The sequence below is a fragment of the Lampetra fluviatilis genome, chromosome 22, assembly GCF_964198595.1.
Source record: "Lampetra fluviatilis chromosome 22, kcLamFluv1.1, whole genome shotgun sequence".
In the NCBI taxonomy this organism is placed as follows: domain Eukaryota; kingdom Metazoa; phylum Chordata; class Hyperoartia; order Petromyzontiformes; family Petromyzontidae; genus Lampetra; species Lampetra fluviatilis.
In genome coordinates this window covers 33,362-176,879 of record NC_136296.1, presented here as the reverse complement: position 1 = coordinate 176,879, position 143,518 = coordinate 33,362, and the positions used below count along the sequence as shown (strand labels likewise).

Here is a 143,518-nt window from a genome sequence, read left to right as displayed (position 1 = left end):
ACAAAATCGCAATCTGCCATCCTTTTTCTTAACCAAGACCACAGGAGCGCCCCATGGGCTGTTAGATGGCGATATAATGTCCGCAGCCAACATGTCTTCCACTGCCCCCCGAACGTGTTCTCGCTCCGCAGGACTCATCCGATGCGAATTTAGTCGAATAGGGGCAGCATCGCCCGTCTCAATATGATGGTAAAGCAATGATGTGCGGCCCAAATCCAAATCATCGGAGCTGAACACATCCGAATACGTTACCAACAATTTACGCAGTGCACCACGTTGCTCCATAGACAGGGACGAATTTTCGTCACATAAGTCAGCAACCCAACGATTATCCGAATCCCTTGGCTCGGAAACACCAGCAACCACTCCCCGGCTATGCGGACAATCGTGCGTCGCAAACGCCGTAGTGGCATGTGCCACAACCGTACCGGCCGGAACACGGACGTTTTCCACCCCCGCATTAAGCACTTGTAAAAATGGTAATTGATCCGGCCGGACGATGGTCTGTGCCCCAACTAACGCCAACCCGGTTGTCATCGTGGCGGACGGTGACAACAAGACCCCTACTGCTCCTAGCCGATCAGGCAGGGGCTTCCGATACCGCAAGGGTATGAGCATCTGTGAACCAGGTGGGATGTCCACAGATGCGACGGACAGCGCCTGCACCTGTACGGCCGAAGCAGGTCGCTCCCAGGGCGACGGCAGAAACGAGATTTGACGGCCCCCCGGCAGTTCAATACAATTCTCATTGATTTTGATCAAAATGGGCATCTTAGCCAAAAAATCGGTGCCTAACAAGCAAGAAACCGCCAAAGATCTCGATATTAACACAACGCCCGAAGCCGACACATCCCCAATAGATATCTTAGCATCCACCTGGCCCACGATACCCATGCTACCCCCGTTCGCAGCGACGCACGACCCATAAACCGGACGCACAGCCCCCGGTGGGATGCCCAACAGATGGAAAATGACATCGGATATAATAGTCGCAGACGCGCCGGAGTCGACCAAAATGCGCACGTCCACCCCTTGTATAGACCCCGGTACAGTGGACGAACCCGTAGCGGCCGCGACTACTCTCCGTGCCAATTTGTGCCACTGCGTCACCGAGCGACAAGGCCCCGCCGAAGACGTTTCTTTAACAATAACATTAGAATCGCGCAACGAAGGTGATGGGTGAGGTGCAAAGCCTTGCCGGGTATCTGGTGCGTGCCGACATGCCTGTTTCGGAGGTTCTTTGGTCGGCTTGTCCGGTACCGAGGCCTCCTGCTGCAGCGGAGCCGGGAAACGGGCCCAGCAGTCCTTGGCGTAGTGGCCCCTACGCCCGCAGCGGAAGCAGTCGACATCGTTGCGCCGAAGCGCAGGCCTTGCATCCCGACGGCCCCGTTCCGGTAGCGCAGCGCGCGGCCCCGGCCCGCCCCGTCCCGACCATGGAGCGGAGGCGGCCGTCAGCTGTTGAGGGCCCCGCTCATCCGGCACGTAGACCGCCTGCGCAGGGTCCCACCCCAGCGCACCCCCGTCTTTGATGGGCCCCCCCGTCCACGCCGTCACTTGCTTCCAGCGACGGAGATTAAACTGCGCATCGAGACACTTAGCAGCCGCCCGGGAAGTGAGTTTCTCATGCCCACACACAGGCATGGGGATCCCTAGATCCAGAGACAGCTCCAGCATTTTCCCTAATATGAGAGGCTCGAGCAGGTCCTGTGGCGTCTCAGGATAAGCTGCCATGGCCAGCTCCAGCACCGCACCCCTGAACGCCACAGGCGACTCCTCGGGTGCTCGTTGTCGTTGAGCGAATCGCCGATGCGCATCATCAGGTGGCTCATAAGCGTCGGCCATTTCTTCAAAAACTCCACCTAAAGTTGTCTTCTTATCGGTCGTTATGGAACGGAAAAATCGAACAGATTCGTCGTCCAGTAGAGTCGGCAACACCTCCAAGGCCTCAGCATCGGTCCATCTTGCTGTGCGTACCGCCGCCAAGAATCGGCAGGCGAAAGCGCTCCAATCGCCCCCGATGGAGAATTCCTTAACTGTGGTAAGGTGGCGACTCCGACGCCTCTTCACGCCATCTTCCAATGGTGGTTGTTGTGGTGGCAAATTCAAAATGGCGTCGGCCCGCGGCGTGGCCAAGATGGCGGTTTGGCGCCGCGGAGCGCGCAAGATGGCGGCTTCTTGCCGCGTGGCCAATGGCGGCGGCAGGGCAGGCAACGTGGCGGCCCGTGGAGCACCGACTGCTTCCTCCGTCGTCCCTGGCGTGACGAGATGACATAATTGCGTCAGGACGTCCTTTAGTGCCTCCAGTTGTACCGCCATCTGTTGCCATCTTCGATCAGCGTCCGATGATGTCGACGGACCCGCCACCGCGCCGACATCTTCCACTCCCGTCCCCGTGCTCGCCTCAGCAGGGCTCTCCTCCACCACCCCAGCAGAATCCATGGTTGGAGGGAGATCGTCGTCGTCGGACGAAGAAGCCGATGCAGGCGCCGGAGTAACTTTCTTCCTTACTTGCTTCGACATGCCGTTGCACTTCTGGCACCAGTGTAATAAAAGACTTGACCACGATGTCTGGCTCAGTGTCCTTTATTTGGTTCGTACTGTATTCCCACACGGCTGTCTCTACTTGTTCAGTCCCCACAGTGCTGACTCCGATGTCGCTCCAGTCCACAACAGCAGCCCCGCTGCTGTTACTCTCACACAGCCCCTCTTGGCTGTACTCGCCGCTGCTCCTCTCTCCCTCTTTCACTCCACAGCTCTGACAGCCTCGTGCTGTCTCTCTCTCTTCGTCGCTCCTGCGACTCCTGGCAGCCACACCGCTGCCTCTAACACACAGCCCTTCTGGCTGCTTTCTCTGCAGCTTCACACCACCCTGTCTTCCTCCTGTCCTCGGGGTTGGCTCCCGCTGGCCGACGGTGCCCCCCCTCTTCTCGTTCGCCCGCGTGGCCTCACCCTTTTCCGTTCACACCCCGACTGCCTTCTCCTTCCGGTTTACCGACTTAAGGAGCCGAACCTTCCTCCCACGTCACGTGACTCCACCCCCCCGTGACGTCACATCCGGAAGGTCGCTTACGCCCGCATTACACTATGATCAAACTTATTCGTTGCCAGATATTTATATGTTTGTGTGCAGATAACAACTCAGGATCATTGTTCACTATTATGAAACAATTCAGTTGGCAGATATTACAATAATAATATTTCTGTGCAGACAAGAACTCAGGTTCATTGTTGACTATAATGCAACTAATCACTTGGCAAATATTACTGTCATTATGTTTGTGTGCAGATAAAAACTCACTTTCATTCTTTACTATTATGAAACAATTAAGTTGGCAGATATTACAATTATAATGTTTGTGTGCAGATAACAACTCAGGTTCATTGTTTACTATTATGAAACTTATTAGTTGCCAGATATTTATATAATGTTTGTGTGAAGATAACAACTCACGTTCATTGTTTACTATTATCAAACTAATACGTTGCCAAATATTACAATCATAATGTTTGTGTGCACAAAACTAATATTTCATTTTCTTGGTTCTTTCGGTAAAGTCACGTAGTAGGGAAGTAATAAAATAATAAAAATAAAACATAATAAAACAATTCTCACGACGTTTCGGCCACAACGCAAGCAGCCGTCCTCAGGTGAAGAACATGTCTGTCGATAAGACAGAGCCTGAATGACACGTCCTAGGCTTGGAGCGTCTATTTAAGCTGGGAGGGAGGAGGAAGAGCACCTTGACAAAAGAATTTGCATATGAAGAGGAATTTAGCATATTTATGGGAAATGCAGGAATGTGAATAGTGTTAATTGTGAAATGAGTGGGAGGTGGGCGGGGGGTTTTCAAAGTCATATTATGCCCATGCATTATGCAGGATTATTAGCATCAAAGGGAGGGGGCAGGGGCAGCACCAACAAAGGGAAGGAATGTTAATAGTGTGCAGCTGCATCAACCAAACAACCACGTAACAAGCTAAAGTATAAACTACATAGTATCATCAGTATGCCAAATACACTCTCAATAAGCTGAGCTACCAACCGTAAATAATACATTACAATTCTAGGTCGCAAAAAATATAATATGCTTACAGCTAAACTTTTTAAACGTTTTCCTTACATCACACGGGTCTATCCCACACTATATGCTGCCATAGACAAACCCAACACCAAATTGTATACTGTATTACTATACACTACCCTATGTCTTAGAATAATACATAGTGTAATATTACACTATGTATTATTCTACCCACCCAACTGTATACCACACTGCTGTATATTCACCATACAATCACGATACTATAGATTACCCTATACATTGTATTAAACATTACACCTTAATACTATTTATTATTATACAATATGCTATACACTATACCATTGACCGTCGCGTGAAAGGTACCAAGAGGAAGCAACGAAATATGTCAATGGGAGAGCGGCAGAAGGAAGCTTGCAGCGGAGCAAAGAATCCACTCCCCGCGGAGAACACAAGATATATAGTCAATGTCAGTGAGTGGAACTTGGTCTGAAAGCCACCATAAACGCGGACACAATCACTTAAGATCCGAAATGGTTTATTACGTCCTTCCAATGATTGCTAAGCCGGAATCCATCTTCTCGGTTGAAATTGTCTCTGTGTTTGTATATGTGGATCGCCTCATGGACGAATCTCTCATGGTAGCCAGATGGCTTGCAGAGAACCTCTGTCTTGGAGAAGTCAATATCATGTGAGCCCACTGAATTGTAACAGTGATCTGCCACGGCTGAGGTGTTTGTCCTACCGTGTTTCAAGTCTGCTTTATGTTCACGGATGCGGTCCGAGACATGTCGTTTGGTTTCTCCAATGTAACTGCTACCACAGAGGCAACTTAGTTTGTAGACGCCAGGGTACTGTATGTCTGGAACCACATCTTTTACAGACGGGACCAGATCACGGATTTTATGTACTCTGTTGAATCGGACCTGGATCTTGTGTTTAATCAGGATTTTGGAGATCTTTTTTGTGACCCCAGCAATGTAGGGTAAGGTGATGGTCTTGAGAGGCTCCTCAACAGGGTCCTTCTTGATGGTTGGAGTGATGGCTTTGCGGATTGTGTAGTCGGAGTAACCATTAGCCTTAAGAGCTTGGCGTACATGTTTGAGTTCACTGGCAATGTGTTCCTGGTCGGAAATGCATTGGGCTCTATGGTATAGAGTCTTGATGAGGGAATTCTTCTGGGATGGATGGTGGTGGGAATCCGGTTTTAGGTAAGCATCCATATGAGTGGCTTTCCTGTAGACAAAGTGGCTCATTGAACCATCAGGTCTCCTTTTAATTAGGACATCCAAAAAGGGTAGCTTGCCATCTTTTTCGACTTCCATGGTGAATCTGATGGCTGGGTATATGGAATTGATGTGGTCGAGAAATTGGTCTACAGCAGGCCGGCCATGTGGCCAGATGACAAAAGTGTCATCTACGTACCTCTTCCATAAAGTCGGGCGTAGAGTGGCAGTCTGGATGGCGTCAGTCTCAAATTTCTCCATGAAGACGTTGGCCTACAACCGGAGATAGAGGGGAGCCCATTGGGGTGCCCTCAGTTTGCTTGTAGAAAGTACCATTCCAGGTGAAGTATCTATTGGTTAAGCAGTGTCTCACCAGGGGGGGTACCCCAGCATTCAGTCCTTGATGAACCAAGTCTTCAATGATTGCGATGGTGTCAGGTACAGGAACTTTGGTGAATAAGGAAACCACATCAAAACTGACAAGCAGGTCGTATGGGGACAGGGAAATCCCCTACTACGTGACTTTACCGAAAGAACCAAGAAGATGAATCCCTGCAGTCACGAAAGCTTTAAATCGAAATTTAACCGCCTCTACGGGGAGGGATTCCACATAACTTTGAGATCCTTCAACAAGCTCCGTGATAAGAAGGCTCAGCTAATCGAGTCTCTCACCTTTCTGAAGAGATGCCGCGACTCTAAGGTAATACCAAACGCATTTACACTAACATCTGCTGCTGTAACTTCTTCTAATGCTAAACGAATTCTGTCTAGAACTAGCTTAGCTCTTATCTCAGAGAAAATAAGACTTACGCGCACCGATCTAGATCAGTTAGACAAGCCAATCTACAAATCACACTTATCTTTGAGTGCAATAATGTCCACATCGGATTGGGAACATGTAGACAAAATTACTTCCTCTTCAGCTGCCGCTATGTCGACCAAATGTAAGGACAAGTTGATTTCCAAATTCAACCGCCTCTCAAACAAGAGACCGGACCCACACATTGAAAAGCTAGACGTTAACAAAGTCGTAATTAATCGCACTAACAGTTCTATTTCTGAAGGTCTGAAATCCGTTTTAGCTAAAGGACTAAACTTTGAAGTCACACCTAGACACATACCAGTTAATGATATAATTGCTAGAGTAGATGTAGCTCTCAAGGGCCTGAGTCACATCTCTGCAGACGTAGCAAGATCTGAAATCTCTGCAACCCTCAAAAACGCAAAGATGCCAGCTAGCAACATCAGCAAAGATGAGCGTTTTGAATTAGCTCAATTATAAAAGAGGGATGACATTGTCATCCTCTCAGCCGACAAAGGCAATGCCACTGTCATCATGGACAAAATAGAATACAACAAAATTCAAGAACTACTCAACGATGGCAGCTATACAAAAATAAAAATAGACCCCACCAACGGCCTCGTCTCTAAAACCAACCAAATCATTTCTGATTCAACCGCATTAATTGATCAGACCAAACAGTTCTCGTTGAAACCTTCTACAGCCAGGCGACCAAGATTATACGGCTTGCCAAAGATACATAAAGAAGATACACCTCTTCGTCCCATTGTCTCTACGATCAACTCCCCCACATACAAACTGGCTCGTTTTTTGTCTGAAATCCTACTGCCTTTTACTGGAAAAACCACCTCTGCGGTACTAAACTCTACTGACCTGGTATCGACAATCAATGGGATTTCCCTGTCCCCAGACGACCTCCTTGTCAGTTTTGATGTGTTTTTTTTTATTCACCAAAGTTCCTGTACCTGACACCATCGCAATCATTGAAGACTTGGTTCATCAAGGACTGAATGCTGGGGTACCCCCCCCCTGGTGAGACACTGCTTAACCAATACATACTTCACCTGGAATGGTACTTTCTACAAGCAAACTGAGGGCACCCCAATGGGCTCCCCTCTATCTCCGGTTGTAGGCCAACGTCTTCATGGAGAAATTTGAGACTGACGCCATCCAGACTGCCACTCTACGCCCAACCTTATGGAAGAGGTACGTAGATGACACTTTTGTCATCTGGCCACATGGCCGGCCTGCTCGAGACCAATTTCTCGACCACAACAATTCCATACACCCAGCCATCAGATTCACCATGGAAGTCGAAAAAGATGGCAAGCTACCCTTTTTGGATGTCCTAAATAAAAGGAGACCTGATGGTTCAATGAGCCACTCTGTCTACAGGAAACCCACCCATACGGATGTTTACCTAAAACCGGATTCCCACCACCATCCATCCCAGAAGAATTCCCTCATCAAGACTCTATACCATAGAGCCCAATGAATTTCCGACCAGGAACACATTGCCAGTGAACTCAAACATGTACGCCAAGCTCTTCAGGCTAATGGTTACTCCGACTACACAATCCGCAAAGTCATCACTCCAACCATCAAGAAGGACCCTGTTGAGGAGCCTCTCAAGACCATTACCTTACCCTACATTGCTGGGGTCACAAAAAAGATCTCCAAAATCCTGATTAAACACAAGATCCAGGTCCGATTCAACAGAGTACATAAAATCCGTGATCTGGTCCCGTCTGTAAAAGATGTGGTTCCAGACATACAGTACCCTGGCGTCTACAAACTAAGTTGCCTCTGTGGTAGCAGTTACATTGGAGAAACCAAACGACATGTCTCGGACCGCATCCGTGAACATAAAGCAGACTTGAAACACGGTAGGACAAACACCTCAGCCGTGGCAGATCACTGTTACAATTCAGTGGGCTCACATGATATTGACTTCTCCAAGACAGAGGTTCTCTGCAAGCCATCTGGCTACCATGAGCGATTCGTCCATGAGGCGATCCACATATACAAACACAGAGACAATTTCAACCGAGAAGATGGATTCCGGCTTAGCAATCATTGGAAGGACGTAATAAACCATTTCGGATCTTAACTGATTGTGTCCGCGTTTATGGTGGCTTTCAGACCACGTTCCACTCACTGACATTGACTTGTGTTCTCCGCAGGGAGTGGATTCTTTGCTCCGCTGCAAGCGTCCCTCTGCCGCTCTCCCATTGACATATTTCGTTGCTCCTCTTGGTACCTTTCACGCGACGGTCAATGGTATAGTGTATAGCATATTGTATAATAATAAATAGTATTAAGGTGTAATGTTTAATACAATGTATAGGGTAATATATAGTATCGTGATTGTATGGTGAATATACAGCAGTGGTGGTATACAGTTGGGTGGGTAGAATAATACATAGCGTAATATTACAATATGTATTATTCTAAGACATAGGGTAGTGTATAGTAATACAGTATACAATTTGGTGTTGGGTTTGTCTATGGCAGCATATAGTGTGGGATAGACCTGTGTGATGTAAAGAAAAAGTTTAAAAAGTTTAGCTGTAAGTATATTATATTTTTTGCGACCTAGAATTGTAATGTATTACTTACGGTTGGTAGCTCAGCTTATTGAGAGTGTATTTGGCATACTGATGATACTATGTAGTTTATACTTTAGCTTGTTACGTGGTTGTTTGGTTGCTGCAGATGCACACTATTAACATTCCTTCCCTTTGTTGGTGCTGCCCCTGCCCCCTCCCTTTGATGCTGATAATCCTGCATAATGCATGGGCATAATATGACTTTGAAAACCCCCCGCCCACCTCCCACGCATTTCACAATTAACACTATTCACATTCCTGCATTTCCCATAAATATGCTAAATTCCTATTCATATGAAAATTCTTTTGTCAAGGTGCTCTTCCTCCTCCCTCCCAGCTTAAATAGACGCTCCAAGCCTAGGACGTGTCATTCAGACTCTGTCTTATCGACAGACATGTTCTTCACCTGAGGACGGCTGCTTGCGTTGTGGCCGAAACGTCGTGAGAATTGTTTTATTATGTTTTATTTTTATTATTTTATTACTTCCCTACTACGTGACTTTACCGAAAGAACCAAGAAGATGAATCCCTGCAGTCACGAAAGCTTTAAATCGAAATTTAATATTTCATTATTAGGTTCCTAAATTTCTTTTTTACCTGTCTTTTTATGATGCTGCGACAGTGTACTGCCAGTCTGCGATGTGCCCTGCTGCCTGCTCATTAACATTAGTGCACTGCCACTCTATTATCTACACACTTAATTTAGCTTTTGCCCATCATGTGTATGCCAGTCTATAATCTGTTGCCTGCTTCTTTACCTCACTAAGTGTACTGCTACCCTTTCATGTCGACTATCCTGCTTTTTCAGCTACTGCCCGTATTGCCAGCTGTTTATGTCGACTGTGGCAATGCTTACGTCATTGAGTCGGTGGACTGCCAGTCTATATTCTAGACTGTAGCCTGCTTCTCTACTTACCTGTGTGTACTACTGCTCTTTCATTTACAATCACTTCAACTTATTTCTTCTATGCATTTCTATATCGATTGCTCAAGTCACGCTATTTACTCATACGTTGTACTGCGATGCTGATAGCTGTGCCATCATCGGGGATTGCTGTGCACGTCAATGTGTGCGTGTTTGAGTCGATATGTGTGTGCGTGTAGGTCCATGCGTGTGTTTAAGTCCATGTGTCTGTCTTTTTCAAACGGACAACGCCCAATGTGTGTGTCTGTACGTCTAAGTGTTTGTGTGTCAGTCCAAGTGTGCGTGTCAGTCCATTTGTGTGCGTATCAGTCGCTCTGTGTGTGTGTTAGTCCATGTGTGCGTGTTCGTCGACGTGTGTGCATACTCTCTCTGAGTGTGTAAGGCAATTTGAGTTTGTGTGTCTATGTGTGTCAGTCCATGTGTGTGTGTCAGTCCATATGTGTGTGTTTGTTAGTCCACGTGTGTGTAAGTCCATACATGTGTGCGTGTCACTCGATGGGTGTGTGTAACTCCATGCGTGTGTGTCAGTCGATATGTGTGTGTTCATCCGTGTGTGTGTATCTAAAGTAGATGTCTGTGTGTGAGAGTCCGTATGTGTGTGTAGGGCAATGTGTGTATCAATCTATGTATGTGTGTGTGAGTCTATGTGTGTGTGTGTGTGTATACGTCTATGTGAGTGCGTGGGTCCATATGTGTGTGCAAGTCCATGTGTGTGTGTCTTAGTCCATATGTGCGTGTGTAACTCCATGTGTGTTTAAGGTCAAGTTCAAGTTAATTTATTAGGTATAGCCCTGTGAGCCATTCGGCTCTTGAATCGGGTGCAACCGCAACAAACAAAAAACAAAAACATGAGCAAGAAAACATCTTAAAGTGAATATGTGACTAAGTGCAAACAGAAAATCCAAGAAAAGACAGCAAAATATTGCAGAAAAAAACCGTACACCAACGCTGTGTGCAAAAATCCCAGTGGGATGCAAATCAAACAACAACAACAACCACAAGACAACTTAGATTAAGGCCATCAGTCTTACTCCGTACTACAACAAACAAACATGGCTAAACCAGTAAACTTTTCGAAATCACCAAAATAAAGCCATGAAAGCAATGAAACAGTGATCATAGAAACTGTGACGGAATTTTCACAATAAATTACATTAACAACATGTACTACCAAAACCCTGCAGCCATAGCTGGCTGCACGAGTCACTCCACAACAGCAGGAGCATCAATCGGAGTATTATAATTTTTCAATGCACCTTTAAGATCAGCACACTAAATCAAAACACAGATCATACTTTGCAGCGAATCATCCGGAGCGAAACATTTTATTTTAGGCCACTGAATAGCACTGGCAGCTTGGGGTGTACAACTCCTCTAGAGCAGTTTTGAGTGAAGATCTCATAGGTAGTGACTCAAGTTGCAATTTATTAGCAACAGCATTCCAGACCCTGGGGGCATCAATAGCAAAGGCCCTTCCTCCAGTATATGTACGGCAATAGGGAATATGAAGCTGGTAAATGAGTGTAGACCTTAGGTCATATTTGTTCTTTGAAACAGAGAGGAGATCCAGCAGGTAATCTGCGGATTTTTTTGTAAGTACATCATGAATAAATAAGATCTGGTGCACAAGCCGTCGAATATTCAGATATGTTAAGTTTGACCCAATGTAGAGATCACAGTGGTGAGTCCTATATGGGCAGTTCAATGCAAATCTTAAGGCCGAGTGATACATTGAGTCAAGCTTCTTCAGTACAGTACTTGGGGCTGATTTATACACGATGTCACAGTAATCAAGTAGAGGCAGTATGGTAGCTTTTATCAATTCCAAACGGAACATAGGGGGAAGCAGTGCTTGTGTCGATACAGAAAACCAATTTATTTTTTTGTCTTTTTCTCAATATAATCTTCAAAATTCAGTTTTGAATCCAGGATGACCCCAATATACTTATAGATCTTGACTTGCTCTATTTAATAATTATTTAAGGAATATAATTGGGGGAAAATAACTTCCCGCTTTAATCCTGGTGAGAAGCATAGCACCTTGGTTTTGGCAGGAATTAAGACTAGTTTAAGAGCAACTAGCTGATGTTGTAGTTTGTTGAAATCACTCTGGAGCTTAGCAATAACGTCATCCGGAGAGCGGCCAGCAGTAATCAGTACCGTGTCATCTGCAAAAAGATTTACCCTGGAATGATCCAGTTCAGTGCCCAAGTCATTTACATAAAAAGAGAACAAGAGGGGCCGAGAATGAAACCCTGTGGAACCCCTTTTGTTATCTTAACACTGTTTGACCTCCAACCATCTGTGAATACAGTTTGGGTGCGAGAAAAGAGGTAATTTTTTAACCATTTTACTGTGTTTTCGGAAAAACCGAGGCAACTTATTTTACTAAGCATGATGTTGTGGTCTACTGTATCAAAAGCTTTGGTCAAGTCAAGAAAAAGACAGGCGCAGTACTGCTTATTATCAAGGCTACTGTAAATGTGATTCAGAGAGTCTAATGCAGCATATGTGGTGCTGTAATTTTTTTCGGAACCCAAATTGTTTTAGATGTAATAGATTGTTGATGGACAGGAAACTGCTAATTTGGTAGTTCAATAATTTTTCTAAAATTTTCACCAACGGGGACAACATTGAGATAGGTCGGTAGTTATTTGGATCATCTTTGTGAAGTGGACGAACATAGGAATGTTTCCATTCTAGAGGAACTGATGCTTCTTTGATAGACAGGTTGAAAATATGGGCTGTAGGTTTGTATATTAGGTGACCAACAGTTAGTTGAGCAAAGACGGGAATACTATCTGCTCCGGTAGAGGAGGACCCTTTGAGGTAGGACAGTTGTTTTAGAACATTACTTTCGTGGATTGGCTGAAAACTAAATTCGTTTAATGTTTGGATAGGAGTGTAGGAGTTTGCATGAGCAGGGGTGACTCCCAATACATTATCAAATAGGGTACCAGCTTCAGAAAAATGAAGGTTAAAATTGTCAACTACTTTTTGGGGATCTGAAAAATATTCCCCATTTCGGTTAAGCTCAACTGGCAGATTATCTGTTTTGGATGACTTTTCGATACATTAGATTGTTTTCCAGAAAATCCTGGCATTTCCATGTGATTCCAGGAGAGTGGAAGAAAAGTAGTCATTTTTTGCATGCCGTATTTTTTTGAAGCATCTATTCCTTAAAATCCTGTATTCTAGCCAGTCATTGACCAAATTAGTTTTCTGAGCACATGCCCAAGCCTTATCCCTAGTTTTCATGAGCTTTGTAATCAAAGGATCAAACCATGGTGGACGGTTGCCTTTAGTTTTAAATTTAACCAACGGAGCATGTTTGGTAAGAATTTGGAGAAATGTGTACCTGAAAGTCTCCCAAGCCGTAGTCAGGTTTGGGATATCACAGACCTTGTCAATATCCGAGTGAAGCACATCATTAGTAAATTCCTGAGTGCTGAAGTGTCTCATGGAGTGCTTCTCAACCAATTTAGGGGGGGCTTTGGGTCTGGCTGATGATCTCACCCCAAAAATGAAGGAGTGATCACTAAGGTTATTACGCAGAACACCAGTCAGTGCGAAAATTGTGAGGGTCATTTGTATCTAAAGTGGATGTCTATGCGTGTGTGAGTCGATATGTCCGTGTGTGTCAGTCCATGGGCATGTGTGTTAGTCGCTTTGTGTGCATGGCTCCATGTGAGTCAGTGTAAGTCCATTTCTTGGCGTGTCTGTAGGTCTATGTGTACGTGTGACTGAATGTATGTGCTTTATTGACCTGGTCAAGGCCTATGATACCATCAGTAGGCCTGGCCTCTGGTTTGTTCTTCATGCTTTCGGAGTCCTTCACCCTTTGCTCACGATCTTTAAGGACCTTCTCGATGGTGAGCGGCCCTGCGTCAAACTACGTGGCCATCAGTCAGAGCCATTCCCTCTACACCTTGGGGTGTGACAGGGATCTCCTCTATACTCTTAGGTTTTGTCGGTAAAGTCACGTAGGTAAATAATAATAATACAATAAAATAATAATAAATGAAAATAACTCAATTAAATCACGACGTTTCAGATGCAACACAAGTCTCCGTCTTCAGGTTGGACCGTCACAGCCAAATTTACTGTAGCAAGTGAAGAGAAATCCAAGAGACAATATCTTATATACTGGTTCAGGGAGGGGGGAGGAAATTGTCTAAATGTGGCAGTCAGGCATTGGGAGGGTGGGAGCGCAGGTGGGCGGGGATAGAAGAGAAGGTACAGGTTAAGGCACCTCCGCAAGAATTACGACCGATCTTGCTTCCAAAACCAAAATATAGAAGCACTGTTAAACGCTGGGGATGTTATCAACTCGGTAAAATAGACTAGTACCTGTCAAGTAAGATGGTACAAATATGCGTAGTTAAATCTTTTTTACATGGTTAATAACATCTTTCCAATGATTGCTCAATTTGTACCTATCATCACGGTTGAAAGGTTTGTGCATGAAGCCATCCAGATATTCAAACATAGACATAACTTCAACCGTGATGATGGGTGAGGAAAGACGAGGTGAGGAGATGGGTGAGGAGGGGGACGAGTTGAGGTGATGGGTGAGGAGAGACGAGATGAGGTGATGGGTGAGGAGGCAGATGAGGTGACTTGATAGGTGAGGAGGGGGACGAGGTGAGGTGATGGGTGAGAGACGAGGTGAGGTGATGGGGGAGGAGAGACGAGGTGATGGGTGAGGAGGGGGATGAGGTGAGGTGATGGGTGAGGAGAGACGAGGTGAGGGGGATGGGTGAGGAGGGGGACGAGGTGAGGTGATAGTTGTGGTGGGGGACGAGGTGTGGTGATGGGTGAGGATGGAGACGAGGTGAAGAGGTGATGGGAGAGAGACGAGGTGAAGTGATGGGTGAGGAGGCAGACGAGGTGAGGTGATGGGTGTGGAGAGACGAGGTGATGGGTGAGGAGAGACGAGTTGAGGTGATAGGTGAGGAGGGGGGCGAGGTGAGGTGATGGGTGAGAGATGAGGTGAGGTGATGGGGGAGGAGAGATGAGATAAAGGTGATCGGTGAGGAGGCAGATGAGGTGAGTTGATAGGTGAGGAGGGGGGCGAGGTGAGGGGATGGGTGAGGAGAGACGAGGTGATGGGTGGGGAGAGACGAGGTGCAGTGATGGGTGAGGAACGACGAGGTTAGGTGATGGGTGAGGAGGGCGACGAGGTGAGGTGATAGTTGAGGTGGGGGACAAGGTTAGGTTATGGCTGAGGAGGGGGACGAGGTGAGGTGATGGCTGAGAAGGCAGACGAGGTGAGGTGATGGGTGAGCAGAGACGAGATGAGGTGGAAGGTGAGGAGAGACCAGGTAATGGGTGAGGAGAGAGTATATGAGGTGATGGGTGAAAAGGCAGATGATGTGAGATGATAGGTGAGGAGGGAGATGAGGTGAGGTGATGTGTGAGAGACGAGGTGTGGTGATGGGTGAGGAGGCAGACGAGGTGAGGTGATGGGTGTGGAGATACGAGGTGCAGTGATGGGTGAGGAGAGAAGAGGTGAGGTGATGGGTGAGGAGGGGGATGAGGTGAGGTGACAGGTGAGGAAGGGGATGAGGTGAAGTTGTGTGTGAGAGACGAGGTGAGGTGATGGGTGAGGAAAGACGAGGTTAGGTGATGAGTGAGGAGGGGGACGAGGTGAGGTGATATTTGAGGTGGGGGACGAGGTGAGGTTATGGGTGAGTAGGGGGACGAAGTGAGGTGATGGGTGAGAAGGCAGACGAGGTGAGGTGATGGGTGGGGAAAGACGAGGTGCAGTGATGGGTGAGGAGGGCGACGAGGTGAGGTGATGGGTGAGATACGAGGTGAGGTGATTGGGAAGGAGAGACGAGGTAATGGGTGAGGAGTGGGACGAGGTGAAGTGATGGGTGAGGAAAGACGAGGCGAGGTGATGGGTGAGGAGGCAGACGAGGTGAGGCGAGGTGATGGGTGTGGAGATACGAGGTGAGGTGATAGGTGAGGAGGGCGACGAGGTGAGGTGAGGTGATTTGGGAGGAGAGACGAGGTGAGGGGATGGGTGAGGAGGGGGATGAGGTGAGGTGATGTGTGAGAGAAGAGGTGTGGTGATGGGTGAGGAGGCAGATGATGTGAGGTGATGGGTGAAGAGAGACGAGATGAGGTGGTGGGTGAGGAGGCAGACGAGGTGAGGTGATGAGTGAGAGACAAGGTGAGGTGATGGGGGAGGAGACACGAGGTGATAGGTGAGGAGGGGGATGAGATGAGGTGATGGGTGAGGAGAGACGAGATGAGGTGGTGGGTGAGGAGGCAGACGAGATGAGGTGATGGGTGAGGAGGGGGGCGAGGCGAGGGTATGGGTGTGGAGAGACGAGGTGATGGGTGAGGAGAGAGATGAGGTGAGGTGATGGGTGAGGAGAGACAAGGTGAGGTGATGGGTGAGACACGAGGTGAGGTGATTGGGGAGGAGAGACGAGGTGATGGGTGAGGAGAGAGATGAGGTGAGGTGAAGGATGAGGAGAGACCAGGTAATGGGTGAGGAGAGACGAAATGAGGTAATGAGTGAAAAGGTAGATGATGTGAGATGATGGGTGAGGAGGGGGATGAGGTGAGGTGATGGGTGAGGAGAGAAGAGGTGAGGTGATGGGTGAGGAGGCAGATGAGTTGAGGTGACAGGTGAGGAGGGGGATGAGGTGAAGTTGTGTGTGAGAGACGAGGTGAGGTGATGGGTGAGGAAAGACGAGGTTAGGTGATGAGTGAGGAGGGGGACGAGGTGAGGTGATGGGTGAGAGACGAGGTGAGGTGATGGGGGAGGAGACACGAGGTGATGGGTGCGGAGGCAGATGAGGTGAGGTGATAGGTGAGAAGGGGGATGAGGTGAGGTGATGGGTGAGGAAAGACGAGGTGAGGTGATGGGTGAGGAAAGACGAGGTTAGGTGACGGGTGAGGAAAGACGAGGTTAGGTGATGGGTGAGGAGGGAGACGAGGTGAGGTGATTGGGGAGAGACCAGGTAATGGGTGAGGAGAGACGAGGTGAGGGGATGAGTGAGGAGGGGGACAAAGTGAGGTGATATTTGAGGTGGGGGACGAGGTGAGGTTATGGGTGAGTAGGCAGACGAGGTGAGGTGATGGGTGAGAAGGCAGACGAGGTGAGTTGATGGGTAAGGAGGGAGAAGAGGTGATGGGTGAGGAGAAACTAGGTGAGGTGATGAGTGAGGAGGGAGACGAGGTGTTTGGATGGGTTAGAGACGAGATGATGTGATGGGTGAGGAGAAACGAGGTAACGGGTGAGGGGGACGAGGTGAGATGCTAGTTGAGGTGGGGGACAAGGTTAAGTTATGGGTGAGGAGGGGGATGAGGTGAGGTGATGTGTGAGACGAGGTGTGGTAATGGGTGAGGAGGTAGACGAGGTGAGGTGATGGGTGAGGAGAAACGAGATGAGGTGGTGGGTGAGGAGGCAGACGAGATGAGATGATAGGTGAGGAGGGGGACGAGGTGAGGTGATGGAGGAGAGACGGGATGAGGTGGTGGGGGAGGAGGCAGACGAGGTGAGGTGATAGGTGAGGAGGGGGACGAGGTGAGGTGATGGTTGAGGAAAGACGAGGTTAGGTGATGGGTGATGAAAGACGAGGTTAGGTGATGGGTGAGGAAAGACGAGGTGAAGGGATGAGTGAGGAGGGGGACGAGGTGAGGTGATATTTGAGGTGGGGGACGAGGTGATGTTATGGGTGAGAAGGCAGACGAGGTGAGGTGATAGGTGAGGAGGGGGATGAGGTGAGGTGATAGGTGAGGTGATGGGTGAGAGATGAAATGAGGTGGTGGGTGAGGAGGCAGACGAGATGAGGTGATAGGTGAGGAGGGGGACGAAGTGAGGTGATGGGTGCGAGACGAGGTGATGTGTGAGGAGGGGGAGGAGGTGAGGTTATGGGTGAGGAAAGACGAGATGAGGTGGTAGGTGAGGAGGCAGACGAGGTGAGGTGATAGGTGAGGTGATGGGTGAGAGACGAGGTGAGGTGATGGGGGAGGAGGTGAGGTTATGGGTGCGTAGGGGGACGAGGTGAGGTGATGGGTGAGAAGGCAGACGAGGTGAGTTGATGGGTAAGGAGGGAGAAGAGGTGATGGGTGAGGAGGGAGACGAGGTGAAGTGATGGGTGAGAAGGGGGGCGATGTGTTTGGATGGGTTAGAGAAGAGGTGAGGTGATGGGTGAGGAGAGACGAGGTAATGGGTGAGGAGAGACGATGAGGTGATGGGTGAGGAGGCAGATGAGGTGATGGGTGAGCAAAGACGAGGTAATGGGTGAGCAAAGACGAGGTAATGGGTGAGGAGAGACGAGGTAATGGGTGAGGGAGTCGAGGTGAGGGGATGGGTGAGGAGGGTGACGAGGTGAGATGATAGTTGAGGTGGGGGACAAGGTTAGGTTATGGGTGAGGAGGGGGACGAGGTGAGGTGATGGCTGAGAAGGCAGACGAGCTGAGGTGATAGGTGAGGAGGGGGATGAGGTGAGGTGATGTGTGAGAGACGAGGTGTGGTGATGGGTGAGGAGGCAGACGAGGTGAGGTGATGGGTGAGGAGAGACGAGGTGAGGTGATTGGGGAGAGACCAGGTAATGGGTGAGGAGAGACGAGGTGAGGGGATGAGTGAGGGGGACGAGGTGAGGTGATATTTGAGGTGGGGGACGAGGTGAGGTTATGGGTGAGTAGGGGGACGAGGTGAGGTGATGGGTGAGAAGGCAGATGAGGTGACTTGATGGGTGAGGAGACGAGATGAGGTGATGGGTGAGGAGGCAGATGAGGTGGTTGGTGAGGAGAGACGAGGTTATAGGTGAGGTGATGGGTGAGGTTGACCAGGTGGTGAGGGTGGTGAGGAGCAAGGAGACGCAGATTCCCCCCTTACCGATGTCGATGGCAATCAGCGTGGCCCCCACGGTGCTCGAGGGCGGTATCGCGATGGGGCGCGCGAAAGCGGCGCTGGGGCCCCACGCGGGCGGAAGAGGCTGCGAGGACGACTCAGAAACAGCCGCCATCGCCGGAGGGCAGGGGCGAGACGGGGGGGGGTGAGTGATTGAGTGGGTGAGTGAATGAGTCCCATTGCGATTTGGGGAAGGCTCGAGGGGGTAGCGCAGGTTTATAGAAGTGCAACAGTCCCGGTCGTGATGGACTCCTGTAAGCCAGGTGAGGGATGGATTATCACCACACACACACAGATGCTGTTGCAACTTCCTTCATCGTGGGCGTCAATCGACGAGGAGCCGCGCGACCCCCTGGCTCGCCAGATGGCGACACGGCAACGAGGCGTGGACTCCACCTGTTGCCTGTCCACGGGAGGCGATTCCCCGTCACCTCCCCGATGTTGCACCGCACACTCGGCTTACGTGTAGGGTGCGAAAGACGTTTCGACGTAACATGGGGGACCCACAGACTCACACAGACGCCCGTAGGGTCATAGATCTCACCCATAGACTGACAACAGACGCTGTGAGCCCCGCCCCCCTCCCTCCCGATACGTTCCATTCATTGGCTACCACATTCTGATGAGCCCCCCCCCTCTCCTCCCCCTTCAACTTGCTTATAAGGGATTACATCTTGAATCATTGCCTCACTTGATGCAGCTAATTCGGCTGTGACGGTCCCACCTGATGACGGAGACTTGTGTTGCCTCCGAAACGTCGTGATTTTTGTTTTATTTTCATTAATTTTGATGTTTTACCTACGTGACTTTACCAAAAAACCTAAGAATAGGGACCAATATACTCACAGAGAGCCATAGACTTGTGTAGAACCTATAGACTCACATAGATTGAAAACTCTACAGGTGGAAAACTCATTTCTTTAGAAGCTGCGTTTCATGTTTAGTTTGTTAAATTCTTCCGGTGCTCCTGTTTCCTCTATCTGACAACACCCATCATGTGTAGAGGGCAGCAGAGCTTGGATAATCGTTGCGAGGTACAGGCTCCCAACCACCATCTAGCGCAGTGGTTCTTAACCTTGTTGGAGGTACTGAACCCCACCAGTTTCATATGCGCATTCACCGAACCCTTCTTAATTGGAAAAATAAAATGTGATTTTTTTCAAATTCAAAACATAGGTATATGTTTTACTGGTGCACAAAATGAACCGTGCATCAACATCACTGTGTTCAAAGAACAAAACCGGCAAAACATGATTTTCACACAAAAACATAATAATGAATACTTACTGCAAATCAGTGTGACTTCTGCTGTTGCCTTTCAGAGACCAGTTCAGAAATGCGCGGCTTCACCTTGGCAAGTGCCACTCTCATGTCATTTTCGCAACAAAGTCTGTTCCTTTTCTTCGTTTTTATGTCCAGCATCCTCGAAAAGGATTGCTCGCAAAGATATGTTGTAACAAACGGTATGAAAATCTCCAGGGCTTTCTTAGCAATAACAGGGTACGTTACCATTTGTTGACACCAAAACGTTGAGAGCGTTGTTGTTCTGAAGAGTTGCTGTTGAACCTGGCTCTGCTAAATTTCAATGATTTCGTCGAGGTATTCATCATTGACATCTGCTGTCTCAACACTAAACGTGAACGGCTGCCTCACCCATGCTGGATATGACTCTTGTAGGGAAGTATCCGTCGACAGACTTTGCAAGCTCATCTAAGTGCGTGGCAATTGCTTGCTTCAGTTCCGCGAGTACAGAAATGTATCCGATTCCAGATACATCTTCGAGCTTACTTACATAGTCGTCCAGCAGGGGAAAGTTTGCGAAGTTATCGTTCTCTGTTCGTCGTTTCCATAACGGTAGCTTTTTTTGAAAAGCCTTCAGGTTTTCTTCCGCTTCAATGATGTTGACTCCACCGCCCTGCATCTGCTGATTGAGATGATTGAAAGCTGCGAAGATATCAGCCATGTACGCTAAAATGAGAATGAACTCAGAATTTTTGAAGCAATCTGCATGACAATGTTGGTGCTCTTGCGAAAACAGGGCTAATTCCACACGCATGGCAAAACACGATTCAGCACCTGTCCCTGGGATAACCACCGAACGTTAGAATGATACAGAAGTACCTCGAATTCAGAGCCCATTTCTTTACACAGCTCACTGAAGATGTGGTGCCTCAGAGCACTATTTCGCACATAGTTCACGCATTCCACTACAATTTTTAATACTTCTGTCAGTTTTGGAGGCAAGGTTTTTGTTGCCAACGCATGCCTGTGCAGAATACAATGCGTAACAATGATGTGTGGTGCATTAGCTTTCACTAGCGCACCAAAACCAGACTTTCTTCCCAGCATGACTGGAGCTCCGTCCGAACAAACTGCAGAAACCATAACCCACGAAAGATTGTTTTCTTTGAAGAAGTCATCCACAAGTTTCTTCACATCGGCTGCCTTAGTTGTTGTTGTAAGAGGCTTACAAAATAAAAAAAATGTCCTTTATCACGTCGTCTTTCACATAGCGCACGAATACAGCAAGCTGGCTTAGATTGGAAACGTCTGTGGTCTCGTCGAGTTGCAGGCTGAATTTTGCCGGGCTTGAAATCAGATCTGCAATTACTTGAGCCAAGATGTCTTTGCTCATGTCCTCTATTCTGTCGCTGATGATGTCATTTGAAAGAGGAATTTGGGATAACTTCAGCCGCTTTTCCCAGCATATTCGCCATCTTCAACACAGCTGGTTTTATGAGTGTTTCACCAATGGTGTGTGGTTTTCCCTGCTTTGCGATCAGGTAAGCAACTTCGTACGATGCTGTGAGGATCGGTTTGTTGATGGGTACAAAGCCGAGAACAGGCAGAGTAGCCTTTTCATCGAATCTGGCTCTCTTCACCTTGAATTCAGCGAGCGTTGTGTATTCCCCATCTCCATGCAGCTTAAGGAAGTGTTCCCTTAGTTTTGCCGGTGCTAGACTAGAATTGCTCAACTTGGCATTGCAAATCATGCAGTTAGGATGCTGACTCCCATCACGTTCCGTTATACATGTGAATCCATATTGTACATATTCGTCCGACCACTTTCTTTTTTTGCTCGACATAGTTAGTATGAAGGGATTAAAATATTAAGAAAGAAATCACACGACGTACCATCACGACAGTCACAAGTCGACTACCGAGCGCACCAAATTCCCTGCAGCACAGATAGGCCAAGCGATGTAGCGTGATCACTTGCAGTCAATGATGGCCAAGCCGGACGTGTCATCACGAATCATATGAGTCGGGTGTGTGTCTTAACCTCCGCCGAACCCCTGAGACTGACTCACCGAACTCCTGGGGTTCGATCGAACCCAGGTTAAGAACCACTGATCTAGCATATATACGGGAAAGGCGCCCAACCACCATCTTAGGTAGGGAAGGCGGCCACTCACCATTATTGCGTGTGGAAGGCGCCCAACCGCCATCTTATGTAGGAAAGGCGCACAAACGCCCTCTTAGGTAGGGAAAACAGCAAACCGCCATTTTGCATGGGGAAGACGCCCAACCACCATCTTATGTAGGGAAGCTGCCCAACCACCATATTATGTAGGGATGGCGCCCAACCGCCATTTTACGTAGGGAAGGCACCCAACCGCCATTTTACGAGGGGAAGGTGGCCAACCGCCATCTTAGGTAGGGACTTTGCCGCACAATTGCCATTTTAGGTAGGGACGTTGCCCTACCACCATCTTACGTGGGGAAGGTGCCCAACCACCATGATGCCCACCCTACCTGGGCATTATGAACCCACCCTTCCTAGCCATTATAACCCCACCCTACCTGACCATTATGAACACACCCTACCTGGCCATTATAACCCCACCCTACCTGGCCATTATAACCCCACCCTACCTGGCCATTATAACCCCACCCTACCTGACCATTATGAACACACCCTACCTGGCCATTATAACCCACCCTACCTGGACATTATGAACCCAGACCCACACGGCACTGACGATCGAAGGCACCAAACCCCACAAAAAAATCGTCTGCAACGTTTTTTCACATCCTGGTGACTTCATATATAATGATAACAATCATATTTACAATAATAACATACAAAACAACTACACACGTACAATGCTATTTTAACACACACCACGTGGTAGGGTTGTAGCCTGAGATAAGGGGGGTCCTGGGTAAGCTACTGGGCTTAGTCCCGTGTGGTGAGTGTGTGGTGGGGTGAGCGTGTGGTGAGTGCAGTGAGTGGCTGTGTCCAGTCCATGTCTGGCGGCCGCTCTTCAGTCGTCTTCCACAGCTGGTCCCCACGATAGTGAGTGTGGTAAGTGGGTGTGTGTGTGGGGTGAGTGTGTGTGTGGGGTGAGTGTGTGTGTGGGGTGAGTGTGGGGTGAGTGTGTGTGTGTGGCTGGGTGGGTTGTGCAGTGCTGCTGCTCGTGGTCGTGGTGGTTGGCACCGACTCCACCACCACCACACCGTTACTCTGCCGTGGGCCGCCCACCACACAGCAGCAGGTGGAAGATCGAGGAGAGTGAGCGGAGCGCCCTGCCCATTTGGGCCAGGCCCCCTCGCTTCTTTTTCTGCTTCTCCTGCTGCTGCTGTTGCACTTCCTCCTCTTCCATCTGATCCTCCTCTTCTGTCTTCTCCTCCACTTGCATCTTCTCCTCTTCTTCCGTCTCATCCTCCTCCTCTTCCTCCTCCTCGGTCTGATCCTCCTCCACCTCCTCCTCCACCTCCTCCTCCACCTCCTCCTCCACCTCCTCCACCTCCTCCTCCACCTCCTCCTCCTCCACCTCCTCCACCTTTTCCTTATCCTCCACCTCCTCTTTCTCATCCTCCTCCAGTGATGATGATGATGGGGGCTTCTTCTCCAACTCAGCTCTGTGGAGAGAGAGGCAGCAGTACCACAGCGGCGCATCATCATCGTCACGCTGCTACTACAACCAGAGGTCGCAGTCGGTCGCAGTCGGTCTCCACGGCCAGAAGTGGACCTGGCCATCACAAATGAAAGCAGCTCAACCAAGTGGCCGATATCATCATCATCATCATCATCATTGTCACGTGGGGATTCATAGCGGCAGCCAAAATGCTCTAAATGCATATAGATGCATAGAGACCCATACTCATAGAGACCCATAGATATCCAGAGACTTGTGTAGAACCACATAGACCTACAGAGACCCATACTCATAGATGACCCATACAGACCCACAGAGACCCATACTCAGAGACCCTGCACTGAGCATACAGAGGGCGTCTCACCGTGGATCCGTAGCTCCAAAGGCCTCGCTGGTGGTGGGGGTGGCCTCGATGGTGGTGGGGGTGGCCTCGTTGGTGGTGGTTGTGGCCTCGCTGGTGGTGGTTGTGGCCTCGCTGGTGGTGGCCTCGATGGTGATGGTGATGGGGGTGGCCTCGATGGTGGTGGGGGTGGCCTCGCTGGTGGTGGGGGTGGCCTCGCTGGTGGTGGGGGTGACCTCGCTGGTGGTGGGGGTGGCCTCGCTGGTGGTGGGGGTGGCTTCGATGGTGATGGGGGTGGCCTCGCTGGTGATGGAGGTGGTCTCGCTGGTGGTGGGGGTGGCCTCGATGCTGATGGGGGTGGCCTCGCTGATGGTGGGGGTAGCCTCGCTGGTGGTGGCCTCGATGGTGATGGTGATGGGGGCGGCCTCGATGGTGGTGGGGGTGGCCTCGCTGGTGGTGGGGGTGGCCTCGATGGTGATGGGGGTGGCCTCGATGGTGATGGGGGTGGCCTCGCTGGTGATGGGGGTGGCCTCGCTGGTGATGGGGGTGGCCTCGATGGTGATGGGGGTGGCCTCGATGGTGATGGGGGTGGCCTCGCTGGTGGTGGGGGTGGCCTCGCTGGTGGTGGGGGTGGCCTCGCTGGTGGTGGACTCGATGGTGATGGGAGTGGCCTCGATGGTTGTGGAGATAGATTCGATGGTGGTGGGGGTGGCCTCGATGGTGGTGGCCTCGATGGTGGTTGGGGTGGCCTCGATGGTGGTGGGGGTGGCCTCGATGGTGGTGGGGGTGACCTCGATGGTGGTGGGGGTGGCCTCGCTGGTGGTGGGGGTGACCTCGATGCTGATGGGGGTGGCCTCGCTGATGGTGGGGGTAGCCTCGCTGGTGGTGGCCTCGATGGTGATGGTGATGGGGGCGGCCTCGATGGTGGTGGGGGTGGCCTCGCTGGTGGTGGCCTCGATGGTGTTGGGGGTGGCCTCGATGGTGGTTGGGGTGGCCTCGATGGTGGTTGGGGTGGCCTCGATGGTGGTGGGGGTGGCCTCGATGGTGGTGGGGGTGGCCTCGATGGTGGTGGGGGTGGCCTCGCTGATGGTGGGGGTGGCCTCGCTGGTGGTGGCCTCGATGGTGATGGGGGTGGCCTTGATGGTGGTGGGGGTGGCCTCGATGGTGGTTGGGGTGGCCTCGATGGTGGTGGGGGTGGCCTGAATGGTGGTGGGAGTGGCCTGGATGGTGGTGGGGGTGGCCTCGATGGTGGTGGGGGTGGCCTCGATGGTGGTGGGGGTGGCCTGGATGGTGGTGGGGGTGGCCTGGATGGTGGTGGGGGTGGCCTCGATGGTGGTGGGGGTGGCCTGCATGGTGGTGGGGGTGGCCTGGATGGTGGTGGGGGTGGCATGGATGGTGGTGGGGGTGGCCTGGATGGTGGTGGGGGTGGCCTCGATGGTGGTGGGGGTGGCCTCGATGGTGATGGGCATGGCCTCGATGGTGGTGGCCTCGATGGTGGTGGGGGTGACCTCGATGGTGGTGGGGGTGGCTTCCATGGTGGTTGGGGTGGCCTCGATGGTGGTGGGGGTGGCTTCCATGGTGGTTGGGGTGGCCTCGATGGTGGTGGGGGTGGCCTGGATGGTGGTGGGGGTGGCATGGATGGTGGTGGGGGTGGCCTCGATGGTGGTGGGGGTGGCCTGGATGGTGGTGGGGGTGGCCTGGATGGTGGTGGGGGTGGCCTCGATGGTGGTGGGGGTGGCCTCGATGGTGGTGGGGGTGGCCTCGCTGATGGTGGGGGTGGCCTCGCTGGTGGTGGGGGTGGCCTCGCTGGTGGTGGGGGTGGCCTCGCTGGTGGTGGGGGTGGCCTCGCTGGTGGTGGGGGTGGCCTCGCTGGTGGTGGGGGTGGCCTCGCTGGTGGTGGGGGTGGCCTCGCTGGTGGTGGGGGTGGCCTCGCTAGTGGTGGGGGAGGCCTCGATGGTGGTGGCCTCGATGGTGGTTGGGGTGGCCTCGATGGTGGTGGGGGTGGCCTCGATGGTGGTGGGGGTGGCCTCGATGGTGGTGGGGGTGGCCTCGATGGTGGTGGGGGTGGCCTCGATGCTGATGGGGGTGGCCTCGCTGATGGTGGGGGTAGCCTCGCTGGTGGTGGCCTCGATGGTGATGGTGATGGGGGCGGCCTCGATGGTGGTGGGGGTGGCCTCGCTGGTGGTGGCCTCGATGGTGTTGGGGGTGGCCTCGATGGTGGTTGGGGTGGCCTCGATGGTGGTTGGGGTGGCATCGATGGTGGTTGGGGTGGCCTCGATGGTGGTGGGGGTGGCCTCGATGGTGGTGGGGGTGGCCTCGATGGTGGTGGGGGTGGACTCGCTGATGGTGGGGGTGGCCTCGCTGGTGGTGGCCTCGATGGTGATGGGGGTGGCCTCGATGGTGGTGGGGGTGGCCTCGATGGTGGTTGGGGTGGCCTCGATGGTGGTGGGGGTGGCCTGGATGGTGGTGGGAGTGGCCTGGATGGTGGTGGGGGTGGCCTCGATGGTGGTGGGAGTGGCCTCGATGGTGGTGGGGGTGGCCTGGATGGTGGTGGGGGTGGCCTGGATGGTGGTGGGGGTGGCCTCGATGGTGGTGGGGGTGGCCTGCATGGTGGTGGGGGTGGCCTGGATGGTGGTGGGGGTGGCATGGATGGTGGTGGGGGTGGCCTGGATGGTGGTGGGGGTGGCCTCGATGGTGGTGGGGGTGGCCTCGATGGTGATGGGCATGGCCTCGATGGTGGTGGGTGTGGCCTCGATGGTGGTGGGGGTGACCTCGATGGTGGTGGGGGTGGCTTCCATGGTGGTTGGGGTGGCCTCGATGGTGGTGGGGGTGGCTTCCATGGTGGTTGGGGTGGCCTCGATGGTGGTGGGGGAGGCCTGGATGGTGGTGGGGGTGGCATGGATGGTGGTGGGGGTGGCCTCGATGGTGGTGGGGGTGGCCTGCATGGTGGTGGGGGTGGCCTGGATGGTGGTGGGGGTGGCCTCGATGGTGGTGGGGGTGGCCTCGATGGTGGTGGGGGTGGCCTCGCTGATGGTGGGGGTGGCCTCGCTGGTAGTGGGGGTGGCCTCGCTGGTGGTGGGGGTGGCCTCGCTGGTGGTGGGGGTGGCCTCGCTGGTGGTGGGGGTGGCCTCGCTGGTGGTGGGGGTGGCCTCGCTGGTGGTGGGGGTGGCCTCACTGGTGGTGGTGGTGGCCTCGCTGGTGGTGGTGGTGGCCTCGCTGGTGGTGGGGGTGGCCTCGCTGGTGGTGGGGGTGGCCTCGCTGGTGGTGGGGGTGGCCTCGCTGGTGGTGGGGGTGGCCTCGCTGGTGGTGGGGGTGGCCTCGCTGGTGGTGGGGGTGGCCTCGCTGGTGGTGGGGGTGGCCTCGCTGGTGGTGGGGGTGGCTTCGCTGGTGGTGGGGGTGGCCTCAATGCTGATGGGGGTGGCCTCGCTGATGGTGGGGGTGGCCTCGCTGGTGGTGGCCTCGATGGTGATGGGGGTGGCCTCGATGGTTGTGGGGATAGACTCGATGGTGGTGGGGGTGGCCTCGATGGTGGTTGGGGTGGCCTCGATGGTGGTGGGGGTGGCCTGGATGGTGGTGGGAGTGGCCTGGATGGTGGTGGGGGTGGCCTCGATGGTGGTGGGGGTGGCCTCGATGGTGGTGGGGGTGGCCTCGATGGTGGTGGGGGTGGCCTCGATGGTGGTGGGGGTGGCCTGGATGGTGGTGGGGGTGGCCTGGATGGTGGTGGGGGTGGCCTCGATGGTGGTGGGGGTGGCCTGCATGGTGGTGGGGGTGGCCTGGATGGTGGTGGGGGTGGCATGGATGGTGGTGGGGGTGGCCTGGATGGTGGTGGGGGTGGCCTCGATGGTGGTGGGGATGGCCTCGATGGTGATGGGCATGGCCTCGATGGTGGTGGGGGTGGCCTCGATGGTGGTGGGGGTGACCTCGATGGTGGTGGGGGTGGCTTCCATGGTGGTTGGGGTGGCCTCGATGGTGGTGGGGGTGGCCTGGATGGTGGTGGGGGTGGCCTCGATGGTGGTGGGGGTGGCCTGCATGGTGGTGGGGGTGGCCTGGATGGTGGTGGGGGTGGCCTCGATGGTGGTGGGGGTGGCATGGATGGTGGTGGGGGTGGCCTCGATGGTGGTGGGGGTGGCCTCGATGGTGGTGGGGGTGGCCTCGATGGTGGTGGGGGTGGCCTGGATGGTGGTGGGGGTGGCCTGGATGGTGGTGGGGGTGGCCTGGATGGTGGTGGGGGTGGCCTCGATGGTGGTGGGGGTGGCCTCGATGGTGGTGGGGGTGGCCTGGATGGTGGTGGGGGTGGCCTGGATGGTGGTGGGGGTGGCCTCGATGGTGATGGGCATGGCCTCGATGGTGGTGGGGGTGGCCTCGATGGTGGTGGGGGTGACCTCGATGGTGGTGGGGGTGGCTTCCATGGTGGTTGGGGTGGCCTCGATGGTGGTTGGGGTGGCCTCGATGGTGGTGGGGGTGGCCTGGATGGTGGTCGGGGTGGCCTGGATGGTGGTGGGGGTGGCCTGGATGGTGGTGTGGGTGGCCTCGATGGTGGTGGGGGTGGCCTCGATTGTGGTGGGGGTGGCCTCGATTGTGGTGGGGGTGGTCTGGATGGTGGTGGGGGTGGTCTGGATGGTGGTGGGGGTGGCCTCGATGGTGGTGGGGGTGGCCTGGTTCTGGAACCAGCTGTGACTCAGTGCCTGCTCCGGTGTCATGCGGAGTTCTGGATCCCACCTGGGGGGGCGGGGGGGATGGTGAGAGGGGAGGTGAGGATTTGACGTTCCCATCTGTACGTGTGTACGTGTGTGTGTAATGGAGAGCGGTGGTGCTATGAACCCGGCAGAAACCCGAGTTAGATTCCTGCTCATGGCCAACACCATTGACAGCGATTATATTATTTGAAACGGTCCTGGGCCTCCCCTAGGTCGACTCAGCCTCAAATGAGTACCTGGTTTAGCGGTGTGTAAACATCGCCACTGGCGAGACAAAGGTGGCCGGGCGTGGTGGTGCTGGCCACCCACCTCCTCTGTGTGTGCCACAGTGCCAGTAGCCTTCATAGGCGGTGCTGCTACTCGCTACTGATAACATCACTTGCCCCTACAGCCTGTTAGAGGCAACACGGGGATTTTTGTGTATAGGTGCTGCTACTCGCTACTACTAACAGCACTTGCCCCTACAGTCTGCTTGAGGCTACATGGGGGGTCTTTGTCTGTGTTCTTACTGCAGGCAGCTGCTAATGAAGGCCACCAGCTGAGCTCCACATCCCCGCAACACCAAATGCAGGGGGACACTTGCCGGGAGTCGTTTCCTGGCCGGGCAGTGAGGCTGGCCGGCCTCGTCTGTAGGACAGAGACAGAGAGATATACATACACACAGAGAGAGAAAGAGACAGAGAGATAAACAGAGATACAGAGAAAGAGCAAGAGAGACAGAGAGAGAGACACATACACACAGAGACAGAGAGATGGAAATAGAGACATAGAGACGGAAAGAGAGACACACAGAGAGAGCCACGCACAGTGTCACCAACCACCACATCACCCACCCACCCACTCACCCACCCACATACCCACCCACATACCCACCAACTCACTCACCCACCTACCCACTCAGCCACCCACATACCCACCCACATACCCACCAACTCACTCACCCACCTACCCACTCACGCACCCACATACCCACCCACATACCCACCAACTCACTCACCCACCTACCCACTCACCCACCCACATACCCACCAACTCACTCACCCACCTACCCACCCACCCACCTACCCACCCACTCACCCCCCTACCCACCTACCCACCTACCCATCCACTCACCCACCCACCTACCCACCCACTCACCCACCTACCCACCCACTCACCAACCTACCAACAACCTACCCACCCACGCACACACTTACCCACCTACCCATCTACCCATCTACCCACCCACGCGACGGTTCTTTATCGACCCACCCAGGTCGTTACTGAGTGGGCCCAAACCCCCAGCTCTTCCCTCTCCCTCCCACCAGGCCCCCCCAACCAACACACCAGCACCATCGCCACCACCAACACCTCACCATCATTACCTCACCACCACCCCACCACCTCACCACCAGTACCACCACCTCACCACCACACCGCTACCCCTACAACACCACCACCTCACCACTACCACCTCTACACCACCACCAAACCACGACCACCACCTCACCACCACCACACCACCACACCGCTAGCCCTACACCACCACCACCTCACCACCACTTCGCCACCACCATTGCCACCTCTACACCACCACTACCACCATACCACCACACTGCTACCCCTGCAACACCACCACATCACCACCACCACTACACCACCACCTCACCACCACCACTGCCACCTCTACACCACCACCAGGACCATCACAACACCACCACCATCGCCACCTCACCCCCACTACCTCTCCACCACCTCACCACCACACCGCTACCCCTACAACACCACCTCACCACCACCACCACACTACCACCACACCATCACCACCTCACCACCACACCGCTACCCCTAGAACACCACCACCTCACCACCACCACACCACCACCACCATCGCCACCACCAACAACTCTCCACCACGACCTCACCACTACCTCACCACCACCACCTCACCACTGCCACCTCTACACCACCACAACTACCACACCACCTCTACACCATCACCACACCACCATCACACCACCCTTCAACTCACCAAAGTAGGCTGCTCTTTTGCGAGCTTTCTCCACCATTTCTTTTGGAGGCATGCCCAGGATCTGTGCAACCGTTTCAAGACAGAGACACAGAGAGACACACGCATGTTACACGGATGTTACACGCGTGTTACACACGGGGACCTATAGAGAGACCCATAGAGGTCCAGAGACTCATATATAATCATTGGAATCCACAGAGACCCACACTAAAACTGAATTATTTTTATTTCACCAGGTAAGGCCCCACTGAGCTACGTTTTTCATCGGCCGTACGACGGAAGACCTGAACGTGACATTATCGTTGTTGCTCAGCGCATCTGGCATCATGGGTGAGTAGGTGGGTGGGTAAGTGGGTGGGTGAGTGGGTGGGTGAGTGGGTGGGTGAGTGGATGGGTGAGTGAGTGGGTAGGTGGGTGAGTGAGTGGGTGGGTAAGTCGGTGGGTGTGTAGGTGGGTGGGTGACTGGGTGGGTAGGTGGGTGGGTCAATGAGTAGGTGGGTGGGTGGGTGAAGGGGTGGGTGAGTGGGTGGGTAGGTGAAGGGGTGGGTGAGTGGGTGGGTAGGTGGATGAATGAGTGGGTGGGTAGGTAGGTGAGTGAGTGGGTGGTTACGTGGGTGTGTAGGTGGGTGGGTGGCTGGGTAAGTAGGTGGGTGAGTGGGAGGGTAAGTAGGTAGATGGGTGGGTGGGTAGGTGTGTGGGTGAGTGAGTGGATGGGTAGGTAGGTGGGTGGGTAGGTGAGTGGGAGGGTGGGTGGTTGGGTGGCTGGTTGGGTGACTGGCTGACAGGGTTGGGTGACTGAGTGACTAGCTGGGTGACTGGTTGGCTGTGGGCCAGGTCGTCGCTCGATGCCCCCCAGAGAGGCTCTCCAGTCACCTCGATACAGCATGCCAGGTGGTCGTCGCGGCTGAACGAGAGGAAGAGGTCCCTGTCGGTGGCCAGCTTGGCTACGGTGCATCCCAGCGACCATGTGTCCACAGCACAGGTCGCCGGGTAGCCGAGAAGCACCTCAGGGGCCACGTATGCGAGGGTTGCTCCCACGTGCGAGGCTGTGCAGACGACAAGAACAGCAGCAGTGATGATGATGATGAATGTAGACTGGGTACGTGTGTGTAGGTGGGTAAGTGTGTGTAGGTGGGTGGGTGGGTTGTGTGGCTGGGGCGGTGGCTGGGTGGGTGGGTGGGTGGATGGTTGGGTGGGTGAGTGGGTGGGTGAGTGAGTGGGTAGATGGCTGGCTGGGTGGATGGGTGGGTGGATGGCTGGCTGGCTGGGTGGATGGGTGGGTGGATGGCTGGGTGGGTGGATGGATAAATAGGTGGGTGGGTGGGTGGGTGAGTGGGTGGGTGGGTGGGTGGGTGGGTGGGTGAGTGGGTGGGTGGGGGGATGGGTGTGTGGGTGGCTGGATGGGCAGGTCAGTGGGTGAGTGGGTGGGTGGCTGGATGGGTCGGTGGGTGGATGGGTGGGTGGGTGCATAGATGGATGGGTGGGTGTATGGCTGGGTGGATGAGTGGGTGGATGCCTGGATGGGTGGGTGGATGGCTGGGTGAGTGGGTGGCTGGATGGCTGGGTGGGTGGATGGATGGATGGGTAGGTGCGTGGGTGGATGGCTGGGTGGGTGTGTGGATGGATGGCTGGGTGGGTGGATGGATGTCTGGGTAGGTGGATGGATAGATGGATGGGTGAGTGGGTGTATGGGTGGATGGGTGTGTGGGTGGGTGGTTGGATGGGGGAGTCGGTGGGTGGATGGGTGGGTGGGTGGGTGGGTGGATGGATGGATGGATGGCTGGCTGGCTGGGTGGGTGGGTGAGTGGGTGGGTGAGTGGGTGGCTGGATGGCTGGGTGGGTGGATGGCTGGGTGGGTGGATGGCTGGGTGGGTGGATAGGTGGGTAGATGAGTGGGTGGATGAGTGGGTGGGTGGATGGATGGATGGATAGATGGATGGGTGGGTGGGTGAGTGGGTGGCTGGGTCAGTGGCTGGGTGGCTGGGTCAGTGGCTGGTTGGCTGGGTCAGTGGCTGCGTGGGTGGGTGGATGGCTGGCTGGCTGGCTGGGTGGGTGAGTGGGTGGGTGGGTGAGCGGGTGGATGGGCGGGTTTGAGCGGATGGATGGGTGGATGGGTGGGTGGATGGATGGGTGGGTGGGTGGATGGGTGGGTGGGTGGATGGATGGGTGGGTGGATGGATGGGTGGGTGGATGGGTGGGTGGGTGGATGGGTGGGTGGGTGGGTGGATGGGTGGGTGGGTGGGTGGATGGGTGGGTGGGTGGGTGGGTGGGTGGGTGGATGGGTGGGTGGGTGGGTGGGTGGATGGATGGGTGGGTGGGTGGGTGAGTGGGTGTGTGGGTGGATAGGTGTGTGGGTGGGTGGGTGGGTGGATGGGTGGGTGGGTGGGTGGATGGCTGGCTGGGTGGGTGGATGGCTGGGTGGGTGGATGCATGGATGGATAGATGGATGGGTGGGTGAGTGGGTGGGTGGATGGGTCAGTGGCTGGGTGGGTGGATGGCTGGGTGGGTGGGTGCATGGATGGATAGATGGATGGGTGGGTGGGTGGATGGGTGGGTGGATGGGTGGGTGGATGGGTGGGTGGCTTGATGGTGGGTCGGTGGGTGAGTTGATGGGTGGGTGCATAGATGGGTTGATGGGCAAATGGATGTGTAGGTGGGTGGATGGGTGGGTGGGTAAGCAGGTGGGTGGATGGGTCAGTGGGTGGGTGGATAGGTGGGTAGATTAGTGGGTGGATGTGCTGGGTGGATGGGTGGGTGGATGGGTGGGTGGGTGGATGGGTGGGTGGGTGTGTGGGGGTGTCAGTGGGTGGATGAGTAGGTGGGTGGGTGAGTGAGTGGGTGGATGGATGGGTGGGTGTGTGTGGGTGTCAGTGGGTGGATGAGTAAGTGGGTGGGTGAGTGAGTGGGTGGATGGATGGGTGGGTGTGTGTGGGTGTCTCCACCAATCCACACCCACTCACACATGTTTGTGCGTGTGGGGGGGTGTCCACTCACTTTTGCCGTCCACAAAGAAGCCGTCCGCGATGTTCGTCAACAGAACGTTGCTCTGGACGGGGAGCGATTCACACCCAGAATGGTCAAGGCGGTGAGTGTCGTCTACGACCGAGCGTCTGTGCAGGGGGACTGCCTCCGCTCACAGACGTTGGACTTACGGACGTTTAAGAGATATGCGCAAAAAAAACAGTGACATCTACATCTGCAGAACGTGAAGAACCTGTGGCATCTACATCAACAGAACACGAAGAACCTGTGGCACCTACAGAACGGGAAGAACCAGTGGCATCTACATCTACAAAACATGAAAAACCAGTGGCATCTACATCTACGGAACGTGAAAAACCAGTGGCATCGACATCTGCAGAACGTGAACAACCAGTGGCATCCACATCTACAGAACGTGACGGACCAGTGGCATCTACATCTATAGAACATGAAGAACCAGTGGCATCTACATAAACAGAACATGAAGAACCTATGGCACCTCCAGAACGGGAAGAACCAGTGGCATCTACATCTACAGAACATGAAAAACCAGTGGAATTGACATCTACAGAACGTGAAGAACCAGTGGCATCTACATCTACAGAACGTGACGGATCAGTGGCATCTACATCAACAGAACAGAAAAAACCTGTGGCACCTACAGAACGGGAAGAACCAGTGGCATCTACATCTACAAAACATGAAAAACCAATGGCATCTACATCTACAGAACGTGAAAAACCAGTGGCATCTACATCTGCAGAACGTGAACAACCAGTGGCATCTACATCTACAGAACGTGACGGACCAGTGGCATCTACATCTACAGAACGTGAAGAACCAGTGGCATCTACATCAACAGAACATGAAGAACCTATGGCACCTCCAGAACGTGAAGAACCAGTGGTATCTACATCAACAAAACAGGAAAAACCTGTGGCACGTACAGAACGGGAAGAACCAGTGGCATCTACATCTACAGAACATGAAAAACCAGTGGAATCGACATCTACAGAACGTGAAGAACCAGTGGCATCTACAGAATGTGAAGAACCAGTGGTATCTACGTCTGCAGAACGTGAAGAACCAGTGGCATCTACATCTGCAGAAAATGTAGAACCATTTGCATCTACATCTGCAGAAAATGTATAACCATTTGCATCTACATCTACAGAACGTCAAGAACCAGTGGCATCTATATCTACAGAACGTGAAGAACCAGTGGCATCTACATCTACAGAACGTGACGGACCAGTGGCATCTACATCTGCGGAACGTGAAAAACTAGTGGCATCTACATCTACAGAAAGTGAAGAACCAGTGGAATCTACATCTGCAGAACGTGAAGAACCAGTGGCATCTACATCTACAGAAAATGTAGAACCATTTGCATCCACATCTGCAAAACACGAAGAATGAGTGGCATCTACATCTGCAGAATGTGAAGAACCAGTGACATATACATCTGCAGATCGTGAAGAACCAGTGGGATCTAGATCTACAGAACCTGAAGAACCAGTGGTGGCTACATCGGCAGAACATGAAGAACCAATGGCATCTACATCTACAGAACGTGAAAAACCAGTGGCATCTACATCTGCAGAACGTGAACAACCAGTGGCATCTACATCTACAGAACGTGACGGACCAGTGGCATCTACATCTACAGAACGTGAAGAACCAGTGGCATCTACATCAACAGAACATGAAGAACCTATGGCACCTCCAGAACGTGAAGAACCAGTGGTATCTACATCAACAAAACAGGAAAAACCTGTGGCACGTACAGAACGGGAAGAACCAGTGGCATCTACATCTACAGAACATGAAAAACCAGTGGAATCGACATCTACAGAACGTGAAGAACCAGTGGCATCTACAGAATGTGAAGAACCAGTGGTATCTACGTCTGCAGAACGTGAAGAACCAGTGGCATCTACATCTGCAGAAAATGTAGAACCATTTGCATCTACATCTGCAGAAAATGTATAACCATTTGCATCTACATCTACAGAACGTCAAGAACCAGTGGCATCTATATCTACAGAACGTGAAGAACCAGTGGCATCTACATCTACAGAACGTGACGGACCAGTGGCATCTACATCTGCGGAACGTGAAAAACTAGTGGCATCTACATCTACAGAACGTGAAGAACCAGTGGAATCTACATCTGCAGAACGTGAAGAACCAGTGGCATCTACATCTACAGAAAATGTAGAACCATTTGCATCCACATCTGCAAAACACGAAGAATGAGTGGCATCTACATCTGCAGAATGTGAAGAACCAGTGACATATACATCTGCAGATCGTGAAGAACCAGTGGGATCTAGATCTACAGAACCTGAAGAACCAGTGGTGGCTAAATCGGCAGAACATGAAGAACCAGTGGCATCTACATCTGCAGAACGTGAAGAACCAGTGACATCTACATCTGCAGAATGTGAAGAACCAGTGGAATCTACATCTGCAGAACGTGAAGAACCAGGGACATCTACATCCGCAGAACATGAAGAACCAGTGGCATCTACATCTGCAGAACATGAAGAACCAATGGCATCTACAAATGCAGAACGTGAAGAACCTGTGGCATCTACATCAACAGAATAGGAAAAACCAGTGGAATCGACATCTACAGAACGTGACAGACCAGTGGCATCTACATCTACAGAACGTGAAGAACCAGTGGTATCTATATCTGCAGAACGTGAAGAACCAGTGGCATCTACATCTGCAGAAAATGTAGAACCATTTGCATCTACATCTGCAGAACATGAAGAACGAATGGCATCTACATCTACAGAACATGAAGAACCAGTGGCATCTACATCTACAGAACGTGACAGACCAGTGGCATCTACATCTACAGAACGTGAAGAACCAGTGGCATCTACATGTACAGAACGTGAAGAACCAGTGGCATCTATATCTACAGAACGTGAAAAACCAGTGACATCTACATCTGCAGAACGTGAAGAACCTGTGGCATCTACATCAACAGAACAGGAAAAACCTGTGGCACCTACAGAATGGGAAGAACCAGTGGCATCTACATCTACAAAACATGAAAAACCAGTGGCATCTACATCTACAGAACGTGAAGAAACGAAACGACATATCTCGGACCGTGTTCGCGAACACAATGCAGATCTGAAACCCGGCAGAACCAATACCTCTGCCGTAGCTGACCATTGTTATAACGCTGTGGGCTCGCATGATATTGTTTTTTTCCGAGACCAAGGTACTCTGCAAACCTTCGGGCTACTATCAAAGGTTTGTTTATGAAGCCATCCAGATATATAAACATAGACATAACTTCAACCGAGAAGATGGATACAAATTGAGCAATTATTGGAAGGATGTTATTAACAAGGTAAAACCCTAACTGCTTTGTAGTGGTTATCGTCTATCATATCTGTCGGGTACTACTACTCTATTTTGTTCCCCTCCGCATCCCCAGATCTCACGGTCTCCCACTCCCAGCCCCGCCCACTTCCCTCCCCCCCAGCCTCGCATCCCTCTCCTGGTGTCCACGCAGAGCTTCCCCTCCCCCTACCCCAAACCCCCACCCCTCCCTCTCCCCCCTTGCTCCTCCCCCAATCTTGCCTGTGTAGTAGGTTCAAAGAGACTTGGATGACGTAGTCGGAGGCACACTTATTTATTAACCATTCCACTCTATACAGGCCAAGGTATACAACACTCGAAGGGGTATCGGCCCCTTCACCCGTCTAACAGGGAGATCCCACAATCTATCCCGGCTAGCCTACTCCCAGGTCCTCCACTACAGAGCTAGGGGAGGCTAGCTGACCCAGCTCTGGCCAAGCTGGGATTACGGCACCCTGAGTCCCCAGACCGGCTCTTACAAGAACATCGGCTCTGGGCTCTCGGGGCCATGCCACTGGCTTGCCCTGGTTGGTCCTTAGAAGGACGGCGATCCAGGGGAGTCCCAGGGCCTATCTAGCCGGTCTTCCTTCTTCACTGGTTTAAGCTAAACACTGAACCCCGAGCCCACCAGCTCACCGCCTTATATAGCAACTCCCCCACCGAGGGGTGGGGCCGTGGGGGATCACAGCGCCATTTCAGCCCCCCAGGCTAAACAATGCGGACGTGGATGTAAGCATCCTTCCATGTGCGGGCATAACCACCCCTGGTGTGTTTGTTCGCCCTCCCGTAACACCTCTACACCTGTATAACCTCTTACCACGGCAACTCTCTCTCCCACTTTAGCAAAAAAAATTATTGCTGTGGTTTTCCCACCTGATGATTGCTTGTGTTGCAATCGAAACGTCATGATTTAATTTATTTTATTTTATATCTACGTGACTTTACCAAAAGAACCAAAGAGTATGGATCCCTGCAGTCACAAAAACTTCAAATCTAGATCAGTGGTATCTACATCTACAGAACGTGAAAAACCAGTAACATCTACATCTGCAGAACGTGAAGAACCGTCTCACATTGACATGCTAATCTCTAATCTCGAGCAAAACAATGGCTTCTTCAGCACCGTAACCGTGGAGTTACATTATCAGATTGACATGCTAATCTCTAGCAATGCAATGGCCGAGGTTTACCTAGCTCTGCGATCTTACATTTATTTGCAAATACCATCTCTAGCCCCGCCCACTTACCCTTGGGTAGTACCCATCTCAAACCTTTATAACCTATGGCTGCAATAGCTCTCTCGCTATATTTCTTCCTGCCTCAGCAGTCCGCCGGCTGTATTTTTTAACCTGAAGACGATTGCTTGTGTTGCGATCGAAACGTCGTGATTTTTTAATATTTGATTTTTTCTATCTACGTGACTTTACCGAAAGACCCAAATAGTATGAAAAACCAGTGGCATTTACATCTGCAGAATATGAAGAACCAGTGACATCTACATCTGCAGAACTTGAATAATCAGTGGCATTTACATTGGCAGAACATTAAGAACCAGTGGAATCTACATCTGCAGAACGTGAAGAACCAGTGGCATTTAAATCTGCAGAGCGAGCATCAGCGCCCCAGCGTGTACTCACCCACACACACAAACACCCACATACACACACTCACACACAAACACCCACACACACAAGCACACGCACTCACACAGAGACACCCACACACAGACACCCACACACAGAGACACCCATACACACAGACACCCATACACAGCGTGCACTCCACTCACAGGCTTGATGTCTCCGTGTACGATGCCCCGGGACTTGGTGTGGGCCAAGAAGTGGAGGATGGACCTAGTGTACGACCTCACCGCGTCCTCGTAACTTTGCCACAGCGTCATCTCTCTGAGCACACAATGGAGTTTCGCCCTGCCATGCGGAGAGACAGCAACCACGTCAGTGACGTCAGCGACGACGTCAGCGACGACATCAGTGACAGCATCGGTTAGCGTCCTGCGCTGCAAACCTGGCGAAATGGGCTCGATTCCCGCTCATGGCCAACACCCAGTGATGATTATCTGAACCGGTCCTGGGCCTACCCTAGGTCGACTCAGCCTCAAATTAGTACCTGGTGCGATGTGTAAACATCGCCACTGGGGGAGACAAAGGCGGCCGCGCGTGGTGTTGACCACCCACCTCCTCGTGTGCCGTTCCGGCCTTGCCGCTACATCTGTTAAGGCTATATGGGGGATCTTTGATCTTTGTGTGCGTATGTTGAACTTCTGTCGCACCATATGTAGCCAACCGTGCTAATGTGTGGGTCTCTATTGGTGTCTGGGTGGGTGTCTATGTGGGTCCCAATGGGTCTCTGTGTCTAGTTGTCTGTGGATCTCTGTGTGTAAACGTATGCAGAACTTATTTTGCACCATACGTAGCCAACCGTACTAATGTATGGGTCTCTATGGGTGTCTCTGTGGTTTTATGGGTCTCTGTTAGTGTCTGTGGGTCTCTGGGTCTGGGTGTCTGTGGGTCTCTATGTTCGAATTTTGAACTTCTTTTGCACCATTTGTAGCCAACTGTGCTAATGTATGGGTATGGGTGTCTATGGGTCTGTATGGGTGGTGGTGGTGTTGTGGTGGTGGTGGTGTTGTGGTGGTGGTGGTGTTTGGTGGTGGGTGGTGGTGGATGGGTGGTGGGGGGTGGGTGTGGATGTGGTGATGGTGGGTGGTTGGGTGGGTGGTGTGGTGGGTGGGTGGTGGAGGGTGAGTTGGTGACTGAGTGGGTGGGTTGATGGGTGAGTGGTGGTGGTGAGTGAGTCAGTGAGTGGTGGTGAGTGGCGGTGAGTGGTGGTGAGTGAGTGGGTGAGTGGTGGTGAGTGAGTGAGTGGGTGGAGGTGGTGATGGTGAGTAAGTCGGTGGTGGTGGTGAATGAGTGGGTGATGATGAGTGAGTGAATTAGTGAGTGGGCGAGTGAGTGAGTGTTGGTGGCGAGTGAATGAGTGAGTGAGTGGTAGTAGCGGTACTGGTGGTGTGCGTACTTCAATAGCTCCATGACAAGGCATTTGTGTCCTCGAAAGTAGAAAGTCTCCAGGACCCTGGCTACGTTATAGTCTACGTTGCTACGGTCGCTCTGGAGCTCCATAGACATCTGCAGCTCCGTTCTCTGGTGCTTTTCTTCCCTGGAGCTGCGAGCGAGTGAGCGAGTGCACAAAACGAGAGAGAGACAGAGAGACAGATAGAGAGAAAGAGCGAAACAGAAAGAGACAGAGACATAAAGAAACAGAGATCAAGAGAGAGACAGAGAAAGAGACAGGGAGAGAGAGAGACAGACAGAGACAGAGAGTTTAGACTTTAATATACAAATGGCCACAATTATGCGGGCAGTGGGTTTGTGTGTGAAACATTGAGCAGTAGTAGTGGGTCTGTGTGTGTAACACTGAGTAGTAGTAGTGGGTCTGTGTGTGTAACACTGAGTAGTAGTGTAATGCGGGCGTAAACGGCCTCGCGGATACGACGTCACGGGGGGAGGGGTTAGGTCACGTGGGGGAGAGGGGTAAGCTCTTCAGGGCGGGAACCGGAAGAGAGTGTGGGAATAAAGACAGGGTGAGGCCACGCAGGGCAGAGGGTGGAGAGTGGCGAGATCGCCACGCGGTGAGACTCGGCACCGTCGGCCAGCGGTGACCAGGCACGGGTGGAACGGAGAGCAGCGGTGGAGCTGCAGCGAGAGCAGCTGGAAGACTGCACAAGGAAGCCTGCAGCGGAGCTGCATCGGAGTGGGGAAAGGCTACGGGAGCGACGGCAGCTGTCGAGCTGCCAAGCGGGGAGGCTCTGAGTGAGGGCCGTGTGGGACAAGTTGTAAGAACCCAAATAAAGGACAACGGAGACAGACACAGTGAAAGAGTCCTTTATTACACTGGTGTCAGAAGTGAAACGGCATGTCAAAACAGCTCAGAAGAAAGAATATTCCTGCGCCATCATCTGCTACATCATCCGACGACGACGACCTTCCTCAGGCGGTGGACCTGCCTGCGATGGAGGAGGAGATCCGTGCGGGAACGAGTACGGGTCCAGGAGTACAAGATGTCGCCGCGTCGGTGGACCCATCCGCGCCGGAGGACGCGGACTTACGATAGAGACAGATGGCGGCGCAGCTGGAGACCTTGAAAATCGTGCTGGCGCAACTGTGTGAGCTCGTCACGCCGAGGACGGCGTCGGGGAGGCCCGGTGGTGATCCGCAGGCCGCCGCCTTGCCTGCGCTGTCAGCGCCATCTGCCACGCGGCACGAAAACGCCATCTTGGGCGTGGCAGGGGAAGAACGGCGGGAAGCCGCCATCTTGCGCTCTCCGCGGCGGGGGGCCGCCATCTTGGACACGTTGCGATGCGACGCCATTTTGAATATGCCGTGTGATGAGTCATCTGCTGAGGACGGCGCAACAAGGAGTCGCAGTCGTCATCTGACAACCATTAAAGAATTCTCCATCGGTGGCGATTGGAGTGCTTTCGCCTGCAGATTTTTGGCGGCGGTGCGCTCCGCCAGGTGGACTGACGCAGAGGCATTGGAGGTTCTACCAACTCTTCTCGACGACGAGTCGGTACGATTCTTCCGTTCTATAAAGGCCGACAAAAAGAAAACGTTGAGAGGAGTTTTCGACGAGATGGCAGATGCATACAAGCCGCCGGATGATGCTCACCGCCGGTTTGTTCAACGCCAGCGAGCACCCGAGGAGTCGCCGGTGGCATACAGGGGTGCTGTCTTGGAGTTAGCCATGGCCGCATACCCGGAGACGGAGCCTGACCTACTCGAACCCCTCATTTTGGGAAAAATGCTCGAGCTAGCTGTCCCGGGATTTGGGGATCCCTATACCGGTGTGTGGCCACGAAAAGCTGACATCCCGGGCGGCCGCAAAATGTCTGGATGCCCAGTTTAACCTACGCCGCTGGAAGCAAGTCACGGCGTGGACGGGGGGGCCCATCATCGAGGGAGGTGCCGTGGGTTGGGATCCCAAGAAGGCGGTGTACGTTCCTGACGGGGGGGGGGGCCCGCAGGAGCTGACAGCCGCCTCTGCTCAGTGGTCGGCCCGCGGTGGACCGGGGCCGCGATCTGCGCCGCCGACGCGGGAGCGTCGGGATGGGGGGCCTGCGGCGCGGCGCAACGACATCGACTGCTTCCACTGCGGTCGTAAGGGCCATTACGCCAGGGACTGCTGGGCCCGTATCCCAGGTCCGCCCCAGCAGGAGGCCTCGACAGCAGACGTGCCGCGGAAGGATCCTCCAGGACAGGCAAGTCGGTGTGCACCAGACACCCGGCAAGGCTTGACACCTCATTCATCACCATTGTCGCGCGATCCGGGTGTTGTTAATAACGGGAGGCCATCGACTGGGCCATGTCGCTCGGTAACGCAGTGGCGTAAATTGGCACGGCGGGTCGTCGCGGCCGCTACTGGTTCGTCCACTGTACCTGGTTCTATACAGGGGGTTGACGTGCGCATTTTAGTGGACTCCGGGGCGTCCGCGACCATTATATCGGATGTAATTTTCCATCTGTTGGGCATCCCACCGGAGGCCGTGCGTCCGGTTTACGATTCCTGCGTTGCGGCGAACGGGGGTAGTATGGGCATTGTGGGCCAGGTGGACGCCAATATATCTATCGAGGGAGTGTCGGCCTCGGGAATTGTGTTAATTTCGAGGTCCCTTGCGGTTCCTTGTTTGTTGGGAACTGATTTTCTGGCCAAAATGCCCATTCTAATTAGAATTAATGAAAACTGTATCGAATTACCGGGGGGTTGTAAAATTACATTTCTGCCGTCGCCCTGGGGGCGACCTCCTCCGGTCGGCCAGGTGCAGGCGCTGTCCGAGGTATCTGTTGACATTCCACTGGGCTCACAGATGCTTATCCCCTTGCTGTATCGGAAACCTCTACCTGGTCGGGAGGGAGCAACTGGGGTTTTGTTATCGCCGTCCGCTACTATAACGGGCAGATCGGCGCTCGTAGGGGCACAAACTATTATTCGGCCGGACCAGCAGCCATTTTTGCAAGTGCTTAATGGGAGTACGGAAAATGTGTGTGTGCCGGCTGGAATGGTGGTGGCACACGCCACCACAGCGTTTACGCCCCAGGACTATCTGAGAGATGGTTGCCGGTGTTTCGGCCTATGCGGCCCCAGATAATCGCTGGATAGCCGAATTGTGCGGGGAAAATTCTTCCCTTTCCGGGGAGCAACGGTTCGCGCTTCGTGCGCTATTGTTGAATTATTCAGATGTGTTTAGCTCCGACGATCTGGACTTGGGACGCACCTCCTTGCTTTCTCATCATATTGACACTGGGGACGCTGCTCCTATTCGATTAAACTCGCATCGGATGAGTCCGGCGGAGCGAGATCATGTTCGAGGGGCAGTGGACGACATGTTGGCCGCGGACATAATTTCTCCATCTAATAGCCCATGGAGTGCGCCTGTTGTCTTGGTTAAGAAGAAAGATGGGAAATTGCGATTTTGTGTGGATTTTCGGAAATTGAATAAAGTGTTCGTGGCAGATGCGTACCCCCTGCCGCGTATGGACGATTCCCTCGATCCCTTGTCGGGGGCGAAGTTCTTTTCGACGCTGGATCTCTCTTCGGGATTCTGGCAGCTTCCCCTCGATGAGTCCTCGCGGGAAAAGACTGCTTTCCGTACGCCGCAGGGGTTATTCCAATTTAATTGTCTTCTGATGGGATTGAATGCTGCCCCCGCCACATTTCAGAGGTTGATGGAACTGGTATTGACGGGGTTGCAGTGGGAGACATGTCTGATATATTTAGACGACATTATCGTCTTCAGCCGCACATTTGATGAACATTTACTGAGGTTGGAGGCGGTGTTCGCCAGGATGCGGTCCGCAAAATTGAAATTTAAACCTAAGAAATGTCACCTACTGCAACGGTCCGTGCGCTATTTGGGACATATCGTTAGTGCGGACGGGGTTGCCACGGATCCGGACAAGACGGCGTGCGTCCGTGACTGGCCAACCCCGGCCACGGTGGGGGATGTGCGTCGGTTTTTGTGGTTTGCCTCATATTATCGTAGGTTTGTTCCAAATTTTGCAACGATCGCGAGGCCTCTGCACCTCCTTACGGATAAAGGACGGAAATTTGCTTGGGGACCGCCAGAAGAGGCGGCGTTTCAAGGCCTGCGCTATCGGTTGGCTACGGCGCCGACGTTGGATTATCCAGATTTTGATCACCCCTTCATTCTGGATACGGACGCGAGTGACACGGGCATTGGGGCCGTGTTGTCTCAGTCCAAAGGCGGTGTGGAGCGTGTGGTGGCGTACGGTAGCCGGGTTTTGTCTCCCGCAGAAACCCGCTACTGCGTCACTTGCTGAGAACTTTTGGCTATTGTTTACTTTCTCCGCCAATTTCGACCGTATCTCTACGGCCGTTCGTTCATTGTGCGCACGGATCATGCGGCCTTGCAGTATGCCCTGAAGGTGGACCAACCATCCGGCCAGCTGGCGCGGTGGTTGGACAGGCTGCAAGAATTTTCCTTCCAAATTCATCATCGGAAGGGGGTGCGTCACGCGAATGCGGACGCGCTCTCTAGGTTGCCGCAGCGATTCCCTTGCGCGTGCGTGTCCGGGACGCATAGGTGTGCGCCGATCCAGCATCCCCCTCAGCCTGTTGCGTTGGCGGTCGAGATGCCTGAGGCTCCAATGGGGCCGGGACCGGCTGATGAGGTTTTGAATCTTCCAAGGGCTGTGTGGATTCGTGAACAAATGCTGGACGATTCATTGGGGACCCTGCGGAGTCAGGCTGCGAAGGAGAGTGGGGGACCGGGTTCTGGGGGAACGCCGGAAACCGCTCTCCGCGATGGTCTGCTGATGTGGAGGGAAGGGTTATAGGAACGCTGGCGTCTTGTTGTACTGGATTCCTTGCGGTACGAATTGATTAGGACTCTGCATTGCGACACGCTCTTACATCTGGGGGTGCAGAAGACCCTATTGACATTGCAACGAGATTACTTTTGGCACGGCATGACAACGGATGTCGTCGGGCACGTTCACGCGAGTCCCGATTGTGCCCGGCGGAAGCCGCCTAAACACCCTTATGTGCCGCCGATACAGTCTATTCAGGTGTCTCGAGTTAATGAGCTGGTGGCGTTAGATATTTTGGGACCCTTCCCGCCATCCGCTAAAGGTAATAAATACTTGCTAGTTGGGGTGGAGTACCTCTCCCGCTGGCCGATGGCCTAGCCCTTGCCCGACCAGTCGGCGGCGTCCATTACAGCATTACAGACGCCTTTCTATTCGGGTACGTTATGGACAAGGGGGCGCCGGAGAGGCTCCTCACAGATCAGGGCCGAAATTTTTCTTCTAAATTGTTGGGGGAAGTGTGCGCGGCTCTGGGAACTAAAAAGATACGGACATCTCCCTACCACCCGCAGACGGATGGTATGGTCGAACAGCATGTCCGCCATGCTGTGTCACACGGTGAGTGAAAAACAAGCAGATTGGCATTTGCTTATCCCTGGGGTACTCTCGGCATACCGGATGACGCCGCATGCATCTACAGGATATTCGCCGTTTTTACTTATGTACGGTCGCGAAAACGTGCCGCCGATGGATGTGAAGTTGGGAACAGGAGTGAGGGGACCTATTAAGCCTCTTCCTGATTACATTCAGGACACCGTTCGCCGTGTCACTGAGGCGCGGGAAGGGGCCCGCATGGCTACGGCTAAAGCCCAGGCCCGGAACGAACGGTGCGCTCGACGCTCGAAGGGGAAGTGCCCCTGGAAGGTGGGGGACATGGCCTGGCTGCATTGCCCACAGGTGCGGCCAGGGACCTCCCCTAAATTACATAAACCATGGCAAGGGCCTGTTCGCCTCATTGAGGTTCCCAACCCACAGTCTGCACGCGTTCGGTTTGGATCTCGGCGTTGGTACGTTCACACGTCTCGCTTGAAACCATATGTGGCCCCTCGAACGGATGCGTCATCTCCTGATGTTGCCTTGCCGGGGTCTGTTGCTGCCGACGCACCCTTGCCTGTGCCTGTTGACCCTGCAAGAGCGCCTGTCATGCCTTTTACAGACAAGCCGGCCGTGACACTGCAGGAGACAGGGGACTCTGCTCGGGGTGTGCCTACCACGGCTGCGGGGACACCGAGCCCCGCCGCCCTTCCGACCCCGCCGCAGACACGATTGTGGGACACCCCGGACTCTGGCCCTTCAGGGATACGGGACCGTGATGTTGGCAGGCCTCCAATAGCGACAGGAAGGCTTGATCCTGTCGCTCTTAAAACCCCGTCGCGTTCCCGGTCTGCAGGGGGGTCGCCGCCCGCGGTCTAAGTCCCTTACGTTTCATGATTTATACTGTTCGTGTTCTTGTTGTTATTGTTATATTTATTGTATGCTTCGTTGTCCTCGCATGTATGATGGTTGTTGGTCGCACGCATTACTTGTTGTTGTTATTGTTCAGCCAAGGACGGCTGGAATTTTCTCCACGGGGGAGGGTGGTGTAATGCGGGCGTAAACGGCCTCACGGATATGACGTCACGGGGGGAGGGGTTAGGTCACGTGGGGGAGAGGGGTAAGCTCTTAAGGGCGGGAAACGGAAGAGACGGGAGGAGAGTGTGGGAATAAAGACAGGGTGAGGCCACGCAGGGCAGAGGGTGGAGAGTGGCGAGATCGCCACGCGGTGAGACTCGGCACCGTCGGCCAGCAGTGACCGGGCACGGGTAGAACGGAGAGCAGCGGTGGAGCTGCAGCGAGAGCAGCTGGAAGACTGCACAAGGAAGCCTGCAGCGGAGCTGCATCGGAGTGGGAAAAGGCTACAGGAGCGACGGCAGCTGTCGAGCTGCCAAGCGGGGAGGCTCTGAGTAGTAGTAGTGGGTCTGTGTGTGTAACACTGAGTAGTAGTAGTGGGTCTGTGTGTGTAACACTGAGTAGTAGTAGTGGGTCAGTGTGTGTAACACTGAGCAGTAGTAGTGGGTCTGTGTGTGTAACACTGAGTAGTAGTGGGTCTGTGTGTGAAACACTGAGCAGTAGTAGTGGGTCTGTGTGCTTAACACTGAGTAGTAGTGGGTCTGTGTGTGTAACACTGAGTAGTAGTAGTGGGTCTGTGTGTGTAACACTGAGTAGTAGTAGTGGGTCTGTGTGTGTAACACTGAGTAGTAGTAGCGGGTCTGTGTGTGTAACACTGAGTAGTAGTAGTGGGTCTGTGTGTGTAACACTGAGTAGTAGTAGTGGGTCTGTGTGTGTAACACTGAGTAGTAGTAGTGGGTCTGTGTGTGTAACACTGAGTAGTAGTAGTGGGTCTGTGTGTGTAACACTGAGTAGTAGTGGGTCTGTGTGTGAAACACTGAGCAGTAGTAGTGGGTCTGTGTGCTTAACACTGAGTAGTAGTGGGTCTGTGTGTGTAACACTGAGTAGTAGTAGTGGGTCTGTGTGTGTAACACTGAGTAGTAGTGGGTCTGTGTGTGTAACACTGAGTAGTAGTAGTGGGTCTGTGTGTGTAACACTGAGTAGTAGTAGTGGGTCTGTGTGTGTAACACTGAGTAGTAGTAGTGGGTTTGTGTGTGTAACACTAAGTAGTAGTAGTAGGTCTGTGTGTGTAACACTGAGTAGTAGTAGTGGGTCTGTGTGTGTAACACTGAGTAGTAGTGGGTCTGTGTGTGAAACACTGAGCAGTAGTAGTGGGTCTGTGTGCTTAAACACTGAGTAGTATTGGGTCTGTGTGTGTAACACTGAGTAGTAGTAGTGGGTCTGTGTGTGTAACACTGAGTAGTAGTAGTGGGTCTGTGTGTGTAACACTGAGCAGTAGTAGTGGGTCTGTGTGCATAACACTGAATAGTAGTAGTGGGTCTGTGTGTGTAACACTGAGTAGTAGTAGTGGGTCAGTGTGTGTAACACTGAGCAGTAGTAGTGGGTCTGTGTGTGTAACACTGAGTAGTAGTGGGTCTGTGTGTGAAACACTGAGCAGTAGTAGTGGGTCTGTGTGCTTAACACTGAGTAGTAGTGGGTCTGTGTGTGTAACACTGAGTAGTAGTAGTGGGTCTGTGTGTGTAACACTGAGTAGTAGTAGTGGGTCTGTGTGTGTAACACTGAGTAGTAGTAGTGGGTCTGTGTGTGTAACACTGAGTAGTAGTAGCGGGTCTGTGTGTGTAACACTGAGTAGTAGTAGTGGGTCTGTGTGTGTAACACTGAGTAGTAGTAGTGGGTCTGTGTGTGTAACACTGAGTAGTAGTAGTGGGTCTGTGTGTGTAACACTGAGTAGTAGTAGTGGGTCTGTGTGTGTAACACTGAGTAGTAGTGGGTCTGTGTGTGAAACACTGAGCAGTAGTAGTGGGTCTGTGTGCTTAACACTGAGTAGTAGTGGGTCTGTGTGTGTAACACTGAGTAGTAGTAGTGGGTCTGTGTGTGTAACACTGAGTAGTAGTGGGTCTGTGTGTGTAACACTGAGTAGTAGTAGTGGGTCTGTGTGTGTAACACTGAGTAGTAGTAGTGGGTCTGTGTGTGTAACACTGAGTAGTAGTAGTGGGTTTGTGTGTGTAACACTAAGTAGTAGTAGTAGGTCTGTGTGTGTAACACTGAGTAGTAGTAGTGGGTCTGTGTGTGTAACACTGAGTAGTAGTGGGTCTGTGTGTGAAACACTGAGCAGTAGTAGTGGGTCTGTGTGCTTAAACACTGAGTAGTATTGGGTCTGTGTGTGTAACACTGAGTAGTAGTAGTGGGTCTGTGTGTGTAACACTGAGTAGTAGTAGTGGGTCTGTGTGTGTAACACTGAGCAGTAGTAGTGGGTCTGTGTGCATAACACTGAATAGTAGTAGTGGGTCTGTGTGTGTAACACTGAGCAGTAGTATTGGGTCTGTGTGTGTAACACTGAGTAGTAGTAGTGGGTCTGTGTGTGTAACACTGAGTAGTAGTAGTGGGTCTGTGTGTGTAACACTGAGTAGTAGTAGTGGGTCTGTGTGTGTAACACTGAGCAGTAGTAGTGGGTCTGTGTGCATAACACTGAGTAGTAGTAGTGGGTCTGTGTGTGTAACACTGAGTAGTAGTAGTGGGTCTGTGTGTGTAACACTGAGTAGTAGTAGTGGGTCTGTGTGTAACACTGAGTAGTAGTAGTGGGTCTGTGTGTGTAACACTGAGCAGAAGAAGTGGGTCTGTGTGCTTAACACTGAGTAGTAGTGGGTCTGTGTGTGTAACACTGAGTAGTAGTAGTGGGTCAGTGTGTGTAACACTGAGCAGTAGTAGTGGGTCTGTGTGTGTAACACTGAGTAGTAGTGGGTCTGTGTGTGAAACACTGAGCAGTAGTAGTGGGTCTGTGTGCTTAACACTGAGTAGTAGTGGGTCTGTGTGTGTAACACTGAGTAGTAGTAGTGGGTCAGTGTGTCTAACACTGAGCAGTAGTAGTGGGTCTGTGTGTGTAACACTGAGTAGTAGTGGGTCTGTGTGTGTAACACTGAGTAGTCGTCGTGGGTCTGTGTGTGTAACACTGAGAAGTAGTAGTGGGTCTGTGTGTGTAACACTGAGTAGTAGTAGTGGGTCTGTGTGTGTAACACTGAGTAGTAGTGGGTCTGTGTGTGAAACACTGAGTAGTAGTAGTGGGTCTGTGTGTGTAACACTGAGTAGTAGTGGGTCTGTGTGTGTGTAACACTGAGTAGTAGTAGTGGATCTGTTTGTGTAACACTGAGTAGTAGTAGTGGGTCTGTGTGCGTAACACTGAGTAGTAGTAGTGGATCTGTGTGTGTAACACTGAGTAGTAGTGGGTCTGTGTGTGTAACACTGAGTAGTAGTAGTGGATCTGTGTGTGTAACACTGAGTAGTAGTAGCGGGTCTGTGTGTGTAACACTGAGTAGTAGTAGCGGGTCTGTGTGTGTAACACTGAGTAGTAGTAGTGGGTCTGTGTGTGTAACACTGAGCAGTAGTAGTGGGTCTGTGTGTGTAACACTGAGTAGTAGTAGTGGGTCTGTGTGTGTAACACTGAGTAGTAGTAGTGGGTCTGTGTGTGTAACACTTAGTAGTGGGTCTGTGTGTGAAACACTGAGCAGTAGTAGTGGGTCTGTGTGCTTAACACTGAGTAGTAGTGGGTCTGTGTGTGTAACACTGAGCAGTAGTAGTGGGTCTGTGTGTGTAACACTGAGTAGTAGTAGTGGGTCTGTGAGTGTAACACTGAGTAGTCGTCGTGGGTCTGTGTGTGTAACACTGAGCAGTAGTAGTGGGTCTGTGTGTGTAACACTGAGTAGTAGTGGGTCTGTGTGTGTAACACTGAGCAGTAGTATTGGGTCTGTGTGTGTAACACTGAGTAGTAGTAGTGGGTCTGTGTGTGTAACACTGAGTAGTAGTAGTGGGTCTGTGTGTGTAACACTGAGTAGTAGTAGTGGGTCTGTGTGTGTAATACTGAGCAGTAGTAGTGAGTCTGTGTGCATAACACTGAATAGTAGTAGTGGGTATGTGTGTGTAACACTGAGTAGTAGTAGTGGGTCTGTGTGTGTAACACTGAGTAGTAGTAGTGGGTCTGTGTGTGTAACACTGAGTAGTAGTAGTGGGTCTGTGTGTGTAACACTGAGTAGTAGTAGTGGGTCTGTGTGTAACACTGAGTAGGAGTAGTGGGTCTGTGTGTGTAAGACTGAGTAGTAGTAGTGGGTCTGTGTGTGTAACACTGAGTAGTAGTAGTGGGTCTGTGTGTGTAACACTGAGCAGTAGTAGTGGGTCTGTGTGCATAACACTGAATAGTAGTAGTGGGTATGTGTGTGTAACACTGAGTAGTAGTAGTGGGTCTGTGTGTGTAACACTGAGTAGTCGTCGTGGGTCTGTGTGTGTAACACTGAGTAGTAGTAGTGGGTCTGTGTGTGTAACACTGAGTAGTAGTAGTGGGTCTGTGTGTGTAACACTGAGCAGTAGTAGTGGGTCTGTGTGCATAACACTGAATAGTAGTAGTGGGTATGTGTGTGTAACACTGAGTAGTAGTGGGTCTGTGTGTGTAACACTGAGTAGTAGTAGTGGGTCTGTGTGTGTAACACTGAGTAGTAGTAGTGGGTCTGTGTGTGTAACACTGAGTAGTAGTAGTGGGTCTGTGTGTAACACTGAGTAGTAGTAGTGGGTCTGTGTGTGTAAGACTGAGTAGTAGTAGTGGGTCTGTGTGTGTAACACTGAGTAGTAGCAGTGGGTCTGTGTGTGTAACACTGAGTAGTAGCAGTGGGTCTGTGTGTGTAACACTGAGTAGTAGTAGTGGGTCTGTGTGTGTAACACTGAGTAGTAGTGGGTCTGTGTGTGTAACACTGAGTAGTAGTAGTGGGTCTGTGTGTGAAACACTGAGTAGTAGTAGTGGGTCTGTGTGTGTAACACTGAGTAGTAGTGGGTCTGTGTGTGTAACACTGAGCAGTAGTAGTGGGTCTGTGTGTGAAACACTGAGTAGTAGTAGTGGATCTGTTTGTGTAACACTGAGTAGTAGTAGTGGGTCTGTGTGCGTAACACTGAGTAGTAGTAGTGGATCTGTGTGTGTAACACTGAGTAGTAGTGGGTCTGTGTGTGTAACACTGAGTAGTAGTAGTGGATCTGTGTGTGTAACACTGAGTAGTAGTAGCGGGTCTGTGTGTGTAACACTGAGTACTAGTAGCGGGTCTGTGTGTGTAACACTGAGTAGTAGTAGTGGGTCTGTGTGTGTAACACTGAGCAGTAGTAGTGGGTCTGTGTGTGTAACACTGAGTAGTAGTAGTGGGTCTGTGTGTGTAACACTGAGTAGTAGTAGTGGGTCTGTGTGTGTAACACTGAGTAGTAGTAGTGGGTCTGTGTGTGTAACACTTAGTAGTGGGTCTGTGTGTGAAACACTGAGCAGTAGTAGTGGGTCTGTGTGCTTAACACTGAGTAGTAGTGGGTCTGTGTGTGTAACACTGAGCAGTAGTAGTGGGTCTGTGTGTGTAACACTGAGTAATAGTAGTGGGTCTGTGAGTGTAACACTGAGTAGTCGTCGTGGTTCTGTGTGTGTAACACTGAGCAGTAGTAGTGGGTCTGTGTGTAACACTGAGTAGTAGTGGGTCTGTGTGTGTAACACTGAGCAGTAGTAATGGGTCTGTGTGTGTAACACTGAGTAGTAGTAGTGGGTCTGTGTGTGTAACACTGAGTAGTAGTAGTGGGTCTGTGTGTGTAACACTGAGTAGTAGTAGTGGCTCTGTGTGTGTAATACTGAGCAGTAGTAGTGAGTCTGTGTGCATAACACTGAATAGTAGTAGTGGGTATGTGTGTGTAACACTGAGTAGTAGTAGTGGGTCTGTGTGTTTAACACTGAGTAGTAGTAGTGGGTCTGTGTGTGTAACACTGAGTAGTAGTAGTGGGTCTGTGTGTGTAACACTGAGTAGTAGTAGTGGGTCTGTGTGTAACACTGAGTAGTAGTAGTGGGTCTGTGTGTGTAAGACTGAGTAGTAGTAGTGGGTCTGTGTGTGTAACACTGAGTAGTAGTAGTGGGTCTGTGTGTGTAACACTGAGCAGTAGTAGTGGGTCTGTGTGCATAACACTGAATAGTAGTAGTGGGTATGTGTGTGTAACACTGAGTAGTAGTAGTGGGTCTGTGTGTGTAACACTGAGTAGTCGTCGTGGGTCTGTGTGTGTAACACTGAGTAGTAGTAGTGGGTCTGTGTGTGTAACACTGAGTAGTAGTAGTGGGTCTGTGTGTGTAACACTGAGCAGTAGTAGTGGGTCTGTGTGCATAACACTGAATAGTAGTAGTGTGTATGTGTGTGTAACACTGAGTAGTAGTGGGTCTGTGTGTGTAACACTGAGTAGTAGTAGTGGGTCTGTGTGTGTAACACTGAGTAGTAGTAGTGGGTCTGTGTGTGTAACACTGAGTAGTAGTAGTGGGTCTGTGTGTGTAACACTGAGTAGTAGTAGTGGGTCTGTGTGTCTAACACTGAGTAGTAGTAGTGGGTCTGTGTGTGTAACACTGAGTAGTAGTAGTGGGTCTGTGTGTGTAACACTGAGTAGTAGTAGCGGGTCTGTGTGTGTAACACTGAGTAGTAGTAGCGGGTCTGTGTGTGTAACACTGAGTAGTAGTAGCGGGTCTGTGTGTCTAACACTGAGTAGTAGTAGTGGGTCTGTGTGTGTAACACTGAGTAGTAGTAGTGGGTCTGTGTGTGTAACACTGAGTAGTTGTCGTGGGTCTGTGTGTGTAACACTGAGCAGTAGTAGTAGGTCTGTGTGTGTAACACTGAGTAGTAGTGGGTTTGTGTGTGTAACACTGAGCAGTAGTATTGGGTCTGTGTGGGTAACACTGAGTAGTAGTAGTGGGTCTGTGTGTGTAACACTGAGTAGTAGTAGTGGGTCTGTGTGTGTAACACTGAGTAGTAGTAGTGGGTCTGTGTGTGTAACACTGAGTAGTAGTAGTGGGTCTGTGTGTGTAACACTGAGTAGTAGTAGTGGGTCTGTGTGTGTAACACTGAGTAGTAGTAGTGGGTCTGTGTGTAACACTGAGTAGTAGTAGTGGGTCTGTGTGTAACACTGAGTAGTAGTAGTGGGTCTGTGTGTGTAACACTGAGTAGTAGTAGTGGGTCTGTGTGCGTAACACTGAGTAGTAGTAGTGGATCTGTGTGTGTAACACTGAGTAGTAGTGGGTCTGTGTGTGTAACACTGAGTAGTAGTAGTGGATCTGTGTGTGTAACACTGAGTAGTAGTAGCGGGTCTGTGTGTGTAACACTGAGTACTAGTAGCGGGTCTGTGTGTGTAACACTGAGTAGTAGTAGTGGGTCTGTGTGTGTAACACTGAGCAGTAGTAGTGGGTCTGTGTGTGTAACACTGAGTAGTAGTAGTGGGTCTGTGTGTGTAACACTGAGTAGTAGTAGTGGGTCTGTGTGTGTAACACTGAGTAGTAGTAGTGGGTCTGTGTGTGTAACACTTAGTAGTGGGTCTGTGTGTGAAACACTGAGCAGTAGTAGTGGGTCTGTGTGCTTAACACTGAGTAGTAGTGGGTCTGTGTGTGTAACACTGAGCAGTAGTAGTGGGTCTGTGTGTGTAACACTGAGTAATAGTAGTGGGTCTGTGAGTGTAACACTGAGTAGTCGTCGTGGTTCTGTGTGTGTAACACTGAGCAGTAGTAGTGGGTCTGTGTGTAACACTGAGTAGTAGTGGGTCTGTGTGTGTAACACTGAGCAGTAGTAATGGGTCTGTGTGTGTAACACTGAGTAGTAGTAGTGGGTCTGTGTGTAACACTGAGTAGTAGTAGTGGGTCTGTGTGTAACACTGAGTAGTAGTAGTGGGTCTGTGTGTGTAACACTGAGTAGTAGTAGTGGGTCTGTGTGCGTAACACTGAGTAGTAGTAGTGGATCTGTGTGTGTAACACTGAGTAGTAGTGGGTCTGTGTGTGTAACACTGAGTAGTAGTAGTGGATCTGTGTGTGTAACACTGAGTAGTAGTAGCGGGTCTGTGTGTGTAACACTGAGTACTAGTAGCGGGTCTGTGTGTGTAACACTGAGTAGTAGTAGTGGGTCTGTGTGTGTAACACTGAGCAGTAGTAGTGGGTCTGTGTGTGTAACACTGAGTAGTAGTAGTGGGTCTGTGTGTGTAACACTGAGTAGTAGTAGTGGGTCTGTGTGTGTAACACTGAGTAGTAGTAGTGGGTCTGTGTGTGTAACACTTAGTAGTGGGTCTGTGTGTGAAACACTGAGCAGTAGTAGTGGGTCTGTGTGCTTAACACTGAGTAGTAGTGGGTCTGTGTGTGTAACACTGAGCAGTAGTAGTGGGTCTGTGTGTGTAACACTGAGTAATAGTAGTGGGTCTGTGAGTGTAACACTGAGTAGTCGTCGTGGTTCTGTGTGTGTAACACTGAGCAGTAGTAGTGGGTCTGTGTGTAACACTGAGTAGTAGTGGGTCTGTGTGTGTAACACTGAGCAGTAGTAATGGGTCTGTGTGTGTAACACTGAGTAGTAGTAGTGGGTCTGTGTGTGTAACACTGAGTAGTAGTAGTGGGTCTGTGTGTGTAACACTGAGTAGTAGTAGTGGCTCTGTGTGTGTAATACTGAGCAGTAGTAGTGAGTCTGTGTGCATAACACTGAATAGTAGTAGTGGGTATGTGTGTGTAACACTGAGTAGTAGTAGTGGGTCTGTGTGTTTAACACTGAGTAGTAGTAGTGGGTCTGTGTGTGTAACACTGAGTAGTAGTAGTGGGTCTGTGTGTGTAACACTGAGTAGTAGTAGTGGGTCTGTGTGTAACACTGAGTAGTAGTAGTGGGTCTGTGTGTGTAAGACTGAGTAGTAGTAGTGGGTCTGTGTGTGTAACACTGAGTAGTAGTAGTGGGTCTGTGTGTGTAACACTGAGCAGTAGTAGTGGGTCTGTGTGCATAACACTGAATAGTAGTAGTGGGTATGTGTGTGTAACACTGAGTAGTAGTAGTGGGTCTGTGTGTGTAACACTGAGTAGTCGTCGTGGGTCTGTGTGTGTAACACTGAGTAGTAGTAGTGGGTCTGTGTGTGTAACACTGAGTAGTAGTAGTGGGTCTGTGTGTGTAACACTGAGCAGTAGTAGTGGGTCTGTGTGCATAACACTGAATAGTAGTAGTGTGTATGTGTGTGTAACACTGAGTAGTAGTGGGTCTGTGTGTGTAACACTGAGTAGTAGTAGTGGGTCTGTGTGTGTAACACTGAGTAGTAGTAGTGGGTCTGTGTGTGTAACACTGAGTAGTAGTAGTGGGTCTGTGTGTGTAACACTGAGTAGTAGTAGTGGGTCTGTGTGTCTAACACTGAGTAGTAGTAGTGGGTCTGTGTGTGTAACACTGAGTAGTAGTAGTGGGTCTGTGTGTGTAACACTGAGTAGTAGTAGCGGGTCTGTGTGTGTAACACTGAGTAGTAGTAGCGGGTCTGTGTGTGTAACACTGAGTAGTAGTAGCGGGTCTGTGTGTCTAACACTGAGTAGTAGTAGTGGGTCTGTGTGTGTAACACTGAGTAGTAGTAGTGGGTCTGTGTGTGTAACACTGAGTAGTTGTCGTGGGTCTGTGTGTGTAACACTGAGCAGTAGTAGTAGGTCTGTGTGTGTAACACTGAGTAGTAGTGGGTTTGTGTGTGTAACACTGAGCAGTAGTATTGGGTCTGTGTGGGTAACACTGAGTAGTAGTAGTGGGTCTGTGTGTGTAACACTGAGTAGTAGTAGTGGGTCTGTGTGTGTAACACTGAGTAGTAGTAGTGGGTCTGTGTGTGTAACACTGAGTAGTAGTAGTGGGTCTGTGTGTGTAACACTGAGTAGTAGTAGTGGGTCTGTGTGTGTAACACTGAGTAGTAGTAGTGGGTCTGTGTGTAACACTGAGTAGTAGTAGTGGGTCTGTGTGTAACACTGAGTAGTAGTAGTGGGTCTGTGTGTGTAACACTGAGTAGTAGCAGTGGGTCTGTGTGTGTAACAGTGAGTAGTAGTGGGTCTGTGTGTGTAACACTGAGTAGTAGTAGTGGGTCTGTGTGTGAAACACTGAGCAGTAGTAGTGGGTCTGTGTGCTTAACACTGAGTAGTAGTGGGTCTGTGTGTGTAACACTGAGTAGTAGTAGTGGGTCAGTGTGTGTAACACTGAGCAGTAGTAGTGGGTCTGTGTGTGTAACACTGAGTAGTAGTGGGTCTGTGTGTGAAACACTGAGCAGTAGTAGTGGGTCTGTGTGCTTAACACTGAGTAGTAGTGGGTCTGTGTGTGTAACACTGAGTAGTAGTAGTGGGTCAGTGTGTCTAACACTGAGCAGTAGTAGTGGGTCTGTGTGTGTAACACTGAGTAGTAGTGGGTCTGTGTGTGTAACACTGAGTAGTCGTCGTGGGTCTGTGTGTGTAACACTGAGTAGTAGTAGTGGGTCAGTGTGTCTAACACTGAGCAGTAGTAGTGGGTCTGTGTGTGTAACACTGAGTAGTAGTGGGTCTGTGTGTGTAACACTGAGTAGTCGTCGTGGGTCTGTGTGTGTAACACTGAGAAGTAGTAGTGGGTCTGTGTGTGTAACACTGAGTAGTCGTCGTGGGTCTGTGTGTGTAACACTGAGTAGTAGTAGTGGGTCTGTGTGTGTAACACTGAGTAGTAGTAGTGGGTCTGTGTGTGTAACACTGAGTAGTAGTAGTGGGTCTGTGTGTAACACTGAGTAGTAGTAGTGGGTCTGTGTGTAACACTGAGTAGTAGTAGTGGGTCTGTGTGTGTAACACTGAGTAGTAGTAGTGGGTCTGTGTGCGTAACACTGAGTAGTAGTAGTGGATCTGTGTGTGTAACACTGAGTAGTAGTGGGTCTGTGTGTGTAACACTGAGTAGTAGTAGTGGATCTGTGTGTGTAACACTGAGTAGTAGTAGCGGGTCTGTGTGTGTAACACTGAGTACTAGTAGCGGGTCTGTGTGTGTAACACTGAGTAGTAGTAGTGGGTCTGTGTGTGTAACACTGAGCAGTAGTAGTGGGTCTGTGTGTGTAACACTGAGTAGTAGTAGTGGGTCTGTGTGTGTAACACTGAGTAGTAGTAGTGGGTCTGTGTGTGTAACACTGAGTAGTAGTAGTGGGTCTGTGTGTGTAACACTTAGTAGTGGGTCTGTGTGTGAAACACTGAGCAGTAGTAGTGGGTCTGTGTGCTTAACACTGAGTAGTAGTGGGTCTGTGTGTGTAACACTGAGCAGTAGTAGTGGGTCTGTGTGTGTAACACTGAGTAATAGTAGTGGGTCTGTGAGTGTAACACTGAGTAGTCGTCGTGGTTCTGTGTGTGTAACACTGAGCAGTAGTAGTGGGTCTGTGTGTAACACTGAGTAGTAGTGGGTCTGTGTGTGTAACACTGAGCAGTAGTAATGGGTCTGTGTGTGTAACACTGAGTAGTAGTAGTGGGTCTGTGTGTGTAACACTGAGTAGTAGTAGTGGGTCTGTGTGTGTAACACTGAGTAGTAGTAGTGGCTCTGTGTGTGTAATACTGAGCAGTAGTAGTGAGTCTGTGTGCATAACACTGAATAGTAGTAGTGGGTATGTGTGTGTAACACTGAGTAGTAGTAGTGGGTCTGTGTGTTTAACACTGAGTAGTAGTAGTGGGTCTGTGTGTGTAACACTGAGTAGTAGTAGTGGGTCTGTGTGTGTAACACTGAGTAGTAGTAGTGGGTCTGTGTGTAACACTGAGTAGTAGTAGTGGGTCTGTGTGTGTAAGACTGAGTAGTAGTAGTGGGTCTGTGTGTGTAACACTGAGTAGTAGTAGTGGGTCTGTGTGTGTAACACTGAGCAGTAGTAGTGGGTCTGTGTGCATAACACTGAATAGTAGTAGTGGGTATGTGTGTGTAACACTGAGTAGTAGTAGTGGGTCTGTGTGTGTAACACTGAGTAGTCGTCGTGGGTCTGTGTGTGTAACACTGAGTAGTAGTAGTGGGTCTGTGTGTGTAACACTGAGTAGTAGTAGTGGGTCTGTGTGTGTAACACTGAGCAGTAGTAGTGGGTCTGTGTGCATAACACTGAATAGTAGTAGTGTGTATGTGTGTGTAACACTGAGTAGTAGTGGGTCTGTGTGTGTAACACTGAGTAGTAGTAGTGGGTCTGTGTGTGTAACACTGAGTAGTAGTAGTGGGTCTGTGTGTGTAACACTGAGTAGTAGTAGTGGGTCTGTGTGTGTAACACTGAGTAGTAGTAGTGGGTCTGTGTGTCTAACACTGAGTAGTAGTAGTGGGTCTGTGTGTGTAACACTGAGTAGTAGTAGTGGGTCTGTGTGTGTAACACTGAGTAGTAGTAGCGGGTCTGTGTGTGTAACACTGAGTAGTAGTAGCGGGTCTGTGTGTGTAACACTGAGTAGTAGTAGCGGGTCTGTGTGTCTAACACTGAGTAGTAGTAGTGGGTCTGTGTGTGTAACACTGAGTAGTAGTAGTGGGTCTGTGTGTGTAACACTGAGTAGTTGTCGTGGGTCTGTGTGTGTAACACTGAGCAGTAGTAGTAGGTCTGTGTGTGTAACACTGAGTAGTAGTGGGTTTGTGTGTGTAACACTGAGCAGTAGTATTGGGTCTGTGTGGGTAACACTGAGTAGTAGTAGTGGGTCTGTGTGTGTAACACTGAGTAGTAGTAGTGGGTCTGTGTGTGTAACACTGAGTAGTAGTAGTGGGTCTGTGTGTGTAACACTGAGTAGTAGTAGTGGGTCTGTGTGTGTAACACTGAGTAGTAGTAGTGGGTCTGTGTGTGTAACACTGAGTAGTAGTAGTGGGTCTGTGTGTAACACTGAGTAGTAGTAGTGGGTCTGTGTGTAACACTGAGTAGTAGTAGTGGGTCTGTGTGTGTAACACTGAGTAGTAGCAGTGGGTCTGTGTGTGTAACAGTGAGTAGTAGTGGGTCTGTGTGTGTAACACTGAGTAGTAGTAGTGGGTCTGTGTGTGAAACACTGAGCAGTAGTAGTGGGTCTGTGTGCTTAACACTGAGTAGTAGTGGGTCTGTGTGTGTAACACTGAGTAGTAGTAGTGGGTCAGTGTGTGTAACACTGAGCAGTAGTAGTGGGTCTGTGTGTGTAACACTGAGTAGTAGTGGGTCTGTGTGTGAAACACTGAGCAGTAGTAGTGGGTCTGTGTGCTTAACACTGAGTAGTAGTGGGTCTGTGTGTGTAACACTGAGTAGTAGTAGTGGGTCAGTGTGTCTAACACTGAGCAGTAGTAGTGGGTCTGTGTGTGTAACACTGAGTAGTAGTGGGTCTGTGTGTGTAACACTGAGTAGTCGTCGTGGGTCTGTGTGTGTAACACTGAGAAGTAGTAGTGGGTCTGTGTGTGTAACACTGAGTAGTAGCAGTGGGTCTGTGTGTGTAACACTGAGTAGTAGTGGGTCTGTGTGTGAAACACTGAGTAGTAGTGGGTCTGTGTGTGTAACACTGAGTAGTAGTAGTGGATCTGTGTGTGTAACACTGAGTAGTAGTAGCGGGTCTGTGTGTGTAACACTGAGCAGTAGTAGTGGGTCTGTGTGTGTAACACTGAGTAGTAGTAGTGGGTCTGTGTGTGTAACACTGAGTAGTAGTAGTGGGTCTGTGTGTGTAACACTGAGTAGTAGTAGTGGGTCTGTGTGTGTAACACTTAGTAGTGGGTCTGTGTGTGAAACACTGAGCAGTAGTAGTGGGTCTGTGTGCTTAACACTGAGTAGTAGTGGGACTGTGTGTGTAACACTGAGCAGTAGTAGTGGGTCTGTGTGTGTAACACTGAGTAGTAGTAGTGGGTCTGTGAGTGTAACACTGAGTAGTTGTCGTGGGTCTGTGTGTGTAACACTGAGCAGTAGTAGTGGGTCTGTGTGTGTAACACTGAGTAGTAGTGGGTCTGTGTGTGTAACACTGAGCAGTAGTATTGGGTCTGTGTGTGTAACACTGAGTAGTAGTAGTGGGTCTGTGTGTTTAACACTGAGTAGTAGTAGTGGGTCTGTGTGTGTAACACTGAGTAGTAGTAGTGGGTCTGTGTGTGTAACACTGAGTAGTAGTAGTGGGTCTGTGTGTGTAACACTGAGTAGTAGTAGTGGGTCTGTGTGTGTAACACTGAGTAGTAGTAGTGGGTCTGTGTGTTTAACACTGAGTAGTAGTAGTGGGTCTGTGTGTGTAAGACTGAGTAGTAGTAGTGGGTCTGTGTGTGTAACACTGAGTAGTAGTAGTGGGTCTGTGTGTGTAACACTGAGCAGTAGTAGTGGGTCTGTGTGCATAACACTGAATAGTAGTAGTGGGTATGTGTGTGTAACACTGAGTAGTAGTAGTGGGTCTGTGTGTGTAACACTGAGTAGTCGTCGTGGGTCTGTGTGTGTAACACTGAGTAGTAGTAGTGGGTCTGTGTGTGTAACACTGAGTAGTAGTAGTGGGTCTGTGTGTGTAACACTGAGCAGTAGTAGTGGGTCTGTGTGCATAACACTGAATAGTAGTAGTGGGTATGTGTGTGTAACACTGAGTAGTAGTGGGTCTGTGTGTGTAACACTGAGTAGTAGTGGGTCTGTGTGTGTAACACTGAGTAGTAGTAGTGGGTCTGTGTGTGTAACACTGAGTAGTAGTAGTGGGTCTGTGTGTGTAACACTGAGTAGTAGTAGTGGGTCTGTGTGTCTAACACTGAGTATTAGTAGTGGGTCTGTGTGTGTAACACTGAGTAGTAGTAGTGGGTCTGTGTGTGTAACACTGAGTAGTAGTAGTGGGTCTGTGTGTGTAACACTGAGTAGTAGTAGTGGGTCTGTGTGTGTAACACTGAGTAGTAGTAGTGGGTCTGTGTGTGTAACACTGAGTAGTTGTCGTGGGTCTGTGTGTGTAACACTGAGCAGTAGTAGTGGGTCTGTGTGTGTAACACTGAGTAGTAGTGGGTCTGTGTGTGTAACACTGAGCAGTAGTTTTGGGTCTGTGTGTGTAACACTGAGTAGTAGTAGTGGGTCTGTGTGTGTAACACTGAGTAGTAGTAGTGGGTCTGTGTGTGTAACACTGAGTAGTAGTAGTGGGTCTGTGTGTGTAACACTGAGTAGTAGTAGTGGGTCTGTGTGTGTAACACTGAGTAGTAGTAGTGGGTCTGTGTGTGTAAGACTGAGTAGTAGTAGTGGGTCTGTGTGTGTAAGACTGAGTAGTAGTAGTGGGTCTGTGTGTGTAACACTGAGTAGTAGTAGTGGGTCTCTGTGTAACACTGAGTAGTAGTAGTGGGTCTGTGTGTGAAACACTGAGTAGTAGTAGTGGGTCTGTGTGTGTAACACTGAGTAGTAGTAGTGGGTCTGTGTGTGTAACACTGAGCAGTAGTAGTGGGTCTGTGTGTGTAACACTGAGTAGTAGTAGTGAGTCTGTGTGTGTAACACTGAGTAGTAGTAGTGGGTCTGTGTGTGTAACACTGAGCAGTAGTAGTGGGTCTGTGTGCATAACACTGAATAGTAGTAGTGGGTCTGTGTGTGTAACACTGAGTAGTAGTGGGTCTGTGTGTGTAACACTGAGTAGTAGTAGTGGGTCTGTGTGTGTAACACTGAGTAGTAGTAGTGGGTCTGTGTGTGTAACACTGAGTAGTAGTAGTGGGTCTGTGTGTGTAACACTGAGTAGTAGTGGGTCTGTGTGTGTAACACTGAGTAGTAGTAGTGGATCTGTGTGTGTAACACTGAGTAGTAGTAGTGGGTCTGTGTGCGTAACACTGAGTAGTAGTAGTGGATCTGTGTGTGTAACACTGAGTAGTAGTGGGTCTGTGTGTGTAACACTGAGTAGTAGTAGTGGATCTGTGTGTGTAACACTGAGTAGTAGTAGCGGGTCTGTGTGTGTAACACTGAGTAGTAGTAGCGGGTCTGTGTGTGTAACACTGAGTAGTAGTAGTGGGTCTGTGTGTGTAACACTGAGTAGTAGTAGTGGGTCTGTGTGTGTAACACTGAGTAGTAGTAGCGGGTCTGTGTGTGTAACACTGAGTAGTAGTAGTGGGTCTGTGTGTGTAACACTGAGTAGTAGTAGCGGGTCTGTGTGTGTAACACTGAGTAGTAGTAGCGGGTCTGTGTGTGTAACACTGAGCAGTAGTAGTGGGTCTGTGTGTGTAACACTGAGTAGTAGTAGTGGGTCTGTGTGTGTAACACTGAGTAGTAGTAGTGGGTCTGTGTGTGTAACACTGAGTAGTAGTAGTGGGTCTGTGTGTGTAACACTGAGTAGTAGTGGGTCTGTGTGTGAAACACTGAGCAGTAGTAGTGGGTCTGTGTGCTTAACACTGAGTAATAGTGGGTCTGTGTGTGTAACACTGAGCAGTAGTATTGGGTCTGTGTGTGTAAGACTGAGTAGTAGTAGTGGGTCTGTGTGTGTAACACTGAGTAGTAGTAGTGGGTCTGTGTGTGTAACACTGAGTAGTAGTAGTGGGTCTGTGTGTGTAATACTGAGCAGTAGTATTGAGTCTGTGTGCATAACACTGAATAGTAGTAGTGGGTATGTGTGTGTAACACTGAGTAGTAGTAGTGGGTCTGTGTGTGTAACACTGAGTAGTAGTAGTGGGTCTGTGTGTGTAACACTGAGTAGTAGTAGTGGGTCTGTGTGTAACACTGAGTAGTAGTAGTGGGTCTGTGTGTGTAAGACTGAGTAGTAGTAGTGGGTCTGTGTGTGTAACACTGAGTAGTAGTAGTGGGTCTGTGTGTGTAACACTGAGCAGTAGTAGTGGGTCTGTGTGCATAACACTGAATAGTAGTAGTGGGTATGTGTGTGTAACACTGAGTAGTAGTAGTGGGTCTGTGTGTGTAACACTGAGTAGTAGTAGTGGGTCTGTGTGTGTAACACTGAGTAGTAGTAGTGGGTCTGTGTGTGTAACACTGAGCAGTAGTAGTGGGTCTGTGTGCATAACACTGAATAGTAGTAGTGGGTATGTGTGTGTAACACTGAGTAAGTAGTAGTGGGTCTGTGTGTGTAACACTAAGTAGTAGTAGTGGGTCTGTGTGTGTAACACTGAGTAGTAGTAGTGGGTCTGTGTGTGTAACACTGAGTAGTAGTAGTGGGTCTGTGTGTGTAACACTGAGCAGTAGTAGTGGGTCTGTGTGCATAACACTGAATAGTAGTAGTGGGTATGTGTGTGTAACACTGAGTAGTAGTAGTGGGTCTGTCTGTGTAACACTGAGTAGTCGTCGTGGGTCTGTGTGTGTAACACTGAGTAGTAGTAGTGGGTCTGTGTGTGTAACACTGAGTAGTAGTAGTGGGTCTGTGTGTGTAACACTGAGCAGTAGTAGTGGGTCTGTGTGCATAACACTGAATAGTAGTAGTGTGTATGTGTGTGTAACACTGAGTAGTAGTGGGTCTGTGTGTGTAACACTGAGTAGTAGTAGTGGGTCTGTGTGTGTAACACTGAGTAGTAGTAGTGGGTCTGTGTGTGTAACACTGAGTAGTAGTAGTGGGTCTGTGTGTGTAACACTGAGTAGTAGTAGTGGGTCTGTGTGTCTAACACTGAGTAGTAGTAGTGGGTCTGTGTGTGTAACACTGAGTAGTAGTAGTGGGTCTGTGTGTAACACTGAGTAGTAGTAGTGGGTCTGTGTGTGTAAGACTGAGTAGTAGTAGTGGGTCTGTGTGTGTAACACTGAGTAGTAGTAGTGGGTCTGTGTGTGTAACACTGAGCAGTAGTAGTGGGTCTGTGTGCATAACACTGAATAGTAGTAGTGGGTATGTGTGTGTAACACTGAGTAGTAGTAGTGGGTCTGTGTGTGTAACACTGAGTAGTACTAGTGGGTCTGTGTGTGTAACACTGAGTAGTAGTAGTGGGTCTGTGTGTGTAACACTGAGTAGTAGTAGTGGGTCTGTGTGTGTAACACTGAGCAGTAGTAGTGGGTCTGTGTGCATAACACTGAATAGTAGTAGTGGGTATGTGTGTGTAACACTGAGTAGTAGTGGGTCTGTGTGTGTAACACTAAGTAGTAGTAGTGGGTCTGTGTGTGTAACACTGAGTAGTAGTAGTGGGTCTGTGTGTGTAACACTGAGTAGTAGTAGTGGGTCTGTGTGTGTAACACTGAGCAGTAGTAGTGGGTCTGTGTGCATAACACTGAATAGTAGTAGTGGGTATGTGTGTGTAACACTGAGTAGTAGTAGTGGGTCTGTGTGTGTAACACTGAGTAGTCGTCGTGGGTCTGTGTGTGTAACACTGAGTAGTAGTAGTGGGTCTGTGTGTGTAACACTGAGTAGTAGTAGTGGGTCTGTGTGTGTAACACTGAGCAGTAGTAGTGGGTCTGTGTGCATAACACTGAATAGTAGTAGTGTGTATGTGTGTGTAACACTGAGTAGTAGTGGGTCTGTGTGTGTAACACTGAGTAGTAGTAGTGGGTCTGTGTGTGTAACACTGAGTAGTAGTAGTGGGTCTGTGTGTGTAACACTGAGTAGTAGTAGTGGGTCTGTGTGTGTAACACTGAGTAGTAGTAGTGGGTCTGTGTGTCTAACACTGAGTAGTAGTAGTGGGTCTGTGTGTGTAACACTGAGTAGTAGTAGTGGGTCTGTGTGTGTAACACTGAGTAGTAGTAGCGGGTCTGTGTGTGTAACACTGAGTAGTAGTAGCGGGTCTGTGTGTGTAACACTGAGTAGTAGTAGTGGGTCTGTGTGTCTAACACTGAGTAGTAGTAGTGGGTCTGTGTGTGTAACACTGAGTAGTAGTAGTGGGTCTGTGTGTGTAACACTGAGTAGTAGTAGTGGGTCTGTGTGTGTAACACTGAGTAGTAGTAGTGGGTCTGTGTGTGTAACACTGAGTAGTAGTAGTGGGTCTGTGTGTAACACTGAGTAGTAGTAGTGGGTCTGTGTGTAACACTGAGTAGTAGTAGTGGGTCTGTGTGTGTAACACTGAGTAGTAGCAGTGGGTCTGTGTGTGTAACAGTGAGTAGTAGTGGGTCTGTGTGTGTAACACTGAGTAGTAGTAGTGGGTCTGTGTGTGAAACACTGAGCAGTAGTAGTGGGTCTGTGTGCTTAACACTGAGTAGTAGTGGGTCTGTGTGTGTAACACTGAGTAGTAGTAGTGGGTCAGTGTGTGTAACACTGAGCAGTAGTAGTGGGTCTGTGTGTGTAACACTGAGTAGTAGTGGGTCTGTGTGTGAAACACTGAGCAGTAGTAGTGGGTCTGTGTGCTTAACACTGAGTAGTAGTGGGTCTGTGTGTGTAACACTGAGTAGTAGTAGTGGGTCAGTGTGTCTAACACTGAGCAGTAGTAGTGGGTCTGTGTGTGTAACACTGAGTAGTAGTGGGTCTGTGTGTGTAACACTGAGTAGTCGTCGTGGGTCTGTGTGTGTAACACTGAGAAGTAGTAGTGGGTCTGTGTGTGTAACACTGAGTAGTAGCAGTGGGTCTGTGTGTGTAACACTGAGTAGTAGTGGGTCTGTGTGTGAAACACTGAGTAGTAGTAGTGGGTCTGTGTGTGTAACACTGAGTAGTAGTGGGTCTGTGTGTGTAACACTGAGTAGTAGTAGTGGATCTGTTTGTGTAACACTGAGTAGTAGTAGTGGGTCTGTGTGCGTAACACTGAGTAGTAGTAGTGGATCTGTGTGTGTAACACTGAGTAGTAGTGGGTCTGTGTGTGTAACACTGAGTAGTAGTAGTGGATCTGTGTGTGTAACACTGAGTAGTAGTAGCGGGTCTGTGTGTGTAACACTGAGCAGTAGTAGTGGGTCTGTGTGTGTAACACTGAGTAGTAGTAGTGGGTCTGTGTGTGTAACACTGAGTAGTAGTAGTGGGTCTGTGTGTGTAACACTGAGTAGTAGTAGTGGGTCTGTGTGTGTAACACTTAGTAGTGGGTCTGTGTGTGAAACACTGAGCAGTAGTAGTGGGTCTGTGTGCTTAACACTGAGTAGTAGTGGGTCTGTGTGTGTAACACTGAGCAGTAGTAGTGGGTCTGTGTGTGTAACACTGAGTAGTAGTAGTGGGTCTGTGAGTGTAACACTGAGTAGTCGTCGTGGGTCTGTGTGTGTAACACTGAGCAGTAGTAGTGGGTCTGTGTGTGTAACACTGAGTAGTAGTGGGTCTGTGTGTGTAACACTGAGCAGTAGTATTGGGTCTGTGTGTGTAACACTGAGTAGTAGTAGTGGGTCTGTGTGTTTAACACTGAGTAGTAGTAGTGGGTCTGTGTGTGTAACACTGAGTAGTAGTAGTGGGTCTGTGTGTGTAACACTGAGTAGTAGTAGTGGGTCTGTGTGTGTAACACTGAGTAGTAGTAGTGGGTCTGTGTGTGTAACACTGAGTAGTAGTAGTGGGTCTGTGTGTTTAACACTGAGTAGTAGTAGTGGGTCTGTGTGTGTAAGACTGAGTAGTAGTAGTGGGTCTGTGTGTGTAACACTGAGTAGTAGTAGTGGGTCTGTGTGTGTAACACTGAGCAGTAGTAGTGGGTCTGTGTGCATAACACTGAATAGTAGTAGTGGGTCTGTGTGTGTAACACTGAGTAGTAGTAGTGGGTCTGTGTGTGTAACACTGAGTAGTTGTCGTGGGTCTGTGTGTGTAACACTGAGCAGTAGTAGTGGGTCTGTGTGTGTAACACTGAGTAGTAGTGGGTTTGTGTGTGTAACACTGAGCAGTAGTATTGGGTCTGTGTGGGTAACACTGAGTAGTAGTAGTGGGTCTGTGTGTGTAACACTGAGTAGTAGTGGGTCTGTGTGTGTAACACTGAGTAGTAGTAGTGGGTCTGTGTGTGTAACACTGAGTAGTAGTAGTGGGTCTGTGTGTGTAACACTGAGTAGTAGTGGGTCTGTGTGTGTAACACTGAGTAGTAGTAGTGGGTCTGTGTGTGTAACACTGAGTAGTAGTAGTGGGTCTGTGTGTAACACTGAGTAGTAGTAGTGGGTCTGTGTGTAACACTGAGTAGTAGTAGTGAGTCTGTGTGTGTAACACTGAGTAGTAGCAGTGGGTCTGTGTGTGTAACAGTGAGTAGTAGTGGGTCTGTGTGTGTAACACTGAGTAGTAGTAGTGGGTCTGTGTGTGAAACACTGAGCAGTAGTAGTGGGTCTGTGTGCTTAACACTGAGTAGTAGTGGGTCTGTGTGTGTAACACTGAGTAGTAGTAGTGGGTCAGTGTGTGTAACACTGAGCAGTAGTAGTGGGTCTGTGTGTGTAACACTGAGTAGTAGTGGGTCTGTGTGTGAAACACTGAGCAGTAGTAGTGGGTCTGTGTGCTTAACACTGAGTAGTAGTGGGTCTGTGTGTGTAACACTGAGTAGTAGTAGTGGGTCAGTGTGTCTAACACTGAGCAGTAGTAGTGGGTCTGTGTGTGTAACACTGAGTAGTAGTGGGTCTGTGTGTGTAACACTGAGTAGTCGTCGTGGGTCTGTGTGTGTAACACTGAGAAGTAGTAGTGGGTCTGTGTGTGTAACACTGAGTAGTAGCAGTGGGTCTGTGTGTGTAACACTGAGTAGTAGTGGGTCTGTGTGTGAAACACTGAGTAGTAGTAGTGGGTCTGTGTGTGTAACACTGAGTAGTAGTGGGTCTGTGTGTGTAACACTGAGTAGTAGTAGTGGATCTGTTTGTGTAACACTGAGTAGTAGTAGTGGGTCTGTGTGCGTAACACTGAGTAGTAGTAGTGGATCTGTGTGTGTAACACTGAGTAGTAGTGGGTCTGTGTGTGTAACACTGAGTAGTAGTAGTGGGTCTGTGTGTGTAACACTGAGTAGTAGTAGTGGGTCTGTGTGTGTAACACTTAGTAGTGGGTCTGTGTGTGAAACACTGAGCAGTAGTAGTGGGTCTGTGTGCTTAACACTGAGTAGTAGTGGGTCTGTGTGTGTAACACTGAGCAGTAGTAGTGGGTCTGTGTGTGTAACACTGAGTAGTAGTAGTGGGTCTGTGAGTGTAACACTGAGTAGTCGTCGTGGGTCTGTGTGTGTAACACTGAGCAGTAGTAGTGGGTCTGTGTGTGTAACACTGAGTAGTAGTGGGTCTGTGTGTGTAACACTGAGCAGTAGTATTGGGTCTGTGTGTGTAACACTGAGTAGTAGTAGTGGGTCTGTGTGTTTAACACTGAGTAGTAGTAGTGGGTCTGTGTGTGTAACACTGAGTAGTAGTAGTGGGTCTGTGTGTGTAACACTGAGTAGTAGTAGTGGGTCTGTGTGTGTAACACTGAGTAGTAGTAGTGGGTCTGTGTGTGTAACACTGAGTAGTAGTAGTGGGTCTGTGTGTTTAACACTGAGTAGTAGTAGTGGGTCTGTGTGTGTAAGACTGAGTAGTAGTAGTGGGTCTGTGTGTGTAACACTGAGTAGTAGTAGTGGGTCTGTGTGTGTAACACTGAGCAGTAGTAGTGGGTCTGTGTGCATAACACTGAATAGTAGTAGTGGGTATGTGTGTGTAACACTGAGTAGTAGTAGTGGGTCTGTGTGTGTAACACTGAGTAGTCGTCGTGGGTCTGTGTGTGTAACACTGAGTAGTAGTAGTGGGTCTGTGTGTGTAACACTGAGTAGTAGTAGTGGGTCTGTGTGTGTAACACTGAGCAGTAGTAGTGGGTCTGTGTGCATAACACTGAATAGTAGTAGTGGGTATGTGTGTGTAACACTGAGTAGTAGTGGGTCTGTGTGTGTAACACTGAGTAGTAGTAGTGGGTCTGTGTGTGTAACACTGAGTAGTAGTAGTGGGTCTGTGTGTGTAACACTGAGTAGTAGTAGTGGGTCTGTGTGTGTAACACTGAGTAGTAGTAGTGGGTCTGTGTGTCTAACACTGAGTAGTAGTAGTGGGTCTGTGTGTGTAACACTGAGTAGTAGTAGTGGGTCTGTGTGTGTAACACTGAGTAGTAGTAGTGGGTCTGTGTGTGTAACACTGAGTAGTAGTAGTGGGTCTGTGTGTGTAACACTGAGTAGTAGTAGTGGGTCTGTGTGTGTAACACTGAGTAGTTGTCGTGGGTCTGTGTGTGTAACACTGAGCAGTAGTAGTGGGTCTGTGTGTGTAACACTGAGTAGTAGTGGGTCTGTGTGTGTAACACTGAGCAGTAGTTTTGGGTCTGTGTGTGTAACACTGAGTAGTAGTAGTGGGTCTGTGTGTGTAACACTGAGTAGTAGTAGTGGGTCTGTGTGTGTAACACTGAGTAGTAGTAGTGGGTCTGTGTGTGTAACACTGAGTAGTAGTAGTGGGTCTGTGTGTGTAACACTGAGTAGTAGTAGTGGGTCTGTGTGTGTAAGACTGAGTAGTAGTAGTGGGTCTGTGTGTGTAAGACTGAGTAGTAGTAGTGGGTCTGTGTGTGTAACACTGAGTAGTAGTAGTGGGTCTCTGTGTAACACTGAGTAGTAGTAGTGGGTTTGTGTGTGAAACACTGAGTAGTAGTAGTGGGTCTGTGTGTGTAACACTGAGTAGTAGTAGTGGGTCTGTGTGTGTAACACTGAGCAGTAGTAGTGGGTCTGTGTGTGTAACACTGAGTAGTAGTAGTGAGTCTGTGTGTGTAACACTGAGTAGTAGTAGTGGGTCTGTGTGTGTAACACTGAGCAGTAGTAGTGGGTCTGTGTGCATAACACTGAATAGTAGTAGTGGGTCTGTGTGTGTAACACTGAGTAGTAGTGGGTCTGTGTGTGTAACACTGAGTAGTAGTAGTGGGTCTGTGTGTGTAACACTGAGTAGTAGTAGTGGGTCTGTGTGTGTAACACTGAGTAGTAGTAGTGGGTCTGTGTGTGTAACACTGAGTAGTAGTGGGTCTGTGTGTGTAACACTGAGTAGTAGTAGTGGGTCTGTGTGCGTAACACTGAGTAGTAGTAGTGGATCTGTGTGTGTAACACTGAGTAGTAGTAGCGGGTCTGTGTGTGTAACACTGAGTAGTAGTAGCGGGTCTGTGTGTGTAACACTGAGTAGTAGTAGTGGGTCTGTGTGTGTAACACTGAGTAGTAGTAGTGGGTCTGTGTGTGTAACACTGAGTAGTAGTAGCGGGTCTGTGTGTGTAACACTGAGTAGTAGTAGTGGGTCTGTGTGTGTAACACTGAGTAGTAGTAGCGGGTCTGTGTGTGTAACACTGAGTAGTAGTAGCGGGTCTGTGTGTGTAACACTGAGCAGTAGTAGTGGGTCTGTGTGTGTAACACTGAGTAGTAGTAGTGGGTCTGTGTGTGTAACACTGAGTAGTAGTAGTGGGTCTGTGTGTGTAACACTGAGTAGTAGTAGTGGGTCTGTGTGTGTAACACTGAGTAGTAGTGGGTCTGTGTGTGAAACACTGAGCAGTAGTAGTGGGTCTGTGTGCTTAACACTGAGTAATAGTGGGTCTGTGTGTGTAACACTGAGCAGTAGTATTGGGTCTGTGTGTGTAACACTGAGTAGTAGTAGTGGGTCTGTGTGTGTAACACTGAGTAGTAGTAGTGGGTCTGTGTGTGTAACACTGAGTAGTAGTAGTGGGTCTGTGTGTGTAATACTGAGCAGTAGTAGTGAGTCTGTGTGCATAACACTGAATAGTAGTAGTGGGTATGTGTGTGTAACACTGAGTAGTAGTAGTGGGTCTGTGTGTGTAACACTGAGTAGTAGTAGTGGGTCTGTGTGTGTAACACTGAGTAGTAGTAGTGGGTCTGTGTGTGTAACACTAAGTAGTAGTAGTGGGTCTGTGTGTGTAACACTGAGTAGTAGTAGTGGGTCTGTGTGTGTAACACTGAGTAGTAGTAGTGGGTCTGTGTGTGTAACACTGAGCAGTAGTAGTGGGTCTGTGTGCATAACACTGAATAGTAGTAGTGGGTATGTGTGTGTAACACTGAGTAGTAGTAGTGGGTCTGTGTGTGTAACACTGAGTAGTCGTCGTGGGTCTGTGTGTGTAACACTGAGTAGTAGTAGTGGGTCTGTGTGTGTAACACTGAGTAGTAGTAGTGGGTCTGTGTGTGTAACACTGAGCAGTAGTAGTGGGTCTGTGTGCATAACACTGAATAGTAGTAGTGTGTATGTGTGTGTAACACTGAGTAGTAGTGGGTCTGTGTGTGTAACACTGAGTAGTAGTAGTGGGTCTGTGTGTGTAACACTGAGTAGTAGTAGTGGGTCTGTGTGTGTAACACTGAGTAGTAGTAGTGGGTCTGTGTGTGTAACACTGAGTAGTAGTAGTGGGTCTGTGTGTCTAACACTGAGTAGTAGTAGTGGGTCTGTGTGTGTAACACTGAGTAGTAGTAGTGGGTCTGTGTGTGTAACACTGAGTAGTAGTAGCGGGTCTGTGTGTGTAACACTGAGTAGTAGTAGCGGGTCTGTGTGTGTAACACTGAGTAGTAGTAGTGGGTCTGTGTGTCTAACACTGAGTAGTAGTAGTGGGTCTGTGTGTGTAACACTGAGTAGTAGTAGTGGGTCTGTGTGTGTAACACTGAGTAGTAGTAGTGGGTCTGTGTGTGTAACACTGAGTAGTAGTAGTGGGTCTGTGTGTGTAACACTGAGTAGTAGTAGTGGGTCTGTGTGTAACACTGAGTAGTAGTAGTGGGTCTGTGTGTAACACTGAGTAGTAGTAGTGGGTCTGTGTGTGTAACACTGAGTAGTAGCAGTGGGTCTGTGTGTGTAACAGTGAGTAGTAGTGGGTCTGTGTGTGTAACACTGAGTAGTAGTAGTGGGTCTGTGTGTGAAACACTGAGCAGTAGTAGTGGGTCTGTGTGCTTAACACTGAGTAGTAGTGGGTCTGTGTGTGTAACACTGAGTAGTAGTAGTGGGTCAGTGTGTGTAACACTGAGCAGTAGTAGTGGGTCTGTGTGTGTAACACTGAGTAGTAGTGGGTCTGTGTGTGAAACACTGAGCAGTAGTAGTGGGTCTGTGTGCTTAACACTGAGTAGTAGTGGGTCTGTGTGTGTAACACTGAGTAGTAGTAGTGGGTCAGTGTGTCTAACACTGAGCAGTAGTAGTGGGTCTGTGTGTGTGTAACAGGTTCCGGAGACACTTGTAGAGGTAACTTCTTTATTACAATACAACACTCCAACAGTCCAACAGTCCAACAGTCCTGATACTCTGTTACAGCCTAGGTACACAGCCTAGCTACACAGCCTAGATACTCTACTCTGGCTACGCTCCGGAACTCGCCCTCACAAGGTCGTAGAGTCGGGAGTTCCAGAGTCCCAGCGCTGGCTCTCACAGCATCCCCGGGTCTTCAGATGGCTGGTCGTGGGTCTTGGGTCTTGAGTTACAACTGGGCCCCGATCGTCCAGGGAGCTCTCCTTTTATGCCTGGTACAACGAGGGGTGGGGCCGTGTGCGCCCCCAGATATCCCACAGAGCACACACAGCCCCCCCCTTTGGCGGCGCCAAGGGGATTAAGCGTCTGGACCCCCTGGGAACTCAACGCCTGGCGCCCAGAGGCTTAGCGTCTGGACCCACCTGGGAACCCAGAGCCCCCAGCAGCCCCTCCCTTCTTATGTCACTACATTACCCCCCTCTACGTAGCCTCCAGCCGACCCGGCTGTCAAAAAAAAATACAATTGTACAAGAAATTATTTGTTAACCATCAGAATGAGTGTGTGACAAATCAAGAAAAAAAAATGAGAAGAAAGCGCCTCTCCCCCTCCTGTGGTCACCGATGCAGAACAACACTGTATAAACACATATATGCAGGATGAACGCACGCCCCAATCGCCCACTATACATGATGGAAAAGTGAGTGGCGTCGCGTTGGGACGAGAGTTCGTGGGCGGGGGTCATGAAAATCGTTTGAGTTTTGAGCGAGTCCGAGTGGCAGGTCCATCGGTCGCGACGGAGGCAGGAGGGGACCGACGACCCGCTGTTGCGCTTGTGTCCTGGGTCGCTGATCCCGCGGGCAAGCTTGTTCCCGCTGGGTCGGCCGTGGCGGATTTCATTCCCAAGGCACCTGAGGGCGGGGCAGCGGGACCTGCCCGAGAGTTAGAAGCAGCATCATCGCGGCGCGACTCGTCAGACATGTCGCGCTCTCGGCCCCGGAGATGTGAAGGAGGTGTGTAGGGTTGAATGTAAGGTTTTAGACGTGACGGGTGCACGAACCAACGTCGCTTGCCATGCTGGATCCTGACACACTGCGGGCGGAGAACGCGAATAATAACAACCGGCCCTCTCCAAGGCTTAAGCAGTTTTGAGGAAGTAGCCAATGGTACCTGCGGGCAGTGGAGCCAGGCGCGGTCCCCTTCTACCCAAACGTGGCGGGATGTGCGGAGATTCCGCAACCGCTCGTTGGCAAGCTGACGGGCTTCTGAGTTATTTTGAGCAGCCTCCCGGGCATCTACGAGACGACGCACATTAGCACGGATGTGGTCGGCAATCTTAGCCTTAGGTGCGGGCTGTTTAATGTGCAATTGTACGTCGATTGGGGGGCAAACCTCCCTACCATACATTAGATAGAATGGCGAGTACCCCGTGGCAGCATGGGGCGCCATTCTATAGGCGGCCAAGACACCAGGTATGTGGAGATCCCAATCAGTCTGTGACTCAGACACCTGGTGGCTTAGCATGGAGGTAAGTGTCCTATGTAATCGCTCGACCATACCGTCAGTCTGGGGGTGATATGGCGAGGTGCGAATTTTGTGTGTCCCTAGCAGGTTGCACACATCCCGCAACAGGGTGGAAGAGAAATTTTTCCCTTGGTCGGTCAGCAGGCGTTCGGGAGCACCCTTGTCCAGGACGTAGCCCTGGAAAAAGGCCTCTGTAATGGCTGCTGCAGACTGGTTGGGGAGTGGCCAGGCCATGGCCCATCGGGTAAAATATTCGACCCCAACCAAAAGGTACTTATTACCCCGAGGAGTAGCGGGAAACGGACCCAAAATATCCAATGCGACGATCTCATTGACCCGGGAAACTTTAATGGATTGGAGCGGCGGGCAGGACGGCCTAGCAGGTGGTTTCCGCCGTGCACATTCTGTGCAACCTTGCACAAGGTCAGCCACATCGTTTGCCATGCCCGGCCAGAAAAATTCCAATTGGATTTTAGCTAGTGTTTTCTGAACACCCAAGTGCAAGAGGCGACTGTGGGTTTCCCACACAAGTCGCCCCCGCAGGGAGGTGGGCACCACCAATGTGTGGGATTGGGACCCCCCATCCCAATGCATGAGGACGCCTTCCCGGATGACATATGATACGGGGCCCCCCTGCCCCCTGTGACCCTCGGCATCCCTAGCGCGGCGTCTCAATTTGAGGAGGGAGACGTCTTCCATCTGAAGACGTCCCCAGTCGTCCAACCCGAGGCCCAGCAATGCGTCCTGCGGAACTTGCGTGGAGGGAGCCCCGTGGTCCCCGACCCCATCCCCGGCCGCGGCCGCAAGGGATGGGGGCGGTACCCCGTCAGGCTGCCTACAACGCCCCGCACCCAAAAAACAAGCACAGCGCCCATTGTTCGGCAGTCGCGACAACCCGTCGGCGTTCCCGTGTTGAATCCCCTTGCGGTAAATGACAGTGAACGCAAAGTCCTGGAGGATCTCGAGCCAACGCGAGAGCTGTCCAGATGGTTGGTCCACTCGCAAGGCGTATTGTAGCGCCGCGTGGTCGGAGCGTACTGTGAAATGCCTGCCATACACGTATGGCCTGTACTGCTTTATGAAAAAAACGATAGCAAGCAATTCGCGGCGCGTCACGCAGTAACGTTGCTCCGCGGGCGACAGCACCCTGCTGCCATAGGCGACGACGCGCTCCACTCCATTGACAATTTGCGACAGCACCCCTCCAATTCCGGTGTTGCTGGCGTCTGTATCCAGAATGAACGGAGTGGTAAAATCTGGATAAGACAGGGTAGGAGCATCGACCAGTGCTTTTCGGACGGCATTGAATGATGCCTGTTCTAACTCTCCCCATCGGAATTTGACCCCTTTGGCCGTTAATGCGTGGAGGGGCTTCGCAATAGATGCGAATCCCGCAACAAATCGTCGATAATATGAGGCGAAGCCGATAAAACTCCGCACCTCCCCAACAGAGGTAGGAGTTGGCCATGAGCGCACGCAATTTGTCTTTTCGGGGTCCGTGGCAATTCCCGAGCGGCTGACAATATGGCCCAAATAACGAACCGAATCCCTCATGAGGTGGCATTTTTGCGGTTTGAATTTGAGGTTAGCCGCTCGCATTTTAAGGAAAACTGCCTTCAATCGCGTGAGGTGTTCATCAAAAGTTTTGCTGAACACGATTACATCGTCGAGGTAGATTAGGCAAGAATCCCACTGGAGCCCAGCGAGGACCAGCTCCATCAGGCGCTGGAACGTCGCCGGGGCCGAGTGAAGACCCATGGGAAGTCTGTTGAATTGGAACAGTCCCTGCGGCGTGCGAAAGGCCGTCTTTGGTTTGGATGCGTCATCAAGGGGTAGCTGCCAAAACCCCGAGAGGAGATCCAAGGTGGAGAAGTAATGCGCACCTGCTAAGGCATCGAGCGACTCGTCCATCCTGGGAAGCGGGTAGGCGTCGGCCACCGAAATCTTATTAAGTTTCCTGAAGTCAACACAAAAGCGGAGGCTCCCGTCGTGCTTCTTAACAAGAACGATCGGCGCCCCCCATGGGCTATTTGATGGCGCAATGACATCGGCCGCCAACATATCGTTGACGGCCACCCGTACATGTTCCTTTTCGGCCGGGCTCAACCGGAATGGGTTTTGACGAATTGGAGCGGCATCACCCGTGTCGATGTGGTGGCTTAGCAATTTAGTGCAGCCAATGTCGAATTTGCTTTGACTGAAAACGTCGGCGAAATCGCTCAGCAGCGTGCGTAATTTAGCATGTTGTAATGGTGACAAATCGGCAGAAGTGGAGCAAAGCGCGTCGAGCCATCCTGTGTCAGGACCTGGCTTGGCAACGGAAGAGAACTCGCCCCCTACGTGACCCACGATCACATCTTCTGGCGGGGCTGGCGTCGCGTGAGCAAGCACCATTCCCTGACAGATAACGGCCGTTTCCAATCCCGCGTTAAGGACCTGGATAAAGGGGTCGTGGTCGCTTCGCACGAGCGTTTGTGCACACACGAGGTCCGACACCCGCTCAGCTGAACGCGAAGGCCCGATCACAGCACCCCCCATGAACGCGTCGTAATCAAGGGGTTTACGAAACCGGAGGGGAACTAACATCTGAGAGCCAGGAGGAATGTGAATTGTGCACGCCGCCAACGCCTGCACCGTCGTAGATGCGGAGTGCAACCGAGTGGGTGTGGGTAGGAAGGCCATGCGTCGGCCGGAGGGGAGCTCAATACACCCTTTGTTAATGAGAATTTTAATGGGCATCTTCCCCAAGAAATCTGTTCCGAGGAGGCACGGAACGGCGAGGGTTGATGAGACCAAAATGGGCCCAACTAATTGGACGTCAGCAATGCGGATCTGAGCATTGATCCGTCCGGTGATGCCCAACGAACCCCCATTTGCGGCATAGCATGGCACATCAACTGGCTGCAAGGGACGGCATATATCGGGCAAAATGTTATAAATTATGTCTGAAATGATGGTCGCCGACGCACCCGTATCGATCAACATACGAACATCAACGCCCTCGATGGAACCCACTACGGCAGAGGACCCTGCCGCAGCGGCAACGACCCTATGGGCCAACTCGGACCATTGACCCGGTCCGAGCGCCCGGTTGTTCAATGATGGGCCCGAATCCCCCTCCTCAGAAGCATGACCCCCCTGTGTGGTGTGAGGGTGCGTGCTTGTTGTAAGTGGGGGCCGAGAGTGCGAGGTGTCGTGACTCGCCTGGGTATGCCGAGGATACGGTGGTGGCCGAGGCGCCGGAGGTCCTGAAGTCCGGCGTCGGGGGACCCGGCAGCCGGACGCCACATGGCCCCGAAGGCCACAGTTGTGGCAGACGATGGACGCTCCGTCCTGGCGCGAGGTTGGCCGGTCCCGCTGGTGGTGATCTCGCTGGGATCGCCAGTTGGACGATCCGCGATTTTCTGTTGCTGCGAAGGCCTGATGAGGCCCCGAATGCACGTCATAGGCTTGTGCATCAGGTGGGCCTGCGCAGGCGGCGATGGTCGTGTCCTCATCGCAATGTAGGTGTGCTTGGATGCACCTGGCAGCACGTAGCGACGTGAAGTCGTCGTCGTCGTCGGCTGTCGGCATGGCAACTCGAAGCTGGCGGGCCAAGCTCATGAGCTTCTGCAGCACGAGTGACTCCACAGCGTCTTCATCCATGCGAGGGTAGGCAACCTTTGCCATGGCCAGCAGCGCGCTGCGGTACCCCATCGCCGACTCGGAGGCCTTCTTCCTCCTCGCATCGAAGCGGTGACGTGCTTCGGATGGGGGTCCATAAATCAGCCGCATCTGATGAAGGGCATCCGTGAGCGTGGCACGTTTTGCGCGTGGCACAGTAAGGAGTGCTGCGAGGGAGTCGTCGTCGAGCATGGCCGGGAGGCCTTGGAGCGCTTCATACTCCGACCAGCCGGACGTCTCTATAAGAGAGACGAACCGGCGTTCGAACGCTGCCCACTCACCCCCCTCTGAAGAAAATGCCTTGAGTGCCGGCAGGCGTTGCTGGACGTGAGCCAAGCTTTCGTTGCCTGGCAACCCGGCTGAAGCTGGCTTCGCGTTCGCAGCGCTGTCACCCGGCGGTGAGGGACGCAGCGCTGATGACGCGGCGTCATCGGGTTGGCCCACGCTGGGCCCGGAAGTGACGTCGCTCCCAGCGGCCACTGCTCCCCCCGCAGAAGTGACGACACACCCGGATGTATTTGCGGCGGGAACGGCCGCCATCTTTGTGTGGGAGCCGGCGGGATGGTGCGGCCGCTGCGCCTCCTCTCTCCCTGCTGTCTCCGCCTGTGAGCGACGCATGTCGTCCAGGATGGAGACGGTGGCGTGGAGCAGCTCGGTGAGGCGAAGCAGCGTTTCCTCCATTGCTGCTCCCGACGCTGGAGGAAGATCGGCAGGTATGGTGGACGACTGCTGAGCCGGCGGTGCAGCGTCGCTGTCGGCCCGAGTTGGCTGCCCCGTCGCCGCTTGCTCCTCAACATCGCCGTCAGGACTGAAGGTACGTGGCTTACTTCTTGTCTCCATTGCCACTTCTGACGCCAAATGTAACAGGTTCCGGAGACACTTGTAGAGGTAACTTCTTTATTACAATACAACACTCCAACAGTCCAACAGTCCAACAGTCCTGATACTCTGTTACAGCCTAGGTACACAGCCTAGCTACACAGCCTAGATACTCTACTCTGGCTACGCTCCGGAACTCGCCCTCACAAGGTCGTAGAGTCGGGAGTTCCAGAGTCCCAGCGCTGGCTCTCACAGCATCCCCGGGTCTTCAGATGGCTGGTCGTGGGTCTTGGGTCTTGAGTTACAACTGGGCCCCGATCGTCCAGGGAGCTCTCCTTTTATGCCTGGTACAACGAGGGGTGGGGCCGTGTGCGCCCCCAGATATCCCACAGAGCACACACAGCCCCCCCCTTTGGCGGCGCCAAGGGGATTAAGCGTCTGGACCCCCTGGGAACTCAACGCCTGGCGCCCAGAGGCTTAGCGTCTGGACCCACCTGGGAACCCAGAGCCCCCAGCAGCCCCTCCCTTCTTATGTCACTACATGTGTAACACTGAGTAGTAGTGGGTCTGTGTGTGTAACACTGAGTAGTCGTCGTGGGTCTGTGTGTGTAACACTGAGAAGTAGTAGTGGGTCTGTGTGTGTAACACTGAGTAGTAGCAGTGGGTCTGTGTGTGTAACACTGAGTAGTAGTGGGTCTGTGTGTGAAACACTGAGTAGTAGTAGTGGGTCTGTGTGTGTAACACTGAGTAGTAGTGGGTCTGTGTGTGTAACACTGAGTAGTAGTAGTGGATCTGTTTGTGTAACACTGAGTAGTAGTAGTGGGTCTGTGTGCGTAACACTGAGTAGTAGTAGTGGATCTGTGTGTGTAACACTGAGTAGTAGTGGGTCTGTGTGTGTAACACTGAGTAGTAGTAGTGGATCTGTGTGTGTAACACTGAGTAGTAGTAGCGGGTCTGTGTGTGTAACACTGAGCAGTAGTAGTGGGTCTGTGTGTGTAACACTGAGTAGTAGTAGTGGGTCTGTGTGTGTAACACTGAGTAGTAGTAGTGGGTCTGTGTGTGTAACACTGAGTAGTAGTAGTGGGTCTGTGTGTGTAACACTTAGTAGTGGGTCTGTGTGTGAAACACTGAGCAGTAGTAGTGGGTCTGTGTGCTTAACACTGAGTAGTAGTGGGTCTGTGTGTGTAACACTGAGCAGTAGTAGTGGGTCTGTGTGTGTAACACTGAGTAGTAGTAGTGGGTCTGTGAGTGTAACACTGAGTAGTCGTCGTGGGTCTGTGTGTGTAACACTGAGCAGTAGTAGTGGGTCTGTGTGTGTAACACTGAGTAGTAGTGGGTCTGTGTGTGTAACACTGAGCAGTAGTATTGGGTCTGTGTGTGTAACACTGAGTAGTAGTAGTGGGTCTGTGTGTTTAACACTGAGTAGTAGTAGTGGGTCTGTGTGTGTAACACTGAGTAGTAGTAGTGGGTCTGTGTGTGTAACACTGAGTAGTAGTAGTGGGTCTGTGTGTGTAACACTGAGTAGTAGTAGTGGGTCTGTGTGTGTAACACTGAGTAGTAGTAGTGGGTCTGTGTGTTTAACACTGAGTAGTAGTAGTGGGTCTGTGTGTGTAAGACTGAGTAGTAGTAGTGGGTCTGTGTGTGTAACACTGAGTAGTAGTAGTGGGTCTGTGTGTGTAACACTGAGCAGTAGTAGTGGGTCTGTGTGCATAACACTGAATAGTAGTAGTGGGTCTGTGTGTGTAACACTGAGTAGTAGTAGTGGGTCTGTGTGTGTAACACTGAGTAGTTGTCGTGGGTCTGTGTGTGTAACACTGAGCAGTAGTAGTGGGTCTGTGTGTGTAACACTGAGTAGTAGTGGGTTTGTGTGTGTAACACTGAGCAGTAGTATTGGGTCTGTGTGGGTAACACTGAGTAGTAGTAGTGGGTCTGTGTGTGTAACACTGAGTAGTAGTGGGTCTGTGTGTGTAACACTGAGTAGTAGTAGTGGGTCTGTGTGTGTAACACTGAGTAGTAGTAGTGGGTCTGTGTGTGTAACACTGAGTAGTAGTGGGTCTGTGTGTGTAACACTGAGTAGTAGTAGTGGGTCTGTGTGTGTAACACTGAGTAGTAGTAGTGGGTCTGTGTGTAACACTGAGTAGTAGTAGTGGGTCTGTGTGTAACACTGAGTAGTAGTAGTGAGTCTGTGTGTGTAACACTGAGTAGTAGCAGTGGGTCTGTGTGTGTAACAGTGAGTAGTAGTGGGTCTGTGTGTGTAACACTGAGTAGTAGTAGTGGGTCTGTGTGTGAAACACTGAGCAGTAGTAGTGGGTCTGTGTGCTTAACACTGAGTAGTAGTGGGTCTGTGTGTGTAACACTGAGTAGTAGTAGTGGGTCAGTGTGTGTAACACTGAGCAGTAGTAGTGGGTCTGTGTGTGTAACACTGAGTAGTAGTGGGTCTGTGTGTGAAACACTGAGCAGTAGTAGTGGGTCTGTGTGCTTAACACTGAGTAGTAGTGGGTCTGTGTGTGTAACACTGAGTAGTAGTAGTGGGTCAGTGTGTCTAACACTGAGCAGTAGTAGTGGGTCTGTGTGTGTAACACTGAGTAGTAGTGGGTCTGTGTGTGTAACACTGAGTAGTCGTCGTGGGTCTGTGTGTGTAACACTGAGAAGTAGTAGTGGGTCTGTGTGTGTAACACTGAGTAGTAGCAGTGGGTCTGTGTGTGTAACACTGAGTAGTAGTGGGTCTGTGTGTGAAACACTGAGTAGTAGTAGTGGGTCTGTGTGTGTAACACTGAGTAGTAGTGGGTCTGTGTGTGTAACACTGAGTAGTAGTAGTGGATCTGTTTGTGTAACACTGAGTAGTAGTAGTGGGTCTGTGTGCGTAACACTGAGTAGTAGTAGTGGATCTGTGTGTGTAACACTGAGTAGTAGTGGGTCTGTGTGTGTAACACTGAGTAGTAGTAGTGGGTCTGTGTGTGTAACACTGAGTAGTAGTAGTGGGTCTGTGTGTGTAACACTTAGTAGTGGGTCTGTGTGTGAAACACTGAGCAGTAGTAGTGGGTCTGTGTGCTTAACACTGAGTAGTAGTGGGTCTGTGTGTGTAACACTGAGCAGTAGTAGTGGGTCTGTGTGTGTAACACTGAGTAGTAGTAGTGGGTCTGTGAGTGTAACACTGAGTAGTCGTCGTGGGTCTGTGTGTGTAACACTGAGCAGTAGTAGTGGGTCTGTGTGTGTAACACTGAGTAGTAGTGGGTCTGTGTGTGTAACACTGAGCAGTAGTATTGGGTCTGTGTGTGTAACACTGAGTAGTAGTAGTGGGTCTGTGTGTTTAACACTGAGTAGTAGTAGTGGGTCTGTGTGTGTAACACTGAGTAGTAGTAGTGGGTCTGTGTGTGTAACACTGAGTAGTAGTAGTGGGTCTGTGTGTGTAACACTGAGTAGTAGTAGTGGGTCTGTGTGTGTAACACTGAGTAGTAGTAGTGGGTCTGTGTGTTTAACACTGAGTAGTAGTAGTGGGTCTGTGTGTGTAAGACTGAGTAGTAGTAGTGGGTCTGTGTGTGTAACACTGAGTAGTAGTAGTGGGTCTGTGTGTGTAACACTGAGCAGTAGTAGTGGGTCTGTGTGCATAACACTGAATAGTAGTAGTGGGTATGTGTGTGTAACACTGAGTAGTAGTAGTGGGTCTGTGTGTGTAACACTGAGTAGTCGTCGTGGGTCTGTGTGTGTAACACTGAGTAGTAGTAGTGGGTCTGTGTGTGTAACACTGAGTAGTAGTAGTGGGTCTGTGTGTGTAACACTGAGCAGTAGTAGTGGGTCTGTGTGCATAACACTGAATAGTAGTAGTGGGTATGTGTGTGTAACACTGAGTAGTAGTGGGTCTGTGTGTGTAACACTGAGTAGTAGTAGTGGGTCTGTGTGTGTAACACTGAGTAGTAGTAGTGGGTCTGTGTGTGTAACACTGAGTAGTAGTAGTGGGTCTGTGTGTGTAACACTGAGTAGTAGTAGTGGGTCTGTGTGTCTAACACTGAGTAGTAGTAGTGGGTCTGTGTGTGTAACACTGAGTAGTAGTAGTGGGTCTGTGTGTGTAACACTGAGTAGTAGTAGTGGGTCTGTGTGTGTAACACTGAGTAGTAGTAGTGGGTCTGTGTGTGTAACACTGAGTAGTAGTAGTGGGTCTGTGTGTGTAACACTGAGTAGTTGTCGTGGGTCTGTGTGTGTAACACTGAGCAGTAGTAGTGGGTCTGTGTGTGTAACACTGAGTAGTAGTGGGTCTGTGTGTGTAACACTGAGCAGTAGTTTTGGGTCTGTGTGTGTAACACTGAGTAGTAGTAGTGGGTCTGTGTGTGTAACACTGAGTAGTAGTAGTGGGTCTGTGTGTGTAACACTGAGTAGTAGTAGTGGGTCTGTGTGTGTAACACTGAGTAGTAGTAGTGGGTCTGTGTGTGTAACACTGAGTAGTAGTAGTGGGTCTGTGTGTGTAAGACTGAGTAGTAGTAGTGGGTCTGTGTGTGTAAGACTGAGTAGTAGTAGTGGGTCTGTGTGTGTAACACTGAGTAGTAGTAGTGGGTCTCTGTGTAACACTGAGTAGTAGTAGTGGGTTTGTGTGTGAAACACTGAGTAGTAGTAGTGGGTCTGTGTGTGTAACACTGAGTAGTAGTAGTGGGTCTGTGTGTGTAACACTGAGCAGTAGTAGTGGGTCTGTGTGTGTAACACTGAGTAGTAGTAGTGAGTCTGTGTGTGTAACACTGAGTAGTAGTAGTGGGTCTGTGTGTGTAACACTGAGCAGTAGTAGTGGGTCTGTGTGCATAACACTGAATAGTAGTAGTGGGTCTGTGTGTGTAACACTGAGTAGTAGTGGGTCTGTGTGTGTAACACTGAGTAGTAGTAGTGGGTCTGTGTGTGTAACACTGAGTAGTAGTAGTGGGTCTGTGTGTGTAACACTGAGTAGTAGTAGTGGGTCTGTGTGTGTAACACTGAGTAGTAGTGGGTCTGTGTGTGTAACACTGAGTAGTAGTAGTGGGTCTGTGTGTGTAACACTGAGTAGTAGTAGTGGGTCTGTGTGTGTAACACTGAGTAGTAGTAGTGGGTCTGTGTGTGTAACACTGAGTAGTAGTAGTGGGTCTGTGTGTCTAACACTGAGTAGTAGTAGTGGGTCTGTGTGTGTAACACTGAGTAGTAGTAGTGGGTCTGTGTGTGTAACACTGAGTAGTAGTAGTGGGTCTGTGTGTGTAACACTGAGTAGTAGTAGTGGGTCTGTGTGTGTAACACTGAGTAGTAGTAGTGGGTCTGTGTGTGTAACACTGAGTAGTTGTCGTGGGTCTGTGTGTGTAACACTGAGCAGTAGTAGTGGGTCTGTGTGTGTAACACTGAGTAGTAGTGGGTCTGTGTGTGTAACACTGAGCAGTAGTTTTGGGTCTGTGTGTGTAACACTGAGTAGTAGTAGTGGGTCTGTGTGTGTAACACTGAGTAGTAGTAGTGGGTCTGTGTGTGTAACACTGAGTAGTAGTAGTGGGTCTGTGTGTGTAACACTGAGTAGTAGTAGTGGGTCTGTGTGTGTAACACTGAGTAGTAGTAGTGGGTCTGTGTGTGTAAGACTGAGTAGTAGTAGTGGGTCTGTGTGTGTAAGACTGAGTAGTAGTAGTGGGTCTGTGTGTGTAACACTGAGTAGTAGTAGTGGGTCTCTGTGTAACACTGAGTAGTAGTAGTGGGTTTGTGTGTGAAACACTGAGTAGTAGTAGTGGGTCTGTGTGTGTAACACTGAGTAGTAGTAGTGGGTCTGTGTGTGTAACACTGAGCAGTAGTAGTGGGTCTGTGTGTGTAACACTGAGTAGTAGTAGTGAGTCTGTGTGTGTAACACTGAGTAGTAGTAGTGGGTCTGTGTGTGTAACACTGAGCAGTAGTAGTGGGTCTGTGTGCATAACACTGAATAGTAGTAGTGGGTCTGTGTGTGTAACACTGAGTAGTAGTGGGTCTGTGTGTGTAACACTGAGTAGTAGTAGTGGGTCTGTGTGTGTAACACTGAGTAGTAGTAGTGGGTCTGTGTGTGTAACACTGAGTAGTAGTAGTGGGTCTGTGTGTGTAACACTGAGTAGTAGTGGGTCTGTGTGTGTAACACTGAGTAGTAGTAGTGGGTCTGTGTGCGTAACACTGAGTAGTAGTAGTGGATCTGTGTGTGTAACACTGAGTAGTAGTAGCGGGTCTGTGTGTGTAACACTGAGTAGTAGTAGCGGGTCTGTGTGTGTAACACTGAGTAGTAGTAGTGGGTCTGTGTGTGTAACACTGAGTAGTAGTAGTGGGTCTGTGTGTGTAACACTGAGTAGTAGTAGCGGGTCTGTGTGTGTAACACTGAGTAGTAGTAGTGGGTCTGTGTGTGTAACACTGAGTAGTAGTAGCGGGTCTGTGTGTGTAACACTGAGTAGTAGTAGCGGGTCTGTGTGTGTAACACTGAGCAGTAGTAGTGGGTCTGTGTGTGTAACACTGAGTAGTAGTAGTGGGTCTGTGTGTGTAACACTGAGTAGTAGTAGTGGGTCTGTGTGTGTAACACTGAGTAGTAGTAGTGGGTCTGTGTGTGTAACACTGAGTAGTAGTGGGTCTGTGTGTGAAACACTGAGCAGTAGTAGTGGGTCTGTGTGCTTAACACTTAGTAATAGTGGGTCTGTGTGTGTAACACTGAGCAGTAGTATTGGGTCTGTGTGTGTAACACTGAGTAGTAGTAGTGGGTCTGTGTGTGTAACACTGAGTAGTAGTAGTGGGTCTGTGTGTGTAACACTGAGTAGTAGTAGTGGGTCTGTGTGTGTAATACTGAGCAGTAGTAGTGAGTCTGTGTGCATAACACTGAATAGTAGTAGTGGGTATGTGTGTGTAACACTGAGTAGTAGTAGTGGGTCTGTGTGTGTAACACTGAGTAGTAGTAGTGGGTCTGTGTGTGTAACACTGAGTAGTAGTAGTGGGTCTGTGTGTAACACTGAGTAGTAGTAGTGGGTCTGTGTGTGTAAGACTGAGTAGTAGTAGTGGGTCTGTGTGTGTAACACTGAGTAGTAGTAGTGGGTCTGTGTGTGTAACACTGAGCAGTAGTAGTGGGTCTGTGTGCATAACACTAAATAGTAGTAGTGGGTATGTGTGTGTAACACTGAGTAGTAGTAGTGGGTCTGTGTGTGTAACACTGAGTAGTAGTAGTGGGTCTGTGTGTGTAACACTGAGTAGTAGTAGTGGGTCTGTGTGTGTAACACTGAGTAGTAGTAGTGGGTCTGTGTGTGTAACACTGAGCAGTAGTAGTGGGTCTGTGTGCATAACACTGAATAGTAGTAGTGGGTATGTGTGTGTAACACTGAGTAGTAGTGGGTCTGTGTGTGTAACACTAAGTAGTAGTAGTGGGTCTGTGTGTGTAACACTGAGTAGTAGTAGTGGGTCTGTGTGTGTAACACTGAGTAGTAGTAGTGGGTCTGTGTGTGTAACACTGAGTAGTAGTAGTGGGTCTGTGTGTCTAACACTGAGTAGTAGTAGTGGGTCTGTGTGTGTAACACTGAGTAGTAGTAGCGGGTCTGTGTGTGTAACACTGAGTAGTAGTAGCGGGTCTGTGTGTGTAACACTGAGTAGTAGTAGTGGGTCTGTGTGTCTAACACTGAGTAGTAGTAGTGGGTCTGTGTGTGTAACACTGAGTGGTAGTAGTGGGTCTGTGTGTAACACTGAGTAGTAATAGTGGGTCTGTGTGCGTAACACTTAGTAGTAGTAGTGGGTCTGTGTGTGTAACACTGAGCAGTAGTAGTGGGTCTGTGTGTGTAACACTGAGTAGTAGTAGTGGGTCTGTGTGTGTAACACTGATTAGTAGTAGTGGGTCTGTGTGTGTAACACTGAGTAGTCGTAGTGGGTCTGTGTGTGTAACACTGAGTAGTAGTAATGGGCCTGTGTGTGAAACACTGAGCAGTAGTCGTGGGTCTGTGTGTGTAACACTGAGTAGTAGCAGTGGGTCTGTGTGTGTAACAGTGAGTAGTAGTGGGTCTGTGTGTGTAACACTGAGTAGTAGTGGGTCTGTGTGTGTAACACTGAGTAGTCGTCGTGGGTCTGTGTGTGTAACACTGAGCAGTAGTAGTGGGTCTGTGTGTGTAACACTGAGAAGTCGTAGTAGTAGTGGGTCTGTGTGTGTAACACTGAGCAGTAGTAGTGAGTCTGTGTGTGTAACACTGAGTAGTAGTGGGTCTGTGTGTGTAACACTGAGCAGTAGTAGTGGGTCTGTGTGTGTAACACTGAGTAGTAGTAGTGGGTATGTGTGTGTAACACTGAGTAGTAGTAGTGGGTCTGTGTGTGTAACACTGAGTAGTAGTAGTGGGTCTGTGTGTGTAACACTGAGTAGTCGTCGTGGGTCTGTGTGTGTAACACTGAGCAGTAGTAGTGGGTCTGTGTGTGTAACACTGAGAAGTCTTAGTAGTAGTGGGTCTGTGTGTGTAACACTGAGTAGTAGTAGTGAGTCTGTGTGTGTAACACTGAGTAGTAGTGGGTCTGTGTGTGTAACACTGAGCAGTAGTAGTGGGTCTGTGTGTGTAACACTGAGTAGTAGTAGTGGGTCTGTGTGAGTAACACTGAGTAGTAGTAGTGTGTCAGTGTGTGTAACACTGAGCAGTAGTAGTGGGTCTGTGTGTGTAACACTGAGTAGTAGTAGTGGGTCTGTCGCGACCAATAGTATCCACAATATAGGTGAGTTTGGGTTGGATGATGTAAATATAAATGTTGTGTCGTTAAATCCGCCACCTGACACACGCCCAATTGGTTGAGGTGGTTTGTCACCTAAACAAAAAATGCTTGGCCAGCTCGCTACTTGCTCAGCACTTAACCGGTTGTTGTGTTGGAAAGTGTCAAAGTCAATTGTCAGTGTTGTGGTGGGGTTAGTCTCCAACACACAACCAGTGGTGGCGGTGAGGGTGGTGGGGAGGTGGAGGTGGTGGTGGGGAGGTGGTGGAGAGTCAATTAAAGGATGTTCAGTCATTGTTTGTTGTTGTGGTTCACAGCCAGCAGCAGTCCCATAGTGTGTGTTTGTTTATTGTTCTTGTTGTTGGTGGTGTTATTGTTGTTGTTGACTGCACTGCTGCGCCAGGGCCCACTCACGTGGAGGGCTGGGCGAGAATCTTGAGAGCCACCATCGTCCGAGTCTTGTGGTCTAGACACCTTACCACCACGCTCTGCCCACCCTGCCCAATCTTCCTGTCCAGCTGGAAGCGGTAATAGAAGTGCTCGTTCTGGACCTGCAGGGGTCACGGGGAGGTCACGGGAGGTCAGGGTGGGGGTCACGGGGAGGTCACACGTAGCCAACAGTGCTAATCTGTGGGTCACTGTGGGTGTCTGTGGGTGTCTGTGGGTGTCTCTATGTGTCTGGGTGTCTCTGTATGTGTGTATGTTCAACTTATTTCGCACCATACGTAGCCAATCTGTGGTGCTTTATGGGTATCAGTGTCTCTGTGTGGGTAACTGTGGGTCTCTGTGCATCTCTGTGGGTCTGGGTTTCTGTGGGTCTTTGTGGGTGTCTCTATGGGTCTCTATGGGTCTGGGTCTCTATGAGTCTCTGTGGATGTCTCTGTGGGTCTCTATGGGTATTAGTGTGGGTATGAGTGTGTTATTTATTATTATTATTATATTTTTATTTTCACCTACGTGACTTTACCGAAAGAACTAAAGAGTACGGATTCTTGCAGTCACGAAAACTTCAAATCTAGAATGAGTGTGGTTGTGTCTGTGTGTGTCTGAGTGCCTCTGTGTGCCTCTGTGTCTGTGTGTGTGTGAGTGTGTTGGCTGACTTCAATGTCTGGAGTGATTGGAAGGCATGGGCCAGATCAGCTGAATAACAACAGTAGGAGGCTAATAAATTTGTGTGCAGCCCATGGGCTTGTAATTACCAACACGCTGTTCTGGCATCGGCGCATCAACACAACATCATGGATGCATGCCGGGTCCAAGCAAGAACATCTGCTGGACTACTTATTGACGGACCAGTGGATGCGAGCCCATGTCCTTGACACCAGGACCTAACGTGGAGCTGATCTGCCCTCTGACCATCGACTTGTTATCTGTAAGATGCGCCTGCCATTCTTCCACTCCGGTGGTGGGTGTACACCCAGGACCCCATTCCAACCTAAGGTGGCCTGGTCTCAGCTAGCTGATGAAAGTTGCAAGCGAGAATTTCATCATCGCTTGTGGCTGGGGTTGCCATCGTCCCCCACTCCTCCTGATGTCGAGGGTAAATGGGCGAGGTTTAGGACGGTGACTCATGCAGCTGCAATGGCTGCTTTGGGTACACGGTCCAGACCTCCCCAGAGACCCTGGCTGACAGAGGAGGTGTTCCGGATGGTTGAGAAAAAGCGACAGGCCCACTCTAATCGTCTACAGCATCCCACGTCAGAGAATGAGGAGGCTTACCGCAGCCTTCGCTCGGAGGTTCGGAGAGCCGTGAGGCGCTGCAAGGATGGGTGGTGTCGCGGTTTGCTGAGGAGATGGAGTCTGCCTCAATGGCCCGCGATCACAAATCCCTATTTAACTCCCATCAAAAAAGTAACCTGCAGTGCCACACCTTATTAGGGGAATGAATGGGGAAAGAATGGTGATCCAATCTGTGACCCCCAGGAACAGGTTTGCAGATTTGCTGAGCATTACCGTGAGGTCCTGGGGGAGGGGGAATCCCTCAGTCTGGAAAACATCATGGGACAAAGTAGGGATGACCCTGCTGAGGCTGCGGTGCCTCAAATATTGAAGGAGGAAGTCACCCCCTGTGAGTGGCTGGCTGAGGTGTCATCCGTTGAGGAAGTAGTGAAGGCGATCCAAAGTCTGAGACCAGGAAAGGCACCGGGCAGAGATGATCTCCCAAGCGAAATGCTGAGGGAGGGTGGCGTTTGTGCGCAGACTGCCCTACATGACATCATCACAACAGTCTGGGCCACTGGATGGGTTCCGCAGGATTGGAAGGATGCCCTGGTGGTCCCCCTCTTCAAGAAGGGGGACTACAGGGGCATCTCAATCCTAAGTGTGCCGGGAAAGGTCCTGGCAAGGATTATTCAACATCACCTTGCTAGGCACGCTGAGGAGAGGCTTGCGGAGCCCCATTGCGGTTTCAGGAAAGGGCGGTCCTGCACAGATGCCATATTTTCTGTCCGTCTGCTACAGCAGAGGTGTAGTGAATTCCAACAAGACTTACATCTCTGCTTTATTGACCTAGTCAAGGCCTATGATACCATCAGTAGGGCTGGGCTCTGGGTTGTTGTTCGTGCTTTCGGAGTCCCTGACCCTCTGCTCACGCTCATTAAGGACCTTCATGATGGTGAGCAGGCCTGGGTAAAACTACGTGGCCGGGAGTCAGAGCCATTCCCTGTACACCTTAGGTGCGACAGGGATGTCCTCTGGCTCCAACATTATTTAACATCCATTTCGACCACGTAGTTCGTAAAGCCTTCAGTAGCTGTACTGGAGGAATTTCCATCTGGTACAGATACAATGGGAGGCTGATCGATGCCCGGATGCGGTCAAGGGATGGCTCCCTATTGGTCAACCACGTTATGTATGCCGACGACCTGGTAATTGCGGCTCACTCAGAGGAGGAGTTGTAGGCGCTGCTGCTGAAACTGGAGTGTGCCACTAAGAGGTGGGGTCTTACCATCAGCCCCACCAAAACGAAGCACCTGCCTGATATTTTGTAACATCGGGCACTCCACCCCCACAACTCCCAATCGGTGATAGGGCAGTTGTGGAAAGAGTGGAGAGTTTCCCATACCTGGGCAGTGTGCTAATGACCGACTCCGGTTTAACAGTAGAGGTCTCACTCCGAATCAGTCGAGCGGCATTATCTTTTTATCGGTTGCTTAACGCTGTGTGGAAGCTACCTGGTCTATCGCCCTGTATGAAGCTTCGGGTTTTCTCGGCCACAGTCATTCCCTCCCTTCTCTACGCTTGCGAAACGTAGACCCCCCTAATGGAACATCTCCACCGGTTAGAAACATTTAGGCTGGCCTACCTACAATCAATCCTGGGTTTAACCAGGCTGCATTGTGTGAGGAGCTCACAATTCCTCGAAAGATCTGGACAAAGTCCCATCGGTGAGCTCCTCCGGCAGGCAAGGCTGCGTTGGCTGGGCCATGTAGCCCGCATGCCCAATCACCGCATGCCCAAACAGCTTTTGTTTGGCCGGATCGAGGGGGCTAAACGGGCGCGGCACGGGCTAGAAAAGAGATGGAGTGATGTGGTACAGGAGGACGTGGAACTGAGTGGACTTGCCAATGACTGGTACCAGCGATGTCAAGATCGGCCTCTGTGGAGGAGGCTCGTGGAGGAGGCTCGTGAAGGATGCTACTGGGCAGTTGGACGCAGTTGCCCTCTAACAACAACAGAGGGCGGAGGAGCGATGCTCACAACAACGAGCGGAGCGCCGGGTGGCTAGAGCACAGCAAGTTGGCACAGTAGGGGGCACAGGTGGTACATCAGTCAGTCGTCTCAGTCAGTCAACCCGTGGCACCTGGGTCTGTCCCGTGACCTCCTGCCAGCGGGCATTCGACACTTCACGTGGCCTCAAGGTGCACATGGCCTGGCACAAGCGTCGTGGTGACATCACCGCCACTTAGTGGCGAATGGCGGTTGTTGTTATTGTCTGTGTGTCTGTATCTTTGTGTGTGTCTGTGTGTGAGTCTCACAAGGATGTAGTTTTTGTCGTCGTCATCAAATTCTCCGTTCTTCACTCCCCCTCGTGAGCTTCCTTCCCCATCCAGAGTGAAGAACCAAACTTCCTGCATGGCGGCCAGCTCCAGCTTCTGGCGCTCAGTCAGGTGAGGCTTGAAGAGACTAAGGATCGCTGCACACGTGACAACAACAACTTAAACTTTAAACTAATTTTGTTTATGCACACACCAGGTTAAGCCTCCCACCGAAGTGGCTGGTATAATCATCGTAATCATCATCGTCGTCGTCGTCATCATCATCATTATCGTCGTCATCGTCATCGTCATCACTGTCATCGTCATCATCAATGTCAATATTGTCATCATTGTCATCATCGTCGTCATGATCATCGTTGTCATCATCATTGTTGTCATCATCGTGGTCGTCGTCGTCATCATCATTATCATCAACATCGTCATCAACGTCATCGTCGTCGTCATCATCATCACCGTCATCATCATCATCGTCATCATCATCATCGTCATCATCAGTATCATTGTCGTCGTCATCATCGTCATCGCCATGTGGCAGCCATATGCTCTAAGTGCACGTGGATACAGACTCGTAGAGACTCAGAGAACCACAAAGATCCTCAGAGACCCACTTAGACCCATATTCATAGAGAACCAGAGACCCACAGAGACCCATACTCAGAGACCCACTGAGCGGTACAGGATGCATGTACGGATAATGAACTTCGTTCACACTGCACGTAGCTAGTTCTTTGTGGGGTGTCTCTGTGTGTTTATGGGTCTCTTAGGGTGTCTCTATGTGTCTTTGGGGTCTCCTTGGGTACCTCTGTGTGTCTATGGGTCTCTATGGGTGTCTCTGTATCTATGGGTATATCTGTGGGTCTCGATGTGTCTATAGGTGTCTCTGTGGGTCTAAGGGTCTCTATGTGTGTCTCTGTGGGTGTCTGTGGGTCTCTGTGTATATGGGTGTCTCTGTGGGTCTCTGTGGTGGTCACTGCGTGGATTTGTTCCCCTTCATATTTTGAGGGATCACCATCGCCACGCTTTTATCAAAGTGTTTTTTCGCTTTAAAGCTTTTGTGACTGCAGGGATTCATATTCTTGGTTCTTTCGGTAAAGTCACGTAGAAGGGAAATAATAAAATAATGAAAATAAGCATAATAAAATTAAATTCTCACGAAGTTTCGGCCACAAAGCAAGCAGCCGTCCTCAGGTGAAGAACAGAGCTGTTGGAAAGACAGCGTCCTAATGAACACTGCTAAGCTTGGCAGCGCATTTTAAGCTGGGTGGGAGGAGGAGAGCGCCTTGACAAAGGAATTTACATATCAACAGAGTAATATAGCATATTGATGACAAATGCAGATATGGGGTTAGTCACCTCTTGTGGAATGTGTAGGCAGTGGGGGGTCTCAAAGTCATATTATGCTTGTGTATTATGTAGGATTAGCAGTAATAAAGGGGAGGGAAATTTTAATAATAAATAACTGCAACAGCCCAAACCACCGCGTATCAAGCTAGTGCATTATGTGGAAAACAAAAAAGGAGTTTCTAAAGAACTGCAAATACCCTACTACCATACAATACACCGATGTGAAAAAACTAAATATAAACTACATCAATATAATCAATGTACTCAATATACTCTCCAATAAGCTGAGCTATTAACATTAAGTAACTGGGTATACACTACACTATATAATTACTACCATATAGTAAACTGATAAAAAAACTAAAATATAAATTACATTAATATATTCTTAGGTTTTTTTCTTAGGTTTTTTCGGTAAAGTCACGTAGGTAAAAAAATTTACATTTTCTTGTGATCTCTCATTTACTTGATACAGCTGTCGTGGCTGTGACGGTTCCACCTGAAGACGGAGGCTTGTGTTGCTTCCGAAACGTCGTGAATTTTTTAATGTTTTAATTAGTTTTATTTTACTTTTATTAATTAAATTTTTTTACCTACGTGACTTTACCGAAAAAACCTAAGAATATGAATCCTTGCAGTCACGAAAGCTTCAAATCTAGAATACATCAATATAATCAATAAACTCAATATACTCTCCAATAAGCTGAGCTACTAACAATAAGTAATTATACATTACACTTCTATGTAGAAAAAAGTGGCGTTTTTTTCCTTAACGTTAGCACCACGGAAAGCAGCGAGCGTTGTTCAGACGAACGAGTCCATCTATGCTCGGAACGGAGGAGGGGGGAGAAAGAGAGAAACAACCACGGTGTTGTGCTACTCTGTCCTGTGCTGCGTTACAACTATACTATAAACTAGACTACTATACATTACAATATTATACCTTCCAATCTAAACTACACTGTATAATATCGTATACGCAGCCCAATATACGCTCTGACATTATGCATTATATTGATATGCCTCCAACTAAACTTTTTTCTACATCACACCACTATACACCGTACTATACACTTCCATAGACAAACCCCAACATTGAATTATACACTGCGTTACTATACACTACCCTATAACTTAGACTATACATTGTAATATTACACTATGTATTATTCTACAAACCCTACTTTATACCACACTGCTGTCTATTCACGATACATTACGATACTATATATTACATTATACAGTGAGGGAAAAAAGTATTTGATCCCCTGCTGATTTTGTACGTTTGCCCACTGACAAAGATATGATCAGTCTATAATTTTAATGGTAGGTTTATTTGAACAGTGAGAGACAGAATAACAACAACAAAATCCAGAAAAACGCATGTCAAAAATGTTATAAATTGATTTGCATTTTAATGAGGGAAATAAGTATTTGACCCCCTCTCAATCAGAAAGATTTCTGGCTCCCAGGTGTCTTTTATACAGGTAACGAGCTGAGATTAGGAGCACACTCTTAAATGGAGTGCTCCTAATCTCAGCTTGTTACCTGTATAAAAGACACCTGTTCACAGAAGCAATCAATCAATCAGATTCCAAACTCTCCACCATGGCCAAGACCAAAGAGCTCTCCAAGATTGTCAGGAACAAGATTGTAGACCTACACAAAGCGCCCGCAAGGGCCCCCTGCTCAAGAAAGCACATATACATGCCCGTCTGAAGTTTGCCAATGAACATCTGAATGATTCAGAGGACAACTGGGTGAAAGTGTTGTGGTCAGATGAGACCAAAATGGAGCTTTTTGGCATCAACTCAACTCGCCGTGTTTGGAGGAGGAAGAATGCTGCCTATGACCCCAAGAACACCATCCCCACCGTCAAACATGGAGGTGGAAACATTATGCTTTGGGGGTGTTTTTCTGCGAAGGGGACAGGACAACTTCACCGCATCAAAGGGACGATGGACGGGGCCATGTACTCAAAGACAATGTAAAAAAGGTGTCAGTTTTGTTGCCAGATAGAAGGGTAAAAAGCCAATTATCATATTTTTACTGGCAAATGAGGCTCCAATGGTATAAATGCTTACCCCGAGCTCTCATACTCTGATGGTGCATTGTCTTTGAGTTGTGCGCCTTTTGGCGTCATCTGGTCCAACCCATGTGAGACTAGGCTCTAAGGAAAGCTGTCTCGGGTGTGGACCAATCAACTTCAAGGACAGTGCACATTATCAGAGTTGTGTTTTTTGTTTGCATTATGACTGCAGGTATTGTGGTCTAAGTAAACATGACTCCTTGTAAAAAAGGTGTCAGTTTTGTTGCCAGATAGAAGGATAAAAAAAACAATTATCATATTTTTACTGGCAAATGAGGTTCCAATGGTGTAAATGCTTACCCCGAGCTCTCATACTCTGATGGTGCATTGTCTTTGAGTTGTGCGCCTTTTGGCGTCATCTGGTCCAACCCATGTGAGACTAGGCTCTAAGAAAAGCTGTCTCGGGTGTGGACCAATCAACTTCAAGGAGAGTACACATTATCAGAGTTATGTTTGTTGTTTGTATTATGACTGCAGGTATTGTGGTCTATGTAAACATGACTCCTTGTAAAAAAGGTGTCAGTTTTGTTGCCAGATAGAAGGGTAAAAAAACAATTATCATATTTTTACTGGCAAATGAGGTTCCAATGGTGTAAATGCTTACCCCGAGCTCTCATACTCTGATGGTGCATTGTCTTTGAGTTGTGCGCCTTTTGGCGTCATCTGGTCCAACCCATGTGAGACTAGGCTCTAAGGAAAGCTGACTCGGGTGTGGACCAATCAACTTCAAGGACAGTGCACATTATCAGAGTTGTGTTTTTTGTTTGCATTATGACTGCAGGTATTGTGGTCTATGTAAACATGACTCCTTGTAAAAAAAGGTGTCAGTTTTGTTGCCAGATAGAAGGGTAAAAAAACAATTATCATATATTTACTGGCAAATGAGGTTCCAATGGTGCAAACAGTTCTCGTTGAAACCTTCTGCGGCCAGGCTACCAAGATTATATGGCTTACCAAAGATACATAAAGAAGATACACCCCTTCGTCCCATCGTCTCTACTATCAACTCCCCAACTACGAACTGGCTCGTATTTTATTTCGATTTAAAGCTTTCGTGACTGCAGGGATTCATCTTCTTGGTTCTTTCGGTAAACTAATTCTCAAAATTATTTTGTTATGTTTTATTTTTATTATTTTATTACTTCCCTTTTACGTGACTTTACCGAAAGAACCAAGAAGATGGCTCGTATTTTGTCTGAAATACTGCGGCCTTTCACTGGAAAAAACACCTGCGGTACTAAACTCTACTCACCTGGCATCGACAATCAATGGTATTTACCTGTCCCCAGACAACCTGCTTGTCAGTTTTGATGTGGTTTCCTTATTCACCAAAGTTCCTGTACCTGACACCATCGCAATCATTGAAGACTTGGTTCATCAAGGACTGAAAACTGAGGTACCCCCCCCTGGTGAGACACTGCTTAACCAATACATACTTCACCTGGAATGGAACTTTCTACAAACAAACTGAGGGCACCCCAATGGGCTCCCCCCTATCTTCGGTAGTAGCCAACGTTTTCATGGAGAAATTTGAGACTGACACCATCCATATTGTCACTCTACGCCCAATCTTATGGAAGAGGTACGTGGGTGACACTTGTGTCATCTGGCCACATGGCCGGCCTGCTCTAGACCAATTCCTCGACCACATCAATTCCATACACAAAGCCATCAGATTCACCATGGAAGTCGAAAAAGATGGCAAGCTACCCTTTTTGGATGTCCTCATAAAAAAGAGACCTGATGGTTCAATAAGCCACTCTGTCTACAGGAAAGCTACCCATACGGATGCTTACCTAAAACCGGATTCCCACCACTATCCATCCCAGAAGAATTCCCTCATCAAGACTCTACACCATAGAGCCCAATGCATCTCCGACCAGGAACACATTGCCAGTGAACTCAAGCACGTACACCAAGCTCTCAAGGCTAATGGTTACTTCGACTACACAATCCGCAAAGCCATCACTCCAACTATGAAGAAGGACCATCTTGATGAGCCATTCAAAACCATCACCTTACCCTACATTGCGGGGGTCACAAAAAAGATCTCCAAAATCCTGAATAAACACAAGATCCCGGTCCAATTCACCACAGTACATAAAATCCGTGATCTGGTCCCGTCTGTAAAATATGTGATTCCAGACATACCCTGGTGTCTACAAACTAAGTTGCCTCTGTCATAGCAGTTACATTGGGGAAACCAAACGACATGTCTCGGACCGCATCTGTGAACACAAAGCAGACCTGAAACACGGTAGGACCAACACCTCAGCCGTGGCAGACCATTGTTATAATTCAGTGGGCTCACATGACATTGACTTCTCAAAGATGGAGGTTCTCTTCAAGACATCCAGCTACCATGAGAGATTCGTTCATGAGGCCATCCACATATACAAACACAGAGACAATTTCAACCGAGAAGATGGATTCTGGCTCAGCCATCATTGGAAGGATGTGATGAACCATTTCGGGTCTTGATTGATTGTGTTCACGTTTACGGTGACTTTCAGACCGCATTCAATTCGCTGGCATTGACTATATTGCTTTTGTATTCTCTTCACGGATCGGAGTCTTTGCTCCGCTGCAAGTTTCCTGCTACCACTCTCCCACTTACATATTTCTTTGCCTCCTCTTAGTACCTTTCACGCGACGGTCAATGGTATGGTGTATAGTAGATTGTATATTAATAAATAGTACAATAGTGTAATGTTTAATAGAATGTATAAGGTAATATATAGTATCGTAATGTATCGTGAATAGACAGCAGTGTGGTATACAGTAGGGTTTGTAGAATAATACATAGTGTAATATTACAATGTATAGTCTAAGTTATAGGGTAGTGTATAGTAACGCAGTGTATAATTCAATGTTGGGGTTTGTCTATGGCAGTGTATAGTACGGTGTATAGTGGTGTGATGTAGAAAAAAGTTTAGTTGGAGGCATATCAATATAATGCATAATGTTAGAGCTTATACTGGGCTGCGTATACGATATTATACAGTGTAGTTTAGATTGTAAGGTATAATATTGTAATGTATAGAAGTCTATTCTTAGGTTTTTTTGGTAAAGTCACGTAGGTAAAAAATTAAAATTAATGAAAGTAAAATAAAATAAAAATCACGACGTTTCGGAGGCAACACAAGCTTCCGTCTTCAGGTGGAACCGTCACAGCCCGACAGCTGTATCAAGTAAATGAGAGATTACAGGAGATACCACTCCATATATATAATGGTTGAGGGGGGGGAAGGGCCAGGAATGGCCCACTTTTTATTATTATGGTAAGGTGCGGATTGAGACTATGAATAGACTGCATAACAAAAGACTGAGCCTTTATTATGGAGAGGTTCGGTTTTTTCCTACGCCTAGCCTACATAACAAAAGTGTGAAAAAAGAAAGCTAAACCTGGTAGAAAGCTAAACCTGGTAAAACAACAATGGCTGTCCATCAGTAACCTGCAATAGTTTTCTATCAAATAAGATGGTCCAAATAAGTGTAGTTAAATCTTTTTTTGCATGGTTAATCACATCTTTTTTTCGATTTAAAGCTTTCGTGACTGCAGGGATTCATCTTCTTGGTTCTTTCGGTAAAGTCACGTAGAAGGGAAGTAATAAAATAATAAAAATAAAACATAATAAAACAATTCTCACGACGTTTCGGCCACAACGCAAGCAGCCATCCTCAGGCGAAGAATGAAACACCCCAAGCTTGGAGCGTATATTTAAGCTGGGTTAGAGGGGGGGGAGGTGGGAAGAAGAGCGCCTAAACAAAATAATTTGCATATCAAGAGGAATTCAGCATATGGAAAATGCGTAGGAGGTGGGCGGGGGGGGTTCCAAATCAATACTATGCCCGTGCATTATGCAGGATTAGCAGCATCAAAGGGGGGGGGGGGAAGGGGGGGAGCATTAACAAAGGAAAGGAATGTTAATAGTATGTAGCTGTAGTTACTAAACAACCACGTAAAAAACTACAGTATAAACTGCATGACAAACTAAAGTATAAACTACATAGCATCATCAGTAAACTTACTATACTCTACAATAAGCTGAGTTACTAACAGTAAGTAATACATGAAAAATTCTACGTTGTAAAAAATTATATAATATGCTTCCATCTAAACTTTATTCTCTTACATCACACGCGTCTATACCGTACTATATACTTCCATAGGCAAAACCAACATTAAATTACATACTGTATTGCTATAAACCACCCTATACCTTATACATTTTTAATATAACACTATGTATTATTCTACCCACCCTAATGTGTATCAAAATGGTTTATTACGTCCTTCCAGTGATTGCTAAGCCAGAATCCATCTTCTCGGTTAAAATTGTCTCTGTGTTTGTAAATGTGGATCGCCTCATGTACGAATCTCTCATGATAGCCAGATGGCTTGCAGAGAACCTCTGTCTTGGAGAAGTCAATGTCATGTGAGCCCACTGAGTTGTAACAGTGATCTGCCACGGCTGACAAACTGGCTCGTTTTTTGTCCGAAATCCTACGGCCTTTCACTGGAAAAACCACCTCTGCAGTACTAAACTCTACTGACCTGGTATCAACAATCAAGGGGATTGCCCTGTCCCCAGACGACCTGCTTGTCAGTTTTGATGTGGTTTCCTTGTTCACCAAGGTGCCTGTGCCTGACACCATCGCAATCATTGAAGACTTGGTTCATCAAGGACTGAATGCTGGGGTACCCCCCCTGGTGAGACACTGCTTAACCAATACATACTTCACCTGGAATGGAACCTTCTACAAGCAAATTGAGGGCACCCCAATGGGCTCCCCCTTATCTCCGGTTGTAGCCAACATCTTCATGGAGAAATTTGAGACGGACGCCATCCAGACTGCCACTCTACGCCCGACCTTATGGAAGAGGTACGTAGACGACACTTTTGTCATCTGGCCACATGGCCGGCCTGCTCTAGACCAATTTCTCGACCATATCAATTCCATACACCCAGCCATCAGATTCACCATGGAAGTCGAAAATGATGGCAAGCTACCCTTTTTGGATGTCCTAATCAAAAGGAGACCTGATGGTTCAATGAGCCACTCTGTCTACAGGAAAGCCACCCACACGGATGCTTATCTAAAACCGGATTCCCACCACCATCCATCCCAGAAGAATTCCCTCATCAAGACTCTATATCATAGAGCCCAATGCATCTCCGACCATGAACACATTTCCAGTGAACTCAAACACGTACGCCAAGCTCTTAAGGCTAATGGTTACTCCGACTACACAATCCGCAAAGCCATCACTCCAACCACCAAGAAGGATCCTGTTGAGGAGCCTTTCAAGACCATCACCTTACCCTACATTGCTGGGGTCACAAAAAAGATCTCCAAAATCCTGATTAAACACAAGATCCAGGTCCGATTCAACACAGTACATAAAATCCGTGATCTGGTACCGTCTGTAAAAGATGTGGTTCCAGACATACAGTACCCTGGTGTCTACAAACTAAGTTGCCTCTGTGGTAGCAGTTACATTGGGGAAACCAAACGACATGTCTCGGACCGCATCCGTGAACATAAAGCTGACCTGAAACACTGTAGGACAAACACCTCAGCCGTGGCAGATCACTGTTACAACTCAGTGGGCTCACATGACATTGACTTCTCCAAGACAGAGGTTCTCTGCAAGCCATCTGGCTATCATGAGAGATTCGTACATGAGGCGATCCACATTTACAAACACAGAGACAATTTTAACCGAGAAGATGGATTCTGGCTTAGCAATCACTGGAAGGACGTAATAAACCATTTTGATACACATTAGGGTGGGTAGAATAATACATAGTGTTATATTAAAAATGTATAAGGTATAGGGTGGTTTATAGCAATACAGTATGTAATTTAATGTTGGTTTTGCCTATGGAAGTATATAGTACGGTATAGACGCGTGTGATGTAAGAGAATAAAGTTTAGATGGAAGCATATTATATAATTTTTTACAACGTAGAATTTTTCATGTATTACTTACTGTTAGTAACTCAGCTTATTGTAGAGTATAGTAAGTTTACTGATGATGCTATGTAGTTTATACTTTAGTTTGTCATGCAGTTTATACTGTAGTTTTTTACGTGGTTGTTTAGTAACTACAGCTACATACTATTAACATTCCTTTCCTTTGTTAATGCTCCCCCCCTTCCCCCCCCCCCCCTTTGATGCTGCTAATCCTGCATAATGCACGGGCATAGTATTGATTTGGAACCCCCCCCGCCCACCTCCTACGCATTTTCCATATGCTGAATTCCTCTTGATATGCAAATTATTTTGTTTAGGCGCTCTTCTTCCCACCTCCCCCCCCTCTAACCCAGCTTAAATATACGCTCCAAGCTTGGGGTGTTTCATTCTTCGCCTGAGGATGGCTGCTTGCGTTGTGGCCGAAACGTCGTGAGAATTGTTTTATTATGTTTTATTTTTATTATTTTATTACTTCCCTTCTACGTGACTTTACCGAAAGAACCAAGAAGATAATCACATCTTTCCAATGATTAAAGGTGCGGCATGAGACTATGAATAGACTGCATAACAAAAGACTGAGCCTTTATTATGGAGAGGTTCGGTTTGTGACTACGCCTAGCCTACATAACAAAAGTGTGAAAAAAGAAAGCTAAACCTGGTAGAAAGCTAAAACATGGTAAAACAAAACTGGCTGTCTATCAGTAACCTGTAATAGTTTTCTGTCAAATAAGATGGTCCAAATAAGTGTAGTTAAATCTTTTTTGCATGATTAATCACATCTTTCCAATGATTACTCAGTTTGTAACCATCATCACGGTTGAAATTATATCTGTGTTTGTATATTTGTATGGCTTCGTGTACAAACCTTTGATGGTAGCCAGGAGGTTTGCAGAGCACCTTGGTCTCGGAAAAGACAATTTCATGAGAGCCCACAGAGTTGTAGCAATGATCGGCAACGGCCGAAAAATCAGTTCTGCCGTGTTTCAGATCTGACTTGTGCTCGCGGACACGATCAGAAACATGACGTTTCGTTTCTCCAATGTAGCAATCACCACAACTGCAACTCAATTTGTAGACTCCAGGATACTGTAAGTCAGGAACGACATCCTTCACAGATGGAATCAGATCACGGATTTTATGCACTGTACTGAATCGGACTTGGATCTTATGTTTGTTTAGAATTTTGGAGATCTTTTTGGTCACGCCTGCTATGTATAGTAACGTGATAGTTTTGGTCGGAGTTTCATGTGGCTGTTTCTGTATGGTGGGAGAAACAGCTTGGCGGATGGTGCGGTCAGAGTATCCGTTCATCCTGAGGGCCCGATGTACATGTCTTAATTCACCGGCTAGGTGGTGTTGGTCAGAAATGCCATGGGCTCTGTGGTATAGCGTTTTGATGAGAGAATTCGTTTGAGATGGGTGGTGGTGGGAATCCGGTTTCAAGTAGGAATCTGTGTGGGTGGCTTTCCTGTAGACAGAATGTCCCAAGGATCCGTCAGGTCTCCTCTCAAACAGAATGCTTCATCAAAACTGACGAGGATGTCATCAGGAGATAGTACCATGTCCTTAACCATAGAGACTAATTGGGTTGAGTTGAGTACTGCCGAAGAGGTCTTGCCTGTGAAGGGAAGCAGAGTATCTGATAGAAAACGGGCTAGTTTGTAGGTAGGAGAGTTTATCGTCGACACGATGGGTCGTAGCGGGGTGCCTTCTTTATGGATCTTGGGAAGACCATAGAGTCTGGGAGGTCTAGCCACCGATGGTTTTAGAGAGGGACGTTTGCTTGGTTCGATTAGGGAAGTCGAACTCGTGATGATACTGTTGGTTTTTGTCGTTAGGCTTTTAGTGGGATCGTTTTTAATTTTGGAGTAACTCCCATCATTAAGAAGGTCCAGGATTTTGTTGTTGTATGAATCTTTATCCATGATGACCGTGGCATTGCCCTTGTCTGCCGAGAGGATGACTATATCATCTCTCTTTTTTAGGTCCGCGAGTTCAGAACGTTCGTTTTTGCTGATGTTACTAGTGGGTTTCTTAGCATTCTTAAGAATAACACGTAGGCTTTCGCGACCAATATTGTTCATAATCAACGACTACTTGATTACTAATCTACAACTCGCATCGTAACAATAGCCTTATTACTAATCAAGTATATAATTACAATAACCCCCCCCCTCAAATCTTTGCACCTGATGAGTTAATGAGTTAATGATGACGTCACCCTGCTGCTGCTCTATATAAGAACGGGAGACACAGCAGAGCCTCACCATTCTGGCGAATTGCCCGATGATGCTGGATGCAATTACCAGCGAAACGTCGTACTCAAATTGTAAATGTTGTGGTTTCACGCTTCAACACACCGGTGGGCTAAAGCAGTGAACTATTTGTCTTTTGTCAACGTGACACTTTTTTTTACTGATTGGCCGTGTCGGGTGGTGGAGGGTTACGACACATTTATAAATAACGCGATCTAAACCCAAAAATCGTTGATTATGATTCTTAAGAATAGTAGCTATTTCAGCTGAAATAGATGATATAGTCATCCTCTCGGCAGCCAAGGGCAATGCCACGGTCATCATGGATAAAGATTTTTTTTTTTGACTTTTGATTCATACAACAACAAAATCCTGGACCTTCTTAATGATGGGAGTTACTCCAAAATTAAAAACGATCCCACTAAAAGCCTAACGACAAAAACCAACAGTATCATCACGAGTTCGACTTCCCTAATCGAACCAAGCAAACGTCCCTCTCTTAAACCATCGGCGGCTAGACCTCCCAGACTCTATGGTCTTCCCAAAATCCATAAAGAAGGCACCCCGCTATGACCCATCGTGTCGATGATAAACTATCCTACCTACAAACTAGCCCGTTTTCTATCAGATACTCTGCTTCCCTCACAGGCAAGACCTCTTCGGCAGTACTCAACTCAACCCAATAAGTCTCTATGGTTAAGGATATGGTACTATTGTAATGCGGGCGTAAGCGACCTTCCGGAGGTGACGTCACGGGGGGTGGAGTCATGTGACGTGGGGGTAAGGTTCGGGGCTTTTAAGCGGGTAAACCGGAAGGGGAAGGTAGTCGGGGTGTGAGCGGAAAAGAGTGAGGCCACGCGGGCAAGTGTGGAGAGGGGGGGCGCCGACGGCCATCGGGAGCCAACCCCGAAGATAAGAGGAAGCTGCGGAGTGGTGTGCAGCTGGGGAGGAGACAGCCAGGAGGGCTGCGTGTTAGAGGCAGCGGGGTGGCTGCCAGGAGGAGCTGCGGAGAGAGAGAGAGAGGGGGCTGCTTGTTAGAGGCAGCGGTGTGGCTGCCAGGAGGAGCTGCGGAGAGAGAGAGAGAGAGCAAGAAGCTGTGAGAGCTGCGGAGGGAGAAGAGCAGCAGCGAGTACAGCCAAGAGGGGCTGTGTGAGAGAAACAGCAGCGGAGCTGCTGTTGTGGATCGGGCCGACATTGGAGTCAGCACCATGGAGAAGCTACAGAGTAAAGACAGCCGTGTGGGTGTACAGCACGAACCGAATAATAAAGGACACTGAGCCAGACATCGTGGTCCAGTCGTTTATTACACTGGTGTCGGAAGTGCAACGGCATGTCGAAACAAGTGAGGAAGAAAGTTAATCCGGCGCCTGCATCGGCTTCTTCGTCCGACGATGACGAACTCCCTCCAACCGCGGATCCTGTTGGGGTGGTGGAGGAGAGCCCGGCTGAGGCGACCACGGGAACGGGAGTGGAGGATGTTGGCGCGGTGGCGGGTCCGTCGACATCATCAGACGCGGATCAACGATGGCAAGCGATGGCGGTACAACTGGAGGCACTTCAGGACGTCCTGGCGCATCTATGCCATCTCGTCGCGCCAGGGACGATGGATGATGCAAGTGGTGCTCCGCGGGCCGCCACGTTGCCTGTCCTGCCGCCGCCATTGCCCACGCGGCAAGAGGCCGCCATTTTGCGCGCTCCGTGGCGCCAAACCGCCATCTTGGCCACGCCGCGGGCCGACGCCATTTTGAATTTGCCATCACAACCACCACCATTGGAAGACGGCGGGAAGAGGAGTCGGAGTCGCCACCTTACAACAGTTAAAGAATTTTCCGTCGGTGGGGACTGGAGCGCGTTCGCCTGCCGCTTCTTGGCGGCGGTACGCACAGCAAGATGGACCGATGCGGAGGCTTTGGAGGTGTTGCCGACTCTTCTGGACGACGAATCTGTCCGATTCTTCCGTTCCATAGCGACCGATAAGAAGGCAACTTTACGTGGTGTTTTTCAAGAAATGGCCGATGCTTATGAGCCACCAGATGATGCGCATCGGCGATTCGCTCAACGACAACGAGCACCAGAGGAGTCGCCCGTGGCGTTCAGGGGTGCGGTGCTGGAGCTGGCCATGGCAGCTTATCCTGAGACGCCACAGGACCTGCTCGAGCCTCTCATATTAGGGAAAATGTTGGAGTTGTCTCGGGATCTAGGGATCCCCATGCCTGTGTGTGGGCATGAGAAGCTAACTTCCCGGATGGCTGCTAAGTGTCTCGATGCGCAATTCAACCTCCGTCGCTGGAAACAAGTGACGGCGTGGACGGGGGGGCCCGTCAAAGAAGGGGATGCGCTGGGGTGGGACCCTGCGCAGGCCGTCTATGTTCCGGATGACCGGGGCCCTCAACAACTGACGGCCGCCTCCGCTCCATGGACGGGACGCGGCGGGCCGAGACCGCGCGCGGTGCTACCAGAACGGGGCCGTCAGGAGGCGAGGCCTGCGTTTCGGCGCAACGAGGCCGAATGTTTCCGCTGCGGGCGTAGGGGCCACTACGCCAGAGACTGCTGGGCCCGCTTCCCGGCTCCGCCGCAGCAGGAGGCCTCGGCACCGGTCAAGTCGGCTAAAGATCCTCCGAAACAGGCATGTCGGCACGCACCAGACACTCGGCAAGGCTTTCCACCTCACCCACCACCTGTGTTGCGCGATCCTATTGTTGTTGTTAAAGAAAGGCCATCGACGGGGCCTTGTCATTCAGTTACGCAGTGGCGCAAATTGGCACGGAGAGTTGTCGCGGCCGCTACGGGTTCGTCCACTGTACCGGGGTCCATACAAGGTGTGGACGTGCGCATTTTGGTCGACTCGGGGGCGTCTGCGACTATTATATCGGATGTCATTTTCCATCTGTTGGGCATTCCGTCGGGGGCTGTGCGTCCGGTTTATGGGTCGTGCGTCGCTGCGAACGGGGGTAGCATGGGCATCGTGGGTCAGGTGGATGCTAAGATATCTATTGGGGATGTGTCGGCCTCGGGTGTTGTGTTGATATCGAGATCTTTGGCGGTTCCTTGTTTGTTAGGCACCGATTTTTTGGCTAAGATGCCCATTTTGATCAAAATCAATGAGAATTGTATTGAACTGCCGGGGGGCCGTCAAATCTCGTTTCTGCCGTCGCCCTGGGGGCGACCTGCTTCGGCCGTACAAGTGCAGGCGCTGTCCGTCGCATCTGTGGACATTCCACCTGGTACACAGATGCTTATACCCTTGCGGTATCGGAAGCCCCTGCCTGATCGGCTAGGAGCAGTAGGGGTCTTGTTGTCACCGTCCGCCACGATAACAACCGGGTTGGCGTTAGTGGGGGCACAGACCATCGTCCGGCCGGATCAATTACCGTTTTTACAGGTGCTTAATGCGGGGGGAGAAAACGTCCGTGTCCCGGCCGGTACGGTTGTGGCACATGCCACTACGGCGTTTGCGACCCATGATTGTCCACATAGCCGGGGAGTTGTTGCTGGGGTTTCCGAGCCAAGGAGTTCGGATGATCGTTGGGTTGCTCAATTATGTGACGAAAATTCTTCCCTGTCCATGGAGCAACGTGGTGCGCTGCGTAAATTGTTGTTGACATATTCCGATGTGTTCAGCTCCGATGATTTGGATTTGGGCCGCACTTCCTTGCTTTACCATCACATTGAGACGGGCGATGCTGCCCCTATTCGATTAAATTCGCATCGGATGAGTCCTGCGGAGCGAGAACACGTACGGGGGGCAGTGGAAGACATGTTGGCTGCGGACATTATATCGCCATCTAACAGCCCATGGGGCGCTCCAGTCGTCTTGGTTAAGAAGAAGGATGGCAAATTGCGATTTTGTGTTGATTTCCGCAAGTTGAATAAGATATCGGTGGCAGATGCGTACCCCCTGCCGCGTATGGATGACTCCCTCGACGCATTGTCGGGGGCTAAGTTCTTTTCCACACTGGACCTCTCTTCGGGATTTTGGCAGCTTCCCCTTGACGAGTCCTCACGGGAGAAAACCGCATTCCGTACGCCGCAGGGGTTATTTCAATTCAACTGTCTCCCGATGGGATTGAATGCGGCCCCTGCTACATTTCAAAGATTGATGGAGCTCGTTTTGACGGGGTTGCAGTGGGAGACATGTCTTATATATTTGGACGATATCATTGTCTTCAGCCGCACATTCGATGAACATTTGACGCGGCTGGAGACAGTGTTCACGAGGATGCGTTCTGCCAAATTGAAATTCAAACCAAAGAAATGTCACCTACTGCAACGGTCCGTCCGCTATTTGGGGCACATTGTGAGCGCTGAGGGAGTGTCCACGGATCCGGAAAAGACGGCGTGCGTCCGGGATTGGCCGACTCCGGCCACCGTGGGGGATGTTCGGCGGTTTTTGGGATTTGCCTCGTATTACCGAAGATTCGTGCCGGGTTTTGCGACGATTGCGAGGCCTTTGCATCTCCTTACGGGTAAAGGACGGAAGTTTGGTTGGGGACAGCCGGAGGAGGCGGCCTTTCGGAGTCTGCGTGATCTATTGGCCACGGCCCCAACATTGGATTATCCCGATTTCGATCACCCATTCATTCTTGATACGGACGCGAGTGACACAGGTATTGGGGCGGTGTTATCACAGTCTAAAGGGGGTGTAGAGCGTGTCGTGGCGTATGGTAGCCGAGTCTTGTCTCCTGCGGAAACCCGCTACTGTGTCACTCGCAGAGAACTATTGGCGGTTGTTTTTTTCCTACGGCAATTTCGACCATACCTCTACGGTCGTTCTTTTATTGTGCGTACGGATCATGCGGCCTTGCAATATGCCCTTAAAATTGACCAGCCATCCGGACAGTTGGCACGTTGGTTGGACACGCTACAGGAATTTTCCTTCCAAATTCAACATCGGAAGGGTGTGCGCCATGCGAACGCTGACGCACTTTCCAGATTACCGCGGCGCGCCCCTTGTAAATGTGAGTCGGGGACGCATAGGTGTTCGCCGATTCCAAACCCCCCTCAGCCGCTCACGTTGGCCGTCGAGAAGTCGGACACTCCGATGGAACCGGGACCGGCTGACGGGGTTTTGAATCTGCCGCGGTCTGTCTGGATCCGGGAACAGATGATGGATGAGTCATTGGTGTCCTTGCGGAAGCGGTCTGCTAAGGACAATGGGAGTCCGAGTACGGCTGTGGGGCCGCAAACCGCTCTCCGAGATGGTCTGCTTATGTGGCGGGAGGGGTTCCAGGAACGTTGGCGCCTGGTGGTACCAACGTCCTTGCGGTTCGAGTTGATTAGAACCCTCCATTGTGACACTCTCTTACATTTAGGGGTGCAGAAGACCTTGTTGACGTTGCAACGTCATTATTTTTGGCACGGCATGGCGACAGATGTCGTAGGGCACGTGCGCGCGTGCCCTGCGTGTGCACAACGTAAGCCGCCGAAACATCCTTACGTGCCGCCTCTCCAGTCGATTCAGGTGTCTCGAGTCAATGAATTGGTGGCACTGGACATATTGGGACCTTTTCCACCATCGGCGAGGGGTAATAAATATTTGCTGGTAGGGGTTGAGTACCTCTCCCGTTGGCCGATGGCCTGGCCGTTGCCTGATCAGTCGGCCGCGGCCATTACCGACGCCTTTTTGTTTGGGTATATTATGGATAAGGGGGCGCCTGAGAGACTCCTCACGGACCAGGGCAGGAATTTCTCTTCTAAATTATTGGCGGAAGTGTGCGCGGGCCTTGGGACTAAGAAAGTACGGACATCCCCATACCACCCGCAGACGGATGGTATGGTTGAACGGCTGAACAGGACATTGTCTGCCATGCTTTGCCATACCGTGAGTGAACAACAATCAGATTGGGATCTGCACATCCCCGGGGTGCTTTCGGCGTACAGGATGACGCCTCATGCGGCTACGGGATATTCGCCGTTTTACCTTATGTATGGTCGGGAAAACGTGCCGCCGGTGGATGTGCAATTGGGAACTGGGGTGAAGGGACCTCGGAAACCACTTCCTGAATACATTCAGGACACGGTTCGCCGAGTCACGGAGGCGCGGGAGAATGCCCGCGTGGCTACGGCCAAAGCCCAGGCCCGGAACGAGCGATATGCGCGACGGTCTGAGGGGGAGTGCCCTTGGAAGGTTGGGGACCTAGCCTGGCTTCATTGTCCACAGGTACGTCCGGGGACCTCGCCGAAATTGCACAAACCCTGGCATGGTCCCGTACGCCTCATTGCTGTTCCCAACCCACAGACAGCACGCGTCCAGATTGGGTCTCGTCGCTGGGTTGTGCATACGTCGCGCTTGAAACCATATGTTGCTCCCTTACATGATGCGTCATCCCCCAATGTTGCCTTGCCGGGGTCTGTTGCTGCTGACTCTCCCCTGCCTGCGTCCATTGATTTTGCTAGAGCGCCTGTCGTACCTGTTCCAGACAGGCCGGCCGTGACATTGCGGGGGACGAGGGGCCCTGCTCAGAGGACGCCTGCCAGGTCTGCGGGACCTTCGAGCCCTGCAGCCCTTCCGACCCAGCTGCGGGCACGGTCACAGGACAAGCCCAAGACTAACTCTTTAGAGACACGGGACGGCGGTGGACTTCCAGCTGCGACAGGGGGATTACCCCCTGTCGTTCCTCGACTTTCATCGCGTTCCCGTTCTGCGAGTGGGCCGCCGACCGTCCGGGACGGGCCGGCGACCCGCACACGTTCCAAATCGCTTACGTTTCGTTGAGTGTTGTTGTCTTGTTATTTTCTTCTTACAGTTGTATTTATTGCATGCTTTTGTACGATCGTTGATGTTGATTGCGTTGTTGTTGTTTTTGCTGTTACATTATATGCTTAGTGTCCTTTAGGGGGGGAAGCTCGGTTCGCCGCATTACGATTTGCTATTGGTCAGCCGAGGTCGGCTGGGATTTTTCTACGGGGGAGGGTGGTGTAATGCGGGCGTAAGCGACCTTCCGGAGGTGACGTCACGGGGGGTGGAGTCATGTGACGTGGGGGTAAGGTTCGGGGCTTTTAAGCGGGTAAACCGGAAGGGGAAGGTAGTCGGGGTGTGAGCGGAAAAGAGTGAGGCCACGCGGGCAAGTGTGGAGAGGGGGGGCGCCGACGGCCATCGGGAGCCAACCCCGAAGATAAGAGGAAGCTGCGGAGTGGTGTGCAGCTGGGGAGGAGACAGCCAGGAGGGCTGCGTGTTAGAGGCAGCGGGGTGGCTGCCAGGAGGAGCTGCGGAGAGAGAGAGAGAGGGGGCTGCTTGTTAGAGGCAGCGGTGTGGCTGCCAGGAGGAGCTGCGGAGAGAGAGAGAGAGAGCAAGAAGCTGTGAGAGCTGCGGAGGGAGAAGAGCAGCAGCGAGTACAGCCAAGAGGGGCTGTGTGAGAGAAACAGCAGCGGAGCTGCTGTTGTGGATCGGGCCGACATTGGAGTCAGCACCGTGGAGAAGCTACAGAGTAAAGACAGCCGTGTGGGTGTACAGCACGAACCGAATAATAAAGGACACTGAGCCAGACATCGTGGTCCAGTCGTTTATTACACTATCTCCTGATGACATCCTCGTCAGTTTTGGTGTAGTATCTTTGTTTACCAAAGTCCCAGTACCGGACACCCTAACAATAATTGAGGACTTAGTCCAACATGAATTGAATTCTGATGTACCTGCGCTGGTTAGGCATTGCCTCACCAACACCTATTTTACCTGGAATGGCACCTTCTACAAACAGAATGAGGGTACCCCTATGGGCTCCCCCTTGTCACCAGTTATAGCCAACATGTTCATGGAAAAGTTTGAATCAGACGCCATCCAGACATCCACCCTGCGTCCTTCCCTGTGGAAGAGGTATGTGGATGACACTTTCGTCATCTGGCCACATGGCCTCCCAGCATTGAACCACTTCTTGGACCACATCAATTCTAGACACCCATCCATTAGATTCACCATGGAAGTGGAGAAAGATGGTAAACTACCATTCTTGGATATTCTGTTTGAGAGGAGACCTGACGGATCCTTGGGACATTCTGTCTACAGGAAAGCCACCCACACAGAATCCTACTTGAAACCGGATTCCCACCACCACCCATCTCAAAATAATTCTCTCATCAAAACGCTATACCACAGAGCCCATGGCATTTCTGACCAACACCACCTGGCCGGTGAATTAAGACATGTACATCGGGCCCTCAGGATGAACAGATACTCTGACCGCACCATCCGCCAAGCTGTTTCTCCCACCATACAGAAACAGCCACATGAAACTCCGACCAAAACTATCACGTTACCATACATAGCAGGCGTGACCAAAAAGATCTCCAAAATTCTAAACAAACATAAGATCCATGTCCGATTCAGTACAGTGCATAAAATCCGTGATCTGATTCCATCTGTGAAGGATGTCGTTCCTGACTTACAGTATCCTGGAGTCTACAAATTGAGTTGCAGTTGTGGTGATTGCTACATTGGAGAAACGAAACGTCATGTTTCTGATCGTGTCCGCGAGCACAAGTCAGATTTGAAACACGGCAGAACTGATTCTTCGGCCGTTGCCGATCATTACTACAACTCTGTGGGCTCTCATGAAATTGTCTATTCCGAGACCAAAGTGCTCTGCAAACCTCCTGGCTACCATCAAAGGTTTGTACACGAAGCCATACAAATATACAAACACAGACATAATTTCAACCGTGATGATGGTTACAAACTCAGTAATCATTGGAAAGATGTGATTAACCATGCAAAAACGATTTAACTACACTTATTTGGACCATCTTATTTGACAGAAAACTATTACAGGTTAGTGATAGACAGCCAGTTTTGTTTTACCATGTTTTAGCTTTCTACCAGGTTAAGCTTTCTTTCTTCACACTTTTGTTATGTAGGCTAGGCGTAGTCACAAACAGAACCTCTCCATAATAAAGGCTCAGTCTTTTGTTATGCAGTCTATTCATAGTCTCAAACCACACCTTTAATCATTGGAAAGATGTGATTAACCATGCAAAAAAAGATTTAACTACACTTATTTGGACCATCTTATTTGATAGAAAACTATTGCAGGTTACTGATGGACAGCCATTGTTGTTTTACCAGGTTTAGCTTTCTACCAGGTTTAGCTTTCTTTTTCACACTTTTGTTATGTAGGCTAGGCGTAGTCACAAACCGAACCTCTCCATAATAAAGGCTCAGTCTTTTGTTATGCAGTCTATTCATAGTCTCAAGCCGCACCTTACCATAATAATAAAAAGTGGGCCATTCCTGGCCCCCCCCCCCTCAACCATTATATATACGGAGTGGTATCTCCTGTAATCTCACATTTACTTGATACAGCTGTTGGGCTGTGACGGTTCCACCTGAAGACGGAAGCTTGTGTTGCCTCCGAAACGTCGTGATTTTTATTTTATTTAACTTTTATTAATTTTAATTTTTTACCTACGTGACTTTACCGAAAAAAACTTAAGAATATGAATCCTTGCAGTCACGAAAGCTTCAAATCTAGAATTATAGAAGTCTAGTTTATAGCATTGTTGTAACGCAGCACAGGACAGAGTAGCACAACACTGTGGTTGTTTCTCTCTCTCTCCCCCCTCCTCCCTTCCGAGCATAGATGGACTCGTCCGTCTGAACAACGCTTGCTGCTTTCCGTGGTGCTAACGTTAAGGAAAAAACGCTACTTTTTTCGACATAGAAGTGTAATGTATAATGACTTATTGTTAGTAGCTCAGCTTATTAGAAAGTATATTGAGCTTATTGATTATATTGATGTAGTTTATATTAAAGTTTTTTTATCAGTTTACTATATGGTAGTCATTTTTTTGTGTAGTATATACCCAGTTACTTAATGTTAATAGCTCAGCTTATTGGAGAGTACATTGAGTACATTGATTATATTGATGTAGTTTATATTTAGTTTTTTCACATCGGTTTATTGTATGGTAGTAGGGTATTTGCAGTTCTTTAGAAACTCCTTTTTTGTTTTCCACGTAATGCACTAGCTTGATACGCGGTGGTTTGGGCTGTTGCAGTTATTTATTATTAAAATTTTCCTCCCCTTTATTACTGCTCATCCTACATAATACACAAGCATAATATGACTTTGAGACCCCCCACCGCCTCCACATTCCACAAGGAGTGACTAACCCCATATCGGCATTTGTCATCTATATGCTAAATTCCTCCGTTGATATGTAAACTCCTTTGTCAAGGCGCTCTCCTCCTCCCACCCAGCTTAAAATACGCTGCCAAGCTTAGCAGTGTTCATCTTCTTGGTTCTTTCGGTAAAGTCACGTAGAAGGAAAATAATAAAATAATAAAAATAAAACATAATAAAATAATTCTCACGACGTTTCGGCCACAACGCAAGCAGCCGTTTTCAGACTCTGTCTACTTGACAGACCTGTTCTCCACCTGAAGACGGCTGCTTGCGTTGTGGCAGAAACGTCGTGAGAATTATTTGATTGTTTTATTTTTATTATTTTATTATTTTCCTTCTACGTGACTTTACCGAAAGAACCAAGAAGATGAATCCCTGCAGTCACGAAAGCTTTAAATCGAAACTTATCAGTGTTCATTAGGACGCTGTTTTTCCAACAGCTCTGTTCTTCACCTGAGGATGGCTGCTTGCTTTGTGGCCGAAACTTCGTGAGAATTTAATTTTATTAATGTTTAATTTTCATTATTTTATTATTTCCATTCTACGTGACTTTACCGAAAGAACCAAGAATATGTTTTTCGCTGCTGCTGTGCATTTCCAAGCGATTACAATGCTGATGATTTGATATCAGGCCACTTGGTTGAGCTGCTGCTATTTGAGCTGCTATCATTCTTAGACTTTGATGATGTTTCTGCTCCTCTCTCTCACCTTTGGGTGATTTGCTGCGGATTAATCCGGTCCCGGAGGTGAACGCACTCCACGTGGTGATAGACGGAGGCTGCCTCCCACTGGCTCCAGCTCGACTCGTCTACACACATACATATACACACACACATACACACATACATACACACACACGTACAAACACATACACACATACAAAGACCCCCCGTATAGCCTGTAACAGACTGTTGGGGCAAGTGCTGTTCGCGAGCACCTAAGAAGGCCATCACGGCACACTAGGGGGTGGGTGAGCAGCACCTTTGTCTCCACAGTGACGATGTTAACACACCACACCAGGTACTCATTTGAGGCTGAGTCGACCTAGGGGAGGCCCAGGACCGGTTCAAATAATCGTCACTGGTGTTGGCCGTGAGCGGGAATCGAACCCGGGTCGCCAGGTTCGTGGCAGAGTGCGCAAACGGCTACACTACCGCTCCCCACATACACACATACACACACATAGACAAAGGTGCAGTAGACTCGTCAACACACACACAAAGACAACGGTCCCCTTGAGGCTGTAACAAAAATGTGTTCATAGGTGTGGGTGTTTGTAAGTGTGGGTGTTCATAAGTGTGGGTAGTGTTCGTAATTGTGGGTGTTCGTAGGTGTGGGTAGTGTTCGTAAGTGTGGGTAGTGTTCGTAAGTGTGGGTGGTGTTCGTTAGTGTTGGTGTTCGTAAGTGTGGGTGGTGTTTGTAGGTGTGAGTGGTGTTCGTAAGTGAGGATGTTCGTCAGTGAGGTGCTCGTCAGTGAGGGTGTTGGTGTGGTGTTTGTAAGTGAGGGTGTTCATCAGTGTGGGTGGTGTTTGTAAGTCCTGGTGTGGTTCATATATTGAGTGAAGGGGGTCACGCATACCATGGCGCTAATTCTGAGAGTAGCGTTGTTGTGCTCCGTAAATCTCTCAGCGTCTCTGCGTGGAGAGTGGAGAGAGGGACAGAGGAGAGTCAGTGGAGGGCGATGTCACCGCTATCACAAGTGGACTCACATCGTCAACACGGACTCACACATTCACCACAAACTCACATCCTCACCACCAACCCACATCCTCACTACGGACCCACATTCTCACTACGGATCCACACACTCACTATGAACCCACATCCTCATCACGAACTTGTAACCTCACCACGAACCCGCATCCTCACTACGGACTCACACCCTCACCGAGAACCCACAACACAGACCCACACACTCACCACGAACCCGCAACACGGATCCACACACTCACCACGAACCCACAACACGGACCCACATACTCACCACGAACCCACACAGCTCACCTCGTAAAGATTTTCGATTGGATGGCTTCGGCAGAAGCCGTTCGAAAGTTGATGATGAAGATGATGAAGATGAAGCAGCTGAAGATTCAGAAGCAGCCGTCTCCTTCACACCCGTCTCAAATTCTGAAGTAACGTCACAGGTGACGTAATAGCGTGAATGACGTGACCACGCCCCCTATAGCCACGCCCCGTCGAGTGACGTCATACAACGCGACCACGCCCAACCGACAGCTTCTCCCCTGGGCACCCACCCACCACCCCCCACGTCTACTTTCGGGTCGGGGCGATTGGAGGCGGTGGCGGGAAAATCTGAATCCTATTTGGCCTTCTTCTAGGTCGACGCAGCCTGAAGGTACCTACACGGGACTCTGCGTGTGGTGAGTCTGTGGGTCTCTCTGTGTGGTGTGTTTGTGGGTCTCTGTGTGGTGAGTCTCTGTGTGGTAGTCTGTGGGTCTCTCTGTGTGGTGAGTTTGTGGGTCTCTGTGTGGTGAGTCTGTGGATCTCTGTGAGAGTCTCGGTCTCTGTGTGAGAGTCTGGGCCTGGTGCAAGAAACACAAGAATGAAACCTGCCAATGTCCCCCTCTGCTCACGTGGCATGGCACCGCAGCAACTCCTCACCCGTGTGGGCCCGTGCAGTTGCACCGCCTGCACACGCGGCAGGATACGGTCCACTGGTGGTGTGCCGCGTGCTCGTAGTTTTAGTGGACTGTATCGTCCTTGCCCGGACAGGAAATCAAAGGTAATTGTTTATAGCACGGCCTCCATGCGCGCGCATTTTGTGTTTTAGTGTCCTTGCTCCGCACATCGGATTAGCACCGTTGGCTACGTACGGTGCGAAATAAGTTCAAGTTTCTACATCCGTTAAAGGAGTCGATGATGGAAAATGTAAAATTAAAGTCTCGCGTAAGGCAGTGTGGCGATTACAGAAAGACACGCCTTTAGCTCGTGCATTTACAGTCGTCTCATGGAGACGCCACATGAAGATGCGTGAAGGGAATTTAATTTCTGACGGGGAGAAACAGCGGCAACTCGAATATGATCCATTCTTGGGAGCCTCCCTTAGGTCAGCTCGACCTTAAATGAGTGCTCGGTTCATTGCGAGTGTAGATACGGGAGACAAAGACGGATGTGTTGCTGCTTACACGGCCACTAACAGCACGCTGCTGGCCTTCATAGAGGCTCACTCACTACGCTTGATTTTCAGAGCTAAAAGTAGCGAATTGAGTCCCCGAAAGAAGATCTGAGTAGGCCATAAAATAAGCGGACAATAAACTCAGAATAGTTTTTTACGCTTCTCATCGTCAAAGCCTGTTATTGTATCATTTCAAGCAGCATTGGTTCAACACAAGCAGGTAAGAATTGTTTCAATACCACCGGGTAAATTAGTTGCTAGATGTACTATTAATGTATGAAGTTTATAGTTCAAATGTTTTAATCTAATGTCCGCGATTTTGAATTATCCGCGGCTGTCCTCCCCGTCATTAGCACGGATAATCGATAATCTACTGTACTTTATTTGCTGACGTCCAAAGAAAATCTTAAATGAATGAAAATCAGGTCGACGATTGTCATTCAATCGTAGACTTGATTGAATGAAAATCAGGTCTATCGTCATAAGTCCTTAATCTGTGATGATGACGAGGAGTCGTCGCTTTCAAATGGGAAAAGTCGACGCTGTCTTTGCGCGTCAGGTGCTGCCTTAGCACTTGTTCTGATCCCATGCCTTGGTTGGGATTTTAAATTTGTCTGTTTCCCAGTGGAGCCTGGGACGTTACACAGCCGCCCCTACCTGCTGGTGTGCGGACACGCGTCTTGTGTGGAGCATGCCTGCAGGACAAAGGCACACGCGCGGGCTGCGAGTTTGTGTGCCCGACCTGCAAGGTACAGCTACGACAACCGTATGGCCATGTTATGTGCACACGCGCGTACGAGTGTATGTGTAGTAGGTTCCAGGAGACTTGGACGACGTAGTTGGAGGCACACTTATTTATTAAGCACAAAGTACATAACAGGCCGAGATGTACAACACTCGAAGGGGTATCGGCACCTTCATCCATTTAACAGGGAGATCAACACTCTATGTCACAGCTAGCCTTACTCCTAGGTCCTCCACTACAGGGCTAGGGGAGGCTAGCTAACCCAGCTCTGGTTAAGCTGGGATTACGGCACCCCGAGTCCCCAGACCGGCTCTTACAAGAGCATCGGCTCTGGGCTCTTGGGGCCACGCCACTGGCTTGCCCTGGTCGGTCTTGAGAAGGACAGCGATCCAGGGGAGTCCCAGGGCCTATCTAGCAGGTCTTCTTGCTTCTCTGGTTAAGGCTGAACACTGAACCCCGAGCCCTCCGGCTCACCGCCTTATATAGCAACTCCCCCACTGAGGGGTGGGGCCGTGGGGGATCCCAGCGCCGTGTTAGCCCCCCATGCTAAACGGTGCGGACGTGGATGTAAGCACCTTTCGGCGTACGGGCATAACCACGCCCAGTGTGTTTGTTTGCCCTCCGTAACACCTCTACATATGTAAGGGTGTTTGTGTGTATCTGCCTGCATGTGCACAATAGTGCAGCGGTTAGCGCTACGAACCCGGCAACCCGAGTTCGATTCCCGCTCACGGCCGCCAACACCGGTGACGATTATATGAACCGGTACTGGACCTCCCCTAGGTTGACTCGGCCTCAAATAAGTACCTCGTACGGCAGGGGTGAATAAACTTTTTGCAAAGAGGGCCCAATTTGATAAAGTGAAGATGCCCGGGGGCCAATAGTTCCTTCCGACATTTTTACCACTAAAGTTACGTGAAAACACACTGTTATAAAACAATTATCATTGTCACAATTACCTTTATTTTTCAAATGACAATGTAACCAAATATAAGCCACTCAGGCAGATGTGAACAACTCTAAAAACACAATTCTGCCTTTCATTTAGTCAGATAACATTGAACAAACTGTATAGAATACCTTAAATTTCCATGAGTTAAATATATTTGCCTCATGAACATTTTAAACAGGAGTTATAAGTAATGCAAAGTGGTCTGTTATCATTAAACTTTAAAACAAGTGAATTTTGCCCTTGTCTTTTACAAGATCTTTCAGAAAGCAAGAGTTTGTTTCACATCTACAGGTACATAACATCAACAGTTATAACCAAATCTTATTCAAGAGTTTCATAAAAACAAGTGCCATAAGTCCAAGTGCATTAGTGTGCTTTAGGCTTTTCACTGTTAATAGTGACATGTTACCGTTCAAAACACTCAATTTCAGATTGATCAAGGAACAGATAACTTGCTGACACTAATGAGAAGGGTGATACTGAGATCTAGATTTCAATAAAGAGACCAGTTCTGGCTTGAGGGCAGTGGTTGAGATGCGTAAAATGCCACGCAAGTGGGAGTCACTCATCCTTGACCTCAATCGGTTCTTGTTTAAGTTCATGACTGAGAATGTTTGCTCACACAAATATGTGGAGCCGAATAAGCTCAGCATTTTCTTAGCAAATGACCGCATTTCTGGAAACCTGCTTTTGTCCAGCTGCCGGTAAAAGTTAACAAGAGAACACTGCTGGTGTTTCCCGTGGCACTCATCGTCAAACTGCAGCTCAATGAGCTCCAGCTGCAGCTGTGGAGGAGCATCATCAGGGTCCACGGAGAAGGGAGAAGAGAAAAGCAACATGTCCTTATAACTGCGAAGTCCCGAAAGCGTTTGTTAAATTCCTCAGCTGTTGCATAACGCTTCATTTGCGCACCGATGTCCTGTGGGAAACTGTCAATGACCTTTTTCAAAGCTGGGAAGTGCGCGGTGCAGGGCTCTGTTTGGGACAAGTGTCTTTGGAAAAGTTGCAGTTTGGTTCCAAAGGCCTTGATGTGAGCATATAGCTGGCTCACCACTGCATCTTTCCCTTGAAGATTAACATTCAGCGCATTTAGATGTTTCGTTATGTCAACCAAAAAAGCCAGATTTGCCAGCCATACAGGATCGGACAGTTCTTCCATTGGTTGTCTCTTCTCACCCAAAAAATGTCCAATTTCCTTTTTGAGAGAGAAAAATCGCTGCAGTGCGGACCCCCGACTTAGCGACCTCACGTCGTTGTGATATATTACGTCACCGTATTCAGCCTGGATGTCACGCAAGAACTGCTGAAACTGTCGGTGGTATAGAGCTTTAGAGGGAATATAATTTATTGCCTTTGCCACTGGTTTCATAACATCGTCAAATTTGAGATGTTTGGCGCAGAGAGCCTGCTGGTGAATGATACAGTGAAGTTTAATAGTGTTGCCTGCTTTTTCGCTGACTTTATTGCAGATCATTGTGGACAATCCACTTCGCTCACCAGCCATGGCAGGCGCACCATCGGTAATGATCCCAGAAACTTTACTCCATGGTAGTTTCATATCATCAACAGCTTCACAAACAGAAACGAATACATCTGTTCCTCTTCTTCTTCTTTAGTGCTGCCTAACGGCGTGTGCGACTTCACGATGATATTGGTCCCGGTCTGGTTTGCCCTTTAAGGCTTTTGAGGTCAAGCAGCTCCTCTGTCACGTTCATGTTGTCATCAACTCCTTTAAAAAAAATAAGTAGTTGTGCAGTGTCAGATGCATTGGTGCTTTCATCGCAGGCTAATGAGAAATCATCAAAAGCCACTCCCCTGTCCCCCAGTTGTCACTGAATATCTGACGATATGTCCTCAACTCTCCGTGCCACAGTGTTGCGTGCCAGGCAAACATTCATAAATTCTTGCTTCTTCTCGGGGCAAATGTTCTCCACCATTTTCATGACACAGTCTTTGATAAACGCACCTTCAGTAAAAGGTTTGCCATGTTTAGCTATTAACATGGCCACTTTGTAGCTGGCTTTGGTGATGTTTTCCTTTGACTCACAGGCCGGCGTGAAGAATCGCTGTTGCGATGCCAGACAGCTTGGAGTTGCCTTACTTTTTCAGCGCGGTCACTCCCTGTTAGCTTGTCGTATGTTGTAGCATGTTTAGTCTCGTAGTGTCTCTTTACGTTGAAATCCTTAAACAAGGCATCCGTCTCTTTACAAATTAGACAAACACAATTTCCTCGATTTCCAGTGAAGAAGTATTGTAACTCCCACCGCTCCTGAAAGCGGCGGCCCTCACTGTCAACTTTTTTCTTTTTTTTTTTGCAGTCGCCATGGCAGAAATGATTCGAGAAGGGTTCGCGGCACGGATGCAGAGCCAGAGAGCATTAGAATGGTGCTGCCACCGTGTGGCGGAAGGAGGAATTGCATCTTTAAAGTTTTATGATTTATTTATTCTGACAGAGCTAGTGAGCCATAAATAACACATTATAAGACTGAAGCTGCGGGCCGTATGAAATCTGACCGCGGGCCGTGATTGGCCCGCGGGCCGGACTTTGGACATGCCTGTCGTACGGTGTGTAAACACCGCCACTGGGGAGACAAAGCGGCCGGGCTTGATGTTGGCCACACACCCCCTCATGCTGTGCCGGCCTTCATAGATGCTACTCACTATGGGCTACACGGGGAATCTTTGTCTTTTCTATGTGAACGTGTCATCAAAACGCCTCCCGGCTGGTTTCGTGTGAAGCCCCCAGTGGCGTAACTGGGTGCTTCTGCAATGGATAAAACAACCTGCAAATATGAGCCAAAGATTAATTTGTTAACAGTGAAAACTAAGTTTTCCAGGAATTGTCAAATACATTTTGCAAGTGTCCAGAATGGATGAATGCGAGTCAACGACACAAGATGTCGCTTGCATCTGTCTGTGATTTGCAGTGACGAGTTTTACTCACTCTATCACGTTATCAATAGTTTTCTTGTATTTGGCAAGCAATCAGAGAGGGACAAACGGTGATGCCATCTCTTTGTACGCTTTCTCTTTTAGAAAAGGTCGCTGCTTGACATGTTAATGGTAAATTACCAAGCTGTCAGTTGAACACATAGCAGGCTTTCATCTTCTTGGTTCTTTCGATAAAGTCACGTAGAAGGGAGATAAAAAAATAATAAAAATAAAACATAATAAAATAATAAAATTCTCACGACGTTTCGGCCACAACGCAAGCATCCGTCCTCAGGTGAAGAACAGGTCTGTCGGAAAGACAGCGTCTTAATGAACACCGCCAAACTTGGCAGTGTATATTTAAGCTGGGTTAGGGGGGGAAGAGCGCCTTGACAAAGGAATTTGCATATCAACAGGAATTTAGCATATTTATGGAAAATGCAGATATGGGATTAGTAAATGCGATTGGTATTACCTTAGAGTCGCGGCATCTCTTCAGAAAGGTGAGAGACTCGATTAGCTGAACCTTCTTATCCCGGAGTTTGTTGAAGGATCTCAAAGTTATGTGGAATCCCACCCCGTAGTGGCGGTTAAATTTCGATTTAAAGCTTTCGTGACTGCAGGGATTCATCTTCTTGGTTCTTTCGGTAAAGTCACGTAGAAGGGAGATAATAAAATAATAAAAATAAAACATAATAAAATAATACAATTCTCCCTTCTACGTGACTTTACCGAAAGAACCAAGAAGATGAATCCCTGCAGTCACTAAAGCTTTAAATCGAAACATAGCAGGCTTTCATGACCAATGTTCATAAAAGAGGTTTTTGGGTTAGATTGCGTTAATATAATAAACTAACGGTAAGTACCTGGCGTTGCTCGGACAAAAAAGGCAGACACACACATGGACTTACACACAGACATCGACCCACACACATAGAAACACATCGACTTAGATACACACACACACACACATGGTTAAACCCAGGATGGATCGTTAGCAGGCCAGCCTAAATGTTTCTAACCGGCGAAGATGTTACATTAGGGGTGTGCACATTTCGCAAGCGTAGAGAAGGGAGGGAATTACCGTGGCCGAGAAGGCCTGGAGCTTCATGGGGAGTGAGAGACCAGGTAGCTTCCACACAGTGTAACGCAACTGATGAAAAGATAATGGCGCTCGACTGATTCGGAGTGAGACCTCTGCTGTTAAACCGGAGCCGGTCATGAGCACACTGGCCAGGTATGGGAATCTCTGTAATCTCTCCACAACTGCCGCATCACCAATTGTGAGTTGTGGGGGTGGATTGTCCGATGGTTCAAAATACCCAGGCAGGTGCTTAGTTTTGGTGGAGCTGATGGTAATGCCCCACCTCGTAGTGGCAAGCTCCAGGTTCAGCAGCAGCGCCTCGAACTTCTCCTCTGAGTGAGCAGCAATCACCAGAGCATCGACATACATAACATGGTTGAGCAATAGGGAGCCATCCCTTGACCGCACCTGGGCATCGATCAGCCTCCCATTGTATCTGTACTATATGGTAATTCCTGCGGTACAGCCTTTGAATGCTTCACGAACTACGTGGTCAAAAGATATATTAAATTATGTGGGAGCCAGAGGACATCCCTGTCACACCCCAAGGTGTAGAGGAAATGGCTCTGACTGACAGCCATGTAGTTTGACGCGGGGCCGCTCACCAGCATGAAGGTCCTTAAGGAACGTGAGTAAAGGGTGAGAGACTCCGAAAGCATGAAGAACAACCCAGAGGCCAGGCCTACTGATGGTATCGTAGGCCTTGAGCAGGTCAAGAGAACACATACATTCACACACACATGCACCTCCAGACACGCAAAGAAATGAACTTACACTGACTCACATGGAGCCACGCACACAAAGCGACTAACACACGCCCATGGACTGACACGCACAGACATCGACTCACGCAAACACATGCACTTAGACACACACATGGACATCCACTTTAGATACACATGGAGTTACACACACATATATTGACATACACACATACAGCGACTCACACACACACAAATCGACTCGCACACAGACATACGTGGACTCTCACACACATATGGACTAAGACACATTGCCCTACACACATACACATATGGACTGTGACACACAGACATCTACTTTAGATATGTAGTGCCATAGATGGTCAACACCGGCAGTGGTGGACAGGGCCTATCTGCAGGTACCTCGGACCCCAGGGGAGGGGCCACTGTGCCAGCCCAAGGGGGGGGGGGGCTGCTGGGGGCTCTAGGATCCTCGGCAGCTAAGCCCTCGGCGCCGGGCTCTAGGATCCCAGACAACCCAGACAGCTAAGCCCCTTGGCGCCACCAACGGGGGGCTGTGGGGTATCTGGGACCCCACACAACCCCACCCCTCGATGGGCAAGAGGGATAAAAGGGCCGCTCCCTAGCCGATCGGGGCCAGTCGCAGCTCAAGACTGTTGTATATGCCGGATTATGAAATTTTGATAAAAATAATACAATTTAAAGAAATGCAAAAAAAAATGTGCAAATCGCATAAATTATGTTAATGTATGTAATTATATGCATAACTTATGATAATCGCGGAGATAATCGTTGTAATTAATGCGGATGCTTGCAATTATGATAATGTATGCAGTTATGATAATTAAGCTTAGCTTCGTCATCCAGAGTTGTATCAATCAGGATAAAACGATTATTTGATTAAACATTTACTGATTATCTTAGTGTGTTTTATGTTATGTTAGGTCTCCAAATTCATATCTCAACGCAGGTTACAGTTCTTATGAATAAGACAGTTTTGCATGGACTTGGAAAGAAGCGCTCGAACACTTGGTGTTAAGCAATTTTAATTCTAAACAAACATGACACTCTAATATGCAAAGGCAAAAGTATACGTCAATAGATTCATCGGCAAGATTATATTTGTTAACGAAATGTTTGAGACAATGGTGGGTGGGTGCGTGTGTTTGTGGGAGAGCGTATCTGGCTCTGCTTTAATTAATTCTTCGGCGAGACTCTATGACAAAGAAACAGGTTTGACACGATATTCTCTCTGTAAACGTGTCGATTCGTAATGAGGATTTCGAGAGTTTTAGTTTGCATCGACGAATCTATTGGTCGTTTATGCGATAAGAGAAACAAGTGAAAAGGCAAGAGAAGAAAACTTCACACTTATAACCGACGGATTCTTAATCACACGATGGGCCACGATTCTCACGGCCAGCTGGTGTTCAAACTTTATAATTAGTCTTCTGATGATTGTCTAGGGTCGGTGAGAGAGGTGGATTGTCTCTTGGATAAATTATTGCATGCCCCGGGGAATGTAGATGTGTGTGTGTGTATGTGCTTCCTTGGGTTTGTGAGTGGGAGAGGTGATACGACCGACTCGGAGATTTCCTCTCGCCCGTGCGGGTTGCAGCCGCGACTTTCTCTGCTGGGAGATGAGCGGCGTCGGCGGTGGCTCGTTCTCTGTAGCTGACGGCGCGGTGGCTCGTTCTCTGTAGCTGACGGCGCGGTGGCTCGTTCTCTGTAGCTGACGGCGCGGTGGCTCGTTCTCTGTAGCTGACGGCGCGGTGGCTCGTTCTCTCTCTCCACTGCTGGATGACGAGTTGGTTCTCGTTGGTGCTGGTCGATCTGTGTGTGTGTATTAAACACACGGCGCATGCGCTGGCGCTGTCGTCCTCTTCCTCACGGCCGTTCGATCAGGCTTTCTCCACTGCTTCGTGCTCTCTGCTTTGCTCGCTTGGTCGACGCTTGGTCGACGCTTGGCGATTTCCGCCCTTTCTCCAGGTTGCTTGCTGGTTGTCGCTCTGGCGATGAACGATGCTTTTGTTCGTTGCTGGGTGGACGTTGGATGTCTTCGTTGGCTCGAGAATGATAACTGGAATCTCCGTCAGTTTCACTCGCATCTCGGCGGCTCAGTGTAGCGATTCTTCTTCGGTGGTGCAGACCTCAGCTTGTCAATGCACGTCGCTACTCCGCGAACATCGCCATTCTGGATGACGAGAGAGCTCCTTCATTGGCGGTGACGAGACGAGGTGAGGGGCTGAGCCCCGGTGGGACGCTGACTCTGGGTGGGACGCTGACCCCCGGTGGTATATCGTTGTTGGGATTGTGCCTTGGCTTATATCGGGAAAATCCACTCTGTTTTTTTCGAGTTGTTCAAAAGGCCGGAACCATATAATTATTTTTTGTTTGTGTGCGTGGACACAGCTGCGTCCGTATGTGTCGTGTGTGTGTGTCCGTGTGTGCGATTTATTGGAGGAATAAAGTTCTTTAAAGAAGCAGCTGTCCGTAATAATTCTGGAAGGAGGGGGGGGGGGTTCCTCGCGAAACGGCTTCACATATGGGTCATCAGGCTAAACCAGACTGACGATTCGTGTTCGCACCGAGATTTACAAAATCATAATCAACGTTTGGGTTTGTATTATGAATAAAATTGGTCGCGAAAGCCTACGCGTTAAGCGAGTTATATAATCCCTTCCCTCGCTCTGGGCGTTATCCTTTGTTTCACACAGCTTTAAGCTGTTCGTTTGGTTTGGAAGTTAAAATGAGCCTCATTTTACTGCTTTGTATAATTGTCATTTGATTGTAAGTGATTCAAGGTATGTTGTAGCCGTGTTCACGGTATTTCCATCGTGGTTTGATTTCTTTATGGGGAGATGTTATTTGCTCGTGTGCACAAATCTTGCTGTCCGTGCTGCGGGAAGACGAAGATGGTCCGGCTCCCTCTCCCCAGAGCACACTGCAGTCCTGCACCCATGCTTGCGCGTGTGTTTTTTATAGGGACATCTGTTGAATTCCTTTCTCGAGCCGGTTGTCCGTGGGCACCTTCCCCGCTCGCCATGAAACTTTTTATGAGGGCCATTTCCCTGCTTTGTTTGTGCCTGCTGGCCGTTCCTCTTGGGAAGACAAAGACGGCTGTGAGCCCCCTTTCCCTGGAGTGTTACATGTTGGTTAGTTATGATAGACTTCATACTTATTATTTGGTTTTGTGTTTATTCACGATTTGTGACTTAGCCTGTTATTATTTTTATCTGATATCCCGGGGCTAGGGAATTTGTTTTTGGCTTAGGAGCGACCCTGACTGCTATAATTATTCTTTGATGCTTCGGTCAGGCCGCGTAGAGAATTATTAAAGGTAAATAATATCAGTATTGAATTCACAAATGAGGACTCACGACCCCCTGGTGCAGACTGTAGTCTGGTTTTCAATTGGAGTGAGGATAGATAATGTTTGCTTAATCTTCATGGCTAAGTTGGTAACTTTGTTTAACTAATATGGCTCAAATACCCGTCTGTTTACTTCCTTGTTGCCAATTTTTTTTTTTTACTTTTAACCAAAAATAATAATAATTATGTATGTCTCGTGGCGCCTATTGCTTGTGTAGGGGTGTTACCGAGGGGCTGTTATAGAATGGGATCAGATGGGAAAGAAACACAGTGGGCGTGGCTATGTCGGTGCACGGGAAGGTGCTCCCAGCGACGTCCGCATCGGGCAGCCTGGGGGGCTGACTCGGAGCTGGGATCCCCCGGGGCCCCACCCCTCAGCGGGGGTTTTGGTATAAAAGGGGATGAGCCGGAGGGCTCAGGGAGAGATGTTGAAGCTAACCAGTGAAGGCTGAAGATCGTCGTAGATAGAGCCCTGGACTCCCCTGGATCGCCGCCCTTATTAGGGCCGAACAGGATCGAGCCAGCGGCGTGGTCCCGAGAGCCAGAGCCGGTGCTCTTGTAAGAGCTGGTCTGGGACTCCGGGTACCGTGAGCCCGACTTACCAGTGTCGGGCTAGCTAGCCTCCCCTAGCCCGTTAGTGGAGGACCCAGAGGTAGGCTAGGCGTAGCTAGAGAGTGTATCTCCAGTTAGACGGGTAAGGGGGCCGATACCCCCTCCAGTGTTGTATGTCAGTGTTGTGCTGTACCGACACGGAATAAATACGTGTGCCTCCAAACCCCGGCGTCCAGTCTCCTGGAACATTATTACACTTGTATTGTGAGGGGGCCTTTTGTAGTGTGGGTATGGTTTTAACACCCTTTTGCAATTCCCCCCCCCCCCCTTTTCCTCTTGTGTGCAATTCGGGGAGGGTTTGTGACATTTTATGGCTGTCTCTTTCATGCTCTCTGGCCTTTTGAAGCGAGGTGTGCGTGCACCTGCCCGTGGAAGCGGGAAAACAGGTTTTTTTTATTTTCCTTTGTTTGCTACCAAGTTTCCCCCGTGTCTATTAAAAATATATATTATTGGCAGAATTATTCTTAATATTAATTTTTGAAAAAGGGGCATATACCCAACAAGACCCAAGACCAGCCAGCTTAGGACCCTGGACCCCCTCGTCCCGCTTGTCCTTGTAAGGGCCGGGATGCTGTGCGGGCCAGTGGTGGGACTCTGGGACTCCCGGCTTTACGTCCTTGTCAGGGCGAGTTTCAAGGAAGCCATAGTCTAGACCCGCACCTTGGCTGGGTCGGGTCAGGTAGCCTCCCTTAGGGTAATTGTAGCCGGAGGACCCCAGAGAGTAGCCAGGGTCAGGTACGCTAGGAGGAGGCTGTGTCCCTAGGCTGTGTCCCTAGGCTGTGTCCCTAGGCTGTGTCCCTAGGCTGTGTCCCTAGGCTGTGTCCCTAGGCTGTGTCCCTAGGCTGTGTCCCTAGGCTGTGTCCCTAGGCTGTGTCCCTAGGCTGTGTCCCTAGGCTGTAACAGAGTATCAGGACTGTTGGAGTGTTGTATTGTAATAAAGAAGTTACCTCTACAAGTGTCTTCGGAACCCATTACAGATACACACACATGGATTAACACACACATATCGACACACACGCATTGACTTACACACACACACACATCGAGTGACACACACATGTATGGACTTACACACACATGTGGACTAACACATATGGACTGACACACACATACACATCGATGTACACACGCACATCGACTGACACACAGACACAAACACACATTAACTTACACACTCAGATGGAGCCATGCACACACGTCGACGAACATGCAACAACGACAACAACCGCCATTCGCCACTAAGTGGCGGTGACGTCACCACGACGCTTGTGCCAGGCCATGTGCACCTTGAGGCCACGTGAAGTGTCGAACGCCCGCTGGCAGGAGGTCACGGGGCAGACCCAGGTGCCACGGGTCGACTGAGATGACCGAGATCACTGTCTGATGCACCACCTGTGCCCCCTACTGTACAAACTTGCTGTGCTTTAGTCACCTGGCGCTCCGCTCGTTGTTGTGAGCGTCGCTCCTCCGCCCACCGTTGTTGTTGGAGGGCGACTGCCTCCAACTGCCCAGTAGCGTCCTTGACGAGCCTCCTCCACAGAGGCCGATCTTGACACCGCTGGTACCAGTCATCGGCAAGTCCACTCAGCTCCACGTCCTCCTGTACCACATCACTCCATTGCTTCTCTAGCCCATACCGCACCCGTTTAGCCCCCTCGATCCGGCCGAACAAAAGCTGTTTAGACATGCGGTGGCTGGGCATGCGGGCTACATGACCCAGCCACCGCAGCCTTGCCTGCCGGAGGAGCTCACTGATGGGACTTTGCCCAGATCTTTCAAGGATTTATGAGTTCCTCACACAATCCAGCCTGGTTAAACCCAGGATGGATCGTAGGCAGGCCAGCCTAAATGTTTCCAACCGGCGAAGATGCTCCATTAGGGGGGTCCACGTTTCGCAAGCGTAGAGAATGGACGGAATGACTGTGGCCGAGAAGACCTGAAGCTTCGTGCGGAGCGACAGACCAGGTAGCTTCCACACAGCGTTACGCAACCGATGAAAAGATATTGCCGCTCGACTGATTCGGAGTGAGACCTCTGCTGTTAAACTGGAGCCGGTCATAAGCACACTGCCCAGGTATGGGAAACTCCACTCGAACATGCACACATGGACTAACACACACACAGCGACTGATACGCACACTAACACACACACAGCGACTGATACGCACACAAATGGACTGACACGCACACTTGGACTGTGACACACAAACACTTAGACGTACAGACACACATTGGGCGTTGTCCGTTCTAAAAAGACAGACACACATGGACTTAAACACACGCATTGACCTACATGCACACACATATCGACTCAAACACGCACACATCTACTCACCCACACACACACATGGACGTGCACAGCAATCCCAGATGATGGCACAGCTATCAGCATCGCAGTACAACGTATGAGTAAATAGCGTGACGTGAGCAATCGAAATAGAAATGCATAGAAGAAATTAGTTCAAATGAGTGTAAATTTAAGAGCAGAAGTGCGCACAGGTAAGTAGAGAAGCAGGCTACAGTCTAGATTATAGATTGCTAGTACGCCGACTCAATGACATAAGCATTGCTACATTCGACATAAAAAGCTTGCAATACGGGCAGCAGCTGAAAAAGATGAATACAGTGGACATGAAATGTTGGCAGTACACTTAGTGAGGTAAAGAAGCAGGCAACAAATTATAGACTGGCATACACTCATAATGGGCAGTGCACTGACGTTAATTAATCAGCAGGCCACATCGCAGACTGGCAGTACACCATCGCAGCGTAAGAAAAACACAGGTAAAAAAGAAGAAATTTAGGAACCTAATAATGAAATATTAGTTTTCTGCACACAAACATAATTATTGTAACATCTGTCAACTTGTTTCATAATAGTAAACAATGAACCTGAGTTGTTATCTGCACACAAACATAATTATTGTAACATCTGTCAACTTGTTTCATAATGGTAAACAATGCAGCTGAGTTATCTGTACACAAACATAATTATTGTAACATCTGTCAACTTCTTTCATAATAGTGTAGAGGAGTAAAATGGGGACGTGACGTCAGGTGTGCCTTTCAGTGCTATGATGTCACGTCTCCTAGGGTACTTAAGGGATACCCCGTGATGTAAGCGGGGTCACTGTGGGAACGGGTAAAGTAAGCAGGGTGAAGAGGGAACCAGGGGTAGAGAGAGGGATCGAATAGGGAGTCTGGGGAGAAGCCGGTGGTAGCCGTAGAGGTGCTTCTCTCTCCGGTCAGTGGAGTCGGCAGAGTCTACAATCCGACACGAGAGAGAGAAACCGGAGCTAGCCGGCAGGGACCCGGACTCAGAGTAGGACCCCTAGCCCCTGGGAGTTGTGTACCCTGTGTATTATTGATAAGCTTTAATAAACCCTGGAGGAAGCCCTTAACTTACCTCTGTCTCCGAGTACGTCCGTCGGGACTTCTCTACAATAGTAAATAATGAACCTGAGTTACTTATCTGCACACTAACATTATTATAGTAAGATTTGCCCCAACTGATTAGTTTAATAATAGTGTAGTGAGTTCAAGGAGACATAGACGACATAGTCGGAGGCACACTTATTTATTCAACCAAAGGGCAGAATACAATACTTGAAGGAGTAACGGCCCCTTCACCCGTCTAACAGGGAGACACCCTTAGCGCTAGCCCGGCTTGTCTGCTCCCAGGTCCTCCACTAGAGAGCTAGGGGAGGCTAACTGATCCAGCTCTAGCCAAGCTAGGATCTCGGCACCCTTAGCCAACCAGACCGGCTCTTACAAGAGCATCGGCTCTGGGCTCTCAGGGCCACGCCGCTGGCTTGCCCTGGTCGGTCCTTAGAAGGACAGCGAGCCAGGGGAGTCCCAGGGCCTATCCTGCTGGTCTTCATTCTTCGCTGGTTAAGCTGTAATACTAGACCCCGAGCCCACCGGCTCCCCGCCTTATATAGCCACTCCACCTGAGGGGTTGGGCCTGTAGGGGATCACAGCGCCGTTACAGCCCCCCAGGGCTAACCGTTGCAGACGTGGATGTAGGCACCCTTACGCGTGCGGGCGCAAACATCCCTTGTGTGTTTGTTTGCCCTCCCGTAACACCCCTACATCACCCCCCCCCCCCCTGTATAGCCCGCAGCCGTCCCGGCTGCAACAAAATTCAACAATAAAAGATGAAACCCCCCAAAACCGTGTGCCTCGCATTAATAACAGCAACAACAATAACAACACCGAAAAAAAACCGACGTACCCCCAATAAATACCCCATCCCATAAAGAAACCAACATATATACAATACAAGTCTTCCCACCCCGAACGGATTTCCCCCGTGACCGCAGCAAGGGCCACACAAGAGGCCGGCCTCATAAAAGTCGGCGCGTTTTGGCACACGTTCTTGCAGTGGGACCGTCACAAGGGGCAACCCCGGTCGGCCCAGCGGTGCGTGTCAACAGTTCGGGTGCGAGAGCGTCTGGCTTCGCGGACGAGCGACCCCCGACCCCCCCCGGGAGGGGTTGGCGGTTGCGAGCGCGTCAGTCCCGGTGCACCTGGAAGTGGAAGAGTCAATGGTAAATCAGGCGCATGCAGCGAAGTCGGACTCCGGGAGTCAGTGGACACCTCACATGTTCGGCCATGTGTGTGTGGAGTAGGAACATGGGGCGCAACAAACGGTTTCAACCGCGAGGGGTGCACGAACCAACGACGCTTCCCCCACTGAATACGGACACATTGTGGCCGCAAGACCTGCACCACTTCCATGGGCCCCCTCCACGGCAGCAACAGTTTCGACGAGGTTGCCAGCGGAACTTGGGGACAATGCAACCACGCTTTGTCGCCCGGCTTCCACCGGTGCACATGTACCCGGCCCAGCTTGAGCATTTCATTCGCCTTTTGGCGGAGGTCTGAATTTTGGATGGCCGCCTCCCGCGCCTCTGCCAATTTAGAGATGTTGAACTTGACATGGTTGGCCAATTTGGATTTGTCGGACGCGACAGACACCGGCAAGGCAACGTTAGGAGATGACGCATCGACACGCTGAACAACGTAGGGTTTCAATCGAGACGTGTGAACTTACCAACTTCGCGACCCGACCCGAACGTGTGCATACTGTGGGCTAGGGACCTCAATCAGCACCACCGGCCCTTGCCAGGGTTTGTGCAACTTAGGGGAGGTCCCTACCGGCACCTGTGGGCAGTGGAGCCAGGCCATGTCCCCCACTCGCCAAGGGGACCCACGATGAGAGCGCCGGGCGCACCATTCGTTCCGGGCCTGGGTCTTGGCCGTAGCCAATCGGGCCGCGTCCCGCGCCTCCGCCACGCGCCGAACGGATTCGCGAATATACTTGGGGAGGGGTTTAACAGGACCCTTCGCCCGCGTGTCAAGTTGCACCTCCAGAGGCGGCACATTCTCGCGACCGTACATCAAAAAGAAAGGTGAATACCCCGTCGACGCATGTGGTGCCATCCGGTAAGCGGATAGCACTCTCGGGATATGCAAATCCCAATCGGCCTGCTTCTCACTAACCGTATGGCAGAGCATGGCCGACAGGGTCCGGTTCAACCGTTCAACCATCCCATCAGTTTGTGGATGGTAGGGTGAGGTCCGAACTTTCTTAGTTCCCAGTGCGTCGCACACATCCCGCAATAGGTGTGAAGAAAAACTTCGCCCTTGGTCCGTAAGCAGCCTTTCCGGCGCCCCCTTGTCCATGACGTACCCGAACAGGAATGCCTCCGTGATAGACGACGCCGACTGGTCGGGCAAAGGCCAAGCCATTGGCCATCGCGAAAGATATTCGACCCCGACCAGCAAAAATTTGTTCCCCCGAGCGGACGGGGGAAAGGGGCCCAGAATGTCCAACGCCACCAATTCGTTTACCCGCGTTACTTTAATCGACTGCACCGGGGGAACATACGGTTGTTTGGGCGGCTTCTGCCGGGCCCAGTCGGAGCACGCCCGAATGTGCCCGACGACGTCAGTCGTCATGCCGTGCCAAAAATAATGACGTTGCAACGTCAACAAGGTTTTTTGCACCCCGAGATGTAACAACTTCTCGGCGTCCAGAATCCGAATCAACTCGTATCGCAACGACGACGGCACAACAAGACGCCAGCGACCCTGAAAGCCCTCTCTCCACATCAACAACCCGTCACGGAGAGCTGCACCCGGCATCCCATCAGATGACGGATAACCCCTTCGACTTCGCAGCCTGACTCCGCAAGGCCCCAAGCAAGTCATCGAGAAATTGTTCACGAACCCACACGGAACGCGGCAAATTCAAAACCCCGTCAGCCGGTTCCGGACACGTGGAAGCCACGGGCATCTCCACAGCGGACACGACAGGCCGCGGGGGCTGTGGCACCCACGTGCACCTATTCGTGCCAGAGGCACACGCGCAGGTGGACTCCTGCGGCAGTCGGGAGAGCGCGTCCGCATTAGCGTGACGCGAGCCCTTACGGTATTGAACATCAAACGAGAACTCCTGCAAAGTTTCCAGCCATCGTGCCAGCTGGCCAGATGGCTGGTCAACTTTCAGGGAGTATTGCAAGGCCGCATGGTCCGTGCGCACAATGAATTTCCGGCCATACAAATACGGGCGGTATTGTCGGACAAAATGCACAATAGCTAACAATTCCCGCCGGGTGACGCAATAGCGGGTCTCCGCCGGAGAGAGAACGCGGCTCCCGTAAGCCACAACGCGCTCGACGCCACCTTTACACTGCGATAGGACGGCGCCAATACCCGTGTCACTAGCGTCGGTATCCAAAATAAAAGGCAGAGCAAAATCAGGGTAATCCAGCGTCGGCGCTGACGCCAAGTGATCGCGTAGGCCGTGAAACGCCGCCTCCTCCGCCGGCCCCCATCTGAACCTCTGGTTCTTTGCCATAAGGAGGTGCAGCGGCCTAGCGATCGTAGCAAAATTTGGAACAAATCACCGTGGCCTGAGTCGGCCAGTCCCGAACGCACGCCGCTTTTTCCGGGTCCGTGGCCACACCATCAGGGCTAACAATGTGACCCAAATAGTTTTGCAAAAGTTGACACTTCTTGGGCTTAAATTTCAAATTGGCGGAACGTACTCTAGCAAAAACAACATCCAATCTCTGAAGATGCTCCTCAAACGTGCGGCTGAAAACAATAACGTTGTCCAAATATATCAGGCACGTGTCCCACTGCAGGCTGGTCAACACGAGTTCCATCAACCTCTGGAACGTAGCAGGGGCGGTGTTCAAACCCATGGGGAGACTATTAAACTGAAACAGGCCCTGCGGCGTACGGAAAGCCGTCTTTGCCCTCGACGATTCGTCCAGGGGGAGCTGCCAGAACCCCAAAGAGAGGTCAAGAGTCGAAAAAATTTCGCCCGAGACAAGGCATCGAGGGAATCATCCATACGCAGCAGGGGGTAAGCGTCTGCAACCGACACATTGTTTAACCTCCGAAAATCAACACAAAATTGCAAGCTACCATCCAGCACCACCGGAGCGCCCCCATGGGTTGTTGGACGGAGAGATAATGTCGGCGGCCAGCATATTATCTACTGCGCCGCGGACATGATCCCTCTCCGCTGGGCTCAACCGATGCGGATTCATCCGAATAGGACTAGCATCCCCGGTATCAATGTGATGGGAGAGCAGCGAGGTGCGTCCCAGATCGAAATCATCTTTGCTAAAGACGTCGGAATATTTGGACAGCAGCGCGCGATCCATCGATCGTCCTGCGACGTAGAGGCCGAAACCCCCGCCACGAGACCCTGGCGATCTGGATCATCATGGGCCGTGAAAGCGGTCGTGGCATGGGCCAGGACCGTACCGGCCGGCACCACAACATTGTCCGCGCCTCCGTTTACACTTGCAAAAACAGAGGCTGACCCAGCCGAACAATCGTCCGGGCTGCGACCAGCGCCAGGCCGCCCGTAACAGCGTTGGACGGCGACAACAACACACCCGCCGCCCCCTCAACCCCAGGCACGGGCTTCCGATAGCGCAGTGGAATGAGCATCTGCGAGCCCGGCGGAATGTCGACCAAAACGTCGGACAGCGCCTGCACCTGGAGGTCCGGGGTGGACCGGCCCCACGGCGATGGCAAAAAGAAAATCTTACGGCCCGCCGGTAACTCAATGCAACCCTGATCGACCCTTTTCTGAATCGGCATCTTCGCCAGGAAATCGGTCCCCAATAAGCAAGGCACAGCGAGGGACCTGGAGATCAACACCGTCCCCGAAGCCGACAAATCCCCACCGGAAATGCGTACTTCCACCTGACCCACGATGCCCATACTCCCCCCGTTAGCAGCAACACACAAATCGAAAACCGGACGTACCCGCGACGGCGGAATGGATAGGAGATGGAATATAACGTCCGAGATGATAGTGGCGGACGCGCCTGAATCGACTAAAATCTGCACGTCAATCCCTTGTATAGAGTCCGGCACGGTTGAAGATCCAGTGGCGGCTGCAACGACCCTGCGAGCCAGTTTCCGCTACTGTGTCATCGTCCGACGCGGATCCCTTAGAACAGGCCCCCGGAACGTACTCCGACAACGATGAATGAGGTGACAGGCCTTGGCGGGTGTCTGATGCGTACCGACTTGCCTGACACGGGTCACCGTCCGACGTCGATGGCGCGTCCTTGGTCGGGGACTCCGGGCGAAGAGGTGGACGAGGGCGACTCCGGCAGTCACGCGCGAAATGTCCGAGACGTCCGCAGCGGTAACACGCCAAGTCGGCCCATCGCCCGGCTCCCCCGGCGTCCCGGCGATCCACCTACGAGGGCCCCGAGTGCGACACCGTTCCCCCCCGTGGAACCCACTGGGCCGCCGCCGCAGTGAGATCGCCAGGCCCCGCCTCGTTCGGGACGAATACGGCCTTCGACGGTGTCCAACCCACGGCCTTCCCCTCCGTGGTCGGACCCCCCGTCCAGGCGGCCATCTGCGCCCAACGGCGCAAGTTAAACTGCGCGTCGAGGCACTTGGCAGCCAACCGGGAGGTCAGCTGCTCATGGCCGCACACGGGCAGTGGAATGCCCAGGTCCTTGGACAGTTCCAACATCTTCCCCAGTATCAAGGGCTCCAACAAGTCGGTCTCGGTATACGCGGCCATGGCCAGCGCAACCACAGCGCCACGGAAGGCCACAGGTGATTCCTCCGGTGCCCGTTGTCTTTGGACAAATCGACGGTGTGCGTCGTCCGGAGGCTCGTATGCTTCCGCCATCTCGTCAAAAGCCCCTTTCAGCATCGCCTTCTTCGCGGCCGTGATGGAGCGGAAACATTTTAAGGACTTGTCATCGAGGAGTGTTGGCAGAACCTCCAAGGCCTCCGCATCCGTCCACTTGGCGGAGCGGACAGCCAATTCAAAGCGCCAAGTGAATGCGCTCCAATCCCCGCCGACGGTAAATTCTTTAATAGTCGTCAGTCGGTGGCTGCGAGTCACCCGAAGCGGGCGCCCCACGTGGCGGTGACAAGATGGCAGCTTCCCGCCAGTCAGTCGTGGCTGCGCCCAAGATGGCGGCGTCTTTCCGCGTGTCGGGGAAGGCGGGAAGCCTCACAGAGGTCGCAATGGCGGATGTCTCGGCCCCACCCGAAGTTTCCCCCCGGAGAGGCCTGACCCGTGGCTGTCCCGGCATCGTCGCTGGCGCGACCAGGGTAACGCAAGTTCAGCAAAACGGCCCGCAGCGAATCAATTTGCTCCGCCACGAGCCACCAGCCGTCCTCGCCGCCCGAAGACGCAGACGGCCCGGCTCCCGCGACGACATCTTGTACCCCTGTCGTGTCGCTCGCCGCCGACCCGCCCGCACCCTCAGGGTTCGGGACCGCCACCGCTGGAGGAAGGTCCTCCTCGTCCTCTGAAGAAGGCGTAGGTAGATTTTTCTTCTTGAGATGTTTTGACATTTCGAAGCACTTCTGACCCCAATGTAATAAAAGACTTCGTCACACACTGCTGGTCTCCGTTGCTCTTTTATTTAGCTTCCTTCTCGCACCCCGCTGGTCCTGACAGCAGACCAGCGTCTCCTCGTGCACGCCCCGCACGCGCTCCCTCGTCAGCTCTTCCGCTCCCCCACTCTGCACACCGCTGGCCGACGGTGTGCCGAAGCTCCTCCAGCCACGTGGCTGATGGCGCAGATCCCCTCCGGCCACCCAACGTGGTTCAGCTTCTTCACTTCAGCAACTGACCCGGAGCCCTTCCGGGCTCCCACCTATATCCCCTTCACCACGTGATCCTGACTCCTCCCCTTCCGGATCGTCAGATCCGGCCTTTCCATAGTGCCCTGCTGGCTCCACCCCCATTCACCTCGCTTCCGATTGGACCCGAGGTGAACGGCGGGCCCTCTCATATACCCCGGGCCGTATGATTGGGCCAGAGCCCAGCAGCGAACCCCGTTTACGCTCGCATTACACTTGCACAATGACCTATATGATCATACAGAGATCCAAAGACACACACAGAGACACGTACTCGCACAGATACCCATAGACACCCATAGACATACTGTACACAGAGACCCATAAACTCACACAGAAACAATATACTTTCACAAAAAAACATTGCATAACACAGAGACACATACACACACAACAACAACAACAACCGCCATTCGCCACTAAGTGGCGGTGACGTCACTACGACGCTTGTGCCAGGCCATGTGCACCCTGAGGCCACGTGAAGTGTCGAACGCCCGCTGGCAGGAGGTCACGGGGCAGACCCAGGTGCCACGGGTCGACTGACCGAGATGACCGAGATGACTGAGATGACTGGCTGATGCACCACCTGTGCCCCCTACTGTGCCAACTTGCTGTGCTTTAGCCACCCGGCGCTCCGCTCGTTGTTGTGAGCGTCGCTCCTCCGCCCTCCGTTGTTGTTGGAGGGCGACTGCCTCCAACTGCCCAGTAGCGTCCTTCACGAGCCTCCTCCACTGAGGCCGATCTTGACACCGCTGGTACCAGTCATCGGCAAGTCCACTCAGCTCCACGTCCTCCTGTACCACATCACTCCATCTCTTCTCTAGCCCATGCCGCGCCCGTTTAGCCCCCTCGATCCGGCCGAACAGAAGCTGTTTAGGCATGCGGTGGCTGGGCATGCGGGCTACATGACCCAGCCAACGCAGCCTTGCCTGCCGGAGGAGCTCACTGATGGGACTTTGCCCAGATCTTTCAAGGACTTGTGAGCTGCTCACACAATCCAGCCTGGTTAAACCCAGGATGGATCGTAGGCAGGCCAGCCTAAATGTTTCCAACCGGCGAAGATGCTCCACTAGGGGGGTCCACGTTTCGCAAGCGTAGAGAAGGGAGGGAATGACCGTGGCCGAGAAGACCTGAAGCTTCGTGCGGAGCGACAGACCAGGTAGCTTCCACACAGCGTTACGCAACCGATGAAAAGATATTGCCGCTCGACTGATTCGGAGTGAGACCTCTGCTGATAAACTGGAGCCGGTCATGAGCACACTGCCCAGGTATGGGAAACTCTCTACTCTCTCCACAACTGCCCCATCACCGATTGGGAGTTGTGGGGGTGGAGTGCCCGATGGTACAAAATACCCAGGCAGGTGCTTAGTTTTGGTGGGGCTGATGGTAAGGCCCCACCTCTTAGTGGCACACTCCAGTCTCAGCAGCAGCGTCTCCAACTCCTCTTCTGAATGAGCAGCTATTACCAAATCATCGGCATACATAACGTGGTTGACCAATAGGGAGCCATCCCTTGATCGCACCCGGGCGTCGATCAGCCTCCCATTATATCTGTACCAAATGGTAATTCCCCCGGTACAGCTATTGAAGGCTTCACGAACTACGCAGTCGAAATAGATGTTAAATAATGTGGGAGCCAGAGGACATCCCTGTCGCACCCCAAGGTGTACAGGGAAAGGCTCCGACTCCCGGCCACGTAGTTTTACCGGGCCCGCTCACCATCATGAAGGTCCTTAATGATCGTGAGCAGAGGGTCAGGGACTCCGAAAGCACGAAGAACAACCCAAAGCCCAGTCCTACTGATGGTATCATAGGCCTTGACCAGGTCAATAAAGCAGAGATGTAGGTCTTTTTGGAATTCCCTACACCTCTGCTGTAGCAGACGGACAGAAAATATGGCATCTGTGCAGGACCGCCCTTTCCTGAAACCGCATTGGGGCTCCGCAAGCCTCTCCTCAGCATGCCTAGCAAGGCGATGTTGAATAATCCTTGCCAGGACCTTACCCGGCACACTGAGGAGTGAGATGCCCCTGTAGTTGTTACAGTCGGTACGGTCCCCCTTCTTAAAGAGGGGGACCACCAGGGCATCCTTCCAGTCCTGCGGAACCCGTCCAGTGGTCCAGACTTGTTATGATGTCATATAGGGCAGTCTGTGCACAAACGCCACCCTCCCTCAGCATTTCGCCTGGGAGATCATCTCTGCCCGGTGCCTTCCCTGGTCTCAGACTCCGGATTGCCCTCAGTACTTCCTCAACAGCTGGAACCTCAGCCAGCCACTCACAGGGGGTGACCTCTTCCAATATTTGAGGCACCGCAGCCTCAGCAGGGTTATCCCCACTTTGTGCCATGATGTTTTCCTGGCTGAGAGATTTTCCCTCCCCCAGGACCTCACAGAAATGCTCAGCAAATCTGCAAATCTGTTCCTGGGGGTCGGAGATTGGATCATCGTTTTTTCCTCTAATGATGGTAATAGGTGTGGCGCTGCAGGTTACTTTTTTGATGGAGTTAAATAGTGATTTGTGATCGCGGGCTACTGAGGCAGACTCCATCTCCTCAGCAACCCGCGACCACCACCCATCCTTGCAGCGCCTCACGGCTCTCCGAACCTCCGAGCGAAGACTGCGGTAAACCTCCTCATTCTCTGACGTGGGATGCTGTAGGCGATGAGAGTGGGCCTGTCGCTTTTTCTCAATTAACCTGAACACCTCCTCCGTCAGCCAGGGTTCCCGGGGAGGTCTGGACCGCGTACCCAAAGCAGCCATTGCAGCTGCATGAGTCACAGTCTTAAACCTCGCCCATTTACCCTCGACATCAGGTGGAGTGGGGGACGATGCCAACCCCAGCTGCAAGCGATGATGAAATTCTCGCTTGCAACTTTCATCAGCTAACTTAGACCAGGCCACTTTTGGTTGGAATGGGATCCTGGGTGTACACCCACCACCGGAGTGGAAGAATGGCAGGCGCATCTTACAGATGACTAGTCGATGGTCAGAGGGCAGATCAGCTCCACGGTAGGTCCTGGTGTCAAGGACATGGGCTCGCATCCGCTGGTCCGTCACTACGTAGTCCAGCAGATGTTCTTGCTTGGACCCGGCATGCATCCATGATGTTGTGTGGATGCGCCGATGCCGGAAGAGCGTGTTGGTAATTACAAGCCCATGGGCTGCACAGAAATCTAGCAGCCTCCTACCGTTATTATTGAGCTGATCTGGCCCATGCCTTCCAATCACTCCAGACCAGGTGCCAGCATCATAACCAACTCGGGCATTGAAGTCACCCAACAAGATGACTCTGTCCCGAGTGGCCACTTTAGCCAGCACCTGTGACAGGAGGTCATAGAAAGCGTCCGACTCATCGGCTTTGCCTGCATCCCTCCACGGATGTTCGTCTTCGGTGGGGGCATAAGTAACCACGACCACCACTCCTCGCCTCTGGTTGATGGGAAGGCGAGCCCAAAGTATCCTGGGGCTTACAGCTTCCCACACCTCACCGCCCCGCTCCCACGCCCCCTTCATTCTTTTGTTCAGAAGAAGAGCCACACCCTGTTGTTTGGCAGTCTCCTGCCCCGAGTAGAGGACTGTCCACCCCTCATGGTGGCAGGAGCCAGAACCGGTCCACCGGACCTCCTGAATGCCACAGAGATCCAGGCGGTACCGGTCCAGCTCCCGACAGAGGAGTGGCAGCCTCTCCTCCGCAGTGAGCGTTCGAACATTCCACGTGGCCATCCGCAATGGTTTTTCGTTGTTTCTGGAGGAGCCCCGAGGGTTAAAATTCAATCTCCTGGCTCCGCCAAATGGGGTTTGGCCAGGAGACGTCATAAAAGCCTGACCCCCCGGGGCCTCCGGCACAAGCTTATTAATTACAGGTTTATGTTTAATTCGTAGTTTAGTGGTGGTTAATTGAAGGTGGAGGGGTTACCAGCCCCTCACACCCGTCCAGAGCCCCCGTTTAGCCACTGTGGTGGTCACAGACGCCATGAGGGGAGAGGCCAATGGGCATTGGCCCTCCCCCCACAGCACTGCCCACGACAGTGTTGCCCGTCCGGCACCGCGAGGAGGTAGGAGGTTGTTTTGCCGGACCAATACACACACACAGCCCTATGGACTCACACAGGGACAATGTACTTACAAAAAGACCCACAGAATCGCATAGAGACAGATTGTGTAAACATTTTCACTGGGGAGAAAAATGCGACCAAGGCGTGTTGCTTCCCACCAAACGTCGTGTACCGTGCCGGCATTAATAGGTGATCACGAACAGCACTTGCCTCAACAGTCTGTTAGTTAAGTATATACGGGGGATCTTTTTTTTATATAATTATGAGCATGATGGTGATGTCTAATAGTGCTCCAGTGTGATGATGGTGATGACTGTAACATCATACAGTGATTGAGATGATGCAATGGTGGTGGTGGTTGGTGGTGACTGATGAATGTTGCTGTTGTGATGGGCCTGTCTCTTTGTCACACTCACCTCTCTACTCAAACTTACTCACCTGGGTCTGTCTCCTTATCACACTCACCTCTACTTACACACCTGTCTCTACCCATACTCATCTGGATCTGTCTCTATCAAACTCACCTCTCTACCACACGCACTCACCTGGGTCTGTCTCACTGTCACACTCACCTCTCTACCTACACTGACTCACCTGGGTCTGTCTCACTGTCACTCACCTCTCTACCCACACTTATCCGGGTCTGTCTCACTGTTGCTGCTCATCCTCCCGTCATCAACACTGAAGTATTGCCGAACAACACGCGGTTTAACCCGAAAGCACTTCAGAGAGCAACACGGCTCAGACTCCAGGCCCTACACAGTCCTGTGATGCGTCTTATTTTCATTATCCATAATATGTGTGGCAAAGGCATGTGACAGACTGAAAAATAAAACAAGGCCGTCCATACAGGGTGTGAGGCCTCGGGCAAATCACAGTGTGGGCCCCCCGACGCCTTCAAACTCGACCGGAAGTATTGCATCTGACTCCTCCATGATATTGAAGCGTAGGGCCCCCCAATGCTCGCGTACACATTGCAGACCTGGTAAATCCATTGTTTGACGTGGACCTCCCCACGCCGTGCAGGTCGAGGTTAGTTGACTAAATGTTGCCATGTCACTCTGTGTGGGAGGGTGGGGGAAGCTGCTGACTCGGGACCAGTTTAGACATCGCTCATCTCTGATGTTGACCTTGGCCAAGAATCCAACGTTGATTTGCTGGGTTCATAAGGCGGTGTGTTAACCGCTGTACAGGAGCTAAATGGTCCTGTGTTGCATCACAGGTGATGACTCGGAGGCCTTTATTCAGCAGATGATGGTTGATGAAGATGATGATGGCAAAGTTGACTTATTTCACCAGCTACTGAACATTAACCCCCTGTGTGTTTGTAACAAAGCCCTAGGTCCTCTGCCACTCCATCCCAAATCGCACATTGGCACAGCTGGTGGTGGTGGTGGTGGCGGAGCATCGCGTGACGCCGGCGCCGCGAGTCTCGGCCCCACAGGGTGCTGGATGGGCCGGGCGGAGGAGCCGCGTCATGAAGCGTGTTACCCCCTGTACCCAGGCATGGTGAGCATGCAAGCAGCAGTTCTGAGTTGGCAAGTGCTGTTAGCGAGCACCATGAAGGCCGGCATGGTGCATTAGAGCTGTGGCCAGCACTACGCCAGATTTTCTTTGTCTTGAAGGTGCGTATGTTTACGCACCGCATCGGGTACTTGTTTTACTCCGAGTCGGGTTGGACCCACCAACCCGGTTGTCTGCGTGAAGAGCGGTAGTGCAGTGGTAGGGCGCTGTGCTACAAACCTGGGAGCCCAAGTTTGATTGCTGGCCACGGCTCACGTTTAATTTCGGTGGTGATTTATATGAACTGGGCTTAGGCTTATCCTACGTGTGGTGTGTAACAATCAGCACTCCGGCGACAATGGCGGTGGGGCGTGGTGCTGTCCACCCACCCCTTCGTGTGCCGTCTCAGCTTTCATAGGTGTTGCTCACTAAAGGCACTTGCCTCAACAGTTTGTTAAAGCTATAAAGGGGATTCTAGATTTGAAGCTTTCGTGACTGCAAGGATTCATACTCTTAGTTCTTTCGGTAACCACTATATAAGGTACACCACTATATAAGGTACAGATATTTTGCTGTGACGGTTTCACCTGAAGACAGAAGCTTGTGTTGCCTCCGAAACGTCGTGATTTTTATTGTTTTATTTTTATTAATTTTTATTTCATTTTTTTACCTACTTGACTTTACCGAAAGAACTAAGACTATAAAGGGGATCTTTGTGTTTGTAGGTGTCTATGTAGGGAGTGGTGGCATAGCGGTTACTGCTCTGGGCTACGAACCCGTTGACCCGATTTTGGATCCCACCCATGGCTAATCGCAGTGACGATTATTTGATTTGGTCTAGGGCCTCCCCTAGGTCGATTCAACCTTAAAGGAGTACATCGCGTGCTGTGTAAACATCGCCACTAGGGATTGAACGTTGTGCTGGCCACCCGCTTCGTAGTTGTGCTTGCTAACAACACTTTCCCTAAAAGTCTCGTGAGGGCTATATAAGGGGTCTTTGTATGTGTACAGACATGTTTCTGGGATGAGTGTCTATGTAAGAGACACTGATCTATAATAATGTTGTTACATCTTACAGCTGGAATTTATCAATTACATGGAGAACCACATTACAGCCAGGTGATGGTTTATTTTGTGCAATGACGACCAGGCTGAGACCATTAACTCGCTAGACTTGAAAATCCGCTTTCTCTTTAATCCACCACACACATCTTGCCGCACGATTGTTGCACACCCATTTTCACTGCTTGGTTGGACAGGCAGGGGGATTTAAGATACTCAATAATTAGTTTCAACTGCTGTGCCAGATGGTGGAGCAGTGGGGCAGTGGAGCAGAAGGGCAGTGAAGCAGAGGGGCCGTGGGGCAATGGGAGAGTGAAGCAATGTGGCAGTGGAGCAGTGGAACAGTTGATTCATGGGGCAGAGGAGGGGCGGATTTGTCGTTAAGAAGGCAAATCACCTGAATGTGTTTCCATCACCGCTTGTATGTGCTCTGAAGAAGGACCATTTCCCAAAACGTCTCATTATATATGTGTTCTTGTACCGCCGCACACACAGCCGGGACACTGCACACACAAGCCAAGGCCCATTTAACCAACCCAGGAAGCACTCACAAGCAATGCAACGTTATGCTGTGTCCTCAAAGGTTGATTTCTCAAAGTTTATAGTAACAACAATAGTATTTATCCTAATTCTTAACAGGGTGGCCTTGAAACTTGGCACGTGCAGGTTTTGTTCATTGTCTGCATCTGACCCCTCCAGCTCTCACCCTGGATCAGCTGCCCCTTCCATGTCCTGGAAACTATGGCAAGGTCATCCCATGAGGACTGCCTGGATGAAAACCAGCATGGAAGGGG

At 50.3% G+C, this 143,518-nt stretch overlaps 2 protein-coding genes across 2 annotated transcripts; both read right to left on the bottom strand.

The window, feature by feature from the left end:
- Window positions 1–22,940: 22,940 nt before the first annotated feature.
- On the bottom strand, window positions 22,941–118,068 carry LOC144938607 (dual specificity tyrosine-phosphorylation-regulated kinase 4-like). The gene is made up of 14 exons (XM_078866595.1): window positions 117,914–118,068; window positions 113,976–114,030; window positions 113,105–113,204; window positions 90,588–90,745; window positions 87,025–87,161; window positions 39,814–39,960; window positions 38,567–38,705; window positions 33,403–33,454; window positions 31,282–31,454; window positions 30,409–30,469; window positions 28,907–29,024; window positions 28,356–28,419; window positions 26,955–27,101; window positions 22,941–23,156 (listed from the first exon to the last, which is right to left on the bottom strand). Exons 1-14 carry the CDS (start codon window positions 118,066–118,068, stop codon window positions 22,941–22,943), a joined length of 1,722 nt encoding a protein of 573 aa, XP_078722721.1.
- On the bottom strand, window positions 71,938–78,465 carry LOC144938437 (uncharacterized). Its single transcript, XM_078866218.1, has 2 exons — window positions 76,666–78,465; window positions 71,938–72,848 (listed from the first exon to the last, which is right to left on the bottom strand). Exons 1-2 carry the CDS (start codon window positions 77,962–77,964, stop codon window positions 72,834–72,836), a joined length of 1,314 nt encoding a protein of 437 aa, XP_078722344.1. The 5' UTR covers window positions 77,965–78,465; the 3' UTR covers window positions 71,938–72,833.
- Window positions 118,069–143,518: the final 25,450 nt, after the last annotated feature.

Excerpts from the sequence above, each read along its gene's own strand:
- LOC144938607 (XM_078866595.1), bottom strand. The coding sequence starts at position 118,068 with ATGTTGCTTTTCTCTTCTCCCTTCTCCGTGGACCCTGATGATGCTCCT. Across the intron at positions 38,706-39,813 it reads CTTGTCATGGAGCTATTGAA|GGCGAAACTCCATTGTGTGC; the intron begins GTACGCACACCA and ends TCCGCATGGCAG. Across the intron at positions 28,420-28,906 it reads TTCATTAGCAGCTGCCTGCA|GTGGGATCCAGAACTCCGCA; the intron begins GTAAGAACACAG and ends CCGCCCCCCCAG.
- LOC144938437 (XM_078866218.1), bottom strand. The coding sequence starts at position 77,964 with ATGGAGACAAGAAGTAAGCCACGTACCTTCAGTCCTGACGGCGATGTT.